The sequence below is a fragment of the Elephas maximus genome, chromosome 7 (assembly GCF_024166365.1).
Source record: "Elephas maximus indicus isolate mEleMax1 chromosome 7, mEleMax1 primary haplotype, whole genome shotgun sequence".
Lineage (NCBI taxonomy): Eukaryota > Metazoa > Chordata > Mammalia > Proboscidea > Elephantidae > Elephas > Elephas maximus.
In genome coordinates, this window is record NC_064825.1 from 52,208,797 (window position 1) to 52,351,849 (window position 143,053).

Genomic DNA, 143,053 nt, shown 5'->3' on the forward strand with positions numbered 1-143,053 from the left:
ACCCTATGGAGTAGCTCTATTCTGAAACACATGGGGTCACTGTGAGTCTGAATCAACTTGAAGGGCAACGCTTTTTTTTTTTTTTTTTACACTCTAGCTATGTGACTGTGGGAAAATTACTTAATCTGCCTGTGCCGCAATTTCTTTATCTGTAAACTGTGGCTAGTAATACTGCCTATCTTATAGGGTTGTTGGGAAGATTAAATATAAGGCACATAGTAAGTCCTCATTAAATGTTAAAGCCCCTCAGACGCAGAGTCCCCCAGCCGCAAAGGTACACATTCAGCCCTTGGGTGCCCAGCCTGGCTCTTGACTCCATGAGACTGAGGGCAGCCTGGGATGAAGTGCATCTAATCCAGGGTTTCAAACCTGGCAGCACTTTAGAGTCACCTGGAAACATTTAAAATTATCCAGGGTGAAGGTGGGGGGTCTGGGCACTTTTAAGTGTTCCCCAGGTGATTCGAACTTGAGCCAGAGTGACAGCCCAGCACAGAATCAGAGTGGAGGGATGGAGTGAGGGCCAGGATCTCTGAGGAAGAGGAAGAAATCTAACCTTGGAGCAGGGATCTTGCCTGGTCGAGTCACTTCTTGGCTGGGGGACCTGTCACCTTGCCACCTTGCAGAGACTTCGTTGCCTCCTCTGTAAGGGGCCTGGTTGGGAAATTTCAAGGATTATGTGAGGGGATGTTTGTGAAAGGGCTCTGCATCCTACCAAGCACTTAAAAAAAAAAAAAAGTTTTCTGTGTGATATTCAGTCTAGTGTGATAACACTTCACAGATGGGGAAATTGAGTCCCAGAGAAGTGCAGTGACCTCTTAGAATCACATGGCAAGTCCAGGGCAGAGTTAGGACTCAGACCCTCTGAGGAATGCTTGAATCTGAAAGGTTGACACAGAAGGAATCATTCTGAGTGGAGGGAGGCATAGAGCATTCACCAAGGGCCCTAGCCATTGAGCTGCAGTATGAGAGATTCGAGTAAGATTTAAGAAATAACTTCTCAAAAGGTGAGTGCTAGAAGGAACTGCTGGAGTTGGGAGCCCAAGAGATGACCCTGGGAGGACAGTTGTGCCCAGGCCAGGGCTGGCTCTTGATGGTAAGGGTCCAACACTGACCTCCCTTGTAGAAAAAGTGGCTCCATCCAGTGGCCGTAACGGATACCCTCTAGGCACCTGTGTCCACCCAGACTTTCCAATGCCCAAAATTGAACCAGTGACATATGCTCAGGGTTTACCAAGAGATTTTGCATACCAGACTCAGACTCAGTCCTTACAACAGCCCTTACATCGGTCACCTGTTTTACAGAGGAAACTGAGGCCATAAAAGGGAAAGAAGTCCCTTTCGTGAGCCAGAATCTTTACGCATCTTAGCCCGCTTAATGCTTTCTACAAAGTTAATAAATAGGACAAATTGCCCCTATTTGCAGATGAAGTAAGAGATACTGACTTGGCCCAGATCACTCATTGACCAACAAGCTCCTTACCTCTCCCCAAGTCTCCAGCCAAGACGCCCAGGAAAAACACAAAAAGAAGGACCAAAAGGACTAAGGAAGCGGCCAGGGAAGGCCTCCTGGAGGAGGTGGACCTCCAACTGACCCCTGTATAAGCAGAACTGACAAGAGGGCATGGCGGGGGCGGGGGGGGGCAGCATGAGCAAAGGCCTGGAGGTGAGAATGAGTCAGTCACTGGCCTGAGTAGAGCAGGAAGTATAAATTTAAGGAACCATGGGGAGGGCAGCCAAAACAAATCAGGGGTCTAGCATGTCAGGCTGAGGGTTTGGGCTTTATTGTCTGGTTGTAGGGAGCCACCAAAGGTGTTTGAGGAGGGAAAGAAGCATGTCTATAGCTATGCCTCAAAAAGAGGTAGGAGAAATCCTGGCATGGGTGAGCCTCCCGCCGAGCTGGTGGGATGGCCAGCAATCTGCCTAGCCTGTGTGCCAGGTGCCTGGACCGTGTCCAGGGACTGGGCTCAGTGACTCAACCTTGAGGAAATTACTCCCCAGGGAGAAAGGGCCCAGGATGAATCAGCCAGTGAGGTGGGGAGGCTGTGAGACTGGGGGCTCACTGAGTCACCCTTGAAGCATTGAGGTAGCTGCAGAGAAAGGGGCCAGCAGTGCAGAGGAAGGGATTGGGGTCAGACCGCACAGAGGGCTGTCAGGGGTCTGCCTTTTCATCATTCTCGGGTTTGATGCGCCTGGCAGTCCTATGAGGGAGATGGAAAAACTGAGGCCCAGAAAGGGGGGAGGGAAGATCTATACAAGGTCACCCTGTAAGTCGCTGGCAAAGGGCAGGGAAGAACCCAAGTGTACCCTCTATTGCAGACACTTCCACCAACCCAGCCAGTCTCATGTCAAGCGGAGGCCAGAAACGGGTTGGTCCTGGACAGGGAGCTGGCTGCAGCGGCCCAGCGGCGCGGCCGCGATGAGACAGCAGGGGGCGCAGGAGCGTTACTGCTGCCGCAGGCACCCGAGCCCAGAGGCCGCTCTGCGGAGAAATGCGCTCCGGGTGTGCGGGTCCCACCGCGGAGCTGCGGACGGTCTGCGACCTCTGGGGAGTCCAGCGTAGACCTGCCTGCCCAGTCCTGGGCGCTCAGTGGCTTTATCCCCTTTCCGGAGGGGTGCGCCTGTGTGTGCGTGTGCGTGTGCGTTTGCGTGTGTGTGTGTGTGTGTGTGTGTCTATGCGCACGTGTGCCCCCCGCAGATCTGCTACTGCTCCCAGGGCCTGTCCGTCTCGGAGAGACTTCTAAAATTCTCCCTGGCTTCCTCCTTCCTCCTGGGTGGAGGGAGAGGAGCAAGCCCAGGGCCCCCGTACCGTGTCTCCCCTCCCCCCCACGCTGCGGCTGGTATCTGCCTTGGGACCCTGAACCGGCCCCAGGACTCTGAAAGTGGTGAGGGGAGAGGACATGATTAGACAGGTGGGGGCTCTGAGAGGCGACCCTGCGAAGCAGCGAAAGGAGTGGCGATGGGCAAGGGGAAGGGAGCGAAGGCTGAGAGCGGGCTACCCGGCGGGGCATCCGGGGAGCGGACAAGCTGGAAGACCTTTGAGAGCGGAGAGATAAGGGAGGTGGGAGCTGGTGGGGGGTCTGGCGGAGGTGCGAAGAGTGGACCGCCAGAGAGGTGCTGTCCACGGTCGCGGGAAGGTGGGAGGGGCCGGGGCGGCCGGGGGGTGGGCAGTGGGCGGTCCGGGGCGGGGCCGGGGCGGGCACTCGCGCGGACCCCGCGAAGCGGTCGCGGACGCGCTGACCGAGTGCAGCTGCCGGGCGGGCGGGCGAGCGGCTGCGAGTATGGTCCTGGTGCTGCACCACATCCTCATCGCTGTTGTCCAATTCCTCAGGCGGGGTCAGCAGGTCTTCCTCAAGCCGGACGAGCCGCCGCCGCCGCCGCCGCCGCAGCCATGCGCCGACAGCCTGCAGGTAGGGGGGCCCCCCCGCGCTGGGCACCAGGAGCTGGGTGTCCGGCGAGCGCTCGGCCGGGTCCTTCGCGGAGTGTGCAGTCGCCGGCTCCATGAGCCACCCTTCCTGCAGCCCGGGACGCCTAAGCCCCCGAACCTTCCTCAGGGAGGGGACCCCTCCCCTAGCTCTGAACCCGGTTCTTGTGCTGGGACTGCAGCCCGCACCCAGAGCCCTAGAACCCCCAGCTCACAGTGCAGACCCCTCTCCAGTGTCTGAACCCCTTTCGGACTGGGGACTCCAACCCAAGTACTGAACTTCCCATCATCCACACTGAGAGCTCTGTTAAAGTTGCTCCTCCCCCATTAGTAACACCACCCGCTCAAGGCCCTGAGCCCCCACTGTATATATTAGGCTTCAAGCAACCCAGGACACCTGAACCCCCAGCTCTCAGCTAGGACCTCACCTCAGAGCTGGGACCTCACCCCAAGCCCCTGAACCCCCACTCCACAGCCTGAACTACATCCCCCAGTTCGATGCCCCCCCCAAACATCTTGACCTTCGGTCCTTACCTAGGGCCCTACTAAAAAAAAAAAAAAGAGGGTCTAAATCCTTCTGCCCATCACAGTTTCTCTCTCATCCCCTGTGGGACTCCCAGTCTGGTTCCATCTTGCGCTTCTTCACTCCTCTAATCAAGAGGCCCACTAATCTCTTCCCTCTGGTTTCACCCCCTCTTCTTGTTTCTCTTTTGGTGTGGCGATCCCACTTTATCCTTTGGTTGTCTCCTCTGATTTCTCCCTGAGTCTTTCTGGGCTCACTCTCTCTTTCCCCTCTGTTTTTCTCCCAGTGCCTCACTCAGTGTCTACCTCTCTGTTTCTTTGGTCTCTCTCCCAAATTTCTCTAGTTTTCTATCTCTGTGCTGCAGTTTCTTTCTGTGGTCATCCCTTCCCGTTATGTCCGCCACTGCTCTTGAGGGAGGAGGGACAGGCTCAGAGTGCTGGGCTGGTGCCCTCAGCATCTCCGCCCCTCCTCACATCCTCAGGCGTGGCACAGTGTGGGTTCAGGTGGAAGGGACTAAACACGGAATGCGCTGCCCTCCGGCGGTGCCCAGGGATCCGAGGTGGGGGGGGGCTCTCATAGTGGGCTACTGGGGTTCATGACTAATAAACCCCTTCATCCCCTCTGCCCTGGTCCTGACTGGGGAAGAGCTTTGGGGCTTGGATTGGGGGAGGGGAGGAGTGGACTGTGACCTGGTGTCAGTCATCTGTTGTGGGAGGTGTCCTAGGCTGGGTGAGTCTGTGTGTATGTGTTTGTGTGAGTGTTTCTCTGTGTGTGTGTAGGATGGGCTACAGGTGCTGGGTATGCCCTGCATGTAATCATGCATATTGTGTCATGTATGCTTGGCTGTGTCATCATGAGCGGGAATTATTTGGGAGGATTAGTGGGGGGATTATGGTGAATGTGAGAATTGTGAGTGTACGACATTATGTGCTTCTGTGGCTAGGGAAGCAGCATTGTGAGTGTGGAGTGAGAACTGTATGTGTGACTGTTGTTTGTGTAGGGAACTTGCGTGTGTGTGGTTGTGTGCCAGTTGTTGTTGGGTAGAGTTGTAGAAGTAGCTTGCATGGGGGATAGTGTGTGTGATTGTGTATATTATTGGCTGTTATGTGTAGCCAGGAAGAGCCACCATTGAGGTCTAGTGGGTTGCATTGGAGGTCTTGGCAGAGGGGAGTAGCTGGGTTGTGTGTGTCCGAGTGTGTTTGCAGCCTAGGTAACTGTATTACGGCACTGTGGTGCATCCTGGGTTTGCTTGGGGAGTGCGCTAGAACCTATGTGTTGGTGTTAGAGTGTTATGTGTCTGTGTGGGGACTGTGTGTGGAACTCTGGGCAGGAAAAGGTGCAACCAGGGTTGAGGGGGGCCAAGGCAAGGAGATGGTTGGCCAAGTATGCATGTATATGTGTGTGGGGGGAGGTAATGGGCAGGCAGCATTGTCTATGCTGAGCGGCTGTATGTGCCCACAATCGTGTGATATTTTGGTGTGACACAAGGTGTGCACATTATCTATGCAGGGTGTATCTGCACGTGTCTCTATGTCTGGGTGGTTATGTGTGTTGAATTTAATTGGATGCAAGTGTCTGTGGCTGGGGAGGTGAGTGTGAGGTGTGTGAGGTGCATGGTGGGAGGTTGAATGTGAGTGTGATGGGAAGTGTGGGTGTGTGAGCTGTGTGACTTTTTGGTGTGAAATGTGGATTATGTGATCTTTTCTCTGTGAACTGTTTACATGTGTGTTGAGAAGTGTGTGTGAGAGGTGTCCAGTGAGCTAGGGGCGGGTGTGGGTGTGTGGGGGTGGGGTGTCAGGTGGTATTGAGGGCTGTGGAATGTGGTACAGGAGGCAAGGGAGCGTGCACGTTAAGTGTGTGAGGTGAGGATCAGGTATGTAACGTTTGGGGTGTGTGGAATACAAGAGGCGCCCCATAAATGTTTATGGAGGGACGTGTGTGTACAGGGAGGGCCTGGCTGCCATCCTGTCCTTGCTTCCCTCCCAGTTAGGGCCCTAGAGAAGCCCAGTGATGTTTTCACATGGCTCCCCCATCCCAGGCTGCCCCTACCCTTTGCCCTTCATCCTCCTCTCTCTGAACAAGGCCTTTGTCTTGGGTTTCCGGCCGAGCAGGCGCTGGACAGGCGGGCGGCAGGCGATGTTGCGGTCTGGGAACCTTTGTTCTTTTCTTCTTAGCTGGTCTCATGTTTTGGGCCGGGGCTTGGGGTGGGGAGAGGATGCATATGTTGGTAAGGCCGCTATGTTTACCGCCACCTTAGAGTGCTTCCCAGAGGGAAGGGGTCCAGGTGCAGACAGTGAGTCTTGTGTGATATACCCGGTGGCACCGCTTGGAGCAAGAGCTGCTCGGGCTGGGCTTGGAGTTGGGTGAGTTTGCCGAACACCAGGTCTCCAGCCCTACGTGTGGCCCAGCACCCTTCCTGGCTTGCATCATCTCAGGGGTGCTGAGCAGTTGAGCACCCTCTTCGTCTTGCTTACTTTCCTTTTCCTTTCTTTGTGTGGTGGCGGGGGGGGGTCCTTGGGCTGAGAGACAAACAGAAAGTCTCCAATCTCTCTCTACTTTTGTAGACCCACATCTCATGGGGGAGAAATAGTCCCTGTCCTCACAGAGATCCTTATCTGAAAGGGGAGACATGATCACACCTTTGGGGACCCTCTCTGATGGGGGAGATCTCACTCTGTAGGAGGACCCAGTTCATACCTTCCAGAGGAAGCTATAGGAAAACCTTCCTGGGCAGCCTCCCAATAGGTATTTGAGAGCATAATATTAAATAAGTCCAGGAGTCCTTAAAGTTGGAAGGGACAAGACAAACAGAATCAGTCAGGGGAATGGCCTGGGGCCTGATGCATCAGCACCATATTCCAGAAGGTTCTCTGAAGTGAGTGGGATTGAGCTGGGCCTTGAAGGGAGTGTTGGGTTGGACAGGGAAATTTGGCCAGGGGCTGAGAAAGATTCTGGCCCAACTGGAAAAAGGAATCATGAAGACAGCTGGCCCTTCCCCAAGCAATGATGTCTTATTTTGGGTGATCATCCCTGGGCTGCAGCCTTCTCAAACTTTCACATCATCTTTTCTCATCCCATCGTCTTTGGCGGAATCGTCATCGTCGTCACCATTATCTTTTGGGCAGCTCTTTCCAAATTCCAAGGTCCTTTCACAAATGTTATTATCCCTTAACAGATTGACTCATTAAATTTTCTAAAAGCATTTATTGAGCTACATCAAGTAAAGAACCCTGGTGGTGCAGTGGCTAAAGCTCTGGGCTGCTAACTGAAAGGTAGGAGGTTTGAACCCACCAGCCATTCTGTGGGAGAAAGATGTGGCATTCTGCTTCAGTAAAGATTGACAGCTTTGGAAACCCTATGGGAAAGTTCTACTCTGTACTACAGGGTCACTAGGAGTCGAAATCAACTTGACAGCAACACGTTTTTTTTTTTTTTTTAACATCAAGTAGGCATAGTTCTAAGTCCTGGGATCATAGTGGTGATCAGACAGGCCTCATGGATCTCCCATTTTCTGTGCCTGGGAAACCCTGTCTTTCTGGCCCAGCCACACTGTCAGCTTCCCAGGCCCTGGGCAGATGGCCCCTCCATTCTCTGGCTCCTGCACCCTGGTGTGTACCTGGTTTTCTGTGTGCCCCTTATAGTGTTGGGGCCTGGCTCCCACCAGAATTTGAGCTGTTCAGAAGCTGAGCCTGGGTCTCCTCTCTCCCCACCCCATGTGTCCTGTGCTGGGCGTGGTATAGTCTAGTTGCTGATATCCATAGTCAGATGCCCATAACTGCCCTGTAGGATTGGCAGTCCAGTTGCCACCATCTAGGGAAACCGAAGCCAGAGTGGGGAGTATACTTATCAGACCCTCCTTTTACCAGTGTTACTAGAACCCAAGAAAGGTCAATTGACTGGTTCAGGTCTTACAGCAAGGTGGCAGGGCTGGTACCAGTATACGGCCCTCTTGGCTGCCAGGCCGGGCTCCAGCCCCAGCACCATGCTGCTCCTTGGCTGGCCTCCGTGCTGCCTGCGGCGGGTAAACGATTATTAATGACCCCCTTGGCAAGGAGACAGGAAACGTTTCCCAGCCACAGCTGGGGACATGCTCCCTGCCAGCCCCAGCTTTTCATACCCATCCTGGCTATGGTGTCAGCACCGATGTTATCTTCATTCCGCCTCGGCTTTTTTTGCCCCCATCCACCTCCCACCTCCCTGATCCACCAGGGGTGAAGGACAAGAAGGGGCAGAGCTTTTTCTCCTACCTCTGCTTCTTACCACTTTCTCCAACCTGACTCACCTCTGCTTCCTTCCCTGCCCCAAATCAGCCAGAAGTAGCTCCTCCTTCAGGAAGCCTTCCCTGAACGTATGTACGGCTGGCCCCTCCGGTGGTCCTACCCTGGGCTCTGAGTACCGGGCACTGAACCTCCTTCATTGCAGACTCTGGTTTCACTCTGATGGTTTGCTCTGGTGGCCTTAAGACTGGGTGGGAGACTCCCTGGAGCCTGTCCTCAATTGCTGCCTTAGGACTGACACATGAGGGATACTTCCAGGTGCCTCATCCAGGAAGCCCCGAGCCCAGCCCAGCCCAGGGACTCTCACCTTCTCTGAGCACTTTCAGCCCTGTTTCACTAAGTCACGCACTGTGCCCTGCCAGGCCTTCAAAGATGGACATTTAGTGAGCACCTACTACGTGCCCAACAGAGAGGGTGGGCAGAGATCAACAAGATTTAGCCCTTAAAATTCTGCTACACATTCCCCCAAGTCTGAGCAACAAAGCATCTGCCCCATGGCAGGTGGCATAGACCTAGGCACCAGGGCTCAGGGAGGACAGTTGGTGGGATGGGGGTGGGCACAGACAAAGAGAGATTCTGGCAGTGTGCACTAAGGGCAATGATGGAGCTAAGCTCAGGGGCCATGGTCAGACAGAGCAGGGACCCCTAAATCAGGCCAGGATGGGAAGGAGGGATGAGTTGGAGAGTTTCCAGGAGGAAACATCCAAACTGAGAGCCAAAGGATGGGCCAGGAGAAGTTTCTGTACAGAGAGAAGAGAGAATGGTGAGTGTGAAAGCTTGTTGGTGACAGACAGGGAGGCAAAGTGCACAGTTCGGTGTGGCTGGATCCTGGACAGCCGGGTGGCTGCCAGGTGGGATTGGGGTGGGGGGATAGAGCACTGAGAGACACGATTGGTAAGGGTGGCAGGGCCAAAAGCTGCGCAGGACTTCTAAGCCATCCCAAGGAGTTTCACCTTTTTCCAGAGGGAAATGAGGACTGGGAGAGAGTTGAAAGCAGCAGAGTGACTGAGCAGACCTATGTGTCAGGGAGCTCCCCCCGCCACGGGCTGGAGAGGTCCTGGAAGGGGTAAGGTGAGAGGCCGGAGGCCAGTTGGGAGGCTGGTACAATGTGGTCCAGGCAAGTTGTGATGAGGCCTGGACAGGGGCCTGGCTGAAGGATGGAGGGGCAGGAACAGGGTGGCAAGGGGTGGAGGAGGGAGAAGGGACAGGGCATGATGGGTCAGCCATAGAGGGGAAGAGAGTAGGAGGAGTGAAGAATGCAGCCCAGAGTGTTGGTGGGCAGTTGTGCATGTCACCCAGAGGCATGCGAGAGAAGACAGGCTTTGAGGGCAGAAGCCTGGGTCTGTGTCAGGGCCCTCTGAGGACTGAAAGGTCCCGGGAAGGCCTTACAGGAGGTTACAAGCTTTGAGGCTAAACAGAGACCTGGAGCCAGCTTAGGGCTGCCACCTCCTCAGCTGTGACGCCAGGAATTCAGGATCTGCCCTGGGCAAAGAGTGTTCAGAATTAAAAAACGAAAGCAATCTGTGAAATGTAATATTTAATACAATTCAAATCCAAAAATGTATGCATACATTCCAAAGCAAGTAAAAATGTAAATTTATGAAAATACAAATGCTAAACATCCCTGCTCGTTCTAATATAAATTATAAGCCTCAGCTGTTTCCCTTCACTTTGGCTCTGACTCCCTGGGAGCTGCTGCTTCTGATGTGGCTGGACCCCAGGGGCTTAGGAGCTTCCTGCTATGTTCAGCTGTCTCGAGAGGAGTTGCCAGGGTCCCTTCTCTGGGTAACCTGCCCTCTGGTTGATGGCTTCAGGTAGCAAGCATTTGGCTTTTCCTGACCCGGAATTGCCAACATCATGGAGTGGCCTTGCGCACACCTCCAGCCCATGCTTGGCTTTATTTTGGGGACCAAGGGGAAAAGGAAAGGGTGAGGGATTTGCGGGAGCTCCCGGCAAGGACCTGAGGGCTTGAGGTGTGGGCTACGAGGTCTAGGTGGGACTCGTGCCAGGGGAAGCAGGAAGAATGGAGGACGGCTGGAGGGAGAGCTAGGGGAAGTGAGCAAACCTGAAAGAGCAGTGTCACCCCCACCTAAATACTGGCATTTCAGAATTTAAAAGCTGCACCATTTCCTGAACATCAGAATGCTGAGGTCCAATCTTGCAGTCTCGGGTTTGGGCATTGCTTGGCTCTCACTCCGCGGTCACCTTGCACAAGACCATTTTCTGGGCTGTGTCTTCTTACCTGGAAAAGAAGGAAGTTGGCTCAACATCTCCAGGGATGTATGTGCTCCAGCTCTAGGCATGTATGATTCTGCGAATCAGGAGTTGTCAGTGGTCCGAACTTGGGGCAATTCTGTGAGCCTAGCCTTCTGCAACTCTCAGCTTCCAGCTGGTGCTGTGGGGGATGTGTGGTGTGTGATTCTGACATTCTGGGACTTTAAGATGCAGAGATTCCAGGAGCCAAAGATGCGGACGGTCTATGAATCCAGGATTCTAGGATTTGATGATTCAATGATTCTAAATGGGGCTGCTGGGAAGAGCTGCAACCACCTGCCTTGTTAATGTCAATGTTCAGTTATTAAAAACATAACAAGAAGCAATGGAGACAGATAGCTTGGGATGGCAGGTGGCCCCGTTCTCCCAGTGAGGGAGCAGAAGAAGGGGCTGGCATTAGGAGGGCCGAAACCCTTTCAACCTGGGTCGCATGGGCCATCTTCCTTGCCATTGCAGAATTGGCGTGTGTGTGTATGTGCGTGAGATCTGCCACTCCTGAAAACTTTCCTAAGCTTGCAGGGCAAGGGGCCCTTTCCTTCATCCCCATGCCTCCATCCCTCAGACATTTCAGACAGAATCTGAGAGAGATGCCCGTTTCATACCCTTTCCTCTCAGCCCCTAAAAGTCTCTGGGCAGACATTGGAAGAAGGAGAGGCCTGCCCCTCCACCCTTCCCAGGCAGCCTCGGCCTGAAGGGGAAAACAGGACATGAACACTTCCTGGACACAGACATGGAAACGTGCAAACCCCTGCCTGTGAGGGGCCCGAGCACAAAGGGCCTCCAATGAAGGCAGAATCCAGGGAAGCCCGAGCGGCAGTGGTGGGCATTGGCTAGGCCTCCTGTCACCACCCCCCTGAGTGCAAGCTGAAGAGGGAAGACTCTGCTCTTGCCCTGGGGGTGGCTGTGAGAGGGGTCAAGGAAAGGGGGTCCCAGGTCAGAGGGGCAGGAGGAGTTGATGATAGATGGGTCCTCCCCTGTGGCCCAGGCCCACGGCCCAGCCTAGCACAAGGCCAACCCACTTGGCCAGTCACTTTTGGATTCTGCACATACCTCAGCACCCAGGCCAGAGCTGGGGCGGGAATGTCCAAGTCTGAGGAGGATCTCAGCCTCCTAAAGAGCCCATTCCAGAGGGGTCCTCAGGAAGACCAGTGCAGCTGACTGAACACCAGGGCTTCCTAGCCTGGTGCGTTCACAGAACGTGGATGGAGACTAGCAGCTGGCCCAGCTCACACAGTGCAGCAGGGCCTGAAACCAGGCGTCCTGAGTCCCAGTCCTGGATGCTCCCCACTGTTCACAATCTTCTTCCTTTCCTCTGGGGCACCTGGGGAGAGAAGTGGAGATAGGACTCAGGCTAGCCACCCCTCCGGTGTTCTCCTGTGGGCCAGGAAGCAGGTGGAAGGTGACAGCTGCTCCCCCATCATCCACAAGGCTCCATTGTCTACCACATCCTGCCTTGGCCCTGAGGCTAAGGTCTCCAGCAGGGACCCACCTCCCGACCTCAGCTGCTCAACCCACAGCTTGCCTCCCTGGGGTTCTCTTCTCTCGTCACTCTGCCACACTCTTCCTCCTGCTGTCTCAGCCCTCACTCTCATCTCCACCTTCCCTTGGGATTGCTCCTCATCCCTGAAATTCTCCACCTCTGGCTTTCTTTATGTGAGCCTCTCTTAATTTCTAAAGATTTTTAGACCCTGAAGGGCCCTAGGAAATCATTTGTTGTTGTTGTTCAGTTGCCATTCATGTGATTCTGATTCATGGTGACCCCATGTGTGCAGAGCAGAACCGTTCCATACGGTTTTTAAGCCTGTGATCTCTTGGACACAGTTCGCCAGGCCTTACTTCCAAGTAACCTCTGGGTGAGTTCAAACCGCCAACCTTTTGTTTGGTAGTGTAGTGCTTAACCGTTGACGTCACCCAGGGACTAAGCCCAACCATTTGATTCTACAGAGGAGCAACTAGCTCAGAGAGGGGAAGGGTGCTGTCCAAAGTTGCACAGTAGTTGTGCAGAGCTCACTGCAATCTCCTACCACCCCTGGATGCAAGGAGGCACACAGCCCTTGGCATCAGTGCCTGGGATTTGAGGACTGACTCTGTTACAGACAACCCAGTGCTGAGTACAGGCACCTCCGGAAGCACAAAGGGCTCAGCCCTTCCCCGCACTCCTGAGTAGCTGCCCTCCCTTCCCCTTCTTTGCCCAGCCTCCGCTCTTCTCCTTCTCTGCCCCTGTGGCCTGGCTGACCCCATCCTCGGCCCTTGAGACCGATGGAGGTCAGGCTCCGTGTTCGTGATGTGGACCCATGCACACACAGACACACACAGACATGTGAGGACACACAGGAGTACACACTAGTCCCAGGTGAGAACCTGTCCTCACACAGCTAGGGGACTACTCCAAAGCCTAGCATCCTGGCCTGACCCCTCCTCTGTGAGGCACCACTCGCCTCCTCCAGGAAGCACACCCCAGGACCTCACTGCAGACTGTATCCCTCCTACCAACCCCTTTGTGACAACTGAGCTCTGAGAGCCTGGGCTCCTCCTGTCTTCAGGAGGGGCTCAGCTTCCTGTGGCTGGGTGGGGGAAGCCCTGAGGTCTCCAGAGAACTGTGGACAATGGGGAGGTGGTGACAGATGAGACATTGCATCTTCTCCAAGGCAGGTTCCTCCCTACTCTGACCTCCCCGTCTGGTGTCTGGGCACATCCCTGGCCTGTGGACCCCTGAGGACTAGGATCCTGGTTTGACCCCCACCTCTTGCCCTCTCAGTGCATGACCCCTGACTCTCCAGTGGCAGTTCTCTAACCGGAGGCTGTGGAGTCCTGGTCTCCTGGGTGCCAGCAGCATATTGGTGGGGGTAGTGCTGATTCCCAAGGCTTCTAGGAGGGATGAGCTGGGCTTCTCTGACTGAGGGAGCTTGTAGGAGGGTGGTAAACAATAAGGTGGGATGGGATTATGGAGGAGCCCTGAAGGCTTAGCTGAGCCTCCCCACATCCTATCTGCTCCCCCCATGGTTGAAGTTGGGTGGAGGGAGAACCAGGAGGGTTGGGGTAGGACCCTCCCCAGGAAGTGGTGGAGAGGCCTGAGGAGGGAGTTGGAGAATCAATAGAAACCTGCACTGTCCTGGCAGTTCAGTGGGTGGACAGTCAGGGGTGGGGGTGGAAAGGAAGGCTCAGGCAGTGTGGACAAAAGGCATAGGCCCTCGGGTCAGACACTTATCGTGGCCCTCGTCATTTCCTCTGCCGGACATGGCCGGGTTAACGGGGTCATCTTACAGAGGGAAAGAACAGGCTGGAGCCAGCATGCACAGCCGGCGACCTCGTCACACCCTGGGCTGAAGTCCGTCCCCTGGAAAGGCCCACCCAGGCAGCCACAGTCACCCCAGGAGATGGTCACACTAGACTATTACCCCACACATAGATCCAGTTGCCCTGGGTAACACTTTGGGTGGCACACAGGCCAGTTGCAGGCACGGCTGAGGGAGGAGATCCCCAGGGCACAGGAACATGTGGCACAACCAGATACCCTGCCGCAGCCACCCTACAAGTGTCCACACACCTGGTGCAGCTCCTGTCACCTACCGTCACTGAGGAGAACCACAGATTCCAGCAGTCACGGGCAGGCGTCCAGCTCGTGGTGAGAAGAGGGGGGCGCCAGGCAGGGAACCCAGATCCCCCCACCCCATGCCAGACTATGCCCTGCCCCCAGTTCTCTGAGCACCTCAGGCTGTTTATTTCCTAGCGCTGATGGGTGTCTCATCCCCCTCCCCCGCCCCGTCCCCACCACACGCTTCTGAAGCTGCCAAATCAAATCAGCCCCTGCGCCCGCGCCAGGCTGGCATGGCGGCCAGCAGCTGACGGGAACGAAGCCAGGCTCAGAATATCCCGCCGCCTTCCCAAAGCCTGGGCACGCTTGTCGGGTGGGGGTTGGGAGGGGCAGTGCCTCTCAGAGAGGCTGAGGTTTCTGGACACTGGCCCGGCGGTGGGCTCCCAGAGAACGACTGAGTGGATCCCTGGTGCTCCATCAGGCTGCTTCGGCAGCGTCTTTGGTCCTAGCATTGGAGGAGCTGTGGAAGTGGTGCTGATGGGACACGGGTTGTGGTGTTGTTAGGTGCCATCTAGGGGATTCCGATTAACAGCGATCCCGTGGGACAGAGTAGAACTGCTCCATAAGGTTTTCTAGGCAGTAATCTTTATGGAAGCAGATCACCAGATCTTTCTTCTTCAGGGCTGCTGGGTGAGTTGGAACCTCCAACTTTTTGGTTATTGGCCGAACACTTAACTGTTTCGCCATCAGGGCACCTTGGACACAGGTTGGAGGGTATTCTCCTGGGTACCAGGCTGGGGCTGGGGCTCATACGTGATCACCTTCATTTGGGATTCACAGCAGCCCTGGGCTGGGAGCCCTTTGGTTGTCTGTGAGCAAAGTTGCAGCCCACAGCAGAGACTTGGTGATTGTGTGGGGTGGACGTTGAAAATGCCCATTTCATAGATAGGGAAACTGAGGCTTCAGGAGGAGCAGTGAACTTCCCTGGAGAGAAGCAGAAGTGGAGGGGGACCTCAGATAGGGTAAAGATGTGGTCACTCCCACTCCCTAGGGGTCTCAGACTGAAGAAAAAAGTATGGCTCAGGTCTCAGAGTTGAGGGGCAGAGAATATGCCAGGCCCAGAGGTGCCCACAGTAAGCAGTTACCTGTGATCAGTTACCCACATCCTCTATGTGGCTACCAGAAGGTTCTTTCTAACACACAAACCTGAACTTGTCACTCTTCTGCTCAAAAATTCTCTGAACTCCCCATTCCCCTGTTCCCTCTGTACTCCCAGCCAGGCCGCAACCTCCCTTCATCCGTTCCTGCCCCCCTAAAACCTCTCCCGCTGGCTCCTCCCCCCTCAGCTCCTCAAATCCAAGAAGTGAGCCTGGGGAGAGAGCAGAGGTACAAACAGGCAAGGCTCCCTGGAGAAGGAGGCCACCTGTGGGAGACAGGAGGCTTCATGACTTGCTGGGGGCAGGGGGGAAGGGCAGACTGGGGAGGAGGGGAGATGGTCTGGCAGGCCTCAGCCCCTGGCCTTCTTGTCTCCGCAGCTGGCTGGGACCCCCTTGCACAGGAGACAGCACCCCCAGGGAGTAAAGACAATCAACTGGAGGTGAGAGCTCAGTGGAGGGAGGAGCGGGTGGACTTGGTGGGGGGGTGAGCGGGGGCACAGGCTGGAGGTCAGTCTGAACATTGCCCCCAGCCCTGGGAGGACTGGGAGGCTGGAGCCGTGTCCTAGCCCCACCCCCTCCAGCCTAGACTCACCCGCACACACAGACCATCTACCCCATTCTGTTCCTGTCTGGGGTTCCTTTCCACCGAGGATACCCTCTCTCCCAGCTCACCCGGGTGTCATTTCAGACTCCTCCCTCCTCCTTCCCACCCTCGTCTAACCATTCCCTGTTGATTCTCTGCTCTAAGTAGTTGGTGAGCTGCCCTCCTCCTCTCCATTCCTACTGCCTCCCCTGATCATCTCTGCCCTGGACCACTTGAGGTTGCCTGCGAGCAGTTACCCGCATCCTCTATGTGGCTACCAGAAGGTTCTTTCTAACACACAAACCTGAACTTGTCACTCTTCTGCTCAAAAATTCTCTGAACTCCCCATTCCCCTGTTCCCTCTGTACTCCCAGCCAGGCCGCAACCTCCCTTCATCCGTTCCTGCCCCCCTAAGGCCCCTCCCACTGGCTCCTCCCCCCTCAGCTCCTCAAATCCTTCTGGGCTCAGCTCTAGCCTCCCCTCCTCCGGGAAGCCCTCCCTGCCCAGCCACAACCAGGAGCGGGCTCACTCGCCCTCCTTCCTCTGAGCTCTCCTGCTCTGGCAGCCAGGTGCTGGGGTATTCTGCTGTCTGTCACTCACTGTGCTGTGCTACTAACTTCCTGTTTTCTCCAACATGTGACTGTATGTGTCTGGCTCATCCTCCCCTCTGAACTGTGAGCTCCTTGAGGATGGGGACAGTGCTTTTTTCATTCTTGAATCTCCCTCTGCCCTCCACTGGGTGCCCAGTGCAGGGCTCAGTTGGTGCAATTCCTTTGATATGGGGGGGTGCGACTCTCCAGCCCCTAATTGTACCTTTAGGGTTCCTCATAGGAATCTTCAGGACTCAAAGATGCCTTCAAGGGGCCGAAATGGGGTGGGATGAGAGCAGGCTCTTATTATTCCTCTTTTACATTTGGGAGGGACTGAGGCCCTGGGTGGTACAAATGGTTAAGTGCTCAACTACTAACTGAAAGGCTGAAGGTTCGAAACCGCCAGAGGCGCCTTGAAAGAAAGGCCTGGCAGTCTGCTTCCCAAAGTTCACAGCCTTGAAAACCCTATGGAGTGCAGTTTTACTCTGACACACATGGGATCACCATAAGTTGGGGTCTACTCTAGGGCAACTGGTTAGGTTTTGGTTTTGGAGGTCCAGTAGGGTCGTACAGGGAGTGAGTGAGGGACAGAGCTGAGATTGGAGCCCAGCTATGTCTAGTCCCTACGCCTCACTCTCTCACTGATCTCAGGTGTGATGGGGAGGGAGAAGCCCACATGGGGCTTGGTTCACGAGGGGTCAGTGTGGTTCACTGCTGGAACATAGGGCTGCATGCCGAAAATGTTCCTTGAGTGGGGCTGGGGAATGGAGAGAGCAGGGAAGGGCCAGGAAAGTCATTGCTAATTTATTTATTGCCATGGCGTTCCCCATGGGATGGGGGCTCCCCCCAGAACGGGGGACAGATGGTGTTCCTGGGAACTGGCAGTGTCTCAGCAGCCACTGCCACCCGCCAGGGAAGACTGGATTTGTCATCCTCCCAGGAAGCCACCAAAGGAGGGGATTGAGACCCTCCTGGGTGGTAAGGACTGGGCCTCAAGAAAAGGAGCCAGGCCTCAGGACTCCAGGTTTGTATCTCTATGCACAACTCCCTCTGCCTAGCCTCAGCCTTTCCCCTCTTCCCTACTAGCCCCGCCAAGCCTCACACCTCCGTGAGGCCTCCCTGAATCAGCCCCACTGGCTCCCGTCACTTGTGTTCTTGCTCTGCCTTTCCTTGGCCTGGGTCCTGCTACCTCATTCCTCAGATCAAGGATCTTGGGCCACGAGCCCCCTCAGCTCTCAGCTCTGTGCTATTGCCCAATCCTGTACCCCCTACCACTGAGGATGCCAGGTGTCTGCATTGCCTCCTTGTACATCCTGTTCTATTTCTGGATTCAGTCAGCATACCCATCCCAAGTGCCCAGGCCCATGCTTAGCCTTGCTTGGGAGACTTAGGGGTTGCTGCCTTTGGGAACTCCCCAACATTGAGAGGACAAGACTGGGGACAGTGGGGACCCTAGAGTGGAGCTCAGCTAGGGACAGCTGGAGGGGAAGAGGGACTGGAGGGCCTGATGAGGAGACCTCCTGTTGGAGTGGAGGCTGGGGAGACCAGATGGCTTCAGATAGTGGACAGAGCATGGTGTCAGATCTGTGTGGTTTCAGGTCCCAGCTTCACCACTTCCTAGGTGCATGACCTTGGCCAGTCACTTAACCAGCCTGAGCATATGTCTCCTCACCTGTCAAACAGGGATAAGATCCTCCATTATTACTGGACACGTTCACTATTATTGGATATATTCATAGCAGAATTGTTGGGGGAAGTGAAAGAGAGTATGTGTGGGGTGCCTGGCCCAGGCCTGGTCCTGGGTGGGTCTTTGGAGAGGGTTGGCACCCTCTCTGCTTCCCTTGAGGACTAGGCTGTGCCCCCATGAGACAGCACCCCGCAGGGCTGGGTCAGGGTTCATGGAGACTCTCGGGGCACAGCATGTTCTCCTGGCACTGGCAGGGTGACAGGCTGCCAGTGCCCATCCCCATCCAGCGGGCATCTGTTCAGCACATCCTCTTGGGATGGCTCTCTGGCCCCTGTGCCAGCTGGCCAGCCCGGGGGAGGGGCTCTCCCTTCTCAGTCTGGGCTCATCCTACAGGGCCAGGGTTTGCATCCTTCCTTACCCTCTCTGGAAGTCAGGTCTGAGGCAGTTCAAGCCTGTGGGCTGAGCACACCACGTTGATGTCCTTTCAGTGCTGGGTGCTTGGGAGCCCCAGCTGGGGCAGGGTCTGAAAGAAGGCAGATGTGGACAAGATCACAACTATCCACACTAACACCAAAATGGCTGCCCAGCACTGGCTCCTCTGTTGCTTTGTGAGAAAAGACAAGACCACACCCCTTGGCATGACATTCCTGGCCCTGCCTGCTGGCTGGGCTGCCTTATGTCCATCCCTTCCCCCAGACAGCCAGTGCTTCAGCCACGTGGAAGTGCTCACTCTCCCCAGGACACATCAGCCCCCTCCCAGCCTTTGCTCACACTGACCCCTCTGCGTGGAGAGTCTTTCTCTCCCTCTCTACCTACTATCTTTTCAAGACCCAGATTAAATGTCGCTTCCTCTGTGAAGTCCTCTCAAACTGCCCCTTCCACCTCAGGTCAAGTCAGTCTCCTTTTCTGGGCACACACAGCCCCCATGCTTCCTTGAGCTTACAGTTGGGTAACTTGTCACCCTGGGTGGTCATGGTTTCCTTTCCCATGTGATTGTAAACAGCTGGGAGGCAGGGACCAAGGCTGAGTCACCTCTGTCTCACCTGGGCCCACGTGGTCCCTGGCATAGGCCTGGTATAGAGAAGGTGTTCAATTAATGCTTCGTGAATGAATGAGAATAAATGTAAGAGTTGGAGTTGTTCCAAAAAGGGAAAGTTGCTGAATTGGGGCAGTCTTGAAGACTTCCTGGAGGAGATGGCCTTGGAACTTTGAAAGGTGGCATTAGGGGAATGGAGAGAAGAGGGCCATTGACTCGATGACACCAGAGATCAGTTGAGTAGTCAGAGAGGTCCATATGGTCAGCTTCTGAAAAGACCAGATGAGGGCAACAGGGACCAGCACAGGTCTGGGAACAAGCAGATGGAGGATTCTGTAATGAGGACTCGGCCCCAGAGGGGGCTGCTGGAGGCTGGCTCAGTGCTGAGAACCCAGCTCCAAAAACTTTTCCGCTCCCAGGTCCTGGGCTGAGGAGGCTTAGTATTAGAGTCTGGGATGAGGCTGAGACCACTAACATGAAATAAGTGGGTCCAGCTTAGCGGAAGAGCGACAGGCAGGGGCAGGAGCCAGGGTGGTCGGCTAAGGTGGGGTTGCTATTGAGAGGTGGAGAAAGGCTTCTCAGGTGGAAGGAGCACCTGGCGCAGGCAGGCAGGCAGGTTGCCCTGGGTCTCTGGGGAGAAGGCCTGGTGCATCAGTGGAGCACAGGTTACGGAGCAGGGAACGCTGGGATGAAGCTGGAAGGGGTGCTGCGAGCAGCACTTTTCAGGACCGTGTTTAAATTTCTCAAGTGAGCACCCCTAACTGGCAAATTTGCCTGCCTCCCTCTGGGTTCTGCACATCAGCAGCACATCAGGAATGCATGGCATTGGCGATGCCCTGGGGCCCTGAGGGAGCTGCTACCAACAAGTTGGCTGTGGCATCTGGCATCCATGGGGGCCCTGAGGCCCTGCCATCTGTCTGTGCCCACCTGTCGGGCTGCACAGGCCTGGGCATGTGGGGACTTGGGGCCACAGAGGCAGTCTCAGCTGCCACTCCAGCCTGTCTTTCTGACTGTCTGCCCGTTCATCTGTCCACACCCCTGACTGACGGAGGACAAGGCACAGATGGACAGGCATAGGCCTGGCCACCACAGAGGCCTAGTCTGAGAGGGGAGGTAGTAAGCTCAGAGACTTACACCCAGAGAAGACACAGCTGAGACCGGGCCAGGCTTGTGGATAGGTCTGAGCCCAGGGAGTGGAGGCCCAGAGAGGCAGGGACTGGCTCTGAGTTCTGCAGCAGGTCCGAGGCCATGCTAGACGCTGTGGGCCTAGGGATACGGTTCCTCTGGCTGGCACCTCCCCCACCGGCCCTGCCTGGCCCTTGGCTGTAAACACAGAGAGAACAAGTTCCGTTTCCTGGGAAATATTTATCTCAGGCCGTGTGGAGAGCGTGTGCGCTGGCCTATGCGTGTCCTTCCTGCGGCAGCCCAGGGCAGGAGGCGTGGGGGCTTGGCAGCTGTGGAGGGCAATCTGTGGGGCAGTGGGCTGGGCATCACCAAGTCCACAGAATCATTTCCCCCATCTCTCACGTTCCTTTCTTCATCACTGTTAGCCCTGCCTCCTCCAGGTTCCTGTCTCCAAGTCCTGAGTCCTGCCTGGCGCCCACATCTGGGATGCCTTTCCTTCCTTTTTGCTAAGGGAAAACCAGTTAAGACCAGTTGCCGTAGAGTCTATTTTGATTCGTGGTGACCCCATGTGTTGCAGAGTAGAACTGCACCCCATAGGGTTTTCATGGCTGTGACCTTTTGGAAGCAGATCACCAGGCCTTTCTTCTGAGGCATCTCTGGGTGGCTTTCAACTGCCAATCTTCCCAGGGACTCCTTACGAAGTGAAATTCTCCATATTTCCTAGTTCTCAGTTGGCTTCCTCTGGGAAGCTCTCTAACCCCTTAACTCTGTTCTTCCTCGGCCTCTCCTCTCTGCCAGGCTCCCAGCAGCTTCGGACTGAGCCCCATAGAGCAGCATTTAGCTGATACTGTCCCCAGCTGTTTAGACAGTGTAGCAATTTCTTCCAGGCTGTCTGCCTGAGAGTCCCTTCCTGGGAGCATAGGCCCGAGCACCCTGGTGGTGGGCAGGGCCTAGAGGTCACCTTCTCTGCCCACCCCTCAGTGGGGCCAGCACAAGCTCAGGCACATGAGGAGTCCATAGTGATTGAATGGGTGTAGGATGGAAAATCCCACAGGCCCATCCAGAATGGGGGGGGGGGCAGTCCCTAGGTTCCTGTTGGCCGGCTCTTGGGCTTTGGGCTGTGTCTCCCAGGCTGGGCTGGACCTGACGGGGGCCCTGACAACAGGAAATCCTTGAGGGAACAAGCAGTGGCGAGGGCTCTGAGCACAACAACAGGAAACAGCCATGACATGGGGCAGCAGCTCCGGCGACTGTGCCCCACAAGGGGGGTGAGCATGTAGGACATGACAGTGAGACACTGATTGTGTGACAGTGGGTATTCTTCAGAGTGTGTGACACCGAGCTTATGATGTTGTGTGATGATATCAAGTATGTGACCTTAATCATGGAAAACTGTATGGGGAGTGGATCAGTCACTGAGTGTGTGACACTGAATGTGTGACACTGAGTGTGTGACACTAAGCATATGACACTGACTGTGTGACATTGAGCATGTGATACTGAGCATGACACTGAGTGTGTGAGACCAAGCATGTGACACTGAGTGTCTGACACTGTGTCACAGTGAGCATGTGACAATGAGTGTGTGACCCTGTGTGACAATGAGTGTGTGACACTGTGTGATACTGAGTATGGGACAGTGTGTGACACTGTGATACTGAGCGTGTAACACTGAGCATGTGACACTGTGACACTAAGCACGTGACACAGTGTGTGACACTGAGTGTGTGACACTGAGCATGTAACACTGAGCATGTGACACTGTGTGACACTAAGCATATGACATAGCATGTGACAGAGTGTGTGACACTGTGTTGTGACACTGTGACTCTGTGTGATATTGATTGTGTGATATTGCATGTGTGACATTGTGCGTGAAATACTGTCCGCCACCAAGTCTGTGTCACTTAGTGGGATGACAAGTGCACTGTGACATCATGAGAATCAGATATGTCAACATGAACACAGGACACTGAACACTAACAGCTATGGCACTGAGTTTGTAGCTCAAGTGTGTGGCGCTGAGTTATGAAACCGAGTGTGTGCCCTGAGCATGCGATAGAGTGTGCAACCAAGGGTGTGACGTGGAATCACATCAGGTGCATAAAGAAGACTGTGTGATGCTGGGTGACACTGAGCCTGACAGTGAGGGTGTGATGCTGTGTGTAACGCTGTGATAACGGTAAGTGTAAGCACATGACACTGCATATGACACTGTCATGGGAAGACATCGATGGGTTTAGGCAGGGAAGTGACAGAGTCCAATTTACGGTTTTGAAAAATTAGTCGGGCTGCAAAGTATATGTAGGGGATGAAGTAAAAGAGGGGACGAGCAGAGGCGAGCCGACGAGGTGGAGGCTACTGCAGCTATCTAGACAGGTGAAGGCAGTGCCTGGGCTAAGGGCTAGCAGAGGAGTTAGGGTGAAAGGGACAATTTTGGAGATATTTGGGAGGTATAAATCACAGGGCTTGATGAATGAGAGTCGGGGCGGGGGTAGTGGTGGTGAGCAAGAGGGATAAACTGGGAAAGGCTCCCAGGTTTCTGGCTTGAATGATCACGGTAATGGATGATGGAGATGTCCCTTCCTGTTGGAGGAAGGTCAAGGTTTAGTGGGGTGGAGGGGTGAGCAAGGAAGCAATACAGAGACCTGTTTTGGATGTGTGAAGTCCAACATCCAGGTGGAGACATCCAGCAGGCAGTAGAGGCCAGGCTGGAGGTATATTTGGGAGTTGGCAGGCATAGATGGCTTCTAATGCCGTGGACCTGGCTGGCATGACTAGGGAGAGCATCGCACGGGAAGAGGCAAGGACTGAGCCCTGAGCCCAGCACACACCATCATCTAGATGTTGGGAAGGTGACGAGGGGCAGTAAAGACAGAGGAGGAATGTCGAGAGAGGAGGAGGACAAGAAGGTGAGAGGTTCAAGGGGGAGGGAAGGGGCTGCTGTGTGGTCAGGTGGAGTGGTCCGGGGGGGAATGGGGAGTGGGCTTTGGACAGGGCCATGTGGAAGAGCTAGACTGACAACAACCATTTGGTAACACAGTGGGGCCAGAAGCCAGGCTGGCCTGGGCCTGGCCGTGAGTAGGAGAACGTGACCATAGACAGCACTGTAGAGAAGCTTGGCCGTGGAGAAATGCAGAGAAGAGCGTGGTGGTCAGAAAGAGGTGAGGGGTCCAAGAAGGATTAAATATATATATATATTTTTTTAATCATGGAATATTTTAAACACACACAATTGTAGGGAGAATAATACAATAAACTGCCATACACCCACGACCCAAATTCAACACTTACCAAGATTTGGTCACATTTGCTTCATTATCCTTTTTTTCCTCCCATTTTTCTTCGCTGAAGTGTTTTAAAGCAAATCCTAGACATGGTGGGTGTTTTAAGGCTGGGAGGTTCTGGGTGATGCTAGAGTGTGACAGTGTGACATAGCGCTCCCACCCTGCCTGTGACAGTGTGACAGAGCCAATGTGGAACTGTGTGTATGTCACCGTGTGGGGTGACACTGTGGACCCCTGGAGCATGGGGTGTGACACCAAGGGTGAGGGCCATCCTGGTGAGAGTGACCGGGGTGGTATCACTGTGTGTGACCCTGTGGTGTGAGAGACTCAGTGATGTGTGACTCCGTGGACACTGTGAAATGATTGTGTGCCACTGAGTATATGTGACACGCATATGAAGGTAATGGTGATTGTGTCACTGTGTCTTGTCCTGGGATAGTTGATGTGGCACAGAGCAAGACAATAATAAGTGGGAGTGATAGCTAAGTAGTGCGTGCTGTTGGTGATGGGGGTGTGCGTGGCCCAAGTTGGATTAGCCCTGGCCTCAGCCACTGACCATCAGAACGAGGATGGACATCATAGGGTGGACAGATGGAAATACCCAATGGGGAGAGAAACGGTGTCTGGGTCCAGGCATGAGCTGGGGTGAGGTCTCCTCCTTTCTCTGAACAACCCAGGAAGGCTTCCTGGAGGCAGGGTGGGAGTATTTCAGTGGGATGCTGTAGGTACTGAGGAAGAGCAAAGGCTATGGTGTCAGAAAGCCCCGAGTCACAATCTAGATTCTGCCACTTAGTGAGTCATTTTATCTCTTGAGCCTCAATTTCCCCAGTTATAAGACGGAGCTGTTGGTACTTGGGACTTGGTAAACGCTCAGTGATCTCTTGGGGAGCACCACCCCTCCAACCCTGTGCCCTGGCACCTAGTATCATCAGAACATTAGTGGGTACACAACGAGGGTTTATCAAATGAGTGATGTCATGGTCTCTTATACACACAGCCTTTTTCTCTCCCTTTCCACAGCCCCCTCCCCATTCCCTGCTCGGTGTTGCCCATGCCCCCCTGCTTTCTCCAACACCCCTCCCTTCCTGGCTCCTGCCATCCTCACCCACTGTCAGCCTCCAGCCCAGGCTCCTGCAGCCTCATTCAATTAGGCCGATGCAATTTGCTCAAGAAAAAACCCCATAATTTGTTAATCACACCAGCAGGGGATCTGACCCTGGTGGGAGGGTGGGATGGGCAGGAGGTCCATACCAGCAGCGGAGGACACCGGGTCTTGCCGTGCCTGTCCCTCAGGACCCCCACCCACTCCCTCGAGCCCATTCAGGAGCCACCAGAGCTACACCCACCCCCAGGTATGGAGGCTGGAGGCAGGAGCCTGGACTGCCCAGGTTCACTTGTGTCCATGGGTGGGCCCCTGCCGCTCTCCAGGCCTCAGTCTCCCAGTCTGACAATGGAAATTGGGTTGGGGGTCTCTGAGCCTCTGGCCAGCCTGGCTGGTCTCTGCCTCCCAGCTCTGATCAGCCCCGCTCATGGCTTCTGCAGTGGGGTCTTGGAGAGAAAGGGTTGGAAGGGAGGCTAAGGGGATCTTCCCAGGGGAAGTTAAGAATAAACGGGGGTCCTCAAATTCTCGTCTGGAACATGTCCACTTAAATTCTGGAGCCAGAAACCCTCTTGGTCCCAGATTGTGTACCTGGAGGTGGGGGCAGAAAGAAAGGCAACTGCCATGTCTTGGTTACCTCTAGGGCCACTGCCTCCAACCATGTAGGCTGTGTCTTGAACAGAGAGTCAGGAAGAGGGACTACTGAAGCCCAGCCCACCCTCCTTCACCAAGCCTTGCCCCTGCAGGGCTGCATCTGCCTAGAGGGGTGGGAGCACCTCTTTCTAACTTGCACAAAGGTGGTCCAGGCCCCTGCTGGGACCCAGCTTAGGCAGCACTTGTCTGGCTCCACTGAATCTTCTCAGCAGCTCTGGGAAGAAGGTACCATTATATGGATGCAGAAACTGAGCCCAGAAAGGTAAAAAGCTTTGTCCAGGGCCCCAGGGTGGTATGTGGCGGGGCAGGGCTGTGAGCCCAGTCTGGATGAGGCATGGGGAAAGGGATAGGGTGCACAGGGAGAATTAGACCTTCCTTATGCACAGACCAACACTCCAAGCCACACAGTCTCATTCACTGATTTGGAGACAACATCAGGCACCCGTGCACTAACGGTCCCTCAGACAGCCACATGCTCACTGCACATGCCCAGGCCCACAGAGCCATCGATGGCCCAAATCACACGTGCGTGGACACAACTGGTGACTGTCACCTGCACGTGCAGACGGCTCACACACAGGCATGGACGTGGGGGGACTCGCACACACTTATACTCACACACATTCTCCCACAGAATCACAGACCCACATACTTTCACACAGACATTCTCCTAGTGCCCCCAGGGACATATCCTGCTGCGGTCACATGGTGGCTCATAGGGACACACCATTATGGACAGCTAATGGGCAGGCCATGCACATGCTGCTATCACCAGCAAACCCACAGCTCCCCACAAAGTGAGAGAAAAGGACAGTTTTGATGAGCTCATCCAAAATTTTGCAATCAGAAAAGCTACACAAAGCTGTTTTACTTTTCACTTGAAAGATAAAATCGATTTTGAGTTGCATATAGGGACTGGTGGAAGGGGGCAGTATCATCATCTTTTCAGGGCTTTGGGCCTCAAAAGGAGCCATACAGATTCATAGGCACAAACAATCCCCCCACTCTCACCCGCCACCCTGAGGTCGCAAAGATGCCTATGTTTACCTAGCCCTGGGGTGTGTGTATGTATGTGTGTATACACACACGTGGTGGCTCCCGGATCCTTGGGGTATGAGGAGGGAGAGTAGGAGGAGCTCCAGAGACTCCGGATGTTTGTTCTCTGGCTTCCTGGGTCCTCCAAAGGCAAATAACTTTGGATACCAGCCTGCCTGTCCGGGAGGGGTGGGTGGGGTGGGGGGCTGTGTGAGGAGCCAGCCCTGCCTCTGAAGCCCAGCTGACTGGAACCTTTCTACTGATGCAGATGACCTGTGGGCTTCTAGGTCCATCACCTCCCTGCTCTGGGGCGAAAAGTGGAGGCAGGGAGGAGGTGAGGCTGGATGGGCTTTCTCCTAGAAACTGAAAGAGAATCAGAGAGACACAGGGCCTGGGACGCAGAAGAGAAAAGCAAAGCTGGGAAGGGGAGAAGTACAGGGCCAAGAGGGTCCGGGGTTCAGGGCAGGGTGTAGGTCCCCAGAGCCTACAGTGTCTCCCCACAATTCTCTCCTTCAGTGCCCACATCTGCTCTGGGTCCCTGCCACCCGGCCCCTTGCTCAGTCTTCAGTGGGGAACACGGGAAGGAGGAGGTGGAGACGAGCATCCAGTGGACATGCGGAGGGCAAGACCAGGGAGCAGAATCCAGCAGCCGGGGCAAGGGCACGAGAGCAGGCCTGGGCTTCTGGGAGGACCGGACCAGGGCTGGGTTGGGGGACAGGTGAGGAGAGAGGACATCCAGGTGCAGGGAATGGCAGAAGCAAAGGCCTGGAGGAGGACAGGGAGAAGGAGGTGGGGGAACAAGTCTGGAGAGTTGGGAGGAGGCCAGATCTCTCATGCAGAGCCTGGATTTCGGGTCATGGAACAGCAGCTGCCCCTTTGTAAGCATGTACTCTGCTCAGGCTCTGTGCTGAGTGCTTTACAAACAGCTCCCAATAAGGATCTCCGAGCCTATCCAAGGGGCCGAGGAGCCACGGACATTTTATAGGAGGGAGGGATACAGTCAGAATTTACGTTTCAAAAACACACTGCAGGTGGGGGTGGGGCAACTCAGAGCGGCCCTTGTCCACACTATGGGACATAGTTGATGGGGGCCCAGGCGCAGGGGGATGCCTGAGGTGAACCCTGCCCAGAAGATTCCTCACCCCAACCCCCAATAAAGACAGGCTATTTTTAGGAACAATAAAATTGCTCACACATTCTTGCATGGTGGGGACAGGGAGCCAGTGCAGAGGGGGAGGTGGACCCCACCCCTTCGCCTGACTCTGGTTTTGTCTTCTGGGTGTTACACTTATGGGCTGGGAGCCTTTCTCACCAGGCCCAGCCGTGCCTTCTCAGTCCCTGTCCCCAGCGTCTCCTCCAGTCTTTCACGTCTGATTCTGAATCGGTCCTTGTCTCTATTTCTCATACTCCCATCCCCCTCTGCCCTGCTCCCCCTACCCTTGGGATTTGGGGAACAGCTGGATGGGCCAGGCCCTGAGGATAGAGCCAAATACAGTCATGGGACAAGGCAGTGTGAGGCTGTCCCAGAGACACACCAGAGAAGAACAGCCGGACAGAAAGAGACACAGACACAGAGGACCCAGGGAGACTGAGACAGACTGAGGAACAAAGACAGCTCAAGACAGAGTTAGGGAGAACCCCAAGAAAGGGCTCACGTGGAGCTACTCTGTGGCCTGCTAGCCTGCCTTGTCGCTGGGGACACCAAGCATTGCCAGGCTCCACCCTTCCTCTACTCCAACCACCCCCTTCCAGGTAGGCCCTTCCTCCTTGCCCTCTGCAGGCTGCACTAACCCAGTTTGAGGACCGTTCATTCCACACTTACCTCCCACTATGGGCGCTGTGTCTGGGATGGGGCGGAGTGGGGGGAGGCATGGGTGGGGGGTGTTTTGGGGTGGGGGGTTACAAGTGGCCCTGTCCCTGGCCTGAAGGAAGAGACTTAGCCCACCTTGCTTTTAAAAGGGGCTCAGCCCAACCCTTGGCCAAGGCAGGCAATTAGTGGGGACCAAAACTGAATAGTGCTGAAGAGGAAGGTGGCTTAGTGTGACTTGAAGGACTATGAACTGGGGCATGGGCCTCCTAGCTCCTGGTAAGACCCTGGACAAGTCATTCCCTGCCTCCTCTGGGCCTTAGTCTACCCCCATCAAGCTGGGGATTGGACTCCATGAGGCCTGGATCTCTGCAGACTCTGAACCTGTGAGAATTCTCTGGAGGCCTGGGAGGATGAAAAGTGACCCAGGAAGGCTTCCTGGAGGAGGTGACCTCACTTATAAAAGAAGGTGGCAGTGACAGTGCTCTTCCTAGGGAAGAGCCCCATCCCTCCTGACATGCTGTCCTCAGCCCAGTCTGCACTAGGAGATAATCCTGAAGCACGAAGGGACTCCTGGTCTGTGGAGATGAATTCGAAGAGCTCCCAGCACAAGGCGCCCTCATTCTTCAGGCTCTTCTCTAAGACATTCACTGTGTCAGACTTGAAGGGCATTGAGAGGTCTCAGCTGTTTCCCCTGTCTGGGGGCCTCCAGGAGTTATGGAGTGCACCTCTCTGCTCCTCCATGGCATCTACCCATCACAGCCCAACAGCAATAAGCATACAGGAATTCAACCAGTCATTTCATAACTCAGCAAACACCTCTTCACACCTACAATGGGTTGAATGATGCTGGGGACCCAGTGAGAAACAGGACACAACCTCTATGCACTAAGAGCTCCCAGTCTGATGGGGGGACAGATGGTAAATAGTGGCAATGTGCTGATGCATTGGGCGAAGCACAGGGCCTGTGAGAGCCCCAGGTGGAAGGGACAGATTTGTCTGGGATAGAGTGCAACAATAAAATCTTCCTGGAGGAAGGCCTGGAAAAGTAAGGTCACCTACCCTTCTGCCTGCCCACCTACCATCAAACCATCCATTGTCCATCCATCCATCTATTCACTTACCTACCCAATCTTCTTTTGGTCATCATTGCCTGAGGGACGTAACTCTCTTTTCTGGCACTGCCTCAGGTCAGATCACTTAGCTCTGTTCTTCTTTCCTGCCTGAACCACTGTGCCTGCCTTTCAGAGGTTCCTGGACTTACTTGGTCCAGCTCCTACCCTACCACAAAGGCCATGTAAGGGAATGAGGCTGAGGAGGGTTTATAGACATTCAGTGTCGTGGAACCCAGAGCTGGGGGCCAGCAAAGGTCACCAAGACCTTTCCCCAGGACATAGCCTCCCTAGCAGGGTCCCATTCCTTGCTTGGACACCCTTGGGGACAGGGAACTCACCCCTCTCTCCTGCTCAGGTTGCTGTCTTGTGGCACAACTCTGATTCACAGCTAGCTTGCATCTGCCTCCTTGTGACTTCCCCATTGTGCCCAACTCTTCCCTCTTGAGCTCCAGGCCAGAAGGATGAGGAAAGTAGAGGCACCAGGTAACCAAGATGATAGGGACAGCAATGGTGAGGGTGATGCTGGTGATGTGCTTGAGAGGAAGGCTGTGGCTTCAAGGGGAATGTATGTGGCAGTGATGGGAGCCATCTTTGGTTCTACCATATTGAGGAGGCAGCTGAAGGTGGGGAAGGGGGCGGGGAGAAGCCCTGAGCCTGTCCTTCTCCCCCTGATCTGCTGTCTGTCTCCCAGAGCCATCTTTCCCCCTCCCTACAGTCAACTCTTGCCTCCTTGCCTCAAACCACTCTGGCTGTTTCCTTATCCCCTCATTTCCTGACTCCAGACCCCGTGCTCCAGACTGAGGGGATCCACTGATCATTCAGACAACTCCCACCTTCCCTTTTCTCCCTTCATCCACCTCCAAACTTAGCTCTTGAGGGATCTGAGGGACTTGGGATAATTGGGAGGGCTTCCTGGAAGGGGCACTAGCTAGAGTGGAAGCTGAGTTTGGCTTGGAAGGGGTAAAGGGCCTGGGAGGAGCTAGTAGTGAATATGGAAAGGTGAGGCCAACAGTGTGGGGTCACGCTCATCAGGGAGGGGGACACCCATGGGAGGCACCAGGACTGGGCTCAGGTGTATTCTACAGTGCACGTGTCTCCAGTGTGGCTCAGAGGCTGGAGACGCGGCCCTGTTGGAGTAACAACTGAAGCTGGAGTCTGCAAAGGGTGGGGAGGAAGGAGAAGGAGGGACAGAAGGAGGGAGGAGGAAGAGGGAGAAAAGCAGAGGAGGAAGGAGGGGCCTCTGGCAGGCTCTTCCTTTAGGCTGGGCTCTCGAACTGCAAGTAGCCGCTTCCGGGGTGCAAGTAGCCCCTTCTGTATGCCCTTGTCCTGGGTTTTCCATTGCTCTGCTTCATTTTCTACTTCTAGCAACCCACCCTCTCCCCTTCTTTGGGACCTTCCTTGAGGGATCTCCCACATGGACTTGTATCCTGAGTGGGTTCACTCTGCCTCTTGTCAGCCATTTTCACCCAAGCAAGGCCTCTCCCCTGTGATCCTTAGTGTACTTACTTAGAAAATGGGTTAATCAAAACAGGCACCTCCCAGGACTTATAGGAAGATTAGAGAGTATAAATCAGTGTTTCTCAAAGTGTAGTCCCTGGACCAGTAGCATCAGCAGCACCTAGGGATGTGTTAGGAATGCAATTCCTGGGCCCCACTCTTCCATGTCCCATATTTGAGACCTACTGTATCAGAAACTCTAGGGGTGGAGCCGAGCAGTCTAATTTAACAAGCCTTCCAGCTGATTCCGGTGTACATTAAAGTTTGAGAACCACTGGTGTTTGAGAAAGGTGTCTTCCCTTCCCCAAGGCCCGATACCCACTCACCAAGGCTCCCTCTGCACTGATGCTTGAGCTAGTCTAACTGTGGCCTGGGGCTCTGTCCTGCCTCCTCCTCTAGACCAGGTCTCCCAGGGTTGCCAAACTTCTTTCCTCAATTTCTCTTGCCCCAAGTCCAGCCCAGCTTTACTGAGGGGAGACCTGGTCGTGCAGGATCTTTGCACTCACGGGCAGCTCTTCTGTGAGTATTTAAGGCTCCAGTGTCTGTTGGAGATGGCTTCTCAGGCAGATGGCAAGCAGTGGGTGGTGGAGTGGGTGGGAGGAGGGGCATCCTGGTCCTGCTTCCTTACTGTCTCCTGCCTGTGCTAGGTTGGGTATGCTGTGGAGGCAGGAATTACAGAGTAAGCTTAGGATGCCGGGGTTCAGGCTGGGGTCGGAGGACCCAGCCAAAGGGGATTTCTCTGGTCTGTGCTTCTAAGAGGCCTCCTTTGGGGGAGTTCTGTCAGTTGCCTCTACTGAGCAGCTGTGCCATTAATGCCAGACCCATGCTGGGCCATGGGTAAATTCTCCATCGAAGGGCCCTGTCCTCTGGGAAGACTGTGTTTATTGCTCACCAGAATATGAGGCAGGATGCAAAAGAGGTATAGATGGCATCTGTCCTAGTACCCCCAGTTTCCCCCACCATAGCCGCCTTCTTGTGTTCCCCATCCTGTGGGTGCCCATCTTAAGCCAGGTGCTTTCTCCCCACCTTCTCAGGGTGGCTACTTGGAGGGTTGGGGAGGAGTGGGCAGGAGAGACAGGAGCGGGTGGGAACGGGGAGTGTGGGAGAGTGAGAGATGGCGAGCGGGAGGAGATGCCATCTGAGAGGAAGAGAGAGGATGCGGAGGTGGGAAAAGATGCAGAGCCTCATGGAGATGAGACACGGGAGCCGCTTGTGACAGAGAGATGGACGCTGGCTGTGGCAGTAGGCAGGCAGAGAGGGAGAAATTGAGCGAGCGAGCGAGAGAAACACCCAGAGAGAAGGAAAGCAGAGCAGAAAGGGAGAAGAGTTCCAGGTCCTGGGGGATTCTTGAAGGACCCCTTCCCTTTAAAGAAGGGGACACCAAGGCCCAGAGAGATAGAAGCCCCCATCCCAGGCCACACAGGTGACCTAGCAGGCAGGGTGGGCAAATCACTGTGAATGGCCAGTCTCAGTAACATAGCTTGAGTCTTGGGAGGTACTTGACTGTTAAGTTTGATGTTATTATCTTCTTCTAGGCCACCGTGAGGGGCACTATGGAACGTTGCTCCAGAGAGGGAGAGTTGGAGTCTAGGTCTTGGGCAGGGAGAGAGCAATAGGAAGGGTTGTGGAAGTGGGAGAAGACATAGAAACTCAAGGAGATGACACAGGAGAGGTGCTTGTGACAGACCTGCCACTCCAGGAGAAATAAGGCCAAGGCCACTGATTTCATATATGCTTTGACTTTAAGAAGGAGCTAGAAGTTACTTAGTCCAGACCCTTTCCTGTTCCCAAACTAGTGCAGAAATGCTGATCCAGCCCCACTCTGAGCCCCAGCCCTGGCTCCAGAGGAGCCCTGACTCAGAAGGGGTTCCATTTCTTGGTACCTGGGGCAAAGAAAAGTGTGGAGGGTGCGGTGCTGTCTGTGGTGCTGACTGGCACCTCCACCTGCAGAGCTCGCAGGTAGGGGGTGCGGAGAACATGAAGTTCCTTCCTCCCATTCATCCATCCAACCACCCTTCCATACATCCATCCATCCTCTTTCAATTAAGCCAGAACACCATAGGACTATATGCTGCAGAGCTGGAAGGACCCATTTTTACTAATAAGGAAACCAAGGCTCAGAAGAGGAAAGGGGCCTGCTTAAGGCCACACAGAATGTCTGTAGACAACCTGGGACTGGAAATGCTGCTCTTTTCTACACACCATAAAATCTTCCCTGAAGTCTGGGATATTGCCTGGTTGTTATGCTGATATTTATACTGAAGCTTGTTAAAAAAAAAAAAAAAAAAAACACAAAAAAAACCCCTGCAAGGGCAGGAAATTGACCTCCTTCTCCCACCCTATGCCTGGGCTATGTGTGTTTGCATATGCAAGTACATACTTGTGTGGGCATTGTATACATGGTTGCATTTCTATCTGTGCGTGTGCATGTTTGTATGAGGTGTGTGCATTATGTATGGGCAGAGGTGTGCACATGGCAGTGTATGTATGTGTGACATTTGTAGATGTACATGTGAGTGGATGTGGCTATGTTTGTATTTTTCCTTTCCTCCTCTTTTTAAGATTCCTGGGGCTCTAGCCCTTGACTTGAGCCTTACTCCCCAGCTTGATCCTTTGATTAGGGAATTTCCCACTTCCCATTCTCAGCTGCTCCCCCACTGGTTCTCTTCTCCCTTCAGTCTCTGAGTCCCCACCTCATGGGCTTTGTTTTGGAGTTTGAGCTATTCCTGCCCTGAGTTGATGTAGCTGAGGTGGATCTGGGGAGGATTCATGGAGAAGGTGGCATTTGAGCAAGTCTTGAAGACCTCTTTGAGGATGAGTTATGAAGCGGCCATTCCCAGCTGCAGTTTCTGCAACCAGCACCCCACCCACCCCCCATTCCTGGGGTGGGATGGGCAGAGTTAGGAGGTAGGTGGACAGAAGGATGCCAGGTGGAGAGCCCTGGGCTTCATCAGTCATAACTGCATCAAGCCCACTCTGTCCGAGGATGTAAATGCCCGTCCTTGTTATTGCCTCAGCCCTCCCCAAGTTTCCTTTCCCACTCCAGCTCCCCACCATTACCCTACCTGGCCTGAAGAGTCGCAGAAAACTGAGCAATCAGAACAAAGGCCAGACAGGCATCCACCAATTCCAGAAAAGGACAGGTCAGGGCATCACCCAATTGAAGCAAAGGACAGGTCGAGGAGCCCACCAATCAGAACAAAGGACAAACTCTTCTAAGTCCCCTGGGGTGGGAGTTGGGGGGAGGGGTGCAGGCATGCAGCTGGGGGAGGGATACTCCTGCCAGGCTGGGGCTGGAGAGCCAGACACTTGAATTCTGGACCTGGCCTGACAGGCTGGCTGACCACAGATGGGTCACTCTTGGTGCCTCAGTTTCCTCATCTGTCAAATGGGGAGACTTAGTTGTCTTAAGCTTGTGACTTTGGAAATCTTCTCCACCAACATCAAAACTCAATCCGTCATTGCCTTGGCCTCTTTTCCCCAATTTCTACATCACACACGTATCAGACTCCACAGAAGGGCAGGGGCTCTCAGGGGTCAGCTTGCCAACCCCCTTGCCTCCAGGAATTGACCTAAATCATCTCCACCTTTTGGGCTCCCACCCTTGGAGCCCCAGTTTCAGGAGCCTGGGTCTGGCAGATTTTATTTTGGGATTATCTGGGGCATTGGTTCTTCCTCCCTTTGTTAGTCTGAAGAATTGACATTGAAAGGTCACACTACCATATGTGTATACAGGTGTGTGCAGGTATTACTTGAGCCCTTGCCCCTGAATGCGCGAAGAAATAGCTGCACCCATTAGGACCTGTGAGTGTGTGTGGCTAGAGGGTATCTGAAGGCATGCTGGGGTGTTTCTGCAGGGATCTGGTGGTTTGTGGCTGTGTGGCTGTGCATGTGCAGCATAGAGGGTATGTGAACTGGGGTATGAGGTGCCTAAGAGTCAAAGAACAACGGATGCAGCTTGGTGATTGTATTTTTGGGAATGAGCAGCTTCCAGTGTCCTAAGGCAGAGACCAAGATGTGTCTTCACATCTTGAGCAGTACGAGGGACCAAAAGGAGCCTGGGGGTTGGGGAGAGCAATGCTGAGTGATCAGTGTTCAGGGAGAAATTTCATGCCGCCCCCTCTCCTGGAAGCATAGGATTGGGTGGGGGTGGGGGTGGGGGTGGGGGAAACTGCAGCCAAGGAGTGAAATTTCACCCAAGGTTGAAATCTGGGGCTGAAATCTAGACCCCAATGCAGAACTCCCCTCTGCAGCCTCTTGAACAAATGGGCATTCAGCTCATTCTTGTACCCTCTCAGGGATGGGGAGCTCACTTCCTCCCTCCCTCCCCCTTCCTCCTGGTGGCTTCTGCCTTTGTAGGATGGCTCTGTCTGGAAGAAGGTCCTTCTTCCCACTGGGCCGAGGCCAGCCTCTGCGGTATCTTATAGGTCCCCAGGCTGTCCCTGGGGCCACAGAGCCAAGTCTCCTTGCCCAGGAGGGTCTGAGAGATTGGAGTCAGAGACTGAGACTTCTGAGTCTGCTCTGTTTTAGGCTGGCTACCCCCAGGTTCTCCAGCCTTAGTCACAGACAGGACTTGGTTTTCAGTTCACTTCTTATATGAGCCATCTCCTTTGGATGCGTCTCATCTTGTCCTCACCTGGGACACAATGCACTAGGTAGGGTCTGGCTAACCTAGAGAAGTGGGGGAACCATAATCTTCCTTATCTGGGTTAACAGATCTTTATTAATACAGCCTGAGCATTTCACCTTTTACCAGCCGTGCTTACACTGTGGGCTTGTGCTGAGCTTGTGGTCCACTAAGATTCTTGATCACTTATGGTCTTCATATGAAAGGGGGCCAAGCTATGTCTCCTCCATCCTATAGTCAATCCCTTTGCCTTTTGAACACAAACCCAGCCATCCACAGGGAAGACACCAGAAAGGACTTCCAAGGGCTGGAGGAGGGCATGGCTGAGTGGATGGTGTGAGTCATGATCCTGCCTTGGCTCTGGATTCTTTGTTCTGTTACCTTTCTCTTTGATCCCTGTGGCTCTGGCCAAGTTAATAGAGCGAGAAGTGGGAACCTTTGTTGTCTCTGTTCCGGCTCTCCAAGGACAAGACCTGATCCTGGGAGCGGAAGGCTGTGAGGCAGTCAAGGCTGACCTCTCCTTTCTCTCCTGTGGTTGCCAGGGATGGCCCAGCTGTACTCCTCCCACCTTGTGAGCTCACACATCTCTTAGACTCATGCTACTCCCAGGACAGCCCCTCACTAGGTTGGAAAATGAGACGGGGTGAGACCCCTCCCTTCTGGGGAAAGCTGGGACCCAGTGTCAACGAACACTCAACTGAGTACCTACTCTGGGCTAGACAGTCCGTGAGGTGCTTTAATTGCTCAGTTTCATCTTGATTTCATGTCAGCCTGTTGGGGGGATAGCTACAGTTGTTTCCAATTTATAAATAAGAAGATTGAGGTTCAGTGACTTGCCCGAGACACACATTCTAATACATAGTGGAGCTAGGATTCAAATTCGTTTATTTTGGTTTACTGCCTTTGTTTTTATGTGGAGGCTTGTGCTTTACCTACCATGCCAGCATTTGTCCTTGATTAAAGGATAAGACACCTGGGGTGGATCCAGGCTTGCCCTCTTGACTCACTGGAAGGCCTTTGCTAAGTCCCTGGCCCTTCTTGGAGCTTTTGTTTCCGCATTGGAAGATGAGGGGACTGGATTAGAAGATGCGCATCCAACTTGGACATTCTGTGGCCTTGAGACTGATTCTGAGATCCTAAGACCACAGTATTCGACTGTCTAAAAGCCTCAGTCTCTAAGTCTAAGCTGCGGGGTTCATGTTCACGGCCCTCTGGGCAGATGGGGCTGCCCTGGGGTTCCCTGATCTGCCCGCTGACGCCCCTCACTGCTCTTTCCTTTCTTCCAGGATGCTTTGCTGAGCTTAGGCTCTGTCATCGACATTGCGGGCCTTCAACAGGCTGTCAAGGAGGCCCTCTCAGCTGTGCTCCCCAGAGTGGTAGGTGCTAACCCTTGCCCCACACTTGCCCACCCTTTAGGCAAACTTTGCCCAGCTCTGTGCTGGATCTCACATAGGGTTGAGGAAGAAGGAAGAGACAGGGTCCCTGCCTAGATGAATCTCAAAAGGAACTGAAGGGTTTGGGTGTATGTTCTGAGAAGCCTTCCTGGAGGAGGAGGAATTAAACTAAGCCAAGCCCCAAAGAATGAACTTATATAGGAATCCTGGAATGTCTGGGCCAAAGAGTCTTAGAGGTTAACTGGAAAAATCATGTCTTAAAGATGGAAGGGATTCACCTAGGATAACACAACTAGGACAAGGTGGAGTCAGGTGGGTTTTGGAATCTGTGCAGCAAGAGTGGCTGAGGGTAGACATGTAGAAGAACTTCCTGTATAAAAGGTCTGGAACATGCTGAAATGGGTTAAGCCGTGATAAATGGGTCTGCACTGGGTTAAGGTATTCTGTCTGGAGACAGGAGACTGGACAAGATGACCTCCAGCAACTTTTAAGCTTCTCTCTGGAAGAGGTCACAACACTGTGGATGAGGTCACAGGTTTGGGGCAGGTAGAGGGTGGTGACCATTGTTGCCTGGACTGTGTTCCCCTTCAGCTGCACCAGGCCACTCCCCACCCTGGCTCCACTGGCCACAGTTCATTCCTTAGGTAGGATGATGGATAAACTGGCCCTTGAGGCCCAAAGCATCAGGGTCTCAGTTGTGCCAGACAGAGGAAAGCAGGGCACTATGGGAGCCTGGGGAGGAGGGTGTGATCCAGCCTAAGGGACATGGAAGACGTTCTGGAGCAGGAAATGCCCAAATTGAGTCCCAGAGGCCTGGAATGTCCTCTCTTCTACTCTAGACACCAGCCAAAGGCAGCCTCTACTCCAGGAAAGACAGCTAATTCAGAATATGACCCCTGCTTCCTGCCAGGGCCCGTCGTCCTTGGATCTGCTGATGAATGAACCACCAGAGGCCCAGAGAGGGAGGGTGCATCCCCCAACGTCACACAGCATGACAGAAACAAACAGGGCTTGGCCCCTAAGCACCCCCACTCTATCTCCTCAGTTCTGCCTTCCCTAAAACCTCCTAGAAGTTCACAGCCCAAGAGAAGGGCTAATGAGCAAGCTTTATTGAGCGTGAAATTGGTAGGAAGTGGGTGGTGTGTTGGCACCCAAAAATAAATCTTCCCGGAGAGGGATGGGACTGAGGTAACATCTGGCCCAGGGTGGGTGGAGGCACATCTGGAAAGGTAGGGTGGGGAGACTGGCGGGTTAGCATCCACAGGGCTGCCCTGGGCCTCTCTGTGGCCACTTAGGTTGCCCTGGGAGGGGGGAGGAAGAAGTGACTGGCCAGGTCTTCACCTCATGAATGCCCCACGTTGGGTTAATTGTCCCCCGAAACCTGGGAGCTGGGAAGACAGCTGTGGTGGAGGCAACTGGGTTCACGGGACAGGGGGAAATATCTACCCTGGCCCACTCAAGAGACCTGTATGAGTTACCAGGGCCCTGACCTTGGGGAGCCCTGGCTTGATTGCAAAGAAGGCTCAGCCCTTTGGGAGGTGAGGGAGCTGAAGGGTTTGCTCAGCCCCCAGGGAGGGAAGGGGAGCTGGGGGGTCTGCTCAGCTGCCAGGGAAGGGTGGGGAAGTGGCGGGGGGGGGGGTCTGCCTATCCCCCAGGGAGGGGCGGGGAGCTGGCACCTGGCTCCCTCATTAGCACCCATTGTGGCAGGCAGCCCCGAACACAGATGGTGCTGATGTGTCTGAAATGTTTCCCTCCCTCTCTCTGATAAACTCGGCTAATTTTAACCCAGAAGGCCGTGAGTAAGGGGCTGGGAGACAGAAGGACATCCCGGAAGTGAGGATCTGTGCCCCCCACCCCTCCATGAATTATCACCCCTCTTTGCCTGGTGTCCCTTGGATGGTCTCTTAACCCCTTTGGGCCAAATCCCTCAGGCCTCCCCCAGGCTGCAGGCAGGGTCAGATGACAACAAGTAGGCTAGGTGTAGATGAGGAGTGGGTAGCCTCCTTCTCACTGATTCTTTTACCCCTGAACTCCTCACCTTGACCCTCATCCCAGGAGGACAAGGGGACCCCAGACCTTCACTGTATCTGCCCCCCACCCCCTTCAGGCCTATTCATTCCCACCCCACCCGACGAAGCTTTGCTTGGTGTCTCTGGAAGTATTGGCTGGGGCACCTCCTGGGGGCTGGCTGGGGACTCCAAGGCCTATAGGAGCCCCTGGCCGATTGTGGACTCTCCAGTCACTGAAGGCCACTGCTTCTGCTGAGAATTCCACCCAGCTCTAATGTCACCTTCCACTGAAGCCCTCCCTGATACCCTCAGCAGGCAGGAGAACCCTCTCCTGTCCTCCCTGCCTCCCAGGCCCTCCCAGATACTTGGCTGGGCACGTGGGTGCCTCCGTCACTGGAGTACACTCCTTCAGGCAGGGACTGGTGTCTTGACCTTACCTAAGTCAGACACAGCACTGGCAGTGGAGATGCTCAGCAAGGCTGTGTTGAATGGAGCTTGGTTGTGGATTCCTAAGGGTAGCACATCTTGCTTGGAGGAAATGTGGATTTTGGCCTGTGGGTCAGTGAGGGCAACTACTTCTGCCAAGACATGGTCCAGAACTGAGGCCTGAGCCCGCTCTGGGTCCTTGGGGAGCACAGATCAACGAACCAAAGACTTGACAATCTTCGAGCAGAGCTTTGATCCCACTCTGGGGAACGATCTTTCCAAAATGCAAATCTGCTCATTTCTCTCCCGGCTCACTGCCCATCAGCAACCCTGTCATCCTTCCCCAGCTGGGTTTACAAAGCCCTTCCAGCTCAGGCCCTGCTGACTTCCAGGCCCAGCCCTCCCCGCCCTGGTCAGTCCCAGAAATGCTTGTGCCCTTTACACTTCTGGAGCTACAAACGTGCTGCTCTGCCCAGAAGCCGTGTCTTCTGTACCCAGTCCCCTGCCAGAATGTGTCTAATTCCCACTCCAGTTACAGCTTAAAGGCCACTTCCTCCAGAAAGCCCTCCCAGGCCTCCACCCAAGGGTGGGTGTAGTGCTCTGGCTCAGGTCATGGTTGTGTAGTTTCTTATAGAGGTGTCTGTTTCCCTGGAGGGAGGAGGTAAGCTTCCGGGAACATTCTCAGCCCCTCCAGCAGTAGATGCTTAGTTATTAGTTGCTGAATGCGGGGAAATTTCCTTGGGAGGGGGTGATCTGTCTGCCCCTCAGCCCTTCCCCCAGAGCCTTGGATTTAGTGTCATAAGTAAGGAAAGTCAGCAGGTTCATGGCCAGAACTTCTTCCAAGAAGAGAGGGGGAGGTGCTGCATTCATAAGGTGTTTTCCACCCTGGCAGAGCGTTAGAACCACCTGGGGAATAAAAACAGACAGACGGACAAACAAATGCCTGAAACCCACTCCCGGAGGGTCTGATGACCTTGCCACCCAGACCCCTGTATACGGGATGAGAGGGTCTCTCCACAGGGTCTCATGAGAGCCTTCTGTCCTAGGAGACGGTCTACACCTACCTGCTGGATGGGGAGTCCAGGCTGGTGTGTGAGGACCCTCCGCATGAGCTGCTCCAGGAGGGGAAAGTCCGGTAAGCTATTCTCCCCATCCCCACTGTCCTCTGAACAGTCAAGGATTCTCTGGGCTGGGGCACCCTCCACGGGCATCTGGTCTGATCCTCCCCATCCAACCTTGACCTCAGCATCCCTGCCAGAGGGCTGTTCCTTGGCTCAGTGGCTGGCCTCCAGCACAGGAGAGAGAAGAAATGTGTTCCCTCACTTTGGGGAAGTGGATAGGCACAGGGAAAGTGCCAACTGGTAGGTTTTCTCATCATAGTTCTAAATTGCTGCAGTCTCTTCCTCAGAGCAAAATCTCAGAATGTTGGAGCTACAGTGTTTATTGGTTAGAATCCAGCAAGCTCTGAGATCTGCCTGTGAGGCTGGGCTAGGAATCACAGAACGCTGGGCCTGTAGGAGCCCATGGTGTCAGTACCCCTGTGTCTGAGAACAGGGAAATCAGAGGCTGTGTCCAGCTGTGGGATCTGGGGCCTGACTGCCTGGGTTCAAGCCCCAACTCCCTGTTTACTAGCTGTCTAACCTTGGCCAAGTTCCTTATCTTTTCTGCGCCTTAGTTTTCTTGTTTGTAAAATGGTGATAATAATAGTACGTATTTCATAGGGTCATTACATGAGTTTAACGTATAAATCACTTACGGGCCTGATCCATAATATATGCTAAGTGTTTGGTAAGCACCCTGGTGGCACAGTGGTTAAGCACTTGGTTGCGAAGTGAAAGGTCAGTGGTTTGAACTCACCAACCACTCCTCAGGAGAAAAAACCTGGTGATCTGCCTAGAACACCCTATGGGGCAGTTCTACTCTGTCCGACGGGGTCGCTATGAGTCAGAACCGACTCAATGGCACACAACAAGTGTTTGGTATTATTATGATTATGATAGAATGTCAGAGTCACTGATTTTAGGATCATGGATTCAGCACTCTATGGGCCCCTAAAACCTCTGAACCCACTGAGTTCAGACTCCTCACTTTCCGGAAGGGCAAACATCATGAGATGTGTTCAAGTCACATACCTGGTGTGAGGCAGAACCAGGCCTGCGACATGGGCATCCTGGCTCCTGGACATTCAGGGGTCAATAAGGGGAAGTAAAATTTGTCAGATGAGAAAGTGTTTCAATGCTTGTCAGAAGGAGGGCTGGCCCTGGAAGACGTGACCACTGCCTTCTCAGCATGAAAGGGCCCAGGGAGTAAGGAATCAGGAGCTGAGGGCACAGTGGGTACCAGTGGAGGTGACCAGAGGCAGCTTTCCCTTCCCTGTGAGGAAGGCTGTTCTAACAGGTCAAGCAAACCAGTGATGTGGCTTTTTTAGATAGTAGCTGAGGCTGAAGGAGACATGGTAGTACAACAGCTAAGTGCTCAGCTGCTAACCAAAAGATTGGTGGTTCCAATCTACCCAGCTGCTCCATGGGAGAAAGGCCTGGAGATCTGCTTCCATAAAGGTTACAGCCAAGAATACCCTAAGGGGGCAGTTCTACTCTGTAACACATGGGGTCGCTATGAGTTGGAACCAACTCAATGGAATCCCAAAACAAAACAATTTAGTCTGGGGAAGACCCTCGCCTTCCACAGAAACCTTGGAAAGAATTCCTGCTGGGGGATGCTGGGCCCGGGGTCTTGAGGCCCCTCCTGGCACCTGGGAACCCTGGATTCTAGGATGCTGGCCCCCAACCCCTGCTGTTTCCATGGAAATGGTTGGTGCCTCTCTGATAGCTCAGCGTCCTCCCACCTCCTGTTCTCCTGCTTGATTCCCCATGCGGGTATGTGGGTGGGTGACACTTTCCGTTTCAGCATTTCCTGACAATTCTTCCCTGCAAGAACTATGTGAACCAAGCCAGTCACTCTCCCCCTCCAGCCTCCACTGTCTCATCTGTAACATGGTGGGATAGCGCTGGAAGGTCTTCAGGATCTTAAAGAAAAAAATGTTATAATGGCCCTTTTTCTCCTTGAGCCAGTGCCCCTAACCCCTAACTCTGAAGAACTTTGCTTAATACGAGCTTGCCCCTCCAGGATGGCTCCCTGGAGCAGCCTGGGGAGGCCTCCTTGGGGCAGGCAGGGGTGCAGGATGACAATTCAGAAGGCAGAAGGCGAGCATCCTGCAGGGTTGGCTGCCCCTGCAGCCCCTGCAAACGCTCCTGCCAGGCTCTCTGCTGCAGGCTGAGAGGGGGCGTGGTTGAGGCATCTTTGAGGGGCTCAGATGCTCTGTATCGGGGGTCCTGTCAGCATTCTCCCCGCCCCCAGCCACTTCAGACTCAGGAAAGCCTTTTGAAAAGGTACCAGAAAAGCAATTAAAAGTGAATACTCAAATGCAATTAGCCTGGAGCTCAGTGACAGTGGGGAGGTGAGTGCCTGCTGGGAAACAGGGCTCAGAGATTCCAGGAGGCTGAGGAGGGCAAGGGGGCTTGAGGATTGTGGGCAGGGAGATGTCCCCAGGGACAGAGAGATCAAAGTTCTTTCAGGCAGGCAAGGATTAGGGGTGGGGTCCAGTTCTCTCCGTCCTGAAATCTGTTTTCTGCCTGCCCACTCCGTGTCTGGTGGTGCGCCCACCTCCACAGCTAGGGCTTCGGGGCCTCAGGGCGGCTGAGCTCTGCTCTTGGGAGCTTCCAGCAGAATCAGGGCTTGAGATTTCGGTATGTGGAAGATGCAAGAGCACTGGAATGGAGGTCAGACAGGCCTGGATTCTAGCCCATACTCAGCCCCACCTCACTATGTCCCCTCCCTTAATCTGTTTTCTCATCTATAAAATAGAGATAAGAGTAGGGCCTATGTATCTGCTTGCTCTGATGGTTTAAAGGAGCCCTGGTGGTGCAATGGTTAAGTGCTTGACTGCTAACTGCAAGGTGGGCAGTTTGAGCCCACCCAGCTCCAGGGTGAAATACCTGCCATCTGCTCCTGTAAAAATTGATGATGGCCCCTAACAACAACAACATGATGGTTTAATGAGATAATACATGCCAAGTGCTAGCACAGTGCCCAGCACATAGTAGAAGCTCAGTGATTGCTAGTTGCCCCCACTCCCAAGTCCCAACACGATTAACTCATTGGGAGACCTTGAGAAAATGACTTCCTTTCTGGCCTCCTCTGTTTCTATAAAATGTGTGCAGGGTCTTTCTAACGGTAACCTCTGTGGCTCTGGACCCATTAGGAGCTGGAGGCACCTGCCCACAGGCTGAAATGGAGCCTGAGGCTCTGGCAGTGCCTGGTGTGGGATGGGAGGGTGTTGGCGTGGAGAGGGGAGGGAAGGGTGAGTGCTTCTCCAGGACACCCTGGAGAGCTGGCGGGGCTGGCAAACAGCAGCATGTGTGACGTGAAGTCTGGATCATAAAGACAGATAAGGCTCAAGGGAAGGGACAGAGGATGGGCTGAGAGAAGAGGCAGGGTGGAGATGGGCCAAGGTGGGGGTGAGGAGTTCCCTGGCAGCCATCCAGCCCCACCTACCACTCGCCAGGCTCTCAGATGTCTGGTTTCACCCCAAAAATGTCAGGCTTTCTTGCCTCCTTGAGCAGGCTCAGGCTGTTTCTTCCCCTGCAAAGTCCTTTTCTGCTCCATCTCAGCCTCAGCCAATCCACATTTTACTCATTTTTTGTGGCCCAGCTAGAGGCCCTCTTCCAGAAGCTGAGCCTGATCTATATGTGGAAAGCCCCCCTTCTTTTTCACTAAGAAGGTTCCAATTTTCAGAACAGGTGTCTGGACAGGGGTGGGTCTGTCACAAACAGTCCTGGAGCAGCTTTTGCTTATGCAGAGGGGGTGGGAGGGAGAGCCCTGGGCTGGGGGTCAGTAGACCTGCAATCCAGGACAGCAAGGCCACAATCACAATCCCACACAATCGCCCTGGGCCTCGGACAACGCTTCTATAAAATGATAATGTTGGACATTCTTATATCCGATGACTGACCCTGCTCTGAATCCGGCTCTGCATTCTAAAGGCTGACATACAGCCTCAGGTCCAGAGAGAATTTGGGAAAGCTGCCTGGAGGAAGGTCTTCCTGGAAGGCTTCACCTCCCTCCTGGTGGTGCCTCCCACCCTGCTCTCCCCGCCTATTTCGGTCCCCAGCCCTGCCGCCTTCCTCTTCTTATTGTGTCTTCTGCCATCTTAAAGCCTCTGATTACCCACTGCTGAGAGCAGCAAATTCTCAGGCCTTTCAGCTGCAACTGAGCCACCCCCACCAGCCTAAGCTGGTTATCGCCTTCAGCTACCACTTAGGGGCTCCAGGGCCCAACCTTGAGAAAGTCCTTCCTTACAGCTAACCTGGTTTCCTCTCACTGCAATATCTCTCTGTCCCTCTGGTTTGTCTAAGGGGACCCAGGGGATGATCTATTCGCATGTCTGGATTCTCATATTCTGGGAGAGAGAGAGGGAGAAGAGGGTCCAGGTCTATCTTCAAGAGTGAGATAAACGGTCAGAGAGAGGTTTAGGCTAAGTGAGGGGGATGAGGGCTCAGTAATGGGGGATGAGGGATCAGTGAAGGGGATGAGGGCTCAGTGAGAGGGGTGAGGGCTCAGTGAGGAGGATGAGGGCTTGGTGAAGGGGATGAGGGCTCAGAAAGGGAGATAAAGGCTCAGAAAGGGACATGGGTTGGGGTTCAGTGAGGGGGATGGGACTCAGTGAAGGGGATGAGGGCTCAGTGAGGGAGATGGGGCTCAGTAGGGAGGGATGAGGGCTCAGTGAGGGGGAGGAGGGCTCAGTGAGGGGGATGAGGGCTCAGTAAAGGGGATGGGGCCTTACCAAAGAACGGCACCCGAGAAGGATGACTCAGAGACTGGTATGGAGGCCTAGGTACTTAGCTCCTTCCAGGCCATCACCCCTACTACAGAGAGCCTTTCCTTCTACACTTTTTCCACTAAACAAATAGTTGTTAAAGGGACGAAACCATCATAAAATCTGTACCCGTTCCTCTCTTCCTTCTCTACCCATCTGTCTTTATCTTCAGCGGGGCCGACCATGACCACCCAGGAACCTAGGGCTGAGTCATTAGCCTTCAGCGTAGACAGCTGGCCCTGGGGTGTGGGGCCCCACCCCTCCCAGCACCATCCTGGAAGGTGGGGCACAGGGTTGGAGAGAAGGAGTAGAGGAGGCAGGGAGGGGGTTCTGAATTGAGGAGAGGTCCAATGGGGGGAGTCTGAGCAGTAAACAAAGCCCCACCCCGTCTGCGTGGGTAGGGGGATCAGCCTTGGCGCCCCCCTCCTTTCCAGCCTGTGGGCACTTTGGAGCACCAGGGGGACAGCAGTTTTGGGAAGGGTAGTGCAGAGGAGGAAAGGGGCTGGGGGAGCAGGGAAGAGAGGGCGTATTGAGGTGAGCATTGCTTGCAACACCCCTGCCCAGGGCTGTGGGATGTGGCAGGGCCTAGGGAGGGCTGGTTGTAGAGGAAGGTGCCAAGATAAGGGACTTCTTGAGGCTTGAGGATCCTTAGAGGCCTCAGCGTGTGGCCGGGGGATCTGGACCCAGTTAAGATTCATCTGGCCCAGTCCAGTCCCTCCTCTGTCCAGGAACCACTGAAGGCTCAGGAGGCAGGAGGGGAGCATATTGCAGGATTTGCACTGCCCTCCAGACCCCGCAAATGCTCTTCTTAGCTGTCTGCTGTGAGGTGGCTTGAGGGCATGGATTTCCGGTCTCAGATTTTCCCTCTCTAGTGAGAGTCTCACCCAGGCGGCCAGCATGATCAGCCATTACTCCCCTGCCAATCCCTCCCAGCCTCCCACTGCCCTCAGGATCAAGCCCAGCCTCTCAGGCACCTGGCCCCTCTCCAGCTTTGCTCTCTGCTGTCCAGCCACACCAGCCTTCTTGTGCCCGGACCTTCCAGCAGACACACATTCTTTCTCTCTTCTGAGGCTTTCCACAAGCAGCTCCCTCTGCCTGCACATCCTTTCCTGTTGGCTTCCATAACCTCTGCATGTCGCACCTCAGATACTGCCTCCTCCAGGAAGCCTTCTCCGACTCCACTTCCATGCTGCACGGGGGTAGGCTGGAGCCTGCTTGTCTTCCCGTTGTCAGAGCCCTCATCCCTGGACTCCAGGGTGGGTGTCTGTATGTCAGTCCCCCACCATACTAGGTCTCCTTGAGTCAGAAGACATCCAACTCATCTTCTTATCTTCAGCCCTAAGTACAGAACTGGACCCAGAAGGACCCTGAATAAATGCTCTGTGAAAGGAAGGACTTTTAAGTAGAATGCTCCCGTTAGGACTTTAGAATAGAAAATTTGCTCTTGCTTTGGTATGGAGGCAGGGGAGAGGCTGCTGCAGGGGAAGAGATACGTAGGAGGTGACTCAACCCATTAGATGGGGGAGGTGAGGAATAGGGAGGCATCTAGGACAGTTTATGGACCAGCCGAAAGGAACTGAGTGGACGGTTGTGCCGCTTTGGGGTTGGTGGAGGCAGTAAGTTCAGAATGGCATGGGCTGCCTTTGGGACACCTCGGTGACGTCCAGGGGAGGCCTCCAAGAGACCTTGCGTATGTGGGGTCTGGAGGGAACTAGAAAATCATGAGGCCACAAGCACAGACGAGGGAGTTTTGTACAGAAAAAAAAGTCTGATGGCAAATTCCTTCTTTGGGGTCCCCGGGAAGAGAGGTTCCTTGGATCTAGGGGGTGGTGAGGGGGGAGTTGGGGTTCAGTGGGATGAGGCTGCAGTGCTCACTGACTAGCAATGCAGGGACCAGCGCCACCTTGTGGCTTTCTAATAACCAGATTGTCCGAGGCCAAGTGGCTGGATGGGGTCCAGGCGAAGGGGGCTTGGCTGAAGGTCACCAAGGGCAGCCCCTGCCTCCATGAAGCCTCAGCCTTCATCGATGTAGTCATCAGGAAATGTGCTTTCTGTTGCCCTCCTGCCACCCTAGCTCTCTATTCCTTCCTGGGATGACTGGCACAGTAAAGACAGGCCAGAACTGGAGCCTACCACTCCAGAAGTCTTGAAGGTCCAGGGTGCGAGTGTTGAAAGGTGGGGGGAAGGGGGACCACTGGTTCTTACAGATTCTGAACCAGTGGAAGGGGCTAGAAATGAACAAGTCTGGTTCACCATGCTGTGTGATCTTGAAAGAGATGCTCAACCTCTTTGGTCCTCGATTTCTCTAGTGGGTTTGACCTCCCTGTTTTGGAGACTTACAGGCCACCCCCTCTTTTGTCCTCATCTGACTTTTGCTGTGCTCCCCTTATGCACACACCAATGTCCCAGCCCCCCAAATGTCCCTTTTGTCCAGGCCAGGCAGTTCCTACAAACCCAATTAAGTGGAGGCAGCATGAGAGATAAAGGACCTAGGACAATTAATCATCAGAGAGTGACATTTGGTGAAAATTCAGGCACATAATTAAGCAGGAAGAGCAAGAGACTGGGGTTGAGGGTATGTGTGGTAGGGGCAGAGAGAAACTCATTTGTTCCATTCCAACCCACCCTGCCTCAGTTCCCGCTTCCCCTTTCCATCATCACACACATGCCTTTTGCCTCCTCGACACTCATGCTAGTGCCCTTCGCCTCTTTGGGAAGGTTCAAGTGTAGTGGTGAAGAGTATGGGCTCTGGTGCCAACAGCCTGGGTTCAAATTCTGGCTCTATCACTTATTAGCTATGTGACTTTGGACAGGTTACCTAACCTCTCTGTGGTGTAGTTTCTCCATTTGAAAATGGATATGACGATGATATCTAACTCATAGGTTTGTTGGGAATTTTGAGTTAATCTGTGTAAATTGCTTGGACAGTGCACAGACACAGGAAATGCCGCAAAAGCTTTGGTGATAAAGATTATCCCTGGAGGTCGGCCTCCTGTGCCTGGTACCAAAAGTTGCTCTGTAATTGTTTACTGAGGATGGTGATGGTTAGGATTTTACTCTCCCCCACACTAGTGCTCTCAGAGAATCAGAGAGGTTAGGACACTTGTCTAAATACAAGGAGTAGCAATGGCAGGTAGGCCTTAACTTGGACAGTCTTGCTCATGCCATTGCTTTTACTTGCTCTACTCTCCCCGTTGCTGGGGATCTGAGTTGGATCCCACGTGTGCCTTTCCCACGTCTACTGCCTGGAAAGGCAGCAGAGGACAGGCTGTGGCGACCTGCCCCTCCTCGTGTCCACCCTGCAGCAAGTGAACTTGTCCAGACCCTTCCAGATGAGCAGGGTCCAGCACATTGATTCAGGGCTTGAGAGGTGGCTTCATGTCCTCTTTTCAGAGAGGCTGTGATCTCCCAGAAACGGCTGGGCTGCAATGGACTGGGCCCTTCAGACCTGCCAGGGAAGCCCTTGGCCAGACTGGTGGCTCCACTGGCCCCTGGCACCCAAGGTAAGGGCTGGGAGCTGGGCAGGGGCAGGGAGGGATCGTGGCCCCTGATCCCCAGGTCACGTCTGTCTTCTTCTGTTTTCATCTCTCTATCTCATTCTTTGTCTTGCTCTGTGTCTCTAGCAATCCCTCCATCTAATTCTCTCTCTATTGTGCTACTAACCTCTCTGAACCTCAGTTTCCTGATCTATAAAATGGGAACAATAGTACCTACCTTGAGGGGGTGCTACAAGGAGGCTCAAATGAGATAACGCATGTTAAGGGTTTGGTACATACTAGGGCTCAGTGGCTAGTGGCCTGTGGTCACCATGTGCTGATGCCTGTTGCTAGATGGGGCTGTAGTTGTCATGCTCTCTCTGTCATTATCTGTTTTTCTCTCTCTTCCTCTCCATGCCCCCTGTCCGCCATGTCTCCTCTCTCTGCCTCGTGTCTCAGTCTCTCTAGGTCTCTGTCCTCTGTCTCGATGTGGAAAGTGCACAAGACTGGGAGTCAGGAAACCTGACTTGCTGTGTGATCTTGGGCAAGTCACTTCCTCTTTCTGGATCTCAGTTTCCTAATCTATAAAATAGGAATGCTCAGCCTTACTTGCCTCCCTGCCTCCCAGGGCTGCTGGGAGGATCTTGAGAGAGTTAACAGGTGAAGGGGGTTTCCCTCTATGCAGGGGTTGTTCTGTGGTTGTTTTCATCACTGCCTCAGGCCCCTCTCTCTGCCTCTCTGGGTCTCTGGGTCCCTCTGTGCCTCTGTTCCAGCCTCTCTCTGTCTGCGTCTTTGTCTCCCTCCCTGGGTCTGGCTCAGTATTTCTGAGCCTCGCTGGCCCCACAGGACCACCTCATTGCCCTCTCCCCCTCAGTGCTGGTCATACCGCTGGTGGACAAGGAGGCCGGGGCTGTGGCTGGTGTCATCTTGGTAAGAGCCTGTCCAGGTGGTTGTGGGGTGGGGTGGGGGGAGGAGAACAAGGGAGTGAGGTGTGGATGGAGTCTGTCTGGGGTGTGTGTGTGTGTGTTTGTGTGTGTGATATGATGGCAGCAAACTGCTGTAGTGGTGGGAAATGCGGGTGTGGGAGGAGTCTGGGGCTTCTCCCACACCCCAGTCCTTGGCCCCACCCTGAGTAGGCAGCACAAAGCTGGTGGCCCAGTCAGCAATTTGCACAAGGTGTACAAGCTGCACCTGGACCCTCAGCCCCCATGGAGCTGTGAATGCTCAGCCCTTGGCCCAACTTTGACTTTGCCTCCTCTTTGGGACCTCCCCCTACCATGGGTTGGGGGGTGGGTTGGGGGCAGTAGTGTCCAGAGAGGGCACAAATACAGGGATGTGAGAAGTGACAGAGAGACACTAGGAGGGATGAGAGGGACATAAGGCACTGACAAATAGAGACAGTGTGGGAAACCCAGGCAGAGATTCGGGTGGCTGGAGCTGAGAGTCTTGAGGAGAGGAGGCCCACGGGGATGGCGCTGCATGGGAGGGCATCCAGCCCAGGCCAGAGCAGAACCCAGGCAACTAAGGCGGGCTTCCTGGAGCAGGTGATGCACAGGGAGGGGAAGGAGCATTATCAGAAAGTGGAGGGGACCCTATGCGGGGTGGAGTTGAACGGGGAACCAAGGCCAGAGCTCCCCGCTGCCTTCTGATCCAGTGGGTTTCTGCTCCCCTGGCTGGTATTGTAGGGAAACCCTGATGGCGTAGTAGTTAAGAGCTACAGCTGCTAACCAGAAGGTTGGCAGTTCAAATCCACCAGGTGCTCCTTGGAAACCCCGTGGGGCAGTCAGGATCGACTCGACAGTAAAAGGTTTGGTTTTTGGCACAGGGCTGGTATTGACGGTGCCTTGTGAGAGTGCGGGGTTCTGCCAGTCTTCCAGGCTCCCCTCCAGTATGGAGATTTTGTTAGCTGCTGTGGATTCTGCTCCTGACTCATGCTGACCCCAAGCACCACAGAAAGAAATGCTGTTCACTCCTGTGCTACCCCGTGATCCACAGGGTTTTCACTGGCTGATTTTCAGAAGTGTATTTCCAGGCATTTCTTCCTAGTTCATCTTAGTCTGGAAGCCCTGCTGAAATCTGCTCAGCATCATAGCAACGCATGATTCCCCACTGACCGAAAGTGCTGGCTGTACACGAAGTGTGTTGGCTGAGAATTAAACCCAGGTCTCCTGCCTCCAGTATGGGGTAACCAAAAACCAAAAACCAAACCTGTTGCCGTTGAGTCGATTCCTATAGGACAGAGTAGAATTGCCCCCATAGAGTTTCCAAGGAATGCCTGCTGGATTTGAGCTGCCAACCTTTTGGTTAGCAGCCATAGCTCTTAACCACTACGCCACCAAGGTTTCCAGTATGGGAGTACCCAAACCAAACCCACTGCCATCGAGTCGATTCCGACTCATAGCGACCTATAGGACAGAGTAGAACTGCCCCGTAGAGTTTCCAAGGAGCGCCTGGCAGATTCAAACTGCCGACCTTTTGGTTAACAGCTGTAGCACTTAACCACTACGCCACCAGGGTTTCCGGCTCAAAATCCTTGTCCTGTCCTGGGAACGGAAGGGTTACTGCCCCCAAATCGCCATAATTGGGGGCCTGCTTCCACTGAGGTGACTGCCATTCCAATAAGGGACAGGCTTTGGGCACGGACAGATAAATGAGCCGGCCTTGGTGCACCCAGGGGACTCTTCCTGGGCTCATTAAAACAGAACTAAAGGTTTCCAAGGCGTTTGACCTTTCCTGAGCTGCTGGTGGGGAAGTGGTTGGGGGCAGGGGGGAGTTGGAGGCAGCTGCAAGGGAGAGGAAGGAGGGGAGGGCTGGGGTAGTAGGATTGGTCTCCTCCTCCCCATCTGCCTGAGTGAGGGTGCTGTGGTCCCTTCCTGGCTTTTCCCACAAGCTGCTCCCCACCACCCCCAGCTTCTGTTCCCTCAACGGATCTGCTGTTGGCAGAGTTCTCATGGAGGTGCTTCCTCCCTCCTTTGATCCTAATCTGTGCCAGAGCTGGGGGTGCCAGGTTCCATATATTGAGACCATGAGGCCTTGAGCCAAAGGGAAGCAGCTCCTGCAAGGGGAAGCCATTTGGAAGGTTGGTCACTATATGGGCAGGGGCATGGCTGCCATGGCTGCTGCACACCTTGGTTGAAGCCGGAGTCCAGGCTTCAGCTTTCTCCTAGGGGAAGAAAAGCCAGTATGTGTGTTACAGTCAACCTACCTTTGTAGAATGCTGCTCTGGGTCACCCCCCAGGCTGGGTGCTGGGGCAGAGAAAGGAGTCAGACCCACCTCTGCCTTCTAGGGGCTTTCTGTCTGGGGAAGGCAGGGATGCCCTCAGGCCTCCACAGGCCAAATAAATGCTGCCACCTGGTGCTCTGGTGGTAGAGCAGAGAAGGCGTCACAGTGGAGGTGGCATTTGACTGGGGCTTTAGGGCATGGGGAGCCCTGGTTAAGAGCAGTGGTTAAGTGTTTGACTGTAAACCAAACGGTTGGTAGTTTGAATCCACCAGCTGCTCCTTGGAAAACCTATGGGCACTTCTACTCTGCTCTATAGCATCACTGTGAGTTGGAATTCACCCAATAGCAATGGGTTTGGTTTTGGATTTTGGGGGCATGGGTAGGAGGTCAACAGGCAGAGAAGGGAAAGGGTATTCCAGACAAAGGGAACAGCATGAGCAAAGGCAGGTGGGAAGAAAAGTGTGATCAGGGTTAAGTAGAAGTATGGGGTACATACTATTGAGGAACATGCTCTCTGGGCCTTTGGCTGTCCAGAGAAATTGCCGACAACCCTGCCCACATCCCCTAGAATACCCTGGGAAGTTGAGAGCTCTTGAAAGGTGTTTGTTGTTATTCACAGCTCTGCCTCTCCTCCATGCCTGCACCTTCCCACTCATGTAGACAAGCACTTCCCCTGGAGCCCTCTACTCCCCACCCCTCCACCCTAGCCCACCTCCCAGTGCATACACATCTACCAGGTCCTGTCCTGCTGCCCTACCCCCAGCACTCTTTGGCCACAGGATCTTACATCTTCCCAGAGGCAGCACAAGCAGTCCCAGGCCCTCCAGCTGCTACTGGATCCTGAGGGCAGACAGTGCAGAGGGTAGAGGGGGTGCCACAGGGCAGATCTTTTGGGAGGTCCAAGTTGCCAGCTCCCTTCTCAACAAGCCCCATACCCTTCACGGAGCCTCTGCTCTTGGTATACATCAGTTCACTCAACCATCCACCCATCCACCCAGCAACTGAAGAAGCATTTCTTGAGTGCTCACTACGTGCCGGGCACTGCGTGCTAGGTGGGAACACAGCAATGGCTAAGATAGACCAGGAAACCTCCTGCTTTCATAGATCATCCAGTCCGTTGGGATGGAGGGGAAGTGCACAAAAATAAAGATAGAATTGCAAAGTATGGCAAATGCTAGCAAGTGGTAACCAGGGAACCCTGCAAGGAATAATAGGGCCTGACTGAGATACGGTCAGAGGAAGGCTGTCTGCGGACTAACTATACTGGCCAGGTGCAGAGCTTTGCGGCTCAGCTTTGGGTCTCTGCAGCTCACAGCTCAAGGAGCCTTGATTGTAGATGCTTTGTGTGGACTCTCTTGCTCTTTTCTTCAATTCTGGGATAATAAATCCCTTTGAGAAGGAAGCAGCCCTTGGTCTCTGGTATTTGATGCCTGATTTGTGCCCACTCTTCCCCCCCAGCTGCACCAGTCACACCGGCTCCTTACATGGGAACAGGCCTTGATGCAATTAGCCATGTCAACAAAACTTGGTGGGGAGGGGTGGAGGCTGTGCTGGGTTTTCAGTCCCCTTTGCGGCCCCAGCACCCACTGTGGAGTGCTCCCACTGGGCCCTGGACACCCCCACCTCCAATTAGCAAACATGTGTTCCTATTGGTGAGCAAAAATCTGTATGTGTGTTGGGATGATTGAGTGTGTTTATGGGGGGCAAGTATGTGCATGGCTCTTGGGTATATTAACTCAAGTATGGGTATGGATGTGCAGGCGTGGGTGGATATAGACACTGTGAGGTCTTTGTGACTGTGCTCTGTGTGTGTGCATTTGTGTGTGTGTGTGTGAGTATGCACCTCAGTGTCTCCACGAGATTGTGTGTGTGTGTGTTTGTGAGAGAGAGAGAGAACCTGAGTGTGTGTGTGTGTGTGTCTGAATATCTCCTTGGGAGAGTGAGTGAATGTATGTGTGTGGATGGACCTGAAGGTCTCCATGGGAGTGTGTATGTGTGTTTGTGCACATGATGACTGCTAGTGGGCCGAGGCAGCCCAGGAATGTGTGCTTGGGGTGGAGGAGGCCCAGTGGGGTGCAGGAGGACTCCATGATTCCTTTCTTTCCCTTGCCCTTCTGAGTCTCTCCTTCAGTCTCTGTCCTCTGTACCTGGAACCAGGCTGTTTTGGCAGGCCAGGATCTGGTTGACCCACAGCCCTAGGAGGACCTGGTCTTCCCTTTTCCTGAGAGATGGGTCCAGGTGGAAGGAACAAAAAAGATCTAAGAGTAAAATGTCAACAAGCTTATGCAAACTGTATGCAAATGAACCATGCCTCTCACCTATTCCATTCCACTCCTCGTCCTGTGGAAACCATAGACAGAGCTTCATCCAGAGCTTAACTTTCACAACACCATCTTGGTGGCCCAGGCCTCCTCCAGGTCTACTTGCCTCTAGTCTTGCCCCTTCAATGTATTCTACAGCCTATAGACATGGCCCTTAGATGCTAAAATCTGCCATGGCTGCTCAGTACCATCAGTCTAAAGTCCAATTTTTCAGCTTGGCACTCAAGGCCCTTCCTTCTGTGGGATCATGGACCTCACCTTTGCCTGAGTCCTCATCTACCCCCTACTCCACCTACTACCCAGGACATCTTCCTGCCTGCGGAGCCTCCCTCTTCAAACTCTACCTATCCTCCCCAGGCTTCAGTGTCTAGTTCAGGTTCAGGAAGCCTCCCAGATGCCCTCACATCTGGGCTCCACAGTCTTTAGGGTCCCACCCAGTCGGTCTGCCTTCTCCTTCCTCCTAAGATATGAGGCTTCACATACCCTTCCCTCATCGTGCCTCCCCCGCCACCCCACCATCCTGCCCCAGCTAGACCATGAGCTTCCCAAGAACCTGCTGGTCTCCTCCTCTCCATCTGCTCCTGGCAGGGGACCCAGAGCAGAGGCGAGCAGGGGCTGCTGAGTGGGAAGGGAGGCTTGAGGGAGGGGCCCAGCACAGGCACTGTGGGGAGCCCCCCACAGGAGGTGAGCAGCTCTGAGTAGGCGCTGGAAGCTGCTGACACAGGTGGGGGAGCCTTCCTGGCAGGCCCTGCAGTGGGCCCCCAGATTGCTACTCCTCCCTCTGTCTAATTTTCCACACCAAGCTCCCAAGCAGAGGTGGAGGAAGGGACTTCACAGAGTATGAAAGATGGCCTGAGGGGACCCCTGGTGACTGGTACAGGGAACTTGGAGAGAGATAAGGATGATGGAATGGTGGTGAGAGTGGATCTGGAGAGGGGAAGGTGTGAGTAGAGATGGGGAAGGAGTGGGTAGTGCTGTCCCAAGTCTGCCACTTTTTGCTGTGTGCCCTTGGACAAGTCACTTACCCTTTCTGGGCCTTGGTTCATCTGCAAGGTGGATGCTTCCTCAGGTGTGGTGAGAATAACATGTAAGGCAAAGCACTTCATGACTCCATTCATTCATTCATCCCCTCCGTCTTAGGTATAGCAGATGCATCATAAATGTTGGACCTCTTTACTTACTCCAGACTCAGGGGCTGCTCAAACCCTACCTCAGAAAGGATGGATCTGAGAGGCTGAGACCAATGTCACTGATTCCATAGTCAGGCTCTGAAGGGCTGCATGGGCTGGGGAACAGAGAGAGGGATCTAAGGTCATCTCCCCCTCCCCACATGCACACACCTGCTGAAAACCTGGCTGTACCCCTTGGTGGCTTGTGCTGTTGGTGGACAACAACTGAAAAGGCAGAAATGGGAGGAGAAACTTCACTTTTTTGGATCAGCTCTAGGAGGCTTCCTGGAGGAGGGGATTTCCCTGGAGCTCTCTCCTTGGTCAGAAGGTGGGCCTATGCTTGAGGTTCACAGGCTGGAGTGTGTATGTGCTGGTGAGGACAGTTGTATGCTGGGCATGGGGAGGCCACTTTGGCAGAAGCAGGAGGCTGGAGGAGGTCACGGCTGGTTCCCCTCCCCCGTCTCTCCAGGTGCACTGTGGCCAGCTAAGTGACAGTGAGGAGTGGAGCCTGCAGGCCGTGGAGAAGCATGTGAGTGGGGATGGAGACAGGGCAGGATGTGGGGGGGCGGGGGGAGGGGTGCTGCTGCAGACCTTCTTCATCAGGGCTGGTGGAAAGATGTGACCAGGGAGCTGGACAGACCTGGGTTACCTTGAGCAAGTCATTTAACCTCTTTGAGTCTCATTTGAAAATGAGAATAATGATAACACTGCCCTCCCTAGGGTCGTGGTGAGATAAGGTGATCAAACATCTTGTAAATATTAAAGGAAGGTGTACGTAAGATTATCTACATCAGCAATGTTGAGGAAGGAGGTTGGAGGAGCAGAGCCCTGAGGGAAGAGTTGTTTGGGTTGGGGCGAGGTGGTGCGGTGCGCACCCTAGGCAGAAGGAAAGGCAAGTCTCGAGGCGAGGAGCGCGGGGAGGGTGGGATGACTGGCTCGCTGACTGCTCGGCCCGCCCTAGACCCTGGTGGCCCTGCGGAGAGTGCAGGCCCTGCAGCAGCGTGGGCCCACTGAGAGCCCCGGCGCGGTCCAGAATTCCCCGGAGGGGGCGACTAGGGACCAGAAGGGCGGAGTTGCGTACACGGACCAGGACCGCAAGATTCTGCAGCTGTGCGGTGAGGGCTGGTGCGGGGCGGAGTCCTAAGGGTGAGGCAATGGAACCTGGAGGGGGTGGGGGGGCCTATGGATGTGGGAGGGGTTGGAGGGACTGGGTCTGACAGGTGGGGTGGGGCCCAGGTGAGAGGGCTGCTGGTAAGGGGCCGTTTAGAGCCCGACTGGCCCCTGACGGACTGTGTTGAGGGGCAGGATGGGATGGGCCTGAGAGGTGGGGCACTCCCGCGGGCAGGGCAGGGGAATAAATTGGAAGGGAGGTCTGTGGACTGACCCGAGGCAGGGGTGCAGGGCCTTGGGAGGGTCTGTGGACTGGGGAGAACCTGAGGGACTAGGCCAGGGAGGCAACGCGGGCTGTCTTTTTGATCGGCGCCCGGCCCTTGCAGGGGAGCTCTACGACCTGGATGCCTCTTCCCTGCAGCTGAAAGTTCTCCAATACGTGAGTTCCTGAGCCCTTCCCGCCCACCTCCCCACCCTGTCTCCCTCCAAGGAGCAATCCATTTCAGTTAAGGTTCCCACGTCCCCAAGCCCCACCTGTTCCCTGTCTTCCACCTGCCTGCAGAGGCTCAGGAGGGTAGAAGGTGGGGGAATGGGTGTGGCTCTAGATCCGTGGTCAGCCCCTCGCTCTGTTCCTCCCTCTCAGCTGCAGCAGGAGACCGGGGCATCCCGGTGCTGCCTCCTGCTGGTGTCCGAGGACAACCTTCAGCTTTCCTGCAAGGTGAGGGCCCAGGTCCGCGGGGGGCGGGTGTGGGGGTGGGGCGGGACGAGGGACGAGTATCTCCTAGGGCGAAATCCTGTCTGCCCTTCCTTTAACTGGACCCCTGACCTCCGCCCCTCCGCTCCTCAGGTCATTGGAGAAAAAGTGCTGGAGGAAGAGATCAGCTTTCCAGTGAGTCGGGTGTCCCATCCCCCTGAGGCTCTGGGGCCTGCAGGGGCAGGCACTCATGGAGCGGGCAGTGGTGGTTCAGTGACAATTCTCAACGTCCATGCGGGAGACCCAGTTCCATTCCAGCCAATGGCACCTCAAGTGTAGCTACCACCCATCTGTCAGTGGAGGCTTGTGTGTTGCTAGGATGCTGAACGGGTTTAAGGGGGGCTTCCAGACTAAGACAGACTAGGAAGAAAGGCTTGGCAATCTACTTCCAAAAAACCAGCAATGAAAACTGTATGGGATCAGAGCGGTCCAATCCTGTTGTGCATGGGCTTGCTGTGGGTCAGGGAGAACTCCACCGCAGCTAACAACAGACACTCATGGGATCTGCCTGGAGGGGCTGGCATAGACTCTCTTGAAATCTGATAGGATTTTCTGGATTTTGGAATCAGCTTATAAATGTTACAAGAAATCATAACCTCTCACTATCTGGAGACACACTGGAATCCACTAGGAGAAATCTCTTATGATCTACAGACCAGTTGCGCTTACGTGGGACCAGTTAACTTCTGATGGAATATTTCTGGATCTGGATCTCTTAGAATCTGTTGAGATCAGTGGGAATCCTTGGAGTCTGCTTGTCCTGCTTAGGGAAGACCCCAGAATCCTCTATGGGGGATACTGATCAAGGGCAGACTCTCCCTTCCTCTTTTTAAATCATAAAGTTAACCCCATCTGCCATTGGGCCTGACTGAAGTGAGTGTTGAAGCTTCCAGACTGGGGGGAGAAGGCTGAGATCTCTGCTGTGCACTCTGACTCAGCCTCTCCCCATTTCCCAGCTGACAATGGGTCGCCTGGGCCAGGTGGTGGAAGACAAGAAGTCCATCCAGCTGAAGGACCTCACCTCTGTAAGCCACAGCCTAACCTAACCAGGGAAGGGGACAGTCCACTGCCCAACCCCCAGAGCAGGATCTCTGGGGTAGGGCAGCCTAGGAATGAGACAAGACCCCAGGGATGGAAGTGCTATGGCATGAGGGTAGTATGTCATAGCGCTTCCATCCCTGCATGATTCCTTCCCTCCGAACTGCCTGTTGCAGAAGGTGGTGGAGGGATGGAGGGGGGAAGCATACTCCCTCCCTCCTTCTCTTTCCTGACTTGACTCCCTTTTGCCTCCTCTCTGCAGGAGGATGTGCAACAGCTGCAAAACGTGCTGGGCTGTGGGCTGCAGGCCATGCTCTGTGTCCCTGTCATCAGCCGGGCCACTGACCAGGTGGTGGCCTTGGCCTGCGCCTTCAACAAGCTTGGAGGAGACTTGTGAGTCTGGGTGGGCAATGTGCATGGGGACATGAAGCTGAGAGGCTGGGACAGGCTGTGTTAGGGTAATGATGTGAGAAGGATGCTAACCGGGGGTACTATCCCAGTGAGGTAGCAGGGGGCATCATGGAGCACAAGGAGGAGGAAGCCGCAGGGAGAACAGTGAGGGCTGAACAGTTTTTCAGTGCAAGAGACTGTGGGTTTATGGGTAGCCCTTGTAGCCACTGCTGGCTGAAACACAGGTGATCGTTAACTTTAACTCTCCATCACCCACTTTGGCTTGTTAAAAGTCATGTTGAGGCCCAAGCCAGCTCCTCTTCTCTTTCTCCACTTCCTGAAGTTTGGATTACCCTCTGTTAGGGCACTGGCCTTCCCCAACCTGCCATCTCATTTTGCCATTACTTCTGGGAACTGCCTGATGGAAGGGTGGTTGAGCTCTGAGATGAAAAAACTCTCCCACACAGCATCATCAACACTGTGGACAATGGCTAGAGGAGGTAGCTGGGGCTGGGATAAACTGGGGGTCTTTAGAGCTACTGGCTGGTCTAAGAATCACACAGGGTGCAGTGTCCAGGTAAGACCGGGAGGCTCAGTCAGGAGGCATATTTTAAGAAATGAGGTCAGACTTGGGGTCTGGAAGTGGTGTCATAAATCGATTTCATGTTCTACACCAACTCATTAATTGGTGGTAGCTGCCTGAATCATTGTGTCGAGAATGAGTCTTAGTTCAGCGAGAAACAGTCTTGTGATCATTAGCCTTGTCTGTCTTGGGTGTAGGCTCAGGACGTGAGTGCCTCATGGCCAGCATACTTAGTCTAGCAGTTTGTGTTGTGTCATACGAGTAGGAGAGGCATGGAGTCCTGAGTATAGGATGCAGAGAGATGCTGACAAGATGGAGGAAGCTGCCCCTGAGGGCAAGCAAGCAGGCCCTGAGTTCCTGCAAGATGAGGGATGAACGGCTCCAGGTTGGGATTAGAGAGGTGTCAGAAGTGCAGGAATGGGATGTGCAGGGGTAGGGCGGAGACCTGGGAGTTATAGATCTGAGCAGCAGGAGCTGGCCGTGTGGCACTCAGGAAGCAGTTGGGTGGGACTGGGAAATGAAAATGTGGGGACAAGGTAGGTGTGGGCAGAGCCAGCTAAGGCAGGCAGGGTGCGGGATCTGTGAGATTTGGGACTGGCAGGCATCTTGGGGGTGGAAGCATGTGTGGCATTCAACAAACCTATGTTCGGTCCTTTGCCAGCCAGAAGGCCACGGCAAGGCCTTTGGGGATGGGATTGCAGGGTGAGCGGAGGTCCAGCAGGGGCTGTGACCTCTGGCTACTGACTGTGGGCCTGGATTCTGGGATGGCCCCAGACCTGGAAGATAGTTGGTATCAGAATGGAAACAAGATGGGGCTGTCACGACAGTCCAAGGCCCAGGGCAGGGTGGCTGCCATCTCTGAGTCTCACACATTTCTGGGAGTGAGTGTTGAATGATTGAATGAACCAGCGTGGGGAGCAGTGAAAGCAGAGAAGCTTCCTGGGACCTGGCTAAGTTGTCAGATAACAGGGATTCCAGAATCCCTTCAGCTGGGAGGGGGATGAGGCTTGTGGCAAGGCCAGGGCCCACCAGGGGACAGAGTGGGGTACAGGTAAGGCATTCAGCAAACACCTCCCAAACATCTCCCCTGTGCCAGGCTCTCCACTGAGCATGGGTGATATAACCAGGGCCCCTCCCTTCAAGACCTGATGTTTATTTTCAGGGCATAGAGGGAGGAGGCTGGGAAGGGTGTTCTAGACAGAGTGAACAGTGTGGAAAAAGCATGAAGGTGTGAATGAGCCAGAGGTTTTCTCAGAATGATGAAGATCTTAGTGTGGCAGAAGCTAAGAGATACCCATAGATGAGGGAGACAGGTCGGTGGGACCAGACTGAGGGGCCTTGAATGCCATGGTTAGGAAGGTGGGCAAACAGGCACAGCATGTTGAGGGTTGGGATCTAGACCTGAATCACTGGGCAGCATGCATGAGTGGAGGATATCCTGGCAGTAAGGTACACTGAGGCCAGCAAAGAATGTAAAGGGGACCAAGGCAGGGAACTCTTGGGGCCAAGATGACTGAGGCAGATTTCCCCAGGTCCCCATGACCACCAACTACAGAGACCTACCCACATCCCAAGTCCAGGTCCCACGCAACCTCGCCCATCCAGTCAATTGGTGGCAGGACTGAACGACATCATCAGGATTTGGGTCTGATCTTGTCAGGCAAAAGCAAGCTCTGTGAGTGGTGTGGGCCCTGCCCTCCTTACCACCACCTTAGGATTTGTGGAGGCACCAAATCTGGGCCAGCAATGTCCAGAGAAAGTGAGGCAGTGACAGGAGCTGGACTAAGCAAGGCCAAGCCCTCACACTTGGGCAGTGCCACTGCCCATCCCCAAGGCTGAAGGGGCCCCTCCCAGCTCTAGCCTGGGCCAGTCTCAAGTCTGAGAGAAGAGACCCAGCCTTGATCTCAGTGAATCCCAAGTCAGGCGGGAGACACGGCTCTGGCTTCAAGAAGCAATAGTCTGAGGAGGAAAACACATTTGGGTCTGAGGGGGAAGAAGACTCCTCAGAAAGCCCAGGGTTTGAGAGGGGAAGCCAGCCCAAGCCATTAGTGCATGGAGCAGCCCCAGTAGAGAGGGTTATATTAGTGGAATTTCCAAGTGGCTTCCTGGAGGAATGGGAGTAAGGAGAAATGGGGAGAGAAGACCCCTTCCTCTTCTGTGACCCCTGTACCCCCTGCCTTCCCCAGGTTCACAGAACAGGATGAGCACGTGATACAGCACTGTTTCCACTACACAAGCACCGTGCTCACCAGCACCTTGGCCTTCCAGAAGGAGCAGAAACTCAAGTGTGAGTGCCAGGTGAGTGGCCCACTTTGTGCCTCTCTGAGGGGTAACTCGCCCAGCTCTCAGCCTGAGAGTCATCCACAAGGGAAAAGTCCATGTCTTTTGGAACAGACTGCAGCCCTGCCCTACACAAGGAGCTCACCTAGTGACGTGGGGCCTCTTCTTACAGAGAGGTCACTGGTTCCTCCGGACCAGCTGCACTGGCGGCAGGCACTGTATATGACTGCCCTCTACTGTCAGATATGGGTACTACAGCAGCATCTGGGTGGCGAGAGCCCAAAGTGAATGCACATCTGAGAGGCTCAGGAGATTCCTACCCGCCTTCCTTGGGGCTATTCTTCCTATTCCTTCACTCAGTCGTCAAATGATATAAGTAGACACTGCCAGTTTCCAGCCTATCCTGGTACTTTTAGGGGAGAAATGAGGAGACCCTGGGGCTCTTGGAAGTAGGGGGCTGAACAGGGAGACATCTGTAACCTGAACCCCCATCATCTCCATTATCTCCATTCCAGGCTCTTCTCCAAGTGGCAAAGAACCTCTTCACTCACCTGGGTGAGTGCACTGTCTTTCTCTATGCCTGGCTGTGGGGTGGGAGTGGGGGCTGGCGTTCTGGGTAGGAGAGAAGTGGGAGGGCTTGTCCTGGGTACTCCAGCCAGCCTGGTCTCACCATTACCCCTGCACTGCCCACTCCCCCAGATGACGTCTCTGTCCTGCTCCAGGAGATCATCACCGAGGCCAGAAACCTCAGCAATGCGGAGATGTGAGTGAATCTACCCAGGGGATGGCGAGAGGGAGGCTCCTGGGCCTCTGTCCTCACCAGCTGTCCCTCCTCCCACTCCCTCCTTATGGAACTCATCACCTTTTGTGTGGTCCTTTCTGTCATGCCAATCTCCCTCATTGGAGTGAAGGCAACGATGACAGCAGGGGTGGGGCTGGCTTTGCTTGCCGTGGTGTCCACATCTTCTAACACGCTGCCCAGCACATAGCAGGCTTTCAAAAAATAAAAAATCATTTGAATGGGCGACTGATTTGAATGGAGTCAGCCAGCCCTAAGGAGAGTCTGTCACCACGGAGCACTCCTCCCAGGCCTCAGAAATCAAGTCACTGAAAAGTGGAGGGGTGGGAAGGATGTCCGGGGCCTGTGGACAACCTCCCCTCCCCACAGCTGCTCCGTGTTCCTGCTGGATCAGAACGAGTTGGTGGCCAAGGTGTTCGACGGGGGCGTGGTGGATGATGAGGTGAGGCGGGGCCTCGCGGAGGGAGTGTGTGGCCATGGTCCTGAGGACAGGAAGTCCGCAGGGGCCGCTGGGGAGCAGACTCGACGTTTGATGGCCCTGTCGCCGGGCCCCTAACTTCTTCCTCGCTACTCGATCCCTGACCCGGCAGAGCTACGAGATCCGCATCCCGGCCGACCAGGGCATCGCGGGCCACGTGGCGACCACTGGCCAGATCCTGAACATCCCGGACGCGTACGCGCACCCGCTTTTCTACCGCGGCGTGGACGACAGCACTGGCTTCCGCACGCGCAACATCCTCTGCTTTCCCATCAAGAATGAGAACCAGGGTGCGGGCTCGCGGTGGCCGCGGGCGAGGCGCGGGGCAGGAGCGGAGACAGTCCTGGGTGGGGTCAGGCCGGGGCCTGGCGGGGTGGGGCAAGACCGGGGCGGGACCAAGCGGAGTTGGGGGCCTGAGCAGGACGGGGCGGGGCGGGGCCTGAAAGGAAGGGCGGGGCGGGGCCTGAGAGGATGGGGCGGGGCGGGGCCTGAGAGGATGGGGCGGAGCTGAGCAAAGGGTTGGCAACCTTTCCCCACCACCAGTAGCGACCTATAGCAGAAGGGGCGGAGTTTCCTACGCATGAGACAAATCCTCAAGACACCATAGGAGGGCAGGTCCATGCCAGACCCTTCCACCAGCCGGTCCTAGCCCCTCTCCTGCCCCCTAGAGGTCATCGGCGTGGCCGAGCTGGTGAACAAGATCAATGGACCTTGGTTCAGCAAGTTCGACGAGGACCTGGCGACAGCCTTCTCCATCTATTGTGGCATCAGCATCGCCCACGTGAGCGGGGGACGACGGGGGCGGGCTGGTGCAGGGGTCTTTCTCCACCTTGCCCCACCGAATCTCCTTGCTCTGTTCCCAGATGGGTTTAGCCCTGGGCTGGGACTCAGAGCCCTGATGCTGGGATGCTGTGCAACCTTCAGTACTTGCTGGCCATCTCTGGGCTCGGTTTCCCATCTGTAAATTGGGAGTACTATTTCCGCCCTGCTCAATCAATCAGTCTCCCAGGGCCGTGAGAGTCAGAGAAAGGAAGCTAAAGAATGCTTTGAAATCTTACTTGTCATTATTTACCCCTTCTCTGAAAGCAGAGTCCACGAGTGGGGCAAATAGTTAACATACTTGGCTTCTAACAGAAAGGTTAGAGGGTCAGTCCATCCAGAGACACCTGGGAAGAAAGGCCTGGCAATCTACTTCCAAAAAGTCAGCCATTGAAAACCCTAAGGAGCACAGTTCTACTCTGACACACATAGGGTTGCCATGAGTAGGAATAGACTCAAGGGTAACTGGTTTTTTTCTGAAAGCAACCTCAACCCAAGCCCCTAGTCAGCTTCTTTTTGGGAAACACTGGGACTCATTGTCCAGACCTGCTGGCAGCTCTGACCTGGGTATCTGGCTCCTAGGTCCTTGACCCTATTCCCCCTCCTTTGTTCTCTTTCCTTGCCATGGACTCCAGGCTCCATCATGAAGACTGGGACAGGAAGGAGGGTGTGGTGCTAAGTGGCAGATCAAATGCTAAGAGGGCCTGGGGAGGAGGAGGGAGGTGGGGCCTGACGAACACGGGGGAAGGGGTTCCAGCTCTGAGCTGGAGCTCAAAGGCTCAGCCTGGCGCCAGAGGTGGACAGCAAGGGGATTTCTATCTGATCTCTTTGTACCAGTGCTGGGCATTTCTGAGATTTCACCGCCAACTTTCTTGAGCCCCATCTTTCCTTCTTTCCCACCTCAGTCCCTCCTGTACAAAAAAGTCAACGAGGCCCAGTATCGCAGCCACCTGGCCAACGAGATGATGATGTACCACATGAAGGTGAGGGCTGTGTAGCGCTTCTGTCTTTCTTCTCAGGGTTCCAGGGCCAGCTGCTTCTCTACGCTCTTACCCTGCCTCTCCAAATCCTCAGAGACTCAGGAAGAGGCTGGGCTTTCTGATTGCCCTCTCCTGAAGATGTGAAGAGAGACCCAGAGGATACTGGCCTCCTGCTCTCCTGGTCACTCCTCAGGGCCACCCTTCCCCTACCCCACTGCTTATAGATACTTCTTCCAAGAAGTTTCAGAGTTTAGCTCCAAGGCTGGAAGCAGCCAGCAGGGGCCAGCCCAGGAACATTGGTTCAGCCAGGTATTCCCCATGTCCAGGGAGTAATTCCCATCTTGGGAATTACTGAAGGCTAGGAAGCCCACCCTGGGCCCTTCCCCATAGCTTCCCTCAAACACGGTGATGAAGCAACTCTGGGAAGCCCTAAGTGCTGTTATCCCATCCCATTCCCAGCCCCTGTGTTGGAAAAGCTGTCCCAGGTTTTAGTTCAGAATATGTGGTGGCCACCACTGTTCGTTTGGAAATTTCCTTGCACTCATGCCCAAGACAAAGGGTCCCTGACTTTGTGGATAAGATCAAAGCTGAGGTCAGAAGGATTGAGCTTAGACACTGGGAAAGCACCCCACCTCCCTGCAAAAAAAAAAAAAAGAACACTTGAATTAGTGTTTAGGAAAGGCTGCCATGGTTTGGGGGTGTCATGAAGGGGTGTTCTGTATCTTTGCCAAGGACAGGCTGTTACAGATGAGGATGGCCACAGGCAGGGAGGCATAGCAGTGGCTGCAAGACTGTGAGGGTGAGGGTAGGGTGATCTGCCCAGTGACAAGTGTGGAGCAGATGACCCAGTTGTGGTGCATTCTGGGTAAGGAGTCTTACTCCCGTGGTGGGAATTTGAGAGTGAGACACTGGATGGGTGAGGGTGAGCTTCTGATGCCCTTGCTGGGCCCCTCTAGGTCTCTGATGACGAGTACACCAAACTTCTGTATAACGGGATCCAGCCTGTGGCTGCCATTGACTCCAACTTTGCGAGTTTCACCTACACCCCTCGATCTCTGCCCGAGGATGACACGTCCATGGTGAGCTGGTCCTCCCCTGCTTGACTGGGCAGGTGGAGGGTGTGCAGCCAGGTAGATGTGCCTAAGAACTTCGTGGTAAGGCAGAATCATTGAGGAAGGCTATGGGATCTTCCTCAGAGATGAAGTAGGTGTGGGGCCTGCCATCATGGGCCATGGGCCTGCCCCAGGGTCAGGGGCTAGCCTGTATGACCGCCGAGGCCTGCTCTTGAGCACCCAGGGCCTGTCTCCACAGGGTTTGCACCTCCCTCCCGGTTTTTCTAAGATTTTGTGTGGTTTGATCCCAAACCTCCTTAGTTCTTAGATTGCATATTTCTGATAGTTCATGGCTCTGAGAATGCTTGGCACTATTCTTTTGTGGTTCTGTAGTTTTCATCTAAGTCTCTAAAGACTCTAAGATTTTGTGTGTGGGACTTCACAGAGGGCTTGAAACAGGGGCTCCAACTTTTTTTTTTTTTTTTTAATGCTAACCATGTTGTTATTTTAATCATAAATCCTCACATTTTAGTGCAAGTAGAATCACCAGGGGCACAATCTTTTTTTTTTTTTTTTTTTTTACATTGCACCCCTTTCCTCCAACCCTCAGTGTTTTAGATTCAGGGATTCAGGTTTGGAACTCAGGGATCTGTTTTATAACCAAAAGTTCCATAACCAATTTTTTTGTTTAAATTTTTTTTTGTTGTGGTAAAAATATAAATAACACAACATTTGCCAGTTCAACGTGTTTTACATGGACAATTCAGTGACAGGGTTACATTAATCGTGATGGTTGCACCACACAATTACATTAATCGTGTGGTGCAGCCATCACCAAGTATCCATTGAGGGGCTGTATCTTGGTGCTTGACCATCTCTCTGACTGCCCCCCTTCCGTCTTCTGCAGGCTATCCTGAGCATGCTGCAGGACATGAATTTCATCAATAACTACAAAATCGACTGCCCAACACTGGCCCGGTATGTGCTCCCAGCACCCCTCTCTCTGTAGCAGACAGACTCAGTTTCTGCCTCCTTCTGTCCTCGACTCTCCCGTCCATTGCCCTCAAGGTTCTGGGGAGGGATCTCTCTGAGGATGACTGGGAGAGACCCAGTCCTGTGGGGGTGGGGAAGACTGAATGAGAGATGATTTCCAGACACTGTGACCGCAGTCTGGGGGGGAACGTGAGAAAGGAAGGGGGCAGGGCAGACCTTGAAGGGCTTTCTGGAGGAGGAGGGCTGAGGCCCTTCTGCTGCCCTGTCCCCTTCCCCAGGTTCTGTTTGATGGTGAAGAAAGGCTACCGGGACCCCCCCTACCACAACTGGATGCACGCCTTTTCTGTCTCCCACTTCTGTTACCTACTCTACAAGAACCTGGAGCTGGCAAACTACCTCGAGTGAGTGGTTGCACCCGTACCCCCATCTGGCAGCCACTTGGAGCCCCTTCCCTGGGGCAGGGAAGTACCCCCTATGTGCCAAACCCTTTATGTGCCCCACCCTTGTGTGATCCTCTTAACAGGCAAATGAGGGTGCAGTGCCCCATCATCCACAGTCACATAGCCAGGCATTGATGAGTCTAAAGTGAACCCAGGCTGCCAGAACCCAAAGCCAGTGCTTTTTTCTTGGTAGGGGACCCAGGCGTCCTGACCCCCTACCTGGGCAGCTCCTAGGAGTCTCTCTCCTGCTCTGGGGGTTCCGGGGAGGGAGCTGTGTGCTGACCTCTCTCTTCTCCATCCGCATCTCAACCAGGGACATTGAGATCTTCGCCTTGTTTATTTCCTGCATGTGTCATGACCTGGACCACAGAGGCACCAACAACTCCTTCCAGGTGGCCTCGGTGAGACCCTGTGCTCCTCAAGATGAGCACCCTCCCAGGGTCTCCGGAGTTCTTACCCCTCCCAGCCCAAGGAGAGGTGGGAGCTGGTGAACCAGGCGCCAGTTTTAGATACAGGAGGAGGCTCTCCCAGGGTTTCCCCTGGGCTCTGAGGTAGGGGCGAGTGGTGCAATTGGTTGGTTAAATGTTCAACTACTAACTGAAAGGTTGGTAGTTTGAACCCACCCAGACATGCCTAGGAAGAAAGGCCTGGTGATTTGCTTCCAAAATGTCACAGCCTTGAAAACCCTCTGGAGCAGTTCTACTCTGCAACACCTGGGGTTGCCATGAGTCAGAATTGACTCGACAGTAACTGGTTTGTCTTGGTTTTTGGAGAGCAGCGGGGAAGATAAGGCCAAGCTCAGCCTAATATGGCGAGCACTGGGATCTGGATATGAGCAGTGACAGGAGTTTTCCTGGACTTTTCCAGAAATCTGTGCTGGCTGCACTCTACAGCTCCGAGGGCTCTGTCATGGAGGTATACTGCCATTCTGCCCAACCCCCTAGCCCCTGTTATCCCCTTTCAGCCAGTGCCTTGACCCAGCTCCTCCCTGTCCCAAACCATGCTCACCAGAAGGGCTGTGAGAGCTGCAGCCGCAGCCACACCCACAGCATGTTTGGCTCCATTTCCTGGGGAGGACTTGGAGGGGTACAGGTGTGGAAGGGGGTGTGGTTAGGGCTGCAGGTTCTGCCTGAGCCCCACCTTGAGAAGAGAAGACCTCTGTTTGGCACGCTTCTCTTTAGCTTCTGAAAACACCCTGTGCAACCCCCTACCCCCAAGCCTGGGATGGGCTCCACTCTGATCACACTCAGCTTTGCCTTAGATTGTTTGGTTGGGGTCTGCCACCCCCAGATAAGGACTCTGTGGGCAGGGGTGAGGTCTCAGACATCTCTGAGATTCCTGCGCTCGACACTGGGCTTTGTACGGAGCAGAAGCCACATCTCCAACTCTGGCCCTCCAAAGTCACCTTGCCCACGCTACCTCCCACCGCACCCCTCCAGAGGCTGCCCTTACCTGGACCCCCAGCGACAAGGTGCTCGCTCACTCTCCTGGGAAGCTGGGGGCAGCCCTGTTGTGCCGTCTGGGCCCTGGGATAAGCCTGCTTCTTCTCCGAGTGACAGCCCTTTAGCGTCAGGAGACAGGGGCTTTGCCCTGTCCTCATCACTGCCTTTCCTTGTCAGCAAACAAATGTTTGCTGCATGAATTAGTGTCTAGGACTCCAAGGGATCATTTCAGAATTTTTCCAGCTTGAGAGGCCCTCAGCGCTTACCTTGTCAGCCTCTCCATGTGACGGCTATGGAATCTAAGGCTAAGAGTGGGTCCCAACTTGCCTGGGTTCACACAAAAGGTGGAGACAGAGCTCAGAAAGGGGAGTGGGTCTTCAAGTCCCCTGTTTCTGCTGCTCTGCTGACCTTGGGGGTTGGGGCTGGCCTGGGCCCTGCTCCCTCTCTGGGCTCAGTTCAGGGGGAAGTTCCCCCTTCGCTGCTCGGCCCCCATCACTCCTCTTCCCGCAGAGGCACCACTTCGCTCAGGCCATCGCCATTCTCAACACCCACGGTTGCAACATCTTCGACCACTTCTCCCGGAAGGTGATGGGGCGGAGGGTGGGATGAGAGGGTGGGAGCCGGGAGCTAGCTGGAAACAGGAGCTGAGGAGTTGAGGTTCCTCAGGGGTGGTGAGAGGGTGGGAGTGTCGGGCAAGCCATGATGCCCCTGCCCCACCCACCCTGACCCAGGACTATCAGCGCATGCTGGACCTGATGCGGGACATCATCTTGGCCACAGACTTGGCACACCACCTCCGTATCTTCAAGGATCTCCAGAAGATGGCTGAAGGTGCCTGCCTTTAGCCCCGCAGCTCAGGGCTGGGAAGGGACGCCAAGAGGGGGATTCGCCTCCAGAATCAACCCGCTCCTTGGCTGCAGGGCCCCATCAGGCAGACCTGGCACCGTCCACTTGGCTCCCATCAAGGGCACCTAATTCCCTGGACCATTTTGGGGTGGGCCCTGGAGTCCTTGTCCTTAGAGAGAGGGGTGAAGGAGGCTGGACCCCTATTCCTCACTCCATCCTCCCCTCAACAGTGGGCTATGACCGAACCAACAAACAGCACCACAGCCTCCTCCTCTGCCTCCTTATGACCTCCTGTGACCTCTCTGACCAGACCAAGGGCTGGAAGACCACAAGAAAGATTGCAGTAAGTGCTGCCCCTCCTGGGGGAAGGCACAGGCTGCACACTGTGCCCAGCACTGAATGGCCCCTTCAGCCTGAACACCCCCTCTTTGAGACAAAACTCTGACCAACTGAGGGCTACAGAGGAGTGACTCAGAGAGGGGCACAGCCACCCCTCCCCATTAACTGGGGGCTATCCCAATGCCAGACCAGAAATGATGAGGGCAGGGCCTGAGATGGGACTGAGGGACACAGCTCAGGTCCCAGAATCATTGGGCCTCAGTTTGTCCTCTTGGGAATGGGCTATCAGTGGAGGCTGGGTGGGTGGATCGCACTCACAGGATGTGATGAGAGTGTTGGCCTTTCAGGAGCTGATCTACAAAGAGTTCTTCTCCCAGGGAGACTTGGTATGTCTGGAGGAACCTCAGGGTGTCCAGGTTGGGGGAGGTTTCTTGGCCTGGGCCCGGGAGGGGCTAGGTTATTCTGACCCTGGTACCTGATGAAGGAACAAGAGGGCCAGGCGTGATGGCTGGTGACATTGTGCCCACAGGAGAAGGCCATGGGCAACAGGCCGATGGAGATGATGGACCGGGAGAAGGCCTACATCCCTGAGCTGCAGATCAGCTTCATGGAGCACATAGCAATGCCCATCTACAAGTGAGTGAACTGCCAGGACACTGTACGGAGTAGCGGGGTGGGCCAGGGCCAGGTAGACAGGGCAGTCCTGTGGACATCACAGTAACACAGGTACAGGGCTTGGCTGGGCCCAGGTCTATCTGATCTACTCCCTGCCTCAGCACAACTGTCTCCTACTTTGCCATAAATGGGGCCTTGTCTTCATTCTTTGTCTCACATGGAAAGAGACTTCCTGCTCTCCTTGACTGTCTAGTCCTGTGCCTCACACTCTGGTGGATGTTCTACCTGTGGGCCAGTCCCAATCTTTCATGCTGCCCTGGGTTGACTTTTGATCTCTGAACCCTGCCCTCATGCACCCCCAGGCTTCTGCAGGACCTGTTCCCCAAGGCGGCAGAGCTGTATGAGCGTGTGGCCTCAAACCGTGAGCACTGGACCAAGGTGTCCCACAAGTTCACCATCCGAGGCCTCCCAAGCAACAACTCACTGGACTTTCTGGATGAGGAGTACGAGGTGCCCAAGATGGATGGTGCTGGGGGCCCTGTCAATGGCTGCTGCAGCCTTGACGCTGAGTGAGCCCCTCCCAGGACCCTTCCCCATCCAGGCCTTCTCCTACAACCCTCCACTGGCCTGGCCAGAGCATTGGGGACCAGAGCCAGAAGTCCTGGGTCCTAGACTAGGACTTCCCATGTGATCCTGGGCAAGTCCTGCCTTTCCCGGGCCTCAGCTTTCTCATCTGTAGAAAGGAGCAAGGCTTTCAGCCTCACCAAGAGTTTGTAAGTTGTCCTCAAGGGCATTGGGGTGACCAATGAGTAGTGGTCCCTGCTCTACACCTCTGACAACACCTTGGCAAGTCCTCCCCAACCCACTCCTCCTCTAAAGCAGCCTTGATTGTTCCTCCTGTGCCCCACTCCTACCCCACTAGACTTGTGCCCTTCTCCCCCGGGGGATATACCCGAGGTCTCAAGGGTCCTCATAGAAGGGGAAGGTGGAGCATCTGAGTGAGCAGAGGGCAGGGGCTTAGCAATGGTCATTAGCTCTGCAGGAGCACTGGAAATAGCCATGGGGCCAAAGGTGCCCCTGAGGACTGCTGCCGCCATATTTATGTCTGGGGCCTGGGGGGATAGATGCAGGGGCCCCAGGTCGAAGCTGCCAGAGTGGCAGCTCAGACTCTGGGGAGAGGGGGCTCAGGAAGAGAGCAGGATGGGCATGATGAACAGGAAGGTTCCCTGGGCTGGGAGACAGGCCCTGGTTTGAGTCAGCAGTGCTTCCTCCCGGCTGTGTGACTCTGGGCAAGTCCCTCCCCATCTCTGGGCAAAACGGGAGGGTAAGACAATCCATTCTCTAAGATCCCTTTTAGATCAAAGGCTCCATAGCTCTGAGGAGTTCAAGGAGAGGCCATGGCCTGTACCTGCCACCCTAGGGCACAGAGAGCTAATCCAAGTCCTTCAGTGGCCCCCTGACTGTGCCCCCTTGACCTGAGCCCCTCCCCCACTTCCACAGCCAGAGAGGGACCTGGCTCAACCCTGGCAGGGTGTCTCTCCTCCTTAAGGCCATATCCATCTGTGCCCGGGGCTCAGGAGACCCCCAAAGGGCCGGACTCTTGGGTCGGCCAGACTCTTGGGTCAGCCAGCCACTGGCTTCTCTCGACTTTGTTTTGTTCTGTATGTGTTGTGGGGTGGGGGGAGGGGGGCCACCTGCCTTACCTACTCTGAGTTGCCTTTAGAGAGATGCGTTTTTCTAGGACTCTGTGCAACTGTTGTATATGGTCCCGTGGGCTGACCGCTTTGTACATGAGAATAAATCTATTTCTTTCTATCAACCGTCCCCCATGGGGCTGTTCAAAGACTTTGTGAATGTGGGGGGAGGGGCGGCAGGATTGAGGGAGGCAAAGGCCCTTCAGAACTCTCTAGCTACTGGAGCCCGCTTCTGGGGGAGCTTATAGACCTACTCCGTGTGCCAGCCCTGTGCCAGATGGTGGGGGGGGGTAGATGGAAGATGAGGAGACGTGGGCATGGAGCAATGAGAGGACACCCTGGCTGGCAGAGATTGCAGACTGGAAACAGAACCGAGAAGCTGAAGCAAATGGGGAGGCTGCCTGGAGGAGGTGGCTCTGGGGCTCCACCTAGACCCCCTGACTGCTGGCCTGTCTTGGTCATGAGTGCCCACACAGCCAAGGCCTGGGCCTCTGAACTCCTTCTAGCCAAAGGAATGCCTGTCTGTGTCTCCGTGAGTTTCCACGTCCCAGGTTCTCTAAATCCTTTCAAAGGGGACACCCCTGCATGTCCAATCCAGCCCTGCGGTGTGTCTGTGGAGTTAGTACCCGGCTCTTCCAGCTGTGAGTCTTTGCCTCTGCACAGAGTGGGGCAGACTCCAGGCTCGGGGGCATGAGGAGGCTCTGCCTGGCGAAGTCTCCAGGCCCCATCCCCCTCCTTTGCCTACATCCCTCCATCTCCCCTACCTGCTCATTTCTTCTGGGTCAATAAAGGTTGGTATGTTAAGGGCAGGGCACTGGAGCCTCCTTTCTCTGGAGGACCATGGCCTGCTTTTCCTGGGAGAAATGAGGAAGGGAGGATAGGGAGGACACGAACAGGGCCGTTTATAGAGACCACCCCAACGCCACCGGGTGCTGGCCTTGCCTTTGGGACTGCGAAGCATGTCTGCTCACCCTGCCCCACAGCCTCTCACAGCCTGTCATGGTTAGGAATCTGCTCCTCTGGGCTGAATAGTCTCAGAGGTTCTAGCCTTCCCTTGGGAGCATGGTGTTCCAGGCCCCTCCCGTGCCCAGCCCCTGCTTTGGGCTCCCGCAGTCTGTCTGTCATCTCACAGCACAGGATCCTGACCAGGCCAGCCGGCCCGTGGGTGGGAGTGATGGTCAGGTCATGGCCCAAGGCTGACAGGAGATGGTTATTCTAATGATGCCTGGCTAACACCAGTGTCAGGTGTGGGTTGATGTGGCTGTCCCTCTGCCTTTGACCCCCAACCCTGAATATATATGTGAGCGTGTGTCCCTCTTACACAATCCTTTGGGCAAAGGGAAAACAACCTGGAGTGCAAATCCCAGGGGCCTTGTCCTCTATATGCTGTTTGTCAACAGTCTTCTCCAGAGGACATTTAATCCCTTTTGAGGCCCATGCTGTGACACATCTCTCCTTGTCAGCAAATTAAGTGAACAGTCCACAAACATCTCCTTGTGCGTTCAGTACCCTGTGCTGAGGCCCAGAGCTAATGAGCCTTTGTCTCTGGCCTGGAGGGTCTAACAGCTTGTTCCTGGGGAGACAGATCCAGACTCAGATGCAGCCCGTGATAACCCAGTGGGGTACCTGGCCATGGGGCCCCAAGTAGGATCATAACTCTGAGGAGACACACAATGAAGTTTTGAAAGATGAGCAGGCGTTTTCCTGCAGGCAACAGGGACAGGCGTTCCTGGTAGAAGAAATTATGTGGACAAAGGCAGAGAGGGAGAGTGACTAGTATGTGGGGGAGTGCAGAGATGTAGGGACAATAAGGCCAGCAACGTTGAATAGGCCAGGTCATGGAGGGCCTGGAATGCCAGGCTGAGGTGTTCGACTTTATTCTGTAGGTAGTAGAGAGTAGGGGAGTGACTCAGACATTCATCTTAGAAAGATCCTACTGGAGGGGAGAAATGATTTCAGGGGGAGGTTGGGCAGGGGCCATTCTAGTGGTGATGCTGTCTGCCTGGTTGGATGCGGGAGGAATTCAGGAGGTGCTGGACTGGCAGAAGTTGGTGACCAATTGGATGGGAAGTGCAGAGGGAGACTGGGAGGTGGGGTCCATGTGACCCCGTGGACAGCCCGGCCTTCGGCAGCTGCTCATCACCACCCTCACCTGCAACGTGGTATTGGGTGAAGCCTCTGGGAGGATGGGCAGGGTGGATGTATGGGCTTGCCAAGGGAGGAGGAGTGGGAGGGGGGACGGAAGGAGAGATGGGAGGAGGAATCGGATAGGGGAAGGGAGAAGGGATAGAAGAGGGATAGGAGGAGGGATGGAAGGAGAAGTAGAAGGAGGGATGGAACGAGAAATGAGAGGATGGATGGAAGGAGGAATGGGAAGAGGGATGGGAAGAGGACTCTGCCCCTGCACAGAGCCTTTGAGCAGCCCTCACCAGGTCACAGAACACGGCTTAGCCCCACTGTCTTCCTGTAGCTGCCCTGCCCTCCCAACTTAATGGTTTCATTTTACATTTCATATAAGCAGCCTCATAATGATTCTGCGGAGTAGATATGATTATTCTCATTCTGTAGCTAAGTAACCCGAGGTTCAGCGGGGTTAAGTAATCTGCCACTGTTGGCACGCAAGCTGGCCTGACTGACTCCCCATCAAGGGCTCTATCTCTGGGATAGGAGGAGACTCAAAACGACAGGGTCTCCGTCTACAGTTTCAGACAGGCTTTCCTTGGGGGTAGAGGTGGTGAGCTTGTGGGTTGAGATCCCAGAGAAGGAGCTAAGATCAGATCTGTGTTGGGTGTGTTGGTGGGAGACTGGAGGCTGGGTCAGTGGCTTGTAGTACACGCTATGACCACCAGGTGGCGCCCAACCTTGTGGCCTCACCTTCCCAGAGGTCATACAAGTGTTTGTGGGGGGGTGTGTTGTGGGTGCAAAACTCACTCCCATCCACTCACAAACAGGCATTCCCTCACAGACACATGCGCACACAGACTCGCACATTCATTCTCTCTTATATACAGACACGCTCTACATGAATTCACAGATACCCACAGGGAAAACGGGAAATGTCTCTTGGGGGCCTCGAGCTCTTTTAGCTGCTCTCTGAACAGGACCGAGGCCCATCAGTTCTCCATGAGTTCTTTCCGCCTGCTGAGTGGTCTCCCTCTGCAGAAGGATCCCTGGGAAGGCAGGACCAGCCTTGAGATCAGATAAGGGCAGAGCTGCTGTCTCCCCCACACCCTTCTCTGCATGTGAAGTAACAAGACAGCACTGAGGGGCTGGGTCATATGCTGATGAAGTGGGACAGAGCGGGGATCGAGCCTACCCCAGGAGCCTCAAGGGGGCTTGCTGGAGGAGGCTGGGCCTCAGGCGGGTCTTGAAGTTTGTGTGGGGAGGGTTGGGATAGGAAGTGAGGGCATTGCAGATTGACCAGGAGAGCAGGCTGCGAGGTGGGAGGGGCAGGGGGCTACGCGGAAGGTCTCAGGGTGCTCTTGCACTCTAGTAGCGGAGCATCCCAGGGCTCAGACTCCTAGAGATGGTTGTGGGGGCTGGGTGTGAGGAGAGGAAGTGAGCCAAAGGGGGCAAGAGATGGTAGAACGGGATAGGGGTGTGCTGAGAGAGGATGGTGGGGAAATGCTGTTTTCACAACCTCGGCTGTGGTCTCCGAGGAGGTGAGGGGTTAGAGGCTTGCTCTGGGCAGGAGCTGGACCCCCAGTGGGGATCAAGGCAGCTACTGCCGCCAGACCAGACTCTGGACAGCACCTAGGGAAAAAGGGGAGAATTGGGATGGGGGAGGAAGTGAGGGGGAGGGGCAGAGGACGAGGTGGGGAAAAGCTGGGGAAGAATTTATTTTCAGCCAAATTATTATTCAAATGAGAGCATAATAAAAATACTCTCAGGCATCCAAGGCCTCAGGAAATTTGCCAAATAAAATAGACATTGAAAACTTTCTTGGAGGAAGTACCCCTCCACAAAGGTAAACTAACCCAGGAATGTTGCAAGAGTTATGGGAAATAATGGTGGGCAAATACTCGGAATTTTTTTTTTTTTTTTTTAAATACTTGGTGAACTATAGCTGTTTAACAAAAACAAAACATACACATCTATTACCCGTTGCTGCCAAGTTGACTCCAAATCATAGGGATCCTATAAAAACCCGTTGCCATTGAGTCGATTCTGACTCATAGCGACCCTATAGGGCAGAGTAGACCTGCCCCATAGAGTTTCCAAGGAGCACCTGGTGAATTCAAACTGCTGACCTTTTGGTTAGCAGCCTAGCTCTTAAAAAAAAACTGGCTAAAATCCAAAGAACTGATAATAACAATTGCTGACCAGGGTACGGAGTAAGAAAAACTCTCATTCATTGCTGGCTGGGATGCAAAATGGTACAGCCACTTTGGAAGACCGTTTGGCAGTTTCTTATAAAGCTAAACAGAGTCTTACTATACAATCCAGCAATTGAAGCTCCTAGGTATTTACTCAACTTAAGTCCACACAAAAATTTGCACACAAATGTCTATAGCACCCTTACTCGTGAGCTCAAGCACAGGGACTTTTACAGCAGTGAAATTATTCTGTATGACACTGTACATTCTGTGTGTAGTGGTGGACACATGATACTATACATCTGTCAAAACCTATAGAACTTCATAATATAAAGAGTGAACCTTAATGTATGCAAATAAAAAAAATCGTTTAGGACTTTGGGAGATCCTAGGACAGAATGTACAATGTGACAATCCAACTGTATTATTACAAATGCGTGAAACAACCTCGCTGGAGGGCATAGAGGGAAAGGTGCTGACCTAAGTAACTTCAAAAGGTCACAGTCTGTAAAGCTAAAGGCATAAGAAATAGTATGTAAGCACTGTACTATAGTTGATAAAGATGTTTCTCATGGGGGTACAGGTTAACAATTCTGATACTGCTATACATGTATAAAGGATTTGAACAATAAAGTAAATGGATAGTGGATAGTGGGAGCCAGGTTTCTCACTGTTGGAGTGGGAATTTACAGATAAGCAAGGGTAGGAGGCTAGAATGATCCATGTGATAATGGATTAGAGTTGGAGACATCACTATGAACTCAGGATTAGCTTAATGTACATAAGCCAAAACCAAACCCACTGCCGTCGAGTGGATTCCAACTCATAGCGACCCTATACATACAGGTGCTTAAATGTAGAAATATTTGTAGATATGCATATTTACAGAGCTGTGGAGGCACAGTGGTTAAGAATGGTTAAGAGCTATGGCTGTTAACCAAAAGGTCGGTAGTTCAAATCCACCAGCCGCTCCTTGGAAACCCTGTGGTGCAGTTCTACTCTGTCCTATAGGGCTGCTATTAGTTGAAATCGACTCAACGGCAATGAGTTTTGGTGTGCATAGGCTAGAATAAATACATGTTTTCTTGCTCTGTCAGCTGAGAGGGTGTGAAAAGGGTGTGATGGCATCAGACTTCACAAAATCCGTGGCTGTCAAGCTGGCAAGGGGGGAGGATAATCAAGATCTACATCAGCCCAAAGCTGATTCCTATGAGGTGGAGGTCAAACATACCTCCACCCTCCAATCTTTTTTACCAATTCTGACACCAGTTGTCCCTCCCACGGCACTCTCTACTTCTCTGCTGGGTTTAATAATTCGCTGCAATGGTCACACAGAACTCACAGACCATACGTACAGTTATGGAGTTTATTAGGGAAGTAACAGTTTACAGTTCAGGATGAGGAAGGACTCAGGATGCAGTTCTTCGATTAGGACAGCTTCTTCTCAGACATGCCTCCCTCAGGTCTTAGCCCATTGGCCCCTTGGCCCAGCTTCTACCCTGCTCCAGCAAGTGTTGCAAAGCTCTTTAGCTCCACCAATAAGTGCCTGGAGCACTCCACTCCACCAGTATGCCTCGAGCCTGAAGGAGCTCAGCTCTTTCACTCTATGGATCTGCATACCCACTGTAGCTTCCTCTCTCCATGGGTTGGAAAGCCCACCGTCTCCTGTGCTGTCTCCTGGTTCTGCTGCTGCTGCCATTTCTCTGCTGCACTTGCAGCCACTTCTTGCTGTCTTGAGCCTTCTCTGATGTTACAGCTCTCTCTGTCTCCTGAGTCTAGGAGCTTCTCAGTGCAGGGACCTCAGGTCCAAAGGACATGCTCCTATCCTGGCCCTTCTTGGTGGTAGTGAGCTCCCCTCCCCCAGCCTCTGGGATTCGCTTATTTTAAATCTAGTGGGATGGCAAAACTGACCAATTCCCTACATGGGTTCCATGCACCTTATTTACATTATTAGCAAGCTGTCCAATCCCCTTGGTGGGCCACAAGCACTTTATTTGCATAGTCCGACCAATCATGTTGTGGGAATCTCAAGACCGTGGCTAGAAGGGCCGTATTAAGTAATTCATTGCACCTCTGGGGGCCTAGAATCAATGAGACCTCAGTAGCAACAAGCATACCTAGGCCCCAGATCTTTTTTTCTAATACTATTCTCCAATAACAGGAACCAGGGCTCCTTGGAAAAATGGCTGATTCTAGGACTGGGACAGGAGATATACAAGATGAGCCTGGAGCATCTTGTAGTGCTACTAGAAAATAAGAAAGTTCTCAAAAACAAACAAATCAACAAATAAAAAAAACAAAAACATTCTAAAATAATGGAAGGTTGTCAGAGAGGCACAGGAGTCTACTGAAAGAGCTCCCAGTGGCCAAAGCTAGAACAATCTGAGGAAAAAAAATACAAAAGTAGTATTGAATTTTAAATCAAAGTATAAAATAAATATTCATGACTCCACATTGATAAAAATAAATGATTGAATACATAAATAAATATTGGCTAATAGATAAATCTCTCATGCAGAGGAGCTCCAAATAATTTATGTAGATATCCAGCCCTCACAGGGATGGAGCATTATTCTCCATTCTGTAAGAGTGGGCTGTGGAGGTGGAAGTACATAACGGACTCTGATGATTCTATGCAGGTTGATAGGATCATCTAGTAAGTAGCTGTGGTGAAGGTGTCTGGATGTTCTATGGGCACACATGGAGGTGTTTCTAATATTCAGTGCTTTACCTAGGTATTAAGCAAGGGGAGACAAGGTGATGATGTTTCCACTAGAAAATTCCCATGATGTGGTTGGATATTTTGGCTGATCAGATTGTCCCTGGCTCTGTTGTCTTAGGCTGTGTAGTACTAAGCTTTATTTTCTACTTTTTTTTATGCTTAAACCTGTGTGGATTCTGACGTATACAACTAAGAACGCTGACTGACACAGTGCTTTCAAATCACCGATCCCATTGTTTGTAATTGCCTGTTTCCCCCAATAAAATGTGAGCTCATTGAGGGGAGAGACTAAGTCTGTTCTCCCTATCCTCAGTGCCCAACACAGAGCTTAATACAGTGTAGAAACTCAGCAAAAATTCATTGAATGCTTATATGAAATGTTAGTCATTATTATTATAAATCCAATCTGAGTGATTTTATCTGTTGAGGAGTGTTGGGTTTGGCCTGCATATCTTGAGGAGTATCTTAGTGGTAACTATGGTCATGCAAGAGTTACTTCATTCAACTGAAGAAAATAGTCTTTCAGTAAAACCATGCTTGCATGATGAACAGCCAGGACTCTGATCAAAGGAAATCATGTTCGCAGTGAATCATGCTTGCATGACCAGCACTGAGAATCAATCAAAACAAACTGACTTTCAGGGCACAGGCAGGTTTGGGGACACAAGACAAAATTCACGATGAGCGAAGCATAGAAAAGTAAGACAGAGAAAAATAATGGAATTTACCTTATATCATTATTAAATCAATTTTCAAATATCACCAATGGAATATTCAGCCAGCTACCTGGTGGCAGGCTGATTGCATTGGACCACTTCCATCATGGAAAGGGCAGCATTTTGCTCTTACTGGAATAGACACTTACTCTGGATGTGAATTTGCCTTCCCTGCATGCAATGCTTCTTCCAAAACTACCATCCATGGACTTACAGAATATCTTATCCACTGTCATGGTAGCCTGCACAGCATTGCCTCAGATCAAGGGACTCACTTCACAGCAAATAAAGTGCAGCAATGGGCCCATGCTCATGGAATTCACTGGTCTTACCATGTTCCCTATCGTCCTGAAGCAGATGGCTTGATAGCACAAGGGAATGGCCTTCTAAAGACATGATTGTGGCACCAACTAGATAGTAACACCTTGCAGGGATGGAACAATGTTCTCGAGGAAGCTGTGTATGCTTTAAACCAGTGTCCAATCTATAGTGCTGTTTCTCCCATAGCCAGAACTCATAAGTCCAGGAGTCAAGGGGTAGGAATGGAAGTGGCACCACTCATTATTACCCCTAGTGATCCATTCACAAAATTTTTGCTTCCTGTCCCCACAACCCTATTCTCTGCAAATCTAGAGGTCTTAGTTCCAAAGGGAGGAATGCTCCCACCAGGAGACACAACCCTGATTTCATTGAAATGAAAGTTAAGAATGCCACCAGCCACTTTGGGCTCCTCATGACCCTGGATCAACAGTCGAAGAACGGTGCTACTGTACCGGCTAGTATGATTGATCCTGATTACCAAGAGAAAATCAAATTGATGTTACGTAATGGGGGCAAAGAAGGGTATGTCTGCGATACAGGAGATTCCTTAGGACATCTCTTATTACTACCATGCCCTGTGATTAAAGTCAATGGAAGACTACAACAACACAATTCCAGCATGACTACTAATGGCCTAGACCCTTCAAGAAAGAAGGGTTGGGTCATCCTACCAGGCAAAAAACCACGACCAGCTAAGGTGCTTGCTGAGGGCAAAGGGAATATGGAAAGAGTGGTAGAAGAAGGTAGTTCTAAATATCAGCTAAGACCACATGACCGGTTGCTGAATGAGGACTGTAATTATTTTTAGTATTTCTTCCTTGTTTTGTTATACATGTATGTGTGTGTGGATCAAATATCTTTGTTTTCTTTCCTCCCTTATTCCATTATTTATTATAAAATATAAAATGTAAATGGGGCTAGTGCATTTTCGGTGGTACATGTGTTAGTTATATCAAGTTAGATGCAAGTGTGACTTTTTAATTGTCTTTATTTAGAGAGTATGTATGGTTTAAGGAGATGTGTACAGGTGCCAAGTTGACAAGTGGTAGACTGTGATGGTTAAGGTTATGTGTCAACTTGGCTAGGCCATGATTCTGAGTGATTTGGCTAATATTATGTAATCATTCTTCTTTTAGTGATCTGATGTGAGCAGCCAATCAGATGAAAGCCAATCAGTTTCCTTGGAGGTGTGGCCTACATCCAATATATATGAATGCTCTGGCAAAGCTCTCTCTGAATCATGTATCTGACTTGTCATCCTCTAACCTGCAGTTCTTAGGACATGAGCCAGCAGCCTTCCACCTGACCTGCCGATTTTGGGTTCGTCAGCCCCTGCAATCGCATGAGGTCAGGAGAAGCTTCCAGCCTGATGACTGACCCGTGGATTTGGGACTTGCCAGCCTCTACAACTGTGTGAGCCATTTCCTTGAGTTAAATCTCTCTCCCTCTTTCTCTCTCTATATATTTGGTTCACTGGTTTTGCTCCCCTAGAGAACACAGCCTAAGACTCCCTAGAGAAATGTCACCCCAAACTGCCCCTAAGTTTTCATACGCTCATGTGCTCTGTGACTCCTTACCTCTGGGTCCTCCCAGGCTGTAATCTTTACAGAAGCATGCTGCCACATCTTTCTCCTGTGTGTTTGAGCCACTGATCTCTTGGTTTGCAGCCGAGTGCTTAACCACTGCACCACCAGGGCTGCTTAGACAAAAGTGCAGACTCCCAGATTTGTGTTTTCTTTTATCTTGTAAGCATTTTTTATTTCATAATACTCTTGTAAGTTGTTAGATGCGCTTTTACCTTCCTTCCCCCACTAATAAGGCTAATTTCCTTAAACCCCATCCTTCCTCAGCTCTTTCCCTTTCCTGTCTTACTTACAGGTTGCTTCTAACAAGCACTCCCATCCCTGTCAACCATGTAGTCATCTGTCACTTAAAGTGTTCATCACACACTTCCCCAGGCACAGGCCTGTGTGAGGTACTATCAGGGGAGCCAAAGCAATAAGGCAGGTACTCTGTCCTGAGGGAGCTCACAGTAACCTGTGGGAAATGCTAATTAATTAATTCAATACACATTTGTTGAAAACATACTAAGCGCTGTCCCTGGCTGGGCATTGGAAAAGCTACAGAGGTGAACAGAGCCAGACACCAAGCTTACAGACTAGTTGAGGCACAGGTGTTAGTCAAATAAACCCATAAACAAAGGTAAAACTGCAACTGGCCAACTGGGTTATTAGGAAAAAGTAGATGGTACTGTAAGAGCTTATGATAGCGGGATTTGACCTGGTCATGGTGGTCAGAGAGTCTTCCTAGAGGAAGAGATGCCTGGGTTAAGACTTGAAGTGAGCAAGAGTTAGGTAAAGAACTAGGCTAGAAGAGGAGGAAACTGTGTGTGTGCAACAATTTCAAGGCAGGAGAAAGCAAGGAGGAACTTGAAGAAGATCGCTGAAATGGTGTGACTGGGAGAGTATGAGAGAGGAGATTGTGTAAGACAAGGCAAGGGAGGCAGGCAGAGCCCAGGTTGTGTTAAGGAGTTTGGGCTTTATCCTAAAAGGAATGAAAATTCAGGGTTTTAAGTAGGCAGGTGACCTGGTCAGAAACTGAGATGACCACTCGGCTTGGAGAAGAGATTGGAGGATGGGGGCAGTGCTGTGGGCCAACTAGGCAGCAGTTCAGGCGAGAATATGAGAGTAATTTGGGGCAAGGTCATGGAGGATGTACAGAAGTGCACAGATTTGAGAGATAACTTTGGTGATGGGTTGGATATAATGGGTCGAGGGAATAGGAATGGGTGAGGGTGACTCTTAGGTTTCTGGTTTGTACACCTGGATAGATGCTGGTGTCATTTGCTGAGACAAGGATTCCTGGAAGAAGACAAGGTTTGGGGAAGAAAATCCCAAACTCAGGCAGAAGTTCTTTGTAAACCATAATGGTTGCAGAAATGTCAGCTGTTACCATCTACTCATTCAAAAATATTATCTCTGTGGCAGCCACTAGAGATTAAAGGCAAGGAGATTAACATTTGATGCACAACTCTGGGAGGCAGCTGGGTGACGAGGTTAAGAGATACATCTTGGTGTCACACATGGTTTTGACACCTGGCTCCCCTAGTTGTATGAACTTGGGCAAGTCATTTAACCTCTTTATGTCTCAAAAACATCTGTAAAATGGGATTTACATCCCTGTTTCCTAGGGTGCTGCATAGATTAATGACATAATGCATAATGTTTTTGGTGATTTGCACAAAGAAAATGCTTCATCTAAAGATGCTATTATTTGTTCTCTTGTAAGGCATTATCATATGTCACTTTATCTAATCCTCATAACAGCAGCACGAGGGGAGAATTAACATTCTATCTCATTTTATAGATAAGCTGGCACTGTTCATTGCCAATCCAGCAGCCTTTCCCCTCTTCCTCACCGTAAGAAAGTAGCTTTTATTTGGGTATTCATCATTTCATGCCAGGGAAGGTGGCTTCTCTCTAGCCTCAGGGTGTAAATCCGGATTAGTCTAATCAATCATCGTAATTCCATTCCCCTAGTCAATAATTAATTTAGACAGAGTCACATGATCCATTCCTAGCCAGTTACCAACTCACCCCAGTTTAATGTGCTTGGCCAAATGGTTAGCTGTTTAAGTTTATCCAGAGGAGCCTCGAAAGAAAAGCCTGGAGAAGCACTTCTGAAAAATCAGGCACTGAAAACCCTCTGGACTGCAGTCCTAATCTAACCCACACACATGGGTTGCTACGAATCAGATAGAATTTGAAAGCAACTGGCAATATTTGAGTACTGCATCCCAGGAAATCCCTTGGTCCTGGGCAAACTGGGATGGCTTGTCACCCTAACTAGCCACTGAACTCCGAACTTTTACAGGGATGGGGGTGGCATCTGGACAACTTTTTTTTCTTGCTAAGAATAAATGGCAAAGACATACATGGAGAAAACACCCTTCTTCTTTCTGGGTGTCTTTTTTTCTGTGTGTTATGCTGGAGCTGCTGTGACCATTCCTTGGCCATGAGAGGAGATAAACAACAAGCTAGTGACAGACTGAAGAAATCAAAAGCATTTGGGTCCCTGAGGACAATGTCATGCTGACAGCACTTGACTCAGGAGTTCTTGTTATGAGAGTAATGAACCATGATACCTACCGATATCTGTTACTCGCAGCCCAAAACATCCTGATGCAAAATGGAACCCAGATAGTAAGAGGCAAAACTAGCAATGAGCCCATCTCCAACCTGCTGTTCATATTCAGATGCTAAATACTATGACATAAATAAGTTTAAACTTTGGGAACAATTCCATTTGTATAGGACAGTATTTCTGAAAGTGTGTTACTTCCAAGAGATACTCTCTGTACTAAGATTCCCATGGTCAAATGGGTTTGGGAAACATGACGTACTTTAGTCTTAATACCAAAAAAAACCAAACCCAGTGCCATTGAGTCAATACTGACTCATAGCGACCCTATAGGACAGAGTAGAACTGCCCCGTAGAGTTTCCAAGGAGCACCTGGTGGATTTGAACTGCTGACCCTTTGGTTAGCAGCCATAGCACTTAACCATTACGCCACCAGGGTTTCCTTAGTCTTAATAATACCTGTTAATTTTGGGAAATCCTACAGTAAAGAAATCCATTTATCTTATATTACCTCAGAGTCTCTCAAGATCATTTCAATGTGCAAATTTTAGTTTGTTTTGTTTTTGTGAAGCCCCTATTAACATCCTCTCAATCTTTCACAGAATATAGTTTAGGAAATGGTGATCTAACAAAAGAAGTTGCCTAGAAGATGAGACTTTGGAATTGGGCTCTGAATTGGAGACCAATCGTCTTGGTTTGCCTGTTGTCTGCTATAATTATTAACAGTGCACACTTTTACTCTCCAAATGGTCCCAGTTCGGGATGGTCAACCCTGCAATCACCCAGCTCTGAACAAGGAGGAGGGGGTTCTCAGGTGTCTTAGTTTCCTAGTGCTGCTATAACAGAAATACCACAAGTGAGGGCTTTAAAGAACGGAAATCTATTTTCTCATAGTTCAGGAACCTATAATTCTGAATTCCGAAAATTCATTCTAGGGGAAGCCTTGCTCTCTCTGTCAGCTTTGGGAGAAAGTCCTTGTCTCTTTCAGCTTCTCTAGCCCTGACATTCCTTGGTTCCTTGGCAATCCTCAAATTGTGTCTCTCTTCCCCTGTTAGCGCTTGCACACATCTCTGTGTCTATGTAGCTATTTATACACTCAGAAGTGATTAGGTTTAGAACACACCCTGCACTGCACTGAGATAGTCTCATTAACATAACAAAGAAAACCTTGTTTCCAAATAGGATTACAGCCACAGGCAGAGAGGTCAGGGCTCCAATACATATTTTGGGGGATACAATTCAATCTACAACTCCAGGTAGGAAGAAAATGACCAGAATAGTGTGGCCAGAACATATGGGTTGGAAGATGTACTGCACTTCAGGGAGAATGACAGAGGACCTTAGGGCAATACAAACAAAGTTATACTGTGGCTCACACTGTAAGCATGATGAGGAAAGGCAGATGGGGGTGGCGGTACAAGGGTGGGCAGAAAGGAATGGGACAGACTTGCAGGCTGAGGAGACATGGGGTGGCCTGCGGTGAGGAGGCTGCGCAAAGCACCCACAGCGAGGATCCTCCCCAGGCAGCTATTTCCCAAGTACTCCTGGAAGCAGGGCTGTCCAGTGAGGGGCTTGGGCAACAGGAACCCACGTGTGTAAACGATCTGGAAAGGCAGAGCCCTAAGTAAAGGGAAGTAAGCTGCCCAGTCCTGAGTTTGTTAATCCTGTCTCCTTCAGCCCTCCGAGTTTCTCTTTTGTTTATCATCTGTCTCCCTCCTTAGAATGGAAGCACTTTGACGTCAGGACTGTGTGTGTTCTGCCCACAGTTGTATCCATAGCCGCTAAAGCAGTTCCTCACCCATAGTAAAGGCTCACTAAATATTTGTTGAACAAATGAATTGGACAGGGAGAAAAACATTTTGCTAAACCACCTTGTATGGAGGATCAAAAAACCAAAACTGAACCTGTTGTTTTCCAGTCCATTCTGGCTCATGGAGACCCCGTGTGCTACAGAGTAGAACTGCGCTCCATAGGGTTTTCTTGACTGTATTCTTTATGGAAGCAGATCCCAAGGACTCTCTTTTGAGGCGCTGCCGGGTGAGTTTGAACTGCCAACCTTTAGGTTAGCAGCTGATTGCAAACTGCTTATTTTCACGCAGGGACTTTATACTGAGGATCAGAAGGTCATTAACACTTATGAGCCTCTACTGTGAGAGATTTGCCAGGCAGTTTACCTCCTTTGGCTCACTTGCCTCTCGTGGGAAATCACGTGTAGGATAATGGGATAATGGACTTCAACCAATCCTATCCATCTTTGGAGGCCCTGTTCAAGCCTCTCATTCTCCAGGAAATCTTCCCCATCTAAGGCACTTCACCTTTGCTGAGCTCCCTCTCCTTCGAGCTTTAGAAAATCCAGCACTTAACTTCCGCTTTTCAGTGCCTTGTTTCATCCAACCACCTCCCACTTGACTATAAACACTTTAAGAGCAGAGGCTACATCTCTTGTATCCAAGCCTCCCCCGCAGCACCAAGAGCTGAGTTGAGAAAAACAAAAGCAAAATCAAAACTATATGGATTCATTAATTGGTAGATTTATCTTTAACACTGGCTCCAGCATGACCTGGACCTGGATCACTCTGCTGCAGCAAGTTTCTGCTGCTCTGTGTATGCCGTCTCAGTTAGCAATGCTTTCTGCTCTAAGACAGAACACCTGACAAGCAATGGCTTAAACAATTGGGCATTTAATTAGCTTGCATAATGAGAGGTCTGGAGGCAGGCAGACCTAGGCTGGTGCGGAGCTTCTGGGATGCAATCAGAGACTCGGACTCATGGCTTTCTGCTCTGCCACCTTTAGTATGTCGGTTTGTTGCCTCATGGTACAAGATGGCTGATGAAGTTCCAGGCTTCACATCTGCGTTCCAGACAGGAAATGGGAGAAAGGGGTGAGGCCAGCTCATGTGCCATTTTGATCAGAAAAGCAAAAGCTTTCCCAGAAGCTTCTAGCACACTCCTGCTTCACCCTGTTGGCCATACTTTGTCATGTGGCCATACCTAAATACAAGGGAACCTGGGAAGAAAACTATTTAGGTTTTCCAGCCTTAAAAAAGGTAGACAAAGAAAAAGGGGTTTGAGAATGAGTGTTGCGTTAATTAGCAAAGATTGCTGTAGACTCTATAGAAGTAAAAGAGGAAAAAAAAAATCAGATTTATCAGAACCTAGCTTAGATGCATTTGTTCCTGGAGAGACACTCTAAACACCTGATTACACATAAACACGGATGCCTATAGACATAAAAGGCACAGTCCATGCCGTTCAGGACCACACAGTCTGGTGAGGAGGATGGGAAGAGTGGCAGAGATAAAGCAATCATCTCAATGTTGTGTGCTATTATACAGTGTGCCTAGAAAGATGTGAAAGGAGAACGTAACTTATCCTAGTGGGCGGTGGTCAGGGAAAGCTGCCCAGAGATTGCAATGACAGTCAAATACACAAACAAGGGGCTGGGGCAGACATTCTCATTAGAAGACAGTGCATGGACATTGGTATGGTGGTAGGAAGACAGCATGGTCTATTTGGTGAGCCTCAGAAAGTTCAGATTTGCTGGAGTGTAGGGAGATGATGTAGGATGAGTGTAGGAGAGAGACGAGGCTGGTGGGGCCAGATCATAAAAGGCATCATGTGCAATGTTGAAGGCTCAGGTCTCCAGCGTGGGTGCCTGGGTAGATGGTGGTGCCATTCACTGAACTCAGTTTGGTTATGTTGATTTTGGGGGCCTCAAGCTGCTCCTATTCTACATGATTTTCCAGGGCAATCTCATCCACTCCCTTGACGTTGGTTACCATCTTATAATTCTTAAATCTATGTTCACTGTCCAGATCGCTCTTCTAAATTCCTAATCTGCATACCCAAGTATTTCAGTTAGCTTTTGCTGCATGACAATCATGCTGAAAATTTAGTACCTTAAAACTAAATCCATTTATTTAGTACCTGAAACTGCGGGTTAGCAATTTGTTTGGGCTCAGAAGTTCATGCCACCCTGAAAGACTTAAAGGATACAAGGGTAAAAGCGGGGAGTGGCCCTTCTAACCATCATTTCTAGTGACGCACTTGCAGAATTTTTGCTTTGTGTTCAGGCTCTGCTGGATAAAAGTCCTAGTTCCCAAGGAGGGGTGAGCTCTTCCATCAAGGGGCACAGTAGGATTCCACTGAACCTGAAGCTGCAACTATTACCTGGTCACTTTTAGGCCTCTACACCAGTGGTTCAGAAAGCAAAAATGGATTTATTATGCTGGCAGCATAGTCAGCCTTGATTTTCGTGAGGAAATAGGCTTGCTGACACTTCATGGAAGCAAAAAGAGAATGTGTGGAGCTCAGCGGATTCCCTAGGATGCTTCTTGGTGCTCCTATGCCCAGTGGTAACACTGAATGAGCAACTGAGGCAAACATAGCCTGACAATGGCAAGGCAACCAAGGACTCAGGCCCCTCAGGGGCTCAGAGGGAAATGATATGTACCAGTTAGAGAAATGTAAATTCAAACTACACTGAAAGACCATTTCTCATCCATAAGATTAGTAAAAATCCCCAAAGTCGAACAACAATTTATGTTAGTGAGTCTGAGGAAAAATTATTCTCCCACATTGCTGGTGGAAGTGCAAAATGGTACAACCCTCCAATATCTAACAAATTTACATATGCGTTTACCCACTTCTAGGAATCTATCCCAAATATACACTGGCAAGCCCTGAGTTGACATTGGCACAAGGCTGCTCACTGCAGTACTGTTTGTCTTTGCAAAAGGCCCAAAGGAATGTCAAGAGGGCTGCACTTCTTCTTTGTGGCAGCTGTTGGGAAAGTGTAGAAGTCTTGATAAAACACTGGGTGATTTATTTGTTTCTAACTAATGTGTACTGAGTGCGTGCTAGGTGCTTGGTAGTTTACATATGCCATTCCATATAAACTGTTCAGCAAGCCTGCAAACCTTCTGGAAATGAATTTGTATCAGGAACTTGGAACACAGAAATTCTAAAAATATATCATGAAAACGTAATCCCAAAGGGCCACAATTCTTTATGCGTAAAGATGTTTATCACAACACTATTTTTCAGAATTATTTTCTCTGGACATGATAAAAAACCAGGCAGTGCAGAAGAGCTTATAATGTTGTCAACAATCCCCACTTCTATCCCCAGTTCTATACCTCCCTGCTCCCAGTATAGTCTTCAGAGGCAACTCCTTTTTTTTTTTTAAATAATTTGTATTGTGCTTTAAGTGAAAGTTTACAAGTCAAGTCAGTCTGTCACATATAAGCTTATATACACCTTACTCCATACTCCCACTTACTCTCCCCCCAATGAGTCAGCCCACTCCCTCCTTCCAGTCTCTCCTTTCGTGACTGTTTTGCCAGTTTCTAACCCTCTTTACCCTCCCATCTCCCCTTCAGACAGGAGACGCCAACACAGTCTCACGTGTCCACCTGATACAAGTAGCTCACTCTTCATCAGCATCTCTCTCCAACCCATTGTCCAGTCCCTTCCATGTCTGATGAGTTGTCTTCGGGAATGGTTCCTATCCTGGGCCAACAGAAGGTTTGGGGACCATGACCGCTGGGATTCTTCTAGTCTCAGTCAGACCATTAGGTCTGGTCTTTTTATGAGAATTTGGGGTCTGCATCCCACTGTTCTCCTGCTCCATCAGGGGTTCTCTGTTGTGCTCCCTGTCAGGGCAGTCATCGGTTGTGGCCGGGCACCATCTAGTTCTTCTGGTCTCAGGATGATGTAAGTCTCTAGTTCATGTGGCCCTTTCTGTCTCTTGGGCTCATAGTTATCGTGTGACCTTGGTGTTCTTCATTCTCCTTTGATCCAGGTGGGTTGAGACAGATTGATGCATCTTAGATGGCCGTTTGTTAGCATTTAAGACCCCAGATGCCACACTTCAAAGTGGGATGCAGAAGGTTTTCATAATAGAATTATTTTGCCAATTGACTTAGAAGTCCCCTTAAGCCATAGTCCCCAAACCCCCGCCCTTGCTCCGCTGACCTTTGAAACATTCAGTTTATCCAGGAAACTTCTTTGCTTTTGGTCCAGTCCAGTTGAGCTGACCTTCCCTGTATTGAGTATTGTCCTTCCCTTCGCCTAAAGTAGTTCTTATCTACTATCTAATCAGTAAATAACCCTCTCCCACCCTCCCTTCCTCCCCTCCTCGTAACCACAAAAGTATGTGTTCTTCTCAGTTTATACTATTTCTCAAGATCTTAAATAGTGGTCTTATACAGTATTTGTCCTTTTGCCTCTGACTAATTTCGCTCAGCATAATGCCTTCCAGGTTCCTCCATGTTATGAAATGTTTCACAGATTCTTCACTGCTCTTTATCCATGCGTAGTATTCCATTGTGTGAATATACCACAATTTATTTAACCATTCATCTGTTGATGAACACCTTGGTTGCTTCCAGCTTTTTGCTATTGTAAACAGTGCTGCAATAAACATGGGTGTGCATATATCTGTTCATGTAAAGGCTCTTATTTTTCTAGGGTATATTCCGAGGAGTGGGATTTCTGGGTTGTATGGTAGTTCTATTTCTAATTTTTTAAGAAGATGCCAGATAGATTTCCAAAGTGATTGTACCATTTTACATTCCTACCAGCAGTGCTTAAGAGTTCCAATCTCTCCCCAGCCTCTCCAACATTTATTAGTTTGTGTTTTTTGGTTTAATGCCAGCCTTGTTGGAGTGAGATGGAATCTCATTGCAGTTTTAATTTGCATTTCTCTAATGGCTAATGATCGAGAGCATTTTCTCATGAATCTGTTAGCTGCCTGAATATCTTCTTTAGTGAAGTGTGTGTTCATATCCTTTGCCCAATTTTTGATTAGATTGTTTGTCTTTTTGTGGTTGAGTTTTAACAGAATCACATAGATTTTAGAGATCAGGCGCTGGTTGGAGTTGTCATAGCTGAAAATTCTTTCCCAATCTGTAGGTGGTCTTTTTACTCTTTTAGTGAAGTCTTTAGATGAGCATGGGTGTTTGATTTTTAGGCGCTCCCAGTTATCTGGTTTCTCTTCGTCATTTTTGGTAATGTTTTGTATTCTGTTTATGCCTTGTATTAGGGCTCCTAACGTTGTCCCTATTTTTTCTTCCATGATCTTTATCATTTTAGTCTTTATGTTTAGGTCTTTGATCCACTTGGAGTTAGTTTTTGAGCATGGTGTGAGGTATGGGTCCTGTTTCATTTTTTTGCAAATGGATATCCAGGTATGCCAGCACCATTTGTTAAAAAGACTATATTTCCCCCAATTAACTGACACTGGGCCTTTGTCAAATATCAGCTGCTCATATGTGGATGGATTTATACCTGGGTTCTCAATTCTGTTCCATTGGTCCATGTGCCTGTTGTTGTACCAGTACCAGGCTGTTTTGACTACTATGACTGTATAATAGGTTCTAAAATCAGGTAGAGTGAGGCCTCCCACTTTCTTCTTCTTTTTCAGTAATGCTTTATTTATCTGGGCTTCTTTCCCTTCCATATGAAGTTGGCGATTTGTTTCTCCATCACATTAAAAAATGTCATTGGAATTTGGATCGGAAGTGCATTGTATGTATGGATGGCTTTTGGTAGAACAGACATTTTTACTGTGTTAAGTCTTCCTATCCATGAGCAAGGTACGTTTTTCCACTTATGTAGGTCTCTTTTGGTTTCATGCAGGAGTATATTGTAGTTTTCTTTGTATAAGTCTTTTACCTCTCCGGTAAGATTTATTCCTAAGTATTTTATCTTCTTGGGGGCTACTGTGAATGGTATTGATTTGGTGATTTCCTCTTCGATGTTTTTTTTGTTGATGTAGAGGAATCCAAGTGATTTTTGTATGTTTATCTTATAACCTGAGACTCTGCCGAACTCTTCTATGAGTTTCAGTAGTTTTCTGGAGGATTCCTTAGGGTTTTCTGTGTATAAGATCATGTCATCTGCAAATAGAGATAATTTTACTTCTTCCTTGCCAATCCGAATGCCCTTTATTTCTTTTTCTAGGCTAATTGCTCTGGCTAGGACCTCTAGCACAATGTTGCATAAGAGCGGTGATAAAGGGCATCCTTGTCTGGTTCCCGTTCTCAAGGAAAATGCTTTCAGGTTCTCTCCAATTAGAATGATGTTGGGTGTTGGCTGTGTATAGATGCCCTTTATTATGCTGAGGAATTTTCCTTCAATTCCTATTTTGCTGAGAGTTTTTATCATGAATGGGTGTTGGACTTTGTCAAATGCCTTTTCTGCATCAATTGATAAGATCATGTGGTTTTTGTCTTTTGTTTTATTTATATGGCGGATTACATTAATGGTTTTTCTAATATTAAACCAGCCTTGCATACCTGGTATAAATCCCACTTGGTCGTGGTGGATTATTTTTTTGATATGTTGTTGAATTCTATTGTCTAGAATTTTGTTGAGGGTTTTCGCATCTATGTTCATGAGGGATATAGGTCTGTAATTTTCTTTTTTTGTGGTGTCTTTACCTGGTTTTGGTATCAGGGATACGGTGGCTTCACAGAATGAGTTAGGTAGTATTCCACCATTTTCCATGCTTTGAAATACCTTTAGTAGTAGTGGTGTTAACTCTTCTCTGAAAGTTTGGTAGAACTCTGCAGTGAAGCCATCCGGGCCAGGGCTTTTTTTTTGTTGGGAGTTTTTTGATTACCGTTTCAATCTCTTTTTTTTGTTATGGGTCTATTTAGTTGTTCTACTTCTGATTGTGTTAGTTTAGGTAGGTAGTGTTTTTCTAGGCATTCATCCATTTCTTTTAGGTTTGCAAATTTGTTAGAGTACAATTTTTCGTAATAATCTGATATGATTCTTTTAATTTCAGTTGGGTCCGTTGTGATATGGCCCATCTCATTTCTTATTTGGGTTATTTGTTTCCTGTATTTCTTTAGTTAGTCTGGCCAATGGTTTATCAATTTTGTTAATTTTTTCAAAGAACCAGCTTTTGGCTTTGTTAATTCTTTCAATTGTTTTTCTGTTCTCTAATTCATTTAGTTCAGCTCTAATTTGTATTATTTGTTTTCTTCTGGTGCCTGATGGATTCTTTTGTTGCTCACTTTCTATTTGTTCAAGTTGTGGGGACAGTTCTCAGATTTTGGCTTTCTTCTTTATGTATGTGTGCACTTATCGATATAAATTGACCTCTGAGCACTGCTTTTGCTGTGTCCCAGAGGTTTTGATAGGAAGTGTTTTCATTCTTGTTGCATTCTATGAATTTCTTTATTCCATCCTTAATCTCTTCTATAATCCAGTCTTTTTTGAGCCAGGTATTGTTCAGTTTCCAAGTATTTGATTTCTATTCCCTGATTTTTCTGTATTGATTTCCACTTTTATGGCCTTGTGGTCTGAGAAGATCCTTTGTAATATTTTGATGTTTTGGATTCTGCAAAGGTTTGTTTTATGGCTTAATATGTGGTCTATTCTAGAGAATGTTCCATGTGCACTAGAAAAAAAAGTATACTTTGCAGCTGTTGGGTGCCGTGTTCTGTATAAGTCTATGAGGTCAAGTTGGTTGATTGTAGCGATTAGGTCTTCCGTGTCTCTATTGAGCTTCTTACTGGAAGTCCTGTCCTTCTCCGAAAGTGGTGTGTTGAAGTCTTCTACTATACTTATGGAGGTGTCTATCTCACTTTTCAGTTCTGTTAAAGTTTGTTTTATGTATCTTGCAGTCCTGTCATTGGGTGCATAAATATTTAATATGGGTATATCTTCCTGGTCAATTGTCCCTTTAATCATTATGTAGTGTCCTTCTTTATCCTTTGTGGTGGATTTAACTTTAAGGTCTATTTTGTCAGAAATTAATATTGCTACACCTGCTCTTTTTTGCTTGTTGTTTGCTTGATATGTTTTTTTCCATCCTTTGAGTTTTAGTTTGTTTGTGTCTCTAAGTCTAAGGCGTGTCTCTTGTAGGCAGCATATAGACGGATCGTGTTTCTTTATCCAGTCTGAGACTCTCTGTCTCTTTATTGGTGCATTTAGTCCATTTACATTCAGCATAATTATAGATAAGTATGTGTTTAGTGCTGTCATTTTGATGCCTTTTTGAGTGTGTTGTTGACAATTTCATTTTTCCACTTACTTTTTTGTGCTGAGATGTTTTTCTTTGTAAATTGTGTGTTCCTCATTTTCATAGCAGTTGAATTTACGTTTGCTGAGTCGTTATGTTTTTCTTTGTTTTTATTTTGAGTTATGGAATTGTTAGACCTCTTCGTGGTTACCTTAATATTTACCCCTATTTTTCTAAGTAAAAACCTAACTTGTATCATCCTCTATCACCTTGTTTTCCTCTCCATATGGCAGTTCTATGCCACCTGTATTTAGTCCCTCTTTTTGATTATTGTGATCTTTTACATAATGACTTCAATGATTCCCTGCTTTGAGCATTTTTTTCTTTTTAAAATTAATCTTAATTTGTTTTTGTGAATTCCCTATTTGAGTTGATATCAGGATGTTCTGTTCTGTGACCTTGTGCTGTGCTGGTATCTGATATTATTGATTTTCTGACCAAACCATTTCCTTTAGTATTTCTTGTAGCTTTGGTTTGGGTTTTGCAAATTCTCTAAGCTTGTGTTTATCTGTAAATGTTTTAATTTCACCTTCATATTTGAGAGATAGTTTTGCCGGATATATGATCCTTGGCTGGCAGTTTTTCTCCTTCAGTGCTCTGTATATGTCATCCCATTGCATTCTTGACTGCATGGTTTCTGCTGAGTAGTCTGAACTTATTCTCCTTTGTAGGAGACCTTTCTTTTCTCCCTGGCTGCTTTTAAAAGTTTCTCTTTATCTTTGGTTTTGGCAAGTTTGAGGATAATATGTCTTGGTGATTTTCTTTTTGGATCAATCTTATATGGGGTTCAATGAGCATCTTGGATAGATATCCTTTCATCTTTCATGACGTCAGGGAAGTTTTCTGCCAACAGATTTTCAACTATTCTCTCTATATTTTCTGTTATCACTCCCTGTTCTGGTACTCCAATCACTTGTAGGTTATTTCTCTTAATAGAGCCCCACATGACTCTTAAGGTTTCTTCATTTTTTTTTTTAATTCTTTTATTGGATTTTTTTCAGCTATTTTTTTATATTGGTGTCAATTCCCTTATCCTCCAGGTCCCCCACTCTGCATTCCAATTGCTCGAGTCTGCTCCTCTGACTTCCTATTGAATTGTCTAATTCTGTAATTTTACTGTTAAGCTTTTGGATTTCTGAATGCTGTCTCTCTTTGGATTCTTGCAGCTTATTAATTTTTCCACTATGTTCTTGAATAATCTTTTTGATTTCTTCAACTGCTTTATCAGTGTGTTCCTTGGCTTTTTCTGTAGATTGCCTTATTTCATTTCTGAGGTCATCCCTGATGTCTTGAAGCATTCTGTATCTTAGTTTTTTATATTCTGCATCTGGCAATTCCAGGATTGTATCTTCATTTGGGAAAGATTTTGATTCTTTGATTTGGGGAGTTGTAGAAGCAATCATGGTCTGCTTCTTTATGTGGTTTGATATCGACTGCTGTCTCGAAGCCATCTATAAGATATTGTAATAACTTAGTTTATATTTGATCACTGAGTCTTATCTTGTTTTGTTTTCTTTCAATATATGTAGATGGGCTACTAGATTGTGCTGTCTTGATTGTTGTAGCCCTTGAATCACTTATGTCCTATTACCAGCTGGTTTGGGCTGTTACCAGATATATAAGCCTAAGAGTCCATTCACTGTTCTTCAGTAGAATCTGATTTTGGTCACCAAGTATGTGGTGCAGACTGTCACCTATCCACCTAGAGGAGTAGTAGTGATAGTTGTGTGCACCAGATTTTGTAGCAGCAGGGTTTCACACTCCGGGGGTGCGGGCAGGATGCTCACAGGGTTCCCCCAAGTGCCAGTGAGGTAGGTGTATCTCTATTCCTAAAGTACTTTGGTGGGTGGGCTCTGCCGCTGTACCTTAGGTACCCAATGCATGTACCTCTGCAGGTTGGTAGGTGTCACCATCCTCAGACCCCTAAGGCAGGAGGCTAGGTGGTCTGGGGGGAGCTTCAGCCCTTAGTTCCCTGTTGTGGGTCAGAGGCAACTCCTTTTAACCATTTCTGATTTTATATTTTTTTACTGTTTACTTCGAAGGTCCTTAGGTGGCACAGACAGTTTTCAATCAACTGCTAGCCTAAAAGTTGGAGGTTCAACCCCCCCACCCCAAGTTGTACCATGGAAGAAAAGGCCTGGTGAGGATCTGCTTCCGTTAGGATTACAGCCAAGGAAACCCTTTGGAGCAGTTCTACTCTGTAACACACGGGATCGCCATGAGTTTGAATCGACTTGCTGGCAACCAACAACAACAGTGGCTGCTTCTGTATCTTTAAAAATATGTGTTTGTGTGACTCTAGATTATCAAGTTAGGTATTATGTATTGGCTTCCTGCTGTATTAGACTAGGATTGCTTCAAGAGCCAGCAGATTTTTTGGTGGGGCCCCAGAACCTGACCTTGAGACTGGCAGGGAGTGAGTGTTAGGTACTTATTAAGTAAATGAACAACCTGGGTGGTCAAGGGAGGGAAGGATATTTGAAGAAGAGGAAAAAGCCTGGGTGAAGGGGCAGAGCCCTGAGAAGGCATGAGACAGACACCGCTGGATGCCTACCTGACTGCCACTCCACTTCTTCCTCACTTACCAAAAAACCCCCAAGCTGTTGCCCTTGAGTACATTCTGACTCATACGACCCCATGTTTTACAGAATAGAACTGCTCCATAGGGTTTTCTTGCTGCAGTTCCCTGGGAAATAGTTAAGAGCTCGACTACTAGCCAGAAGGTTGGTGTTTGAGCTCATCCAGGGGCACCTCAAAAGACAGGCCTGGTGATCTACTTCTGAAAGAGCACAGCCTTGAAAACCCTATAGGGCAGTTCCACTCTGCACACATGGGGTCGCCATGAGTTGGAATCTTCTCTACAACAACTAACGACAACCCAACAGTGCAATGCCTCCCTTGGCTGGGTCATGTTTCTCTTTCTTTCTGCCCAGGACTTCTCTGAAGCCACAGTGGGGAATGCCTAAGGGAACTCACAGGCACTCACGCATGTAAGCCCTGGGTGTGGAAGGAGTTAACACCCCAAGAGGCAATGCTTAACTAATAGGAACAGGAACCAGTTGATAAATGGACCCCACTTCCATTCTCCAGCTGGTCAATTCTGAGGTGACCTCTATATAGCACCTCAGAAGTTCCCCTGGGATCAAACCAACTCAAGAGCTCACCCTTGCATTGGCTTTTCTTCCTGTTATGGATTAAATTGTGTCCCCCAAAATGTGTGCTGTAAATTCTAACCTCTATGCTGTGATTATAATCCCATCTGGGAAAGAGTTGTCGTTGTTATGTTAATGAACAGGATTAGTGTAGGGTGTGTATTGAGTGAATCTCTTACAAAATATAAAAGGAGCAGAATAAGGAAGCAAAGATGGGGGAAAGAGCGATGCCAAGCCATAAGATTGCTCGGGAGGAGAAACTCAGAAGAGAAAAAGACCTTCCTCCAGAGCCGGCAGAGAGAAAAAGCCTTCCCCTGGAGCTGGCACACCGAATTAAGACTGTTAACCTCCTAAACTGTGAGAAAATAAGTTTCTGTTTATTAAAGCTACCCATTTGTGGTATTTCTGTTATAGCAGCACTAGATAACTAAGGCACCTCCTCTGAGGCTATCTCCCCACTTCCCGTAGTGATCAACTCCTCCCGGTGTGCTTGAGGCTTGCCCAGTTTTAGCACTGAAAGTCTCACATCTTGAGAAACGTATCAGTCGCCAGCAAACAGAGATAGCTGGTCACCCTATCGGTTCTTTAATTCTGTGTACTGGGATCCTCTCAAATAAACTCCTTTCAGGCAACTCCTTGTCTCAAGCTGTTTTCAGGCTATGACATGACATTCCATTTGCGTCTTGTAGCACCTCCGTCTGTGAAATCTGTCTCTAAGCAGCTCTCAACAAAGATATCGAGGAGCAGTTGGCTAACCACGTAGAGCATGGAAAGTGAAAAACTGCAGTTTCTGCTTCCTGTTGCTGTGGGTTATCATCTTGCGGCATTTGCCAGATGTTCTTGGGTAAGAATCCAGGCAATGTCGGTGGAATCTTCTGTGAGGCTGCCAGCAGTCAGATCAGATGGAAGAGCTCTGGTTTTTCTGTCTCCTGAAATCAATGCTTCTAGTTTCTAGCTTTGAGTTTTATTTGATTGGAAGCTGAAGAATATTCTTCGTTTGAATTAAGGCCCAGCTAAGTGAATTTTCCCTAGAGGCTTTGAAAGGCAAAACTCTGGACCAAAGTTGTTGTCCTTCAGAAATGGGGAACTAACGCCCCCTACAGGATAAATATATCTATGAGCATTCAGGAAGGTCAGGGCAGCTTTGTGTGTCTTTTCTGAATAGCTGCATGGTTTTTTCTTTCTTCTCAGTATAAAAATTATACTGCTTAATATTCAGATAGTCCAATAATTTAATAATTTATTCTGTTGTTTCAGTGATATATTTGCTCCCCTGTGTAAAAGCATGAGCTGAGCGAAATAAGTCAGTCTCAAAAGGACAAATACTGTATGATCTCACTTATATGAAATAAGCAAATATACATTGTTGTTGTTTGCCATCAAGTCGCTTCTGACTCCGTGTGTGACAGAGTGGAACTGCTGCGTAGGGTTTTCTTGGCTGTAATCTTTATGGGAGCAGATGGCCCCCTGGAGTTGCTGGGCGCGTTCAAACCAACAACCTTTCAGAAAGCAGCAGTGTGCTTAACCGTTTGCACCACCAGGGCTCCTCAAGCAAATATATATAGAAATCAAAAATTATTAGTAGTTATCAGAGGTGGGAGGAAGGGGGAAGAAGAGTGTTTTTGCTTAGGGGGTAGTGAGTTTATGTTAATGGTGGTACATTAATTTGGAAAAAGATAGCAAGATTTGTCACAAACTTGAAGAATGTAATTAATGCCACTGAATTGTGCATGTAAAAATTGTTGAATTGGTTTATGTTTTGCTGTGTATATTTTCACCACAATTAAAAAAAAAAATGCTAGTATGAATTGAGGGATTGGGAGTGGGGAATCCGAGAGGATTCTAGAACTCCAGGAGATCTTTCAACTTGTTCCAGGAGGATTGGCCTGCACATACTACAGATGACAAAGGAATGAGTTTAATTTTAAAGGTAAATTTGAATTAGTTAGGCCAAAAATTTTTTTTTTTTCTCTGTAGGTTTGTGGAAAATATAGCTATAGTCCCTCAGCCACAGTGGACTTTCTATGTGCTTTGGTTTAAGGAATCACAGAGTGCTTATATAAAGGGACTCAATGCCTCCCAGGGGGAAAAATTAGGAAATCAAGCCACACCTCCAGTACTGTAAATGCGCTAGCTCTTTGTGGAAAGCCCTCCAGGCTGAGAGAAAAGAAAATAAAACCTTCCAAATTGCAGAACACCACGTTTACAAAGAGACTTGAGCTGTAATCTGTGCTCTGTGATGTATGTTAAAACATTTAAGTAGTTTAAAGAAATTACCCATCAGAAGCATTTATCTTTTAATGTTTTTTGGCTTAGAAAAAAGTCACTTCCAAGTGAAAAACTAAAACTACTCAATTTGAGTGTTAAAGCCTTTGGGTAAAAGGTAAGTTTTATATTCTTATAAGAATAAAATAAGTGTAAATAACCTTGAAAAATGATAATAAAAAAAATTGATGTCAGGTCAATTCTGGCTCATAGTGACCCTATAGGACAGAGTAGAACTATAGAAATCCTGCAGGGTTTCTAAGGAGCATCTGGTGGATTCGAACTGCCGACATTTTGGTTGGCAGCTGATCTCTTAACCACTTTGCACCAGGGCTCCAAAGTAGGTTTATTCATAAAAATTTTTAAGCACTATCCAAAAAAAAAAAATTTTTTTTTTTAATCCTTATTTTAAAATCTAAGCCCTTTCTTCAAAATGTTTTTGCATGAACAACTGGACTAAACCAAAAGCAAAGAAGTTTCCCAAATAAACCGAATGATTCGAAGGCCAGCATAGCAGGAGCAGGGGTCTGGGGACCATGGTTTCAGGGGACATCTAAGTCAATTGGCATAATAAAATCTATTAAGAAATCATTCTGCATTCCACTTTGGAGAGTACCGTCTGGGGTCTTAAAGGCTAGCAAGCAGCCATCTAAGATGCATCAATTGGCCTCAACCCATCTGGATCAAAGGAGAATGAAGAACACCAAGGACGCAAGGCGATTACAAGCCCAAGAGACACAAAGGGCCACATGAACCAGAGACTACATCATCCTGAGACCAGAAGAACTAGATGGTGCCCAGCTACAACCGATGACTGGCCTGACAGAGAACACAACAGAGAACCCCTGAGGGAGCAGGAGAGCAGTGGGATGCAGACCCCAAATTCTCATAAGACCAGACTTAATGGTCTGACTGAGACTAGAAGGACCCTGGTGGTCATGGTCCCCAGACCTTCTGTTAGCCCAAGACAGGAACCATTCCCAAAGCCAACTCTTCAGGCAGGGATTGGACTGGACGATGGGATAGAAAATGATACTGGTGAAGAGTGAGCTTCTTGGATCAAGTAGACACATGAGACAATGTTGGCATCTCCTGTCAGGAGGGGAGATGAGAGGGCAGGGGGAGTCAGAAGCTGGTGGAATGGACACGAAGAGAAAGGAGGGAAGGAATGCGCTGTCTCATTAGGGGGAGAACAATTCGGAGTATATAGCAAGGTGTATATAAATTTTCATATGAGAAACTGACTTGATTTGTAAACTTTCACTTAAAGCACAATAAAAATTTTAAAAAAGGTTTTGGATAGGAAATGAGAAAATCTGAAGTTGGTTTAATGGCTTCAAGGTTCCTGCTGAGTTATAAAATAAATATGCAGATCAGGCACAATGATATGCAAATTAACATCAGACAAAAAATTGATAGTCATGAAGGTTTTAAGAAACCCATAGGTACTAAGAAGGAGCCCTGGTGGTACAGTGATTAAGCTCTCGGCTGCTAACAGAAAGGTTGGCGGTTCAAACCCACCAGCTGCTCCTTGGGAGAAAGATATGACAGTCTGCTCCTTTAAAGATTTACAGCCTTGCAAACTCTGAGGGGCAGTTCTAGTCTGTTCTACAGGGTTGCTATGAGCCGGAATCAACTCGATGGCAGTGGGTTTTGTTGTTTTTTTTCAGTACTAAGACCTCTAATCAAAGTTTAGAGAATTATAAACAAAAAAAACCCCCAAACCTGTTGCCATCAAGTCGATTTTGACTCATAGCAACCCTATAGGATAGAGTAGAACTGTGTCCTAGGGTTTCCAAGGAGCACCTGGTGGATTTGAATTGCCGACCTTTCAGTTAGCAGCCGAACTTTTTAAAAATAATTTTTATTGTGCTTTAAGTGAAAGTTTACAAATCAAGTCAGTCTCTCACACAAAAACCCATACACACCTTGCTCCATACTCCCAATTACTCTCCCCCTAATGAAACAGCCCGCTCTCTCCCTCCACTCTCTCTTTTCCTGTCCATTTCGCCAGCCTCTAACCCCCCTCACCCTCTCATCTCCCCTCCAGGAAGGAGATGCCAACATAGTCTCAAGTCTCCACCTGATCCAAGAAGCTCACTCCTCACCAACATCCCTCTCCAAGCCATTGCCCAGTCTAATCCATGTCTGAAGAGTTGGCTTCGGAGATGGTTCCTGTCCTGGGCCAACAGAAGATCTGGGGGCCATGACCACCAGGGTCCTTCTAGTCTCAGTCAGACTATTAAGTCTGGTCTTATGAGAATTTGGGGTCTGCATCCCACTGCTCTCCTGCTCCCTCAGGGGTTCTCTGTTGTGTTCCCTGTCAGGCCAGTCATCAGTTGTAGCTGGGCACCATCTAGTTCTTCTGGTCTCAGGATGATGTAGTCTCTGGTTCATGTGACCCTTTGTGTCTCTTGGGCTTGTAATCACCTTGTGTCCTTGGTGTTCTTCATTCTCCTTTGATCCAGGTGGGTTGAGGCCAATTGATGCATCTTAGATGGCTGCTTGCTAGCCTTTAAGACCCCAGATTCCACTCATCAAAGTGGGATGCAGAAAGTTTTCTTAATAGATTTTATTTTGCCAATTGACTTAGATGTCCCCTGAAACCATGGTCCCCAGACCCCTGCCTCTGCTACACTGGCCTTCGAATCATTCAGTTTATTCGGGAAACTTCTTTGCTTTTGGTTTAGTCCAATTGTGTTGACCTCCCCTGTATTGTGTGCTGTCTTTCCCTTCACCTAAAGTAATTATCTGCTATCTAATTATTGAATGCCCTTCTCCCACCCTCCCTGCCTCCCCCATCGCATAACCACAAAAGAATGTTTTCTTCTCAGTTTAAACTATTTCTCAAGTTCTTATAATAGTGGTCTTATACAATATTTGTCCTTTTGCAACTGACTGATTTCACTCAGCATAATGCCTTCCAGGTTCCTCCATGTTATGAAATATTTCACAGATTCCTCACTGTTCTTTATCGATGCGTAGTATTCCATTGTGTGAATATACCATAATTTATTTATCCATTCATCTGTTGATGGGCACCTTGGTTGCTTCCATCTTTTTGCTATTGTAAACAGTGCTGCAATAAACATGGGTGTGCATGTATCTTCGTGTAAAGGCTCTTATTTCTCTAGGATATATTCCAAGGAGTAGGATTGCTGGATGGTATGGTAGTTCTATTTCTAGCTTTTTAAGGAAATGCCAGATCAATTTCCAAAGTGGTTGTACCATTTGACATTCCCACCAGCAGTGCATAAGTGTTGCAATCTCTCCACAGCCTCTCCAACATTTATTATTTTGTGTTTTTTGCATTAATGCCAGTGTTGTTGGAGTGAGATGAAATCTCATGGTAGTTTTGATCTGCATTTCTCTAATGGCTAATGATCGTGAACATTTCCTCAAATATCTGTTAGCTACGTGAACGTCTACTTTAGTGAAGTGTCTGTTCATATCTTTTGCCCATTTTTTAATTGGGTTATTTGTCTTTTTGCAGTTGAGTTTTTGCAGTATCATGTAGATTTTAGAGATCAGGCGCTGATCAGAAATGTTATGCTAAAAACTTTTTCCCGGTCTGTAGGTAGTCTTTTTACTCTTTTGGTGAAGTCTGTGGATGAGCATAGGTGTTTGATTTTTAGGAGCTCCCAGTTATCTAGTTTTTCTTTTGCATTCTTTATAATGTTTTGTATACTGTTTATGCCATGTATTAGAGCTTCTAACGTCCCTATTTTTTCCTCCATGATCTTTATCATTTTAGATTTTATATTTAGGTCTTTGATCCATTTTGAGTTAATTTTTGTGCATGGAGTGAGCTATGCGTCTTGTTTCATTTTTTTGCAGATGGATATCCAGTTATGCCAGCACCATTTGTTAAAAAGACTGTCTTTTCCCCATTTAAGTGTTTTAGGGCCTTTGTCAAATATCAACTGCTCATATGTGGCTGGATTTATGTCTGGATTCTCAACTCTGTTCCATTGGTCTATGTATCTGTTGTTGTACCAGTACCAGGCTGTTTTGACTACTGTGATGGTAGAATAGATTCTAAAATCAGGTAGAGTAAGGCCCCGCACTTTGTTCTTTTTCAGTAATGCTTTACTTATCCAGGGCCTCTTTCCCTTCCATATGAAGTTGGTGATTTCTTTCTCCATCTCATTAAAGAATGTCGTTGGAATTTGGATTGGAATTGCATTAAATGTATAGATCGCTTTCAGTAGAATAGCCATGTTTATAATGTTAAGTCTTTGGTGGCAGTGGGTTTTATCCTTGAGCAAGGTATGTTTTTCCACTTATGTAGGTCTCTTTTGGTTTCATGCAGGAGTGTATTGTAGTTTTCTTTGTATAAGTCTTTTACCTCTCCGGTAAGATTTATTCCTAAGTATTTTATCTTCTTGGGGGCTACTATAAATGGCATTGATTTGGTGATTTCCTCTTCAATGTTCTTTTTGTTGGTGTAGAAGGAATCCAACTGATTTTTGTATGTTTATCTTGTATCCCGATACTCTGCTGAACTCTTCTATTAGTTCAAGTAGTTTTCTGGAGGATTCCTTAGGGTTTTCTGTGTATAAGATCATGTCATCTGCAAATAGAGATAATTTTATTTCTTCCTTGCCAATCTGGATGCCCTTTATTTCTTTATCTAACCTAATTGCTCTGGCTAGGACCTCTAGCACAATGTTGAATAAGAGTGGTGATAAAGGGCATCCTTGTCTGGTTCCCAGTCTCGATGGGAACGTTTTCAGGCTATCTCCATTTAGGGTGATGTTGGCTGTTGGCTTTGTATAAATGCCCTTTATTATGCTGAGGAATTTTCCTTCTATTCCTATTTGCTAAGAGTTTTTATCACGAATGAGTGTTGAACTTTGTCAAATGCCCTTTCTGCATCAATTGATAAAATCATGTGATTCTTGTCTTTTGTTTTATTTATATGGTGGATTACATTAATTGTGTTTCTAATGTTGAGCCATCCCTGCATACCTGGTATGAATCCCACTTGGTCATGGTAAATTATTTTTTTGATATGTTGTTGAATTCTATTGTCTAGAATTTTGTTGAGGATTTTTGCGTCTATGTTCATGAGGGATATAGGTCTATATTTTTCTTTTCTTGTGGTGTCTTTACCTGGTTTTGGTATCAGGGATATGGTGGCTTCATAGGATGAGTTTGGTAGTATTCCATCCTTTCCTATGCTCTAAAATACCTTCAGTAGTAGTGGTATTAACTCTTCTCTGAAAGTTTGGTGGAACTCTGCAGTGAAGCCATCCGGACCAGGGCTTTTTTTTGTTGGGAGTTTTTTGATTACCTTTTCAATCTCTTCTTTTGTTATGGGTCTATTTAGTTGTTCTACCTCTGTTTGTGTTAGTTTAAGTGGGTAGTGTTTTTCTAGGAATTCATCCATTTCTTCTAGGTTTTCAAATTTGTTTGAGTATAGTTTTTCACAGTAATCTGATATGATTCTTTTTAATTTCAGTTGGGTCTGTTGTAATATCGCCCATCTCATTTCTTATTTGGGTTATTTGTTTCCTCTCCTGTTTTTCTTTTGTCAGTTTGGCCAGTGGTTTATCAATTTTGTTGATTTTTTCAAAAAACCAGCTTTTGGTCTTGTTAATTCTTTCAATTGTTTTTCTGTTTTCTATTTCATTTAGTTCAGCTCTAATTTTTATTATTTGTTTTCTTCTGGTGCCTGTGGGTTTCTTTTGTTGCTCTCTATCTGTTCAAGTTGTAGGGATAATTCTTTGATTTTGGCCCTTTCTTCTTTTTGGATGTGTGCATTTATTGATGTAAATTGGCCTCTGAGCACAGCTTTTACTGTGTCCCAAAGGTTCTGATAGGAAGTGTTTTCATTCTCATTGGATTCTCTGAATTTCTTTATTCCATCCTTAATCTCTTCTATAATCCAGTCTTTTTTGAGCAGGGTATTGTTCAGTTTCCAAGTGTTTGATTTCTTTTCTCTGCTTTTCTTGTTATTGATTTCCACTTTTATGGCCTTATGGTCAGAGAAGATGCTTTGTAATATTTCAATGTTTTGGATTCTGCTAAGGCTTGCTTTATGACCTAGTATGTGGTCTATTCTAGAGAATGTTCCATGTGCACTAGAAAAGAAAGTATAGTTGGTTGCTGTTGGGTGATGTGTTCTGTATATGTCTACGAGGTCAAGTTGGTTGATTGTGGCATTTAGATCTTCCGTGTCTTCATTGAGCTTCTTTCTGGATATCCTATCCTTCACCAAAAGTGGTGTGTTGAAGTCTCCTACTTATATTGTGGAGCTGTCTATCTCACTTTTCAATGCTGATAGAGTTTGTTTTATGTATCTTGCAGCCCTGTCATTGGGTGCATAAATATTTAATATGGTTATATCTTCTTGGTGTATTGTCCCTTTAATCATTATATAGTGTCCTTCTTTATCCTTTATGTTGGATTTAACTTCAAAGTCTATTTTGTCAGAAATTAATCTTGCTACACCTGCTCTTTTTTGCTTGTTGTTTGCTCGATATATTTTTTTCCATCCTTTGAGTTTTAGTGTGTTTTTGTCTCTAAGTCTAAGGTGTGTCTCTTGTAGGCAGCATATAGACAGGTCTTGTTTTTTAATCCATTCTAGCAGCCGAACTCTTAACCACTGTGTGGCCAGGGCACCACTAGAGAATTATATTACTCTGCAAAATAAATATAAGGAAGCCCTTGATCCACTCTGCCAAGTGGCCTGTGTTTAGCGATGCCCCAGGTGCTTCCTCCCAAGGCCTGTGAATTGTGGGATTTCCTTTTACTGCTCTTACCCATGACTCCACCACCCAGCTGCAAAGAGATTTAGCATAGTCTTCATCTGAATTCTCCTTTGGGAAGCCCCAGGCTCCCTCATTTCCCTTCCAGAGTCCCTCTTTGCTAAAGCAATTTCATCTTGTATTGGCCAGGGTGGTCCTTGTTTCACTATCTGGAGAATATTATGGGTAAATGACAATGAGTATGCTGATCACTGACATTGCCCTTGAACTTCTTAGGCTTAGTCTCTTTAAAGGTGTTGAAGGCACTTTATTTTCTGTTGATGACTCACCTCTTTCACAAGTCAAGGGAAACAAGCTACTGGGCTACCTGCGTGAGTTCCAGATCCACCTTGAAAGGCTTTCGTGATGCTTCTTGAGGTTCAGAAACAGCTGGGTTAACATTCAAATCACATCCCCTAGTGGCTGCCCATGCCTAACCACTGAACCAATGTTGTTAGTTGCCGTGGAGTCGATTCCAACCCATGGACACCTCATGTGTGCGGAGTAGATCTGCTCCATAAGGTTTTCAAGGTTTTGACCTTTTGGAAACAGATTGCCAGTCTTGTCCTCTGAGTGGCGCCTGGGTGGGTTCAAATCACCAACCTTTTGGCTGGTAGCACTTAGGCTTTTGTGCCACCCAGGGACTACTTATGACAGACTGTTAAATGCTAATGGAGCTAACTCAGTTCCTGGAGGAATTTATGAGTCTGGGTGAAGGCTGGACCCTTCACTGTCTTCATTCAAATAAATACCAGAATATTTTCGAACCTGAACACAAAGCTGGTTTGTGGGTGGGAAGCCGTCTGTCTTCCGCACACAAACATTTTAGCTAGTGTTTCCCCCAACCCCCACCCGGGCTTCTCATTTCTCATTTCCTAAGCAAATACTTGGAAAAATTTAGTTGTTTTCATTCTAAAAGAAAAATATTGGTTTCTGCTGAGTTAGAATCTGGTATTTTAACTTGCTCAGCTTTCCCTGCAGCAGAAGCCAAGGGTGTGTCCTCCAAGGACAGAAGTACTCTCTCTGACCAGCTTTGTGGTGTGGACCTACTGAGAGTAACTATTGATTATATTCTAGCATTGCTTGCCCTCACCCTTGGGGAGCTAGTTTGTTTAGTCAAGAATCTTGCCAAGGCCTGGGGTTTTAAACGCTAGCAAGTGGCCATGTAAGATGCATCAATTGGTCTCAACCCACCTGGAGCAAAGGAGAATGAAGGACACCAAAGACATAAGGTAAAGATGAGCCCAAGAAACAGAAAGGGCCACATAAACCAGAGACTATGTCAGCCTGAGACTAGAAGAGCTAGATGATGCCTGGCTGCCACCAATGACTGCCCCGACAGGGAACACAACAGAGAATCCCTGATGGAGCAGAAGAACGGTAGGATGCAGATCGCAAATTCTGGTAAAAAGACCAGACTTAATGGCCTGACTGAGACTAGAGGGACCCTAGAGGTCATGATCCCCAGACCCTTTGTTAACCTAAGACTGGAACAATTCCTGAAACCAACTCTTCAGACAGGGATTGGACTGGACTATAAGACAGAAAATGATACTGGTGAGGAGTGAGCTTCTTGGCTAAACTAGACACATGAGACAATGTGAGCAACTCCTGTCTGGAGGAGAGATGAGAAGGGAGAGGGGGACAGGAGCTGGTTGAATGGACATGGGGAATACGGGGTGGAGAGGAGGAGTGTGCTGTCTCATTAGGGGGAGAACAGCTAGGAGTACACAGCAAGGTGTGTATAAGTTTTTGTATGAGAGACTGACTTGATTTGTAAACTTTCACTTAAAACACAATAAAAAAAAAAAAAACTTACCAGAATCCCCAGTTTCAGCCTTTTGATCTGCATGGGTTCCTGAGAGGAGTCCTGGTGGTGCAGTGGTTAAAGAGTTTGGCTGCTAATCAAGTTTGGGGGTTCAAACTCCCTAGCCACTCTGTGGGGGAAATATGTGGCAGTTGCTTCCCTAAAGATTTTTTGTTGTTGTTAGGTGTGGTTTAGTCAGTTCTGACTCATAGTGACCCTATGTACAACAGAACGAAACACTGCTCCATCCTGCATCATTCTCACAACCGTCGTTATGCTTGAGCCCACTGTTGCAGCCACTGTGTCAATACATCTCATTGTGGGTCTTCCTCTTTTTCACTGGCCCTCTGCCGAGCATGATGTACTTCTCCAGGGACTGATCTCTCCTGATAACACGTCCAAAGTATGTGAGACATAGTCTTGCCATCTTTGCTTCCAAGGAGCGTTCTGGTTGTACTTCTTCCAATACAAGTTTGTTCGTTTTTCAGTCAGTCCATGGTATATTAAATATTCTTTGTCAACGCCACAGATCAAAGGCGTCAATTCTTCGGTCTTCCTTATTCATCATTCAGGTTTCCCATGCATATGAAGTGATTGAAAACACTGTGACTTGGATCAGGCGCTTCTTAGTCTTCAAGGTGACATCTTTGCTTTTCAACACTTTAAAGAGGTCTTTTGCAGCAGATTTGCCCAATAAAATGTGTCATTTGATTCTTGACTGCTGCTTCCGTGGGTGTTGACTGTGGATCCAAGTAAAATTAAATCCTTGACAACTTCAATCCTTTCTCTGTTTGTCATGATATTGCTTATTCGTCCAGTTGTGAGGATTTTTGTTTACTTTATGTTGAGGTGTAATCCATACTGAAGATGGTAGTCTTCGATATTCATCACTAAGTGTTTCAAGTCCTCTTCACTTTCAGCAAGAAAGGTTGTGTCATCTGCGTATCGAAGGTTGTAAATGAGTCTTCTTCCAACTCTGATGCTTCATTCTTCATATAGTCCAGCCTCTCAGGTTATTTGCTCAGCATACAGATTGAATAGGTATGGGGAAAGGATACAACCCTGATGCACACTTTTCCTGACTTTAAATCACGCAGTATCACCTTGTTCTGTTCAAACAACTGCCTCTTGATCTATGTACAGGTTCCTCATGAGAACAGTTAAGTGTTCTGGAATTCTCATTCTTTGCAAAGTTATCCATAATTTGTTAAGATCTACACAGTCAAATGTCTTTGCGTAGTCAATAAAACGTAGGTAAACATCTTTTGGTCTTCTCTGCTTTTAGCCAGGATCCATCTGACATCAGTAATGATATCACTGGTTCCACATCCTCTTCTGAATCCAGCTTGAATTTCTGACAGTTCCTGTCAATGTACTGCTGCAGCTGTTTTTGAATGATCTTCAGCAAAATTTCACTTGTGTGTGATATTAATGAGATTGTTTGATCATTTACACATTAGGTAGATCACCTTTCTTGGAAAAGGCATAAATATGGATCTCTTCAAGTCGGTTGGCCAGGTAGCTGTCTTTCATATTTCTTGGCATAGATGAGTGAGCACTTCCAGTGCTGTACCCATTTGTTGAAACATCTCGGCTGGTATTCCATCAGTTCCTGGGGTCTTGTTTTTCACCAAAGCCTTTAGTGAAGCTTGGACTTCTTCCTTCAGTACCATCGGTTACTGATCATATGCTACGTCCTGAAATGGTTGAATGTCGACCAATTCTTTTTGGTATACTGACTCTGTGTATTCATTCCATCTTCTTTGGATGCTTTCTGCATCGTTTAATATTTTCCCTGGAGAATCCTTCAATGCTGCAACTCAAGGCTTGAATTTTTAATTCAGTTCTTTCAGCTTGAGAAATGCCAAACATGTCATTCCCTTTTGGTTTTCTATCTCCAGGTCTTTGCACATTTTTGTTATAATACTTTACTTTCTCTTCATGAACTGCCCTCTGAAATCTTCTTTTCATCTCTTTTACTTCATCGTTTCTTCCTTTCACTTTAGCTACATGACATTCAAAAGCAAGTTTCAGAGTCTCTTCTGGCATTCATTTTGGTCTTTTCTTTCTTTCCTGTCTTTTTAACGATCTCTTGCTTTCCTCAGGTATGATGTTCTTGATGTCATTCCACAATTCCTCTGGTCTTTGGTCATTAGTGTTCAACGCTTCAAATCTATTCTTGAGATGGTCTCTAAATTTAGATGGGATATACTCAAAGTTGTACTTTGTTTCTTGTGAACTTGTTCTAATTTTCTTCAGGTTCAAATTCAACTTGCATATGAGCAATTGGTGGTCTGTTCCACAGTTGGCCCCTGGCCTTGTTCTGACTGATGATATTGAGCTTTTCCATCGACTCTTTCCACAGATGTAGTAGTAAATTTGATTCCTGTGTATTCCATCTGGCGACATCCATGAGTATAGTCTCCATTTATGTTGGTAAAAAAAGGTGTTTGGAATGAAGAAGTCATTGGTTTTGCAAAATTCTTTTATCTGATCTCTGGCATCATTTCTATCACCAAGGCTATATTTTCCACCTACCAATCCTTCTTTGTTTCCAACTTTCACATTCCAATCACCAGTAATTATTACTACATCCTGATTGCATGTTTGATCAATTTCAGACTGCAGAAGTTGGCAAAATCTTCAATTTCTTCATCTTTGGCCTTAGTGCTTGGTGTGTAAATTTGAATAATAGTAGTATTAACTGGTCTTCCTTGTCGGCGTGTGGATATTTTCTTATCACTAAAGCATCGTACTTTAGGACAGATCTTGAAATGTTCTTTTTGACAATGAATGCAATGCCATCCCTCTTCATCATTCCTGGCATAGTAGACCATATGACTGTCTGATTCAAAATGGCCAATATCAGTCCATTTCAGCTCATGAATGCCTAGGATATTGATGTTTGTGCGTTGCATTTCATTTTTGACAGTTTCCAATTTTCCCAGATTCATGCTTTGTACATTCCACGTTCCTATTATTAATGGATGTTTTGCAGCTGTTTCTTCTCATTTTGAGTCATGCCACATCAGCAAACAGAGGTCCTGAAAGCTTGACTCCATCCACGTCATTAAGGTTGACTCTACTTTGAGGAGGCAGCTCTTCCCCAGTGGTATTTTGAGTGACTTCCAACCTGAGGGGCTCATCTTCCAGCACTATATCAGACAATGTTCCACTGCTATTCATAAGGTTTTCACTGGCTAATTCTTTTCAGGTGTAGACTGCCGGGTCTTTCTCCTAGTCTTTCTTAGTCTGGAAGGTCAGCTGAAACCTATTCAGCGTAGGTGACCCTGCTGGTATTTGAATACCGGTGGCATAGCTTCCAGCATCACAGTAACACACAAGCCACCACAGTATGACAAACTGACAGACATGTGGGGGTCCGTAAAGATTTATAACCATGGAAACCCTATGGGGGCAATTCTGCTCTGCCCTGCAGGGTCATTATAAGTTGGAATCGACTTGATGGCAGTGTTTTTTTTGTTTTTTTTTTTTTGTTTGGTCTCTGAGAATCTTTGCATTCAGGAGGAAGAATATGTTCCGGGTAAGTATGTGGGTTTGTATGATCTGTCCCTGCTGAGGAATTCATTTTAAACAGGTGTAACAGAAGTCCTCATAGCAAAAGTGTGTCTGTGTGGAGCAGACTGGCTTAGAAAACAGCTCCTGTTTGTGATTTGGAGTTGGAGGAGCAAAGGGAGAAGGCGAAAGTAAAGGCCATCTCTAATATTGTGCCTGTACACCCTTCATCAGAAGGAGTTCTGCCTTATTTGTTCCCAAGGTATTTTGCAACAATGTGCCTTACCAGTTATGGATTTTACAGGCAAAGCTCTGAAATAAACATGCATAATGTGGAAAAATAAATACAGAGGATTAAATGTTAATGCATGCACCCTTAATACTCTAAGTCAAGGCAAACCCTTTGATAAAATAAGTTGTTTTGTGAATTTTAGTTAAAAGCTGATTGTAGGTCTTCTCCCTGATTTTACCTTAGTGGGAAATAAAAATGCAAATGTGGTATTTTTGCTTCTGCAATACTTTGAATTTAGTTTTTTAATCCCCCAAAACTAAATTAAGTGGCATTTCCAAAACCCCTGATTATTATCACTTGCACTAATATTTAAGAGTATGTAAATGTAAGCATGAGTTTTCAACCAAACTGAGTTATTTTAAAGAACCAGTGTTTCATAAATTGGTTCTTTTACTGCTGGAACTTATTAATAATTATGTAATGTTGCAAACTATGTGGACCTACATTTATACTACTTGAAAGTGAGTAATGTTTTGTTTCCATATTTCTGTTATAAATTCTTAAAATCAACAATGATTGCAATTGTTTAATGTCACAACCAAAAAACTAAACTTGTTGCCTCTCTGAATGCGTACTCTTTCATTTCTCAAAAGCCTGTTAGCATTTGTATCAAGTCTCACTATGCTTTCTTTTTTTTTTTTTTAATTTTGGTGAAAATATACATAATAAGACATTGTGATGGTTGAGGTTGTATGTCAACTTGGCCAGGTCATGATTCTCAGTAGTTTGGCAGTTGTTATGTAGTTTGGCAGTTGTATGTTATGATCACTTCCATGATGAGATTTGATACAACGTAATCACCTCCATAATGGGATGAGTTGAAAAGAGTTTCCTTGGGTGTATGGTCTGCATCAAATATAAGTGGAATATAAGTGGACATTCCAGCAAGGTTTGTGAGCTTTTGCTTTCTCTGGATCCTGCAACTGGCTTTTGTTCATCTGACCTCTAGTTCTTGGGACTTGAGCTAGCAGTTTACCTTTGGTCTTGCCTGTTGATCTTGGGATTCATCGATCTTTGCACCCTGTGAGCAAGAGCCCTGGTCTCTGACTGATCTTGGATTTGCCAGCCCCTGCTTCTACGTGAATCAGGAGAGGCCTTTATCCTGACCCACAGACTTGGGACATTCCAGCCTCTAAAATGGTATGAGATATTTCCTGGATATAAATCTCTCTATATATATGTTTATATGCTTTACTGATTGTGCTTCTCAAGAGAACCCAGCCTAAGACAGACAGATATATGCCAATTCAACAGTTTCTACACGCATAAGTCAGTGACATTGATTACATTCTTCAAGTCGTGCAACCATTCTAGCTATCCTTTTCCACCTTATTTCATCACCATTAACATAAACTCAATGTCCCCTAAGCAAAAACTCCCCTTGCCCCCTCCCTCCCACTCCTGCTAAGCACTAATAATTTTTAGTTTCTATATATTTGCTTATTTCTTGTCAGTGAGATCATACAGTCTTTGTCCTTTTGCTACAGACTTATTTCACTCAGTATAATGTTTTCTAGGTTCATCCATGTTGTGGCATACTTCAGGGCTTCATTTCTTTTCATGAATAGTAATATTCCATTGTATGCATAGACCACATTTTGTTTATTCATTCTTCTGTTGATGGACATTTTGGTTGTTTCCACATTTTGGTTATTGTGAAAAGTGCTGCAATGAACAATGGTGTACAGGTTTCTGTTTGCATTCCTGCTTTCACTTCTTCTGGGTATATACCTAGGATTGGGGCTTCTGGGTTATATATTCAACTTTTGGAAGAACTGCCTGCTTTCCCCAATTGCTCTGCCATTTTACAGTGATGGATGAGGGTTCCTAGTTTGTCTACAATATCACCAACACCTATTGTTTTCCTTTTTTTTTTTACCATTGCCATTCAAATGGGGTGAGATAGTATCTCATTGTGGTTTCTCGCTATGCTTTTGAGTTCTACATGACTGTTGTCGTTAGGTGCTGTCGATTCGGTTCTGACTCATAGCGACCCTTTGTACAACAGAATGAAACTCTAGCTGGTCCTGCACCATCCTTACCATCATTGTTATGTTTGAGCCCATTGTTGCACCCACCATGTTAATGCATCTAGTTGAGGGTCTTCCTCTTTTTCGCTGACCTTCTATTTTACCAAGCATGATGTTCTTCTCCAGGGACTAGTCCCTCCTGATAACATGTCCAAAGTATGTGAGACGAAGTCTTGTCATCCTTGCTTCTAAGGAGCATTCCGGTTGTACTTACTCCAAGACAGATTTGTTTACTCTTCTGGCAGTCCATGATATATTCAATATTTTTCGCCAGCACTGTAATTCAAAGGCTACAATTCTTTTTTGGTATACCTCATTCATTGTCCAGCTTTTGCATGCATATGAGGCAATTGAAAACACCATGGCTTGAGTCTGGCCCACCTTAGTCCTTAAAGTGACATCTTTGCTTTTTAACACTTTCAAGACATCTTTTGTGGAAGATTTGCCAAATGCAATGCGTCATTCGATTTCTTGATGCTGCTTTCATAAACATTGATTGTGGATTCAAGTAAAATGAAATCCTTGACAACTTCAATATTTTTCCATTCATCATGATGTTGCTTACTGGTCCAGTTATGAGAATTTTTATTGTCTTTGGTCTTCATTAGTAAGTGCTTTGAGTCCTCTTCACTTTCAGCAAGCAAGTTTGTGTCATCTGTATATTAAAGGTTGTTAATGAGTGTTCCTACAACCTGATGCCCCATTCTTCTTCATATAGCCCAGCTTCTTGGATTAGTTGCTCAGTATACTGATTGAATACGTATGGTGAAACAGTACAACCCTGATGCCCACCTTTCCTGATTTTAAACCAGGCAGCATCCCCTTGTTCTGTTCAAATGACTGCCTTTGGTCTATGTACAGGTTCCTCATGAGCACACTTAAGTGTTCTGGAATTCCCATTCTTCGAAGTGTTATACATAATTTGTTATGATCCACACAGTTGAATGCCTTTGCCTAGTCAATAAAACACAGATAAACGTCTTTCTGGTATTCTCTTCTTTCTGCCAAGATCCGTCTGACATTAGCAATGGTATCCCTTGTTCCACATCTTCTGAATCTGGCTTGAACTTCTGACAGCTCCCTGTTGATGTACTGCTGCAAACACTTTTGAATGATCTTCAGCAAAATTTTACTTGTGTGTGATATTAATGATATTGTTCAATAAGTCATGTTGAATTATTGGACATGACTGTAAACAATTGTAAAAGAAAAAAACAACAAAAAACAGTAACATTCTCATTCTCTTCATTCTCACTAATGAAGTAACTAAAATTCTTAATGGTGCTTATGCTACCATCTACTATGGCTATCATAAAATATTTTTACTCTGATTAATAACTGAATAGGCTGTAGCTACTTCCTGTTTTCAAACACTTCATTAGTATTTTTAACAACTGACAACTTCCAGCAACTCTTTCAGATCTTGCCCTACTCCAAGATCAGGTTCTACATTCAGAACTGTTGGAGACTGACAAGGGTGTCTTTTCACTCAGACCATCTTCAGTGCTTCCCAGGTGGTTGGTTGGTAGCACCAAGGGTTTTCTCTCTTACCTCGTACATGTAACCCAGGGCACAGCACCCACAAACACAAAATTCCAGAAGCAATATGTTTGAGATGGCCCAGAGTTTTCAGAATTTCTAAGCAGTATTGTAAAAGCTATGTGTTTTTCAGGAATACAGTGTGGGGAAACCTGTCAAAACAAGGACAGCAACTCAAACTCCCCCTTTGGAGGATAATTTTATAGATTTTTATATAAGTGAAGTGTCTTTCATAGGAATACATTTTAATCAGTGTGTGTACTTTATAAGCAGGCTCAAATGCAAGGCCTGATACAATATTTTTGGCAAATGAACTCTAGAAGTTTTCTAAGTTTATTTTTAAGCTTGGATTATCAAGCAAATTGGTGTTGGAGGAAGAATGTTCCTTAGAAGTGAGGATGGCAAGACTTCATCTTGCTTACTTCAGACACTTATAAGGAGGGACCAATCCCTATACGGAAACCCTGGTGGCATAGTGGTTAAGTGCTACGGCTGCTAACAAAAGGGTTGGCAGTTCGAATCCACCAGGTGCTCCTTCAAAACTCTATGGGGCAGTTCTACTCTGTCCTATAGGGTCACTAGGAGTCGGAATCGACTCGACGGCACTGAGGTTACTAAGGAATCCCTATGGATGGACATCATGCTCAGTAAATTAAAGTGTCAGCAAAAATGAGGAAGACCCTCAGTGACATGGACTGACACAGTGACCACAACAATGGGCTTAAATATACCTATATACTATTGTGAGGATGTTGCAGGATCAGGAAATATTTTGTTCTGTTATACATGAGTTGGAGTAGGCTCGACAGCACCTAACAACAACATCCTTGTCTGTTGGTAATTATCAAAACTTTAAAGGAAGTTTGTAAGGCCCCCTTTACTTATGAATGTCTTATGGCTCACATTATCTGGAGTCAAACTTCAAAATAGAATTCTAAAAATGAGAACTGGTAAGGGTATACGCAGAAACTGAATTAGAGTGGCCAGGTGCACTATGCACAGCTTCTATAAGCATGGCATCTATTGCAAAATGAAGACTGGGACTCTTCCCACATGATCCAGCCACCTGTGGCCTCTGCAATTTCCAGTTGCTCCCCTAGAATCACTCTCTGGTAGAGTTTTTGTGTGCCAGATAATATTGTGTTGATCGTTTCAAAGTTCTAACAACACGCATCAAAGCATTCTATTCCAGATGCAACCTACCAGCTGATCTCCATAGACAGAGTAAGGATAAAAGCTATTGACTAAGATTACATAAGGCTCATTAAAAGGAGTCCTGGTAGCACAGTGGTTAAAGCTTGGCTGCTAACCAAAAGGTCGGTGATTGGAACTCACCAGCCTCTCTGTGGAAGAGATATATGTGACACTCTGCTTCCATAAAGACTTACAGCCTTGGAAACCCTATAGGTCGCTATGAGTGGGAATTGACTTTATGGCGGTGGGTTTGGTTTCTTCTAAGGCTTGTTATAGGATGACATCGCTCAAACTTCATTGAAAAGAGCCTTATCAAGCCTTGCCAAGTACCAAAATGACTAAGAAGTTTCAAGGTTTTCAGTCTTATATCCTGTGTTCTCACTTTAAGAAAATGTACCCTACCATTTAACAGCTTCCTATTATGAATTTCTGTTTTTCTCTTAAACCCAGGGACCAATGATTTGCTTCTTACTTGAGGTCGAGAGAGAGCATGGCAACTCCCAGGAAACTCCTGGAATGGTGTGCAGATCTTCTACTTTAACTCTGACCTGCTGGTCAATTGGATATCTATATGGAAGTTAATGAAATTTGACTCCTCCTTCAACCATGCCTCAAAATCAGTTCCATGTGGGCTGGTGGTCTACATGTGAAAGACAAAACAATAAGCCTTCTAGAAGGTAACATCAGAGAATTTCTTTATGATGTTGGGGTAGAAAACATTTTCTTGAACAGGACTCAATAAACATCAACAATAAAAAAAAAGACTAAATAAATTGGACTACATTAAAATTAATCATTTCTATCTATATTTATAAAATTACCCAGGGAGCCCTAGTGGTGCAGTGGTTAAGAGCTTGGCTGCTAACCAAAACGTCGGCAGTTCGAATTCACCAGTGGCTCCCTGGAAACACTATGGAGCAGTTCTACTCTGTCCTATAGGGTCGCTATGAGTCGCAACGACAACGAGTTATGGGTTATATTTATAAAAACACCATTAAGTGAGTGGAAAAGGAAGCCAGAGGATGGGGAATTGATATTTGCAACACATATAGCCAACAAAGAGCTTATTTTCCAGAATGAATCAAAACTCCTACATATTACAAAGAGAAACACAAAGAAGGGAATAGAAGAATGGACAGGAGACATGAACAGCACTCCACAGAAGAGGGTACCCAAATGACCAATTAGCACTTGGAAAAGTGCTCAACATCAATGAACATCAGGGAAATGCAAAATTAAAACCACAGTGAGATACTCATCAGGATGATCAAATTAAAAAAATAGCAATAGCTATTAGTGATGAGAAAAAAAGCAATAGGAACTTTATATACTTCTGGTGGGAATGTAAACTAATAGAACCACTTCAGAAAAATGTTTGGCAATATCTACTAAAGTTGAAAACACACATACATACCATATGACCCAGCAATTCCATTCCTAGGTATATATCAGCAGAAATGAGTGTATGTGTACATCAAAAGACATGTACAACAATGTTCATGGCAGCATTATTCCTAATAACCAAGATCTGTTAAGAACAAAAGACCCATCAACAGTAGAATGGATAAATTGTCATATATTCATACAATGGGATGGAATAGGATAATGAAAATGAATGTAATATAGCTACATGTAAAAACATGAATGTATCTCACAAATTTAATATTGAATAAAACCATGTCATCCCATTTTTATAAAGTTATAAAACAGGCAAAATTAATCATTGGTGTTGGAAGTTAGAATAGTGGTTACCCTTGGGGGAAGTAATGGCTTGGAGGAGGTGCACAGGGGGTTTCTGTGTTGCTGGTAATATTCTGTTTCTTGATCAGGTGCTGGTTACATGGGTGTGATCATTTTGTAAAAATTCATCAAGCTGTACATTTACAATTTATGCACTCTTCTATATGCACATTACACTTTAATAAAACATTTTTTAAAATAATGTAGTTCACTCACTGCCCAAGTTACCCAGCCAAAAAGATCTGCCTCTTTTTGGCTGGGTACCTTGAGAGTATTCTGTTCCAAGCCTTAATTTTCTCATTCACAGAATGAAAACAATTCACTTATTCAACAAAGATTTTCTAAGCTATTCACTTGCATATGATTTTCTATATGCCAGGCACCATTCTAAGGGCTTAGACTGCATGAGTGAAGTAAGCCCGCAGAGGTCCTTGCCCTCATAGAGCTTATGTTCTAGAGGTGGGGGAAAGACAGGCAATACACAAATAAGCATATACAAATATACAATACAATATACAAATAAATGAAGTGTGTAGTGTGCTTGGAGGTAATAAATACTATGGCAAAAAGAAAACATACAGAAGGAAAACATACAGAAGAATCAGGAGTGTGGAGGGGAAAGTTTCAATATGAAATAGTGTGGAAAATATATAATATTGTAGATTATGACAAGTGCCAAGGATAAACAAAGAAGGTAAGGGGGAATATGTGTGTGTGTGCGTGTGTATGTGTGTCAAGGGGAGGAGGCAATTACAATTGCAGATAGGATAGACATGGGAGGCCTCACTGAGAAGGTGACATCTGAGTAAAGACCTGAAGTAAACTAAGTAAGCCGTGCAGATACTCGGGGGAAAGTAAGCTCTAGACAGCAGGAACACAAATCAAAGACCCTGAGACAAAAATAAGCCAGAATGTCTGGGAAACTACAAGGAGGTCAATGTTTTTAGAGCAGAGTGAGCAAGTTGGAGAGCAGTAGATGATAAACTCAGAATGGTTATGGGGCGACAAATGGCATATGGTCTGTCTTAGTTATCTAATTCTGCTATAACAGAAATACCACAAGTGGATGGCTTTAACAAAGAGGAATTTGGAGGCTAGAAGTCCAAATTCAGAGTGCCAGCTCTCGGGGAAGGCTTTCTTTCTGTAGGTTCTGGGGTGAGGTCCTTGTCATCAATCTTCCCCTAGTCTAGAAGATTCTCAGTGCAGGAACCTCAAGTCTAAAGGACAGGCTCTGCTCCCTGCACTGCTTTCTTGGTGGCATGAGTTTCCCTCTGTCTGTCTGCTTGCTTCTCTCTTTTATATCTCAAAAGAGATTGACTCAAGATACAACCTAATATTGTAGGTCGGGTCCTTCCTCCATTAATGTAACTGCCTCTAATCCTGCCTCATTACCATAATAGAGGTAGGATTTATAACACATAGGAAAATCACATCAGATGACAAAACGGTGGACAATCACACAACACAGGGAATCACGGCCTAGCCAAGTTGACACATATTTTGGGGGGACATAATTCAATCCATAACATGGCCTTTTTAGGGCATTGCAAGGATTTTGACTTTTACTATGAGTGTGATGGAAACCGTTTGGGGATTCAAGCAGAGAAGCAGCATGCTTTGACTTAAGTAAACAGGTTCACTCTTTTGGGGAAGAGAAGGAGCAGAGAGACCAGTTAGGAGATTGCATCAGTTGGGGTTCTGTGAATGAAACAGAAATCACTCTAGGCATTTCAAACAGAAACAGATTCAATACAGGGAATTAGGGTCTTACAAAATTACTGGAAGGGCTGGAGGAGTAGAAGTTAGGGTTCCACACTGGCACTGGACTACTGATTTCATGATCACATCACTGTAACTCCAACTACTTCCAAAACCCTGGCTATTCTTCCTTGCCACAAAATTTGCCACCTTGATTTCTTCTAATTTTCTTTTCCATTTAAGCTTCTAGCACTTAATCTCTGAAAACTTTCTGGCTTTCCAATCAGCTAAAACGTTCCTCTAGGAGATGTATGGTTGGAGACCTCCCAGAATCCTCCTAATGTTCAACAATTGTAGTGAAAACTAGTGGACAGGCTGAAGAGACTGGGTAGAGCCTGAGTGGTCAAGACCCCTGATTCCAGGAGAATGGAAGATGCCTAAACATAGATGCTAGACTTCAGAGGCTAGGCTCTGCCATTTTTAGTTTGTGTTTAATTCCAATAATCATTTATTGGATGGACTGAGGAGAAACCAGTATTCCAGACATGAGAAAAGTCTCTGAAGTCCCAGTTTGCTCATCTTTACCTAAGATAGGTATCTTAGGCTGGGTTCTCTAGAGAAGCAAAACCAGTGAAACAGAGAGAGAGAGAGATTTATCTCAAGGAAATAGCTCATGCAATTGTAGAGGTTGGCAAGTCCCAACTATGTGGTTCAAGCTTCAGGCTAGAGGCTTTTCCTGACTCATGTAGCTGTAGGGGCTGATGAACCCAAGAGCAGCAGATCAGATGGCAGAGTTCTGGCTCATGGGCTGCAGAAGTTGACAAGTCCCAAGAATGGCAGGCAATATGGTAGGCTTCTGGCTCAAGTCCCATCAGCTGAAGGTCAGATGATGATGAGCCAAGTACAGAATTCCGAGTGAGCAAAAGTCAGCAAGATTTGCCAGGATGTCCATATATATTGGATGCAGGCCACATACCTGAAGAAATACCTCTTACAACTGATTGGCTGATCACATCAGATCACATCATTAAAGTGATTATATCATAACTGCCAAATCATTGAGAATCATAGCCCAGCCAAGATGACACACAACCTTAGAGTTTCTTCATTTTTTAAAAATCTTTTATCTTATTTTTCTTCAAATATATTGGTGCCAAGTGTTTTATCTTCAATCTCACTAATTCTGCCTTCCATTTCCTCAGTTCTGCTCTTCTGACTTTCTACTGAGTTGTCTAATTCTGGAATTTTATTGTTAATCTTCTGAATTTCTGATTGCTGTCTCTTTATGGATTCTTGCAGCCTATTAAATATTTCATTATGTTCTTGAATAACCTTTTTAATTTCTTTGACTGCTGTATGTGTGTTCCTTGGCTTGTTCTGCGTTTTGCCTGATCTTCATGATCTCTTGAAGAGTTCTTTATATTAATCCTTTGTATTCTACATCTGGTAATTCCAGGAATATATCTACATCTGGAAGATTCCTCGATTCTTTGTTTTGACAGCTTGTTGAAGCAATCGCGGCCTGCTTCTTTATGCAATTTGATATTGACTGTTTTCTTCCAGCCATCTATAAGTTGTGTTCATTTATTTTATGTTTGCTTACTGTATTCTAGCTTCCTGCATTGTTTTGTTTTGATATGCCCAAATAAGCTGCTTGAGTGAGCTAAATTGATTATTTTCACCTTTGAAGCTGTAACATCCTGTCACTAGATGGCTAGAGCTGTTACCAGGTATTTGAGCCTAGGAGTCCATTCACTTTTTTTGTATGGATTCAGCTCAGGTGTCCAGGTAGTTGGTCATCAAGTGTGTGGTACAGGCTCTGTCCTACAATCTTAGAAGGGCAGGGTGATTAGCATAGGCAGGGGTATCTGGTTGTAGCAGGGGATCATGTTCTGAACAAGGCAGAGGGCTGACAACCATCCCCCAAGTCCCTCTTCCCTAGAGCGCACAGGTGGGTGGGCTCTGTAGCCAGACCATGGGCACCCAATGCTTTTGGTTGTAAGGGCTGGGAGGCACCACTTACCCCTGGATCCCTGTAGTGGGTGGTTAGGTGATGTGGGTGAAGCCACCAGCCCTGAGGTCCTTGATGTGGATAGGTGCAGACCCTGTTTAATAGGCAAAGCGGTGTCAGACATCAAAAACCCACTTCTCCACCACACAGCTGAAACAGTTGAAGTCAGATCTCAAGCACATACACTGTTGCAGCCTCCAAGGGCCTAATCTCCTGAAATGGGCCCACACAGGTCCATGCAGGGGTGAAAGGTATTCAGTGTCCACAGACTGTTTGTGCCTGGACAGGAGCCGCTTCTGTCCTGAGCTCCCCAGCTTAGTGGAGCTGGCAGATTATCTTTTCCCCCAATTGTTAATTTATTCCTTCTCCAAGGCCGGGAGAATGGCTCAGGACATGCAGCAGAACCTATCTCAGACCCAGGGAAACTGACAGCCACTGAAGCCAGCTTGGGGGCTTGGGGCACAGTAAAATATGCAAGTACTTAGCTTTTGCCAAGAGCACTGTTCTTCTCTGGTTCCACAGAAATGAGATTGTGTGGCTCGCTGTTTCTCCCTGAGGAAACCGCAGCCCTGCCACGGTCGCTTCAGGGTGATTGTGCCTGAGGGGCACTTGTTCCCACTGAGCCAGGTCTGGCAGTTCTTTGCCACTTCTGAACCCTCTCTCCCTCCCCCTGCTGCTCAGTCCGATTTCTTAATTTTGCTTTTGATGTTCAGGGCTCCTAGCTTGTCATATATATAATCGTTTCACTTGTTTTTTCAGGGCTTTGTTATAAGAGGGATCACTGGAAGCATCTGGTTACTTTGCCATGTTGGCCCTGTCTCCTCGACACACAACCTTAATCATCACAATAGGTATCCTTAGGAGGTCTGAGGCTAAGCATGGAGCTAAACTCTTCTACAAGTTAATTTGTGTGGGGTAGGCATGCAGTGACTTGAAAGAAAGGGAATTTGCAGATATGTCATGACTGTAGAAAGGGAGAACAGAGAAGTGAAAAGAGGTGTCTGACGAGGCCCACAAGAACAAGGTCTGGCAAATGGAAAGTAAAAATGGAAGAGCAGTGGATATTTGGAGACAGAGGAAAAAAAAAAAGATTGTAAAGTGGAAAAATAGTAGAACCTACACACTCCTTGAGTTTGTGCATTCTTGAACAAAAAAATTGTACAAAACATTATTCTGATAAGGTAAAAATTGATCATATGTTGCAGTATTACTTATAAAGTGTTGCATAACTTACAGCCTAAAAGGATAAATAAAAAATTTTAAGTCTTTGGATATTGGATAAGCAGTGTCCACTGAAAAGAAATGATAAGAACAAGAGATACAGAATCTCAGCAGAGTCAAAGCTAGGATAAGATGTCAATTAAGTAGCACAAGCTTGATAAGGTCTAGCGGCCAATCTTGCAGAAGTCATATCTCACTGTTGTTTCAATTTCAATTTGCATAAACATGAGCATTTACAAATGTTGAGGGCCAGCAAGCTTTTCTCATTGGTAGATTGTTCACTTGTTTTTTCTAATTTTTTGGAAGGCAGATTGTTTGTCTTTTAAGAAAATTGATTTGTAGATGTTCTTTAGGTGTTAAAAATCTTGCAAAGATCCTTTCCCAGTCTGCTTCTGCATTTAATTTGGTTTATGGTGTCTTTTGTCATTGTGAAGTTCAAGTTTTTTGCCCTGACTTCACTTACTAGCTGTATAAAAGGAAAATTTTGACTTGCCTGGGAGATATCAATGCTGAATGTTTTATTTCATCACAACTTGTTCCTTCCAGCTGAAACTGATAAACAACCGTAAACTTTTAGTGATTACTGGACACCAGATCTAACTGAAGATTTCTTCCTGACCAAAGAACAATAGAATTTATTTTAGACAATTGTGTGCAGACATAGGGACTCAATCTATCCCATCCGAAGTGCTAGTTTTTGCTACTTCATTAACATAATCACCAGGAAACACTTCACTTAACACTTAAGATCTCTGACTTTTCTCTGGTATGTTCCCTTCCTGTATTTCTTGGCTCTGTTTTATTCTTTGACAGTCATTACATAACCTCTCAGTGCCTCAGTTTCCTCAATTGTAAAATGGGGAAATAATAGAACCTTCCTCACAGGGTTATTATAAGTAAACATATAAAGTGCTTAGAACAATGTATACTTGATACACAGTAAAAAAACAGTAAGCATCCAATAAATGCTAGTATTCATATAGTTATTATGTCATTTATTTACCTTTTCCTTTATTTGTGTGCTTTTTGGTCTTATTTAAGAAATACTTCTATAGTCAATAGGACTTCTCACAAATTTTCCTCTTCTCTCCTTCCAGGTAACTGGAAGGCAACTTTTAAAGTTAGGTGTGGCCATGTGACTTGCTTTGACCAAGGAAATGTGAGGAAAAGCGATGGCCTCACTTCTGGACAGAAGAGATAAGATCCAGGAAGCTGGTCACCCATTCATCCCATTCTTTTTTCCTGCCTCCTTAATTGTGAAAATATGCGATGGAGCCTCCAGCATCCTGCATCATTGAGGGACTATAAGCAGAGCCCCACTGTGGTTTGAATGATGCATGAACAAGAAATAAATTTTGTCTTTGGTTTTTTTGTTTGTTTGTTTTTGGTAAAAATTCTTTCCTTCTCTGAGGTTACGAAAAGTTTCTTCTACCTTTTTTTCTGATGGTTTTACTTTTCACATCTAGGTTTTTAACCTCTTTGGGATTTATTTTTATATAAGGTGCAATGGAGGGATCCAATTCAATTTTTTTTTCCTCATGGGGTGTGTTAGTGTCCCAACACCATTCATTTACTCACCTTTCTTTCCCCCTTTATTTGTGAGGCCATCCCAGCCATATTCTCAGGGCCTGTGTTTGCATGGGTCTTTTTCTTAACTCTTTAATCTCTCCAAAGATCTCGTTGTCTTTTGTACCATTATACTGTCTCATTTTACTTATTATTTCCTTGTGATTTGTCTCAATAGCCGGTAGGTCAAGGGCAGTGGAGTCGCTAAGTATGGAGAATGAGAAATGAATTACATTCTGTACAACTTAGCTAACCTACCGTTAGACCCCTGACACAAAACTTAACTTACTTCAACAACTATCCTTGGTGAATAGAGTGCTAGACTCTGGGCCTAGACTTCCTGGCTTCGTCCACACTTCGGACTGTGCCTATCCATTTCCTTGGAGATAATCAGAGGGGATGAAAACAGGAAGGAATAGATTTGAGAGCTATTATTAAAGCTAATTGGCAGGTCTTGGTAACTGCTTGAATTTCTGGTGGGGTAGTATAGGGAGAGGAATTTATCTAGGACAGTGTTTGTATTTCTGGCTTAGTCAAGCAGCACTGCAAGGATATCTTTGAGAAGACTATGACACGAACCTACTCAACTGTGAACAACACAAGCATCAAATCTAACGCTATGGGACAATTTCTTGAGCAAATAATACAATCTAATTGCAGAAAATGAGGTGATGATTATAAGTGTAAAGACGGTTTATTTCTTAGATTGTAACAGTCATCACAATAAAACTGTATTTTTAAGACTATTGTTGCTAATAGTGCATGCAAATATTGCTTTTTCATTATAATGAAGCATTAAGAGACCAGGGACTTAGCTCAGGCTGCCAGTTTTAAGAGCGAACACACGTTTTTTGCAGTCAGGCCCAGGGTATTATGTAGATGTCTGTGAGGGAGATAGGCACTAATGTAGCCCACAGAAGGGACCCTGTGTCCCACCCTTCCCTGTACTGCTGATGTTGTAGAGTCAGTCAGGTCCCTGCCCCTTTACTGCTCTTGACACCCTGGCTTCACAAACTTCATGGAGAACCAGGAACCAGGAGGGCAGGACTACTGCTCCATGTGGAAGAACACTAGGACCAGGAGACCAGGCAGCAGCAGGAGGAATGCAGGGTCTTTTCTTATCCCTGCAGATGGGAGGAAGGAAAGGCAATGTTTCTATATGGGGTTTCTCAGACATGGGCCTCCCAAACTTTTTGAACTTCACTCAAGTTTCAAAAACCCAACCAGGTGGCTCTGGAGACTCACTATACCTGGGCAGGAGTTAGTCTTCTCTTGTCTTAAGGTATCTCTGAAACCAAAACCAAACTCAGTGCCATCGAGTCAATTCCAACTCATAGCGACCCTATAGGACAGAGTAGAACTGCCCCACAGAGTTTCCAAGGAGTACCTGGTGGATTCGAACTACCAACCTTTGGTTAGCAGCTGTAGCACTTAACCACTACACCACCAGGGTTTAAGAAATACCAGGGAAAAAGGTAACTGTGAGGACGCGTCCTTTTGGTTCTAAGTTTAAGGTCATCTCAAGTTGACTGAGTTCTCAGGCCTCATGGACTCTTCAGCTTGATGTGAATTAAATATTCCTCCTTTCAAAAACCAAAACGTTTCCCTGAAATCTCTTTCCAAGGGCTTGTTTTCTGTCTATATAATGTTTCTATTTTCCAGAGAAATTTCAGAGCATCTTCCATGGAAATATCCCGGAATCTAATGGAAACTTGAAACTGTTCCACCTTTTAAATCTCCAGGTCCACTATTTTCTTTTCTGACCACACCTCTCAATTCGTCCAGCACTCACTCTCTTCCTTGGAGAGCACCTCATGGAGGATGTCAGTCCCTGGACCCCTCTGCATCACCTCGGCCCCCTCCTCAGTTCAGGCACCACCATCTCTGCCCAGGATCACTGCAGCAGCCACACCATTCTGCCTGGAACCAGCTCTCCCAGCTCCTCTGACTTTCCCGTTGCCACACATACTGGTATTTTCCATGACTCATTTTACCTTGTGCCCAGCAGATCTTTCTGAACTTTCTGCAAAGCAGGGAGGTTGGGGATTTGGCTGGACTAGAAACTACCATGTGTCTCTGAGCCTGAGCTCTGGTCTCTGTTCCAGGGCATTAGCCCTGTCCGTTTAGGAGCCTAGTACTCTAGAGCAGTTGACTGGAGGCCCCATTGTTCTCTGCCCTGGGTGGCTTCTGGTAGGAAAGCACCCCTTCTTCTATTTTATGATGTCTCCACCATTCCCACTAGACTCGCCCGAGCTGTTGAAGTTGAAGAGATTTTTAATAGATTTATGGTAGAAGCAATTGAAATTACTCTTGCTTTTTGGGGGACTTCCAAGTAAAATTATATTGTATATTTTATTTGTGTTTTCCCTGGTGGTGGCCTGATATACCTCATAGCCTGGAATCAGTACTTCTTCTTCATTTGGATAGTAAGAGAATGCTTTAATATAAACACCCAAACAGGTTCTGATGGCAAACAGTGTTTATCCAGAAAATGACGGGGAAGCAGCTGTATTTTTAAACAAAGATGATGAAGCAAATTGTCCAAAGCATACATTTCCTTTCCCACTATAATTAAACTTGGACTTACAGCCTCTGTAAACTGTGTAACACTTCCCAGGATCGAGAAGCTGAGGAGCTCTTGTCAAATAATAAAGGAAGGCTTTGAACTGAAAGTTATCTGGATTCTGACAAAATTCTCTCACAGCTCTGTTGAATTTTGTTGCAATGTCCCCAGTATAGGCCACTATAGCTGTTCCATGGAAATCATTGAATTGTTTTGAATAGCTTACTATATTCTTTATTTGCCTCCATCTTTGCTCTGCCTTTTCCCACTCAGTTTTCAAATACTGATTTGCTTCCAGTTCTTCTTTCAGCAGCTGGGGTGACTTTCCCTCCATTTCTTCAGCACAGCCCTCATACTGATCATCAAATGTGTCATTGGCCAGGTCTAGCTTTGCATTACAGGTAATGTTCCTTGTCATATTCACTGAGGAACTAGCATGTGCTGGTTGCTGCACAGAGCCCACTGCATGGGCTTCTCACTGAGCACAAAATGTCATGTGTTCCTGTCACAGAGCTCATGTATGAAACATGTGTGAACACAATCTTATTACACTATGACTCATGTAACAGGAAAAAGCTAAGCTTTGTGACTCTGTTTTGTTTCCTGGTATTATTTTTTAATATCATGCCTCCTAACTGGCTCTGGACACAGACTGAACTCTGGGGACTCTATTGTCTCGAAGACATTAGGTCAAAGCAATGTCAACAGGATGTGGTTTGGTATATATTACCTGTTGTGTTAACCACCAAGTGAGGATCAGCAAGTGAACTGCTATGTCTAGAAGAGATGTCATCTCCAAGTTCAAAAATAGCTGCAAATAAATATAAGACGTAAGAGGGAGGTGTGAACATTAGCTTCACTGTGAGTATGTTGATGCATGAGTTCTGTGTTAATGAATCCACAGTTTAAGCCCAGAACTCCAGGCTCATATTTACACTGCTTCCTGAACAGCTGACTTGGATTCCCCACAAATAGCTCTGACTGGATCCTGCACGTTGGAAAGAGGAGAAGCTGATATTGGGCGCCAGTGGGGAACAGCCCCAGCAGCGAGGTGGTATTGAAATGACCAGAGAAACAGATCATGTTTTAGCAGACTCTTTATACACCCTAGCCTCTTCCTCCCCGTTACAGCAATACTGTGAGCCCTTTTAAAAGCACTTAATAAAATTGTTCTCAAAGTTTTGCTAACCTAGTGCTCGAATTTAACACTCCTGAATATCTCTCAGTGATATCAACTTTCATCACGATCAGCTTGCCTGATTAATTACTGTACCTAATGAAAATCAATTATTTAAAACTCTTTTTTTTTGCGGGGTGAGGATATAAACTACACACTTAGCAAGTTAAGTCAAAGAATGGGTATGATGGTCACCCAGCTTTTGGCTGGTGCCTGGTCCTTTCATTCCTTTCCATTTGCAGCTCTTGGCAAATCATGAAAATCTTCTCTACACTCTGAGCCCATGGTGTTACTTCCCACAACATTTTGTCTTAGTCTTTCTTGGCAGGAGATTGTTGATGCAGACCCTGAGAATTGCAGAGAGGAGCTGCGGGCTGCAGACCGCACTATATGCTTTTGGTAAGACCCTTTGCTGTGACTCCTGGCTCCTCCTCCAACCTTGGCTCCCCATTCCAGCCCTTAAGAGAACATATTCTAGAAATAATGAACTTAGAATTTTTGCACCCAGGTGGAGTCTGTCCCACCTTTCAGTTCACCCTGGATAAACAAGAACTTTAATTACCATAAAACAACTACAATCATTTGCTTAAACTACGAGTAGACCTTGAAGTAATCTTCGTATATAATTATTACTCTCTTGGACACTAAACACTCACATCAACATGATGGCAAAGACAGAAGGAACAAAAATCTAGAATGCATTGTTTGTAGAAAAAATGTTCTGAAAGAGAAACATACACCTTGTCTGTCAAGGGCAAGACATTTGAGTAATTGCATTTTTTCCTCATTTCTCTGGCCGCAGAAGGCCAAGGATGACCAAAGACTCCTAGTCTAACAAGAGGCAATGAGAAGATACTGAAGTTTAATGGTAAAAACTCTGTTTCAGTATGTGAGGCAATCTTGTTTTGTAGACAAAAGATTTCCTTCCCCCAAAAAGCACTTGGAAAGCTGTAATTCACATGAACATATCGTATTGAATTAAAATCTCAGCATATCTAGAATAGTGGTCTGTTAGGAAAGCATGCTCAAAACAATAATTTTTTTTTTTTTTTGGTCTAATTTAATTTTGTCATAGAGCAAGCTCTGGTTCTAGACTAACCAAAAATGTGGGGATCAAAATTGAGCCCGCTGTACCCTCCTTTCTTTGACTAATTAATGATAGTAATATTTTATGATGCGTCCTAATGGCACAATGTTTAAGTGCTTGGCTGCTAACTAAAAGGTCTGTGGTTTTCAACCCACTCAGCCACTCTAAGGGAGAAAGACCTGACGACCTGCTCCTGTAAAGATTACAGCCTAGAAAACCCTGTGGGGCAGTTCTACTCTGTCTCAAGTTCATGAAATCAACTTGGCGGCACCTAACAACAACATTTTATGGATATTACTGTTCTAGAATTTTTATTCTGAATTCGGTGGCTTTTGCAGTAAGTGCTTTTAAACCTCACAAAGTGATTAAAAATTAATCTGGAGCTAGAAATTTAACATTTTCCTTTAATTTAAAAAGAAGTACTTTTATGTTCTTCTGTTTATTCTATTTAATGAAGTACATTTATTATAAGATGGAAAACAGGGAATTTTGAGCATGACATATTTTGGCTTTATGTGAAAATTTGAATTTCTTCATTGATATTAAGTAGCTAATACTGTAAGCAAATTTATTATAAATAGGAACATTCAACTGAAATCTTTTGCAAATTGAAATATGTTATAATTGAAAAAACTGATGTCTTTGTGCCTAAAAATTATGGCTCTGTGGAAGAGTTTGCACTTGACATTTCTGAGCACAGTTGAAAGGGGTAATATCTGGCCCGTTTTACCAAATAATTGTATATTAATTTAATTCATCATCTTATATGTTGATTATATTTTTCTAACATTTTAAATTATATCTTGGAATTTTAAAGTTGTATAGCATTAAAAAAAAACCTGTTGCCATTGAGTTGATTCCAACTCATGGTGATTCCTTGTATCACAGGGTGGAACTGAACTCCATGGGGTTTTCTTGACTGTAATCTTTACAGAAGGAGATTGCCAGACCTTTCTTCTGAGATGCATCTGGTTGAGTTCAAACCCCTAATCTTTTGGTTAGTAGCCAAAAACATCATTAGGATAGTGAATATTTGTATTTATTCAACACCTGTGTATATGGATTGAATTCTATTTTTTGACTTGGTCAAAATTGTAAAAGCGTATACCTAATGTATCCTTTTTTAAGGATTTCTAAGATCCTAACTAAGGCCCTTGAGAGGCACAAACAGTTCACATTTGGTTGGTAACTGAAAGGGAGCCCTGGTGGTGCAGGGGTTAAGCACTTGGCTGCTAACCAAAATGTTGGTGGTTTGAACCCATCAGCCGCTCTTTGGGAGAAAGATGTGGCAGTCTGCTTCCATAAAGGTGACAGCCTTGAAAACTCTCTGGGACAGTTCTACTCTGTCCTATAGGGTAACTATGAGTTGGAATTGAACTCGATGGCAATGGGTTTGTTTTGTGTGTGTGTGTGTGTTGGTAACAAAGATTGGCAGTTTGAACTCACCCTGTGGCACCATGGGAGAAAAGATCTTCCAATCTACTTCCATAAAGATTACAACCAAAACTCTAAGAAGTAGTTCTATTCTGTAACACATGGGGTCACCAGGAGTTGCAACTGACTCAATGGCATAAGACAACAACAAGAAGACCATAGTTATTCCCCTTTACCTTGAGTAAAGACACTACTAATGAAAAAATAATTTGTTTTTGCATCCTAAGTATTTTAAAATCATTTAGTGGCTCCTTATCCCCTGCACACAGTGGTTTTCGAAGTTTAATGTGCTTAAGAACGTATCTGGGAAGGTTGTTATGAATAGAGATTTCTGGACCCCAGTCTCAAAGCTGTAAATTCAGCTGTTCTACATTTTTAATGAGTTTCTTGATGCAAGTGATTCTGAGGTAACTTGCCTCTTGAGATGCACTGAGCAGAATGAGGTTCAAGCTCCTTGATGTGTGTGTGAGTGCCTACATGGTCTGCCTCTGCCTTTCTCTCCAGTCTTATCACTCACCACTCCTTATTGTATAATTTATGCTACAAAGGCTCAGTTTTCAGCATGGTAAGTTTGAGATGCCCATGAGAAATTCAGATGAAGGTGTCAGTAGGAAAGTGGCTATGCAGGCTTCTGGAATTCAGTAGAGGAGGCTGAAGTCATAGGTTGGTGAGTCAAGAGCATGAAGTTAGTAACTGAAGACAGAAGCATGGAATGAAAATGTAGAAAGTGAGATGAGAATTATCATTAACATTATTCTTATTTTTCTCGTGGCAATTTTGGTGTAAGGTTATGACAATCTCACCAAAATGTACGGGAACTGGTGACTGCTAAACTAATCATCTGTGAATTGGGTCTTTGTGGATGTGTTCTTATGCGCATTTTTTTTCTTATGCGCTGTTAATATAATTCTTATTCAAAATTCAAAATTTCAAGACAAGTTTCCATCATGCTTAGATCATGTGGTCAAGTGCCCCAGCTGAGCCTTAATGGAGACTAAGAGCTAGGAGCCAGTGATTTCACTTTCCAATGCCCAGGAGAATTTTTTAAATAATTTATTTTATTTTCTTTGTTGCTACAGAGGATATACACAGCTGAACATACACCAATTCAACAATTTCTACATGTACAATTCAGTGACATTGATTACATTCTTCGAGTTGTTTAACCATTCATTCTCACCCTCATTTTCAGAGTTGTTCCTCCTCCATTAAATGTAAACTCACTGCTTTTTTTTTTTTTCACTGCCCCTTAAGTTTCCTATCTAATCTGAAAGGAGAGTTAATGTGCGTGGAGGCTTGGGAGTTTCTTGGTTGAAAGGAGAGGGTAGAAGTTGGTGTGTGCATGGACCTGGGAGGGAAATGGGGAAAATAAATTTATTCCTGTTTTAGCCTGCGTTTATCTAGATCGATTAACCATAGGAAAGGGGTTAGCCCTTTTGCCCAATACACCCGATGAGATACAGGCACCGGCAGCATTGCCTCATGGGCCTAGGTGATAAATTGTATGATCTAAGATTAAGTTTTACAATTTTGGGGATGGATGGGTGACTGCATGTCTGTCAATTTCCTTTTTGCCTGATCTGACCTCACCTCCCTACTTGGAATAGTTCTTGCCCAGAACTGACTTTGTGACTTCGGCTCTTGACACATAACTCCCGCTATTGCAATCATCTCAATCCTCAGATATTCTCTCATGACCATCCTAACACCAATCTATGCTCAGAGAAGACTCCTAATTTCCCTCATATTCATAGACCCTTCCCCTTCAGAGGTCAGAGTTTAGAGTCGTCAGGTACCTGATTTCCTGGGGAGTCTTGGTGATTCGGTTCCTGTTCATCTCTGACAGCAGTTCTTGACAAGGCAGTGCTCTGGCCCTTTTATCTCAGAGGAAGTTGTACTTTCAGTTTCAAATTGGATTTGAAAGTGTAAATCCAGTTTAAAACTAGTTTATGGACTAGCTAATTTGAATTTTGCTATAGCATCCTTTCCTTTCCCTACTCCCAAGAAGAGAGCTAGGACTTTCATGCTCCCTACCCGTGGGGGTGGTGTGTGAGTGAGTGTGTGTGTGTGCACATGTGCGTGCGTGTGTATCTCGTATCTTGCAGGGCTAAAAGCAGAGGTTGCTCGTAGAGTCTTTCTCCACAGATTTTATTTTCCATATTTTCTGAGCCATTAAGGGAACTAGGTCAAAAAAAAAAAAGGAGAAGGGGAAAAGGAGAGGTGAGCTTTCTGAAGGATCCTTTTTGTGTTCTTAGTCACTCCTTAGAATGAGTCTAACACTCAGCTATAATTTGCTCATGAGCTAGCTAAAGCATATAAAAAAAACCAGATTGTTGATTTTGTATACAATTTCCTTTGGAAGCAATGAGCTTCTAGATCCTTATAATGAATCAATTCATTTCCTAACTTTTCTTTTATTCTAGACCTAACTAATGATCTCAATGCTACAAATTTCAATGCCTGGTCCAAACTATTCTTTTTTTTTTTAATTTCCTTCTCATAGTTTTTGTTCTTTTTAAATTGTGTTTTAGATGAATGTTCACAGCACAAACTAGTTTTTCATTCAAAAATTTATACACAAATTGATTTGTGATATTGGTTGCAGTCCCCACAATAAGTCAGCACTCTCCCCCTTTCCCTTTACACTCTGTGTTCCCTGTGTACATTAGTCCAAGTTTCCTGTACCTTCCTGCCTTCTCATCTTTGATTTTGGGAAGGTGTTGCCCTTTAGGTCTCCTATACTTTATTGAACTAAGAAGCACATTCTTCACGTGTTATTGTTTTTTTTTTTTTTTTTGTAGGCCTGTATAATCTTTGGCTGAAAGGTGGTCTTTGGGAATGGCTTCAGTTCTGAGTTAGCAGGGTATCTGGGGGCCAGAGTCTTGGGGGTCCCTCCAATCTCTGTTAGACCAGTAAGCCTGGTCTTTTTTTGTGAGTTTGAATATTCTTTCTACATTTTCTTCCCCTTCTGTCTGGAATCCTGTATTGTGATCCCTATCAGAGCAGTCGGTGGTGGTAGCTGGGCACTATCTAGTTCTTCTGGGCTCAGGCTAGTGGAGGCTGTGGTTCATGTGGTCCACTAGTCCTTTGGACTGGTATTTTCCTTGCATCTTTGGTTTTGTTCATTCCCCTTTGCTCCAAATATGATGGGACCAATAGATGTATTTTAGATGGTTGCTTGCAAACTTTTAAGACCCCAGATGCTACTACCAAAGTAGGATGTAGAACATTCTCTTTATGAACTATGTTATGCCAACTGATGTCAAAGCATTCTTGATGTATGGTGCCCAAATGTGACAACACTATTTGACAATCTCATAGGGCTATTATGGGCAAAAACAGATCATTGAGTGGTCCCAATGATTTGTATTTGATTAAAGGCACAAAAAGCTACCGGTTGTATCAAGAAAAAAAAAAAATGCGAGTCTGGACTTCAGTAAGGAAAGAATTTATGAAGGGAGATTATTACAAAAGAGGGATGGGCACTACTGCAATAGGTAAACTCAAAGCCAAAGCCAGAAACATCTCAGAGAAGAGTGAGCAAGCAATGGTTTTATATGCAGAGATTGAGGGGTAGTTGGCTGTGGAAAGGGGGGCAGGTAATAAAAATAACTAAAGGGGGTGCTGGTTTTGAAACTTAATGAACTGCATCGAACACTGCAGTAGCCAATAATGGGAAAAGTTGAGACAGGCAACACTGTTTATGGCCAGGCACACAGGCTGGGAGTTCACATCAAGTTCAGGGTCTACCTGTCCTAGTCAAACCAACTCAAAGTTATGTCAAGCACAAAGTTTGATTTGCCTTGTCTGTCCCTTCTCTTGCTTGAGGCAGGCTCAGAGTAACTATCCTTTAACAACTCAGAGATAAGGGGACTCTGATGGCTGAGTGAAATAGTCCCCAAGGTCAGAGTTTTCTTGGTGGTGTTGTCCCTAGAAGACAAGTTGAACTATATCTTGAGTGTGTAGGCAAAGGTCAGTAGTTTAAGGCTCTTATAGATTATTGTTGTTCTGTGCCATCGAGTAGATTCCGACTCATAGTGACCCTATAGGACCGAGTAGAACTGCCCCATATGGTTTCCAAGCAGTGGATTGTGGATTTGAACTGCCAACCTTTTGGTTAACAGCCTAAGCTCTTAGCCACTTTGCCACCAGGTCTCCTCTTATAGATCAGGCATCTTAAAAGTATGATGCCTAAAATGAAAAAAAGAAATAATAATGCAAAATGTCTTAATTAAAATCAAGAGCCAGAAGTTGAACCCTAAGTTTCCCAGAGGTTGGTGAATGAAAATCTTTTGATTATTATGTAGCACTGCTTGTTGATTTCTTGAAGCTAAGAAGTAGATGCTCTTGGTGATGTTGTCCATAGTGAATTACCTGTTATATAAAGGCATGCATAACCCTTGCATTTTACCAGACTTCTTTAGTGGCCCAGAAAGCAGACTGTCCAGGCAGAAATCCAGTTCATGCACTATCTGTTGTGGTGATGAATCCTTCAAGGCATACATCAAGTCGAGTCCTTCAAAGTATATATCCAATCTTTGGGCTTTAGCTTACAGTGTTTTTTAGATCCTAAAAGCCCAGCTAAAAGGCAACCTAGAATCCTGGTAAGGATCCTGGCAGTCAGGTTTTAGTTCTCAGTGATACCAAGTCAGGAGGGAGGAAAAAAAATTGGAAAGTTAGTTTGGATGGTTATAATCATATATTGACCACCACCTGTCTATGAGTTTGTTGTACTGTGGTGGCTTGCATGTTGCTATGATGCTGAAAACTATGTCACCAGTATTTAAAATACCAGCAGGGCCACTCATGGTGGACAGGTTTCAGAAGAGTTTCCAGACTAAGACAGACTAGGAAGAAAGGCCCAAAAATCTGCTTCCAAAAATTAACCAATGAAACCTTCTGGATCACGACGGAATATTGTCTGATACAGTGCTCGAAGGTGAGCTCCTTAGGTTGGGAAAGCAAACCCGTTGCCGTTGAGTCGATTCCGACTCATAGCAACCCTATAGAACAAAGTAGAACTGCCCCATAGAGTTTCCAAGGAGCGCCTGGTGGATTTGAACTGCCAACCTTTTAGTTCGCAGCCGTAGCACTTAACCACTATGGCATAGGTTGGAAGGCACTCAAAATACACAACGGCTGCAACAATGGACTCGAGTATACCAACAACCGTGAAGATGGCATAGAACCAGGAAACGCCTTTTTGTGTTGTATATAGGGTTGCTATGAGTTGGAGCCAACTCAGTGGCAACTAACAACGACAATGGTTCAGAGATTAGCAGGTAAATTAGACAATGCTTTTACCAAGGTGTTATGGGTTGAATTGTGTCCCCCCAAAAGATACGTTGAAGTCCTAACCCCTAGTACTTGGGAATGTGACCTAGTTTGAAAACAGGGACTTTGAAGATGCCATCAGTTAACATGATGTCATGCTGAAGTAGGGTAGGTCATGACCCAATATGAGCGATATCTTTATACAAGAGGAGATGAGGCACAGAGAGAGACACAGAGGGAAGATGACCATGTGAAGATGGAGGCAGAGACTGAAATGATGTACAAGCCAAGAAATGCCAAGGATTATCAGTCATCACCGGAAGCTAGGAGAGAAGCAAGGGACAGATTCTTCCCGAGTGCTCACAAGGAATCAACACAACTGATACCCTCATTTCAGACTCCTAGCCTCCAGAACTGTGAGATAATAAATTTCTGTTCTTTTAAGGCACCCAATTTGTGATACATAGTTATAGCAGCCCTAAGAAACTAATACAACACCTTAGCTATAATACTGTCCTCCGGAGAGGGGGATTGTGTTGTTTTAGTGAAATCATATCAAGCTTAAATTCTTGCAGACTTCTCTGGGATCTGGGAAGAAAACAAAGTAATCATAAAATTAGGTAACTTAGCTAATAACTTCATATACTTTTCTGCTCTTCAGACTGGGGATGGAATCTATTCTCTTGGTTTAGCCTGGGAACTTTGCATTCCTTGTTGAGAAGATGACTACAGACTCTGACCAAGAGCCTTCTCTTAAGATCTGTCAGTGTTGCAGTATTCACATGTGTAATCTTCTTGTTGAGTTTCTTGAAGCTAAGAAGTAGATGCTCTTGGTGATGTTGTCCGAAGTCTAGGTTACCTTTTAAAGTCTTATATGTTGCTGCATAGCTGCTATGTCATCAAACTATCTAAAAAATGATCATAGAGCAAAAAGAACAGGAAATCCTGACATTTGAAACCACAAGTGTTGAAAACTTTTGGTGGTTTCAATATAACATAAAATGATAACACAAGGTTGAAACCACCACTCCTGGATATGTAATTGGAATACATCAAGTAGTGGCGAAGATCCAAATTGATTCTTCCCCCTGCAATATTAATATCAGGTTGAAGAATGACCACAAGGGGAACACTAAGAACCAAAACCATTTATGTTCACATTAACGTGACTTTACTATTTCCCTGTCTTTATCAGCATAACTTTACTCCAGGAAACTCCTAGGAAGATAAAAGTTGCAAATAAAGAAGTTATTCATTTCACGAACTTCCTGAAAGACCCACCAGCTCTCCAAGAAAGCATCAAATGACAGTTTACACTCCAAGGCTCTTTGAACCCCGCTCCTCAAAACTCTTGCTCTGCTGTGTCTGTTGTTGTTGTTAGTTGCTTATAGTTGATTCTAACTCATGGTGACCCCATGTGTGCAGAGTGGAACTACTCCATTGGGTTTTCAAGGCTGTGACCTTTCAGAAGCAGATTGCTAGGCCTGTCTTCCATGGTGCCTCTAGGTGGGTTTGAACAACATAACTTAACCATTTCACCACCCGTAGACTCCTTTGCTGTATCTACCAGTCTTAAACTAGTGTGTCATGGTTCCTACCCAATCCTAACCAACTTCTCATCTTAAACCAGAATTCAAAGTCTCAAAAACTCTCAAAGTCCATACTTTACCCTTCTTTCTCTGAGACATCATCAAGACTGCCAAGATAGTATTTTTTCTTATTGTGGTAAGTATTAAATTCAGTTTTGTCTTATTAGCAGGTTGTTCTGGAGATATTTTGAAGAGCCAGCATTTGACAAAGCCATAATGGAAAAGCCAATGAATTTGACTATTTAAAACATGAAACTTCTATACAGTAAAAGATGCTATACAAAGAAGTTTCCGGGATAAACTGAATGCTTCGAAGGTCAGAGGAGCAATGGCGGAGGTTTGGGGACTATGGCTTAAGGGGACTTCTAAGTCAATTGGCAAAATAAATTCTATTATGAAAACATTCTGCATTCCACTTTGAAGTGTGGCGTCTGGGGTCTTAAATGCTAACAAACAACCATCTAAGATGCATCAATTGGTCTCAACCCACCTGGATCAAAGGAGAATGAAGAACACCAAGGTCACATGATAACTATGAGCCCAAGGGATAGAAAGGGCCACATGAACTAGAGACTTACATCATCCTGAGACCAGAAGAACTAGATGGTGCCCGGCCACAACCGATGACTGCCCTGACAGGGAGCACAACAGAGAACCTCTGAGGGAGCAGGAGAACAGTGGGATGCAGACCCCAAATTCTCATAAAAAGACCAGACTTAATGGTCTGACTGAGACTAGAAGAATCCCGGCGGTCATGGTCCCCAAACCTTCTGTTGGCCCAGGACAGGAACCATTCCCGAAGACAACTCATCAGACATGGAAGGGACTGGACAACGGGTTGGAGAGAGATGCTGATGAAGAGTGAGCTACTTGTATCAGGTGGACACTTGAGACTGTGTTGGCATCTCCTGTCTGGAGGGGAGATGGGAGGGTAGAGAGGGTTAGAAAACTGGCAAAACAGTCACGAAAGGAGAGACTGGAGGGAGGGAGCGGGCTGACTCATTAGGGGGAGAGTAAATGGGAGTATGTAGTAAGGTGTATATAGGCTTATGTGTGACAGACTGACTTGGTTTGTAAACTTTCACTTAAAGCACAATAAAAATTATTTAAAAAAAATCACTAAACTGAAAATAACTGAGTAGAAAAAATAAAAGTTTTCAATTTTGGTTCAGGTTCAGAAAAAAAAAAAGATGCTATAAACAAAGGGGGGGAAAAGCCAGATTGAGAGAAAATATTTGCAATCCATATAACAATTCATTATATATATAAACTTAAAAACAGTGCCGTCGAGTCGTTTACGACTCATAGCGACCCTATAGGACAGAGTAGAACTGCCCCATAGAGTTTCCAAGGAGCGTCTGGAGGATTCGAACTGCTGACCCTTTGGTTAGCAGCTGTAGCACTTAACCACTATGCCACATATATATACATATATATATAAATGTGTTCGTATATAAAACAAAGTATGTAATACCTGATGCATGTATATATCCACTTAATATGTGTGTATATGTATGAGTATGCATACAAATATTTTATGTATATATGGCACACCTACTATGTATGTGTATGTGTGCTTGTGTGAGTAAATATTATGTATATATGATATTCCTATTGAGAACTAACTGTTGTGAGTCTCAGATTTTTTTTGTTGTTGTTGTTATATGCGAGTCTAACTTTATCTTATGCTTTTATTCTAAGGTAATGGAAAAAATAAACAGCTTTTCATGTCACTTCCCGCCCCCTGCAAAATCTACTAAAAGTCAATAAGAGAAAAATGAAACTAGAATAAGGGGGGGAGGGGTCAAAATATATGAAAAAAGACAAATTGCTGAAGAAATTCAAGTGACCAATGAACATATACCTATATTTTCTATCTCACTAAGGATCAGTGTATTTTTTGGAACAAGAAATGAGCTACTCTTTTTCACCAGCCAGACTGGCAAACTGTAAAATAGTGATTCAGTCCAGCTTTCTCAGTGGGTAAGAGACAGGTGCTCTCATACCAGTCTAGGGAGATAAATTGACTAAACCTCTTTGTAAGACAATCTGGCAGTTTCTGTTCAGCCTAACATTCTCAGACCCATTGTCTCCCTGATAACATTTTTAGGAATATGCTCTGCAGAAACCCAGGCATACAGGCACTGAGGTATGGCCAGGGTTGTTCCTTGCAGCACTGTTTCAGTAATGGAAAGAGGACAACATTTTTGAGAGCACCACTTACTACAGCCACTTCTGCTTCCTAGGGGTAAAAACATCATTTGCCTCTAGGACAGGTGGGGATGAAAGGGTACAGTCTCATGAATAGTCTGCCAGGCAACAAGAACTAAAAGCTCCACAAAATAGCATAAAATGATTTTGAGCTTCCCCAGGCCACTTGAGAGGGAGGCTGAGGGCAGGGAATGAGAAGTGGTATCCCAGAATTAGTGGGAGGCCAGGATTCTATATCATGTAATAGCCACTGAGCAAAGCCTTGGAGCTTCTTAAGGGCATGAATATCTAACTACCGATTTTAAGTTGTTTTCTGTGAGGTGCTTAATCCTGGTGTCTGCCAAAACTTCTGTAAAAATTTTCAAGTTATATGATCATCTGTTGGGGATTTGGGTGCATTACTTAGGATAATGTTTGGCTGAGAGTGACACAAAATCCAAGGCAACGATGGTTTAAACAAGACAGAAGTTTCTTTTTCTCTCATGCAAATCAGTCAGGCAGCAGGTGTTCAGAGGCAGTGCAATGGCTGCTCCGTGAGACCCTCAGAGACCAGGGCTCTTTTGATCTGCATGATCCCCTTCCCTAGGGTGTGACCCTTAGCCTCATGGTCAAGATGGCAGCATCTTCTTTTCCAGGCAGCAGAATGGAGAATGGAAAATAAAGAAGAAGGAAGAATAGGCACAGGTTATCTTTTAAGGAGCACTCCTGGAAGCTGCTATAAGACACTTCCATTTACATCTCATTGGCCAAAACCTGATCATATGGCTAGGCCTAACCATCAGGGAGACTGGAAAATACAGTTTTTATTCCGGGGTGGAGTAGGGGGATAAGGAAGGACCAAGTGCCAGCTAAAAGTTCTATTTCTATGGAAGAAAACTATTGAGGAATAGCCATAACCAGGGCTACAACAAGGTTGAGGCCAGTGAAGCATTCATCTTGAGTGCAAAATTTAGGAGGGTGCCAAAATACTTAGTAAGCAAGATAAATAGTTTAATGCAAAAAATATCCATGATAAACAAAATAAAAATTTTAAATAAAGACATGATCATGACAGCATCAAGCCAAACCAAGCTGGACCTCAAGGCAAAAGGAAAAATAAGTAATGGTGGTGACTTACTTAAAATTTTGATATTGTATTTCGTTTGGATTTTTTGGCATCAATTTTGATATTGTAAAGCATTAAAATCAGCTTTGTCTTGTGAACAGATTCTCCTAGTGATATTCTGGGGAGTTAGCATTTGACAAGGCCATAAGGGAAAATTCAACCAATTTGACAATTTAAAATGTGAAACTTCCGTACCATAAAACACACCACAAAGGGAAAAAAAAGTCAGACTAAGAATATTCGTAATCCATAAATAAAAAAAAAAGACCCTGTTGCCGTTGAGTAGATCCCAACTCATAGTGATCCTGTAGAACAGAGTAGAACTGCCCTGTAGGGTTTCCAAGTAGCGACTGGTTAATTCAAGCTACTGACCTTTTAGTTAGCAGCTGAGCTCTTAAGCCAACCTCTTAACCACTGCTCCACCAGGGCTTCAATCCATAAATATATATATATATATATATAAATTATCTGATCCTGATCCAGTTGCCATTGAATCAGTTCTGACTCATGGTGACTCCATGTGTGTCAGAGTAGAACTGTGCTCATATAGTTTTCAATGGCTAAGTTTTCAGAAGTAGATTCTTTCAAGAAGCTTCTGGATGGACTGAAACCTCTAACCTTTTGGTCAGCAATCAAGCATATTAACCATTTGCAACACCCAGAGATTCCATTAAAAAAAAACCAAAACCATTGTTGTTGAGTCGATTCTGACTCATAGCGACCCTACAGGACAGAGTAGAACTGCCCCATAGGGTTTCCAAGTAGCGCCTGATGGATTTGAACTGCTGACCTTTTGGTTAGCAGCCATAGCTCTTAACCACTACATCACCAGGGTTTCCCAGAGATTCCATATAATATATAAACGTGTGTATCTGTAATATAATATATATTACAAAATTCATAATACATATATATATATATACACCCTGGGGATAACTAACAGCCACTTTCCTATTTCACCCCAAATATGTATGAACCCCTTCTTCCCATGAAAAGAACACGCTCATCCCCTTCCAATGGAGAAAAGTCCAAAAGTCCATTCAGTTACTGTCTCTAGTTCAAAGTCCAGAATCCCTGCATGATGTTCAGTCCTCTCTGGTGGCTCCAAAGGGTGGTTCCTTGAAGCCAACCAACATATAAACTAAAAAATCAGTTATTTGTCCCTTCCCTGGCCAAGTAAAATGAAAACATATTGAAACCACATCCGCAATAAAACTCCAATGACAATCCATGATCCATGGCAATCATGGGTTTCCACTAGGATGGAAAGCAAAGCCTCTCCTCTCTGATAACTTTGTGCTCTGTGTTCTGGAGATGATAACCTTACCATTGTTGTAGCAGTCAGAAGCTCAGTACTGTAGTAGCAATTGAATCAGGCAGTTCAATAGAGTGAATTTAGTAGCTTCAAAGGTGTTTCAGAAAGGGCAGCAAGGGTCTTTACCACAAAGGTGGTATCCACAGGCTGGCAGAGAATTTTTCAAAAAAAACTGATTGAAAAAGCTTGTGGTCATGTCCCATATCCTACTAAGACTGCAGATTCAGAAACACCTCTGTGGCTTCTTCACTTGGGAAAGGGGACAGGAGAAGTTACATTTCAACCCTCGAAAGTCCCCAAATTATGAGACTCTCAATCAGGTTAGATTGCACGCTGTTTCCCTTTCATATCCACTGGCAAACTAGCCCTAGTATGAGTTTATCTTTCTCT

The 143,053-nt window shown here is 48.1% G+C and overlaps 1 protein-coding gene across 3 annotated transcripts; it reads left to right on the plus strand.

The window, feature by feature from the left end:
- The first annotated feature begins 3,218 nt into the window (after positions 1-3,218).
- Positions 3,219-71,993, plus strand: PDE2A (phosphodiesterase 2A). 3 transcript variants are annotated; one of them, XM_049890089.1, is made up of 31 exons: positions 3,304-3,407; positions 15,566-15,627; positions 36,616-36,705; positions 40,205-40,293; positions 48,427-48,536; positions 49,384-49,439; positions 55,692-55,751; positions 56,184-56,337; positions 56,719-56,771; positions 56,976-57,050; positions 57,180-57,221; positions 58,043-58,111; positions 58,387-58,517; positions 61,284-61,395; positions 61,893-61,932; positions 62,077-62,140; positions 62,546-62,618; positions 62,767-62,944; positions 63,323-63,435; positions 64,379-64,456; positions 65,410-65,532; positions 66,413-66,483; positions 66,777-66,899; positions 67,252-67,339; positions 67,806-67,853; positions 68,891-68,965; positions 69,112-69,211; positions 69,457-69,569; positions 69,913-69,951; positions 70,095-70,201; positions 70,543-71,993. In XM_049890089.1, exons 1-31 carry the CDS (start codon positions 3,389-3,391, stop codon positions 70,751-70,753), a joined length of 2,766 nt encoding a protein of 921 aa, XP_049746046.1. In that variant the 5' UTR covers positions 3,304-3,388; the 3' UTR covers positions 70,754-71,993. The 3 variants fall into 3 exon arrangements, with proteins under 3 accessions (XP_049746045.1, XP_049746046.1, XP_049746047.1); XM_049890088.1 differs by lacking the exon at positions 15,566-15,627 and having other exon boundaries at positions 3,219-3,407; XM_049890090.1 differs by lacking the exon at positions 36,616-36,705.
- The last annotated feature ends 71,060 nt before the right edge of the window (positions 71,994-143,053 follow it).

Bases quoted from the DNA above. Each gene is read 5' to 3' on its own strand.
- PDE2A (XM_049890088.1), top strand. From the start codon at position 3,279: ATGGTCCTGGTGCTGCACCACATCCTCATCGCTGTTGTCCAATTCCTC. The intron at 58,112-58,386 runs GTAAGCCACAGC...TCCTCTCTGCAG, and splicing joins AGCTGAAGGACCTCACCTCT to GAGGATGTGCAACAGCTGCA. The intron at 62,141-62,545 runs GTGAGTGAATCT...CCCTCCCCACAG, and splicing joins AACCTCAGCAATGCGGAGAT to CTGCTCCGTGTTCCTGCTGG.